The sequence below is a fragment of the Sorex fumeus genome, unplaced genomic scaffold, assembly GCF_029834395.1.
Source record: "Sorex fumeus unplaced genomic scaffold, SorFum_2.1 ptg000080l, whole genome shotgun sequence".
NCBI lineage: Eukaryota > Metazoa > Chordata > Mammalia > Eulipotyphla > Soricidae > Sorex > Sorex fumeus.
In genome coordinates this window covers 2,221,309-2,365,487 of record NW_026606137.1, presented here as the reverse complement: position 1 = coordinate 2,365,487, position 144,179 = coordinate 2,221,309, and the positions used below count along the sequence as shown (strand labels likewise).

The window sequence follows — 144,179 nt, the reverse complement described above, 5'->3', positions numbered from 1 at the left end:
GTAGGGCGTTCGCCTTACAAGCGGCCAACATGGCCGACCCAAGTTCGATTCCTCCGCCCCTCTCGGAGAGCCCGGCAAGCTACCGAGAGTATTCGACATGCCAGACACAGTAACAACAAAGTCTCCAATGGAGACGTTACTGGGCCCGCTCGAGCAAATCGACGATCAACGGGAGGGCCTTTACCTTTATTTTAAATCTGCTATCTTGGAGGACAGTGACTCTTTATTTCCTTTCTCTAATTTTTTCATCAGTGAAAACTTTAGAAAATGAGTCATGTTGGTGCATAGTGTTGTTCTACCCAAAAAAACAGAAACAGAAAAAATTGCTTTGGTCACCAAAAGAAACCAAGTCTAAGGCCTCACTGACCTATTGGGATCTATTGGGGTGCAATGGGAAATATCACACCAATCTGAAAATCAGAATGTTTCAAACATTTTCTCAAAACATCCTTTGGGAAGTTAAATTGACTTCTAGCCAACATCAACATTTTCTTCAATAGAAGTATTTATTACTTTTCAAATGATTATTATATTAATACAGCATTCCACCAACTTATATTTTAGAATAAATTCATTTATTCCTATGTGAAATGATCACATTACTAAAACGCAATTAGTCGCTTTTGGATTTGGCTAAAAAGACAGACTCAAAGGATAGCCATCATTAATGTATACTTTTCTAGAGTTTATGTTCTCTCTCTTTTTTTTTGATGGGATTGGAGGAATTGAGGGAGTGAAACTTCCAGCTTTCTAAGAGAGCTTATATTATAATCCTCAAACACATCTAGGTTACACAAGAACACAAGAGAGAGGGGCTGGAGCGATAGCACAGCGGGTAGGGCGTTTGCCTTGCACGCAGCCAACATACCCAACACAAGTTCGATTCCCAGCATCCCATATGGTCCCCTGAGCACCACCAGGAGTAATTCCTGAGTGCATGAGCCAGGAGTAACCCCTGAGCATCGCCGAGTGTGACCCAAAGACCAAAAAAAAAAAAAAAAAAAAGAAAACTGCGAGAGAAAACTTAATACTATTAACATCTCTTTTCCCCTGAAAAGTCTGTGAGAGAAAAAAGTTCTATATAGTTTTAGAAGTATGTGTTTGAACTTTGCGTGTAAGTTAGAGATATTAATTTTGGTGGTGGGGTGGGGGTGGGCCTGGACCGTGTCCAGGAGTACTGAGTGACTATTCCTGACTATGGACTCAGGAGTGACTCTAACAGTGCTTGGAATCATATGTAACACAGGGGAGTGCAAGACACGAAAGAGCCTTACTCCACTGTGCTACCTCTCCAACCCCAGATAGATTAAATATTCATCAATACAAATGAAAATTTAACTATATTTAACCAAATTTAAGGAAACAGAACAAGACTGAATAACCAGTTGAAACTATTTTGTAAGAGGACATGAAAAAAAAAACAGTGTTAGGACCAGCAGAAATATTCAGAACCATCATGCAAAGGTCCATATTTTTACAGCGGAGGAGATCAGGCTCAGAAAGGTTAAGTGCCTCGACTAGCATTGTAAGTAACAAAACTTCATTTCTTCTATCCTTTTAGTGTTAGTTCTTCCCCAGAGTCAAATTTGTAGCCTTCACTGTAAAAAATGACTTACACCTCTTTTCCTAATTCCTTGAGTCTATTACTGATAAGGACCCAAGATGTAGCTCAGTGTAGAGTACATGCCTTGCATGTGTGAGGCCCTGGGTTTAATCCCCAGCACAGTAAAAATAAATATAAACAAATATACCACCCAAGGGCTGGAGCAATAGCACAGCAGGTAGGGCATTTGCCTTGCAAGCGGCCAACATGGCCCACCCGAGTTGGATTCCTCCGCCCCTCTTGGAGAGCCCTGCAAGCTACCGAGAGTATCTCGCCTGCACGGCAAAGCCTGGCAAGCTCCCCGTGACGTATTCAATATGCCAAACACAGTAACAATTGTCACGATGGAGACGTTACTGGGCCCGCTCGAGCAAATCGATGAACAATGGGAGGACAGTGACAGTGATACTACCCAAGAACACATCTCTTAGGGATTTTTTTTTTTTGTCACACCCGGTGATGCGCAGGGGTTACTCCTCGCTCTGTCTTTGCACTCAGGAATTACTCCTGGCGGTGCTCAGGTGGGATGCTGGGAATCAAACTGGGCCAGCCAGTGCAAGGCAAACACCTTACCCACTGTGCTATCGCTCCAGCCCGTCTTAGGAATTTTTTTTGTTTAAAATTTTTTTTAAAAAAACTGTTTGCTTTTTGGGTCACACAGGGTGATTCTCAGGGATTACTTCTGGGTTCACACTCAGAAATCACTCTTGGTGTTGCTTGGGGAAACACAGAATGAGGTGATGGAACCCACGTCAGCTATGTACAAGATAAGTGCCTTACTCGCTGTACTATCTCTTCAGCTCCATCACTTAGGTTTTGTGATGACTGATAAAATAATCTTTATTTCTGAGAAGAAAATTCACCAATAACAAGGATATTATAATAACATCGATAACACAAAACGTTGAGTTGAATAGATAGTTTTATCATGACAGTAACTTGTGAACTTTTACAACTCACAGTTCCTGGTGGGAAACCCTACTAACTTACTGATTCTCTTCATTTAATGTAGTTATCAAATTTATATAACTTCCTTATCAGTGTGACTTTAGGAGAATGGAGTTCAACAATTAGAATTAGATGCATGAATGAACTCTTCATCAGTATACATAATTTTGGTGGCAATTATTTGCATTTAACTTCTTAGATAATAATAAATGAGGCTTATACATAATAAGTGCTTCTTTGTGCTAGGCAATTTTCTAAGGATTTTGTGTAATAGGCATCATCTCATACAGTACAAAACCACCCTATGACCTAGAGAGGAGAAGAAATTAGAGTGCGATTCCTTTGTCCTTTGGGAATGTGTATTTAATTAGAGAAGCAATGCATATGAGGCTGAAACTCACTTATATATGGAAATATCTGTTCCACTCTAAAAGAGAAATACATGAGAGGAAAAGCTAAGTATTAGTCAGAACATGCTTTTAATCAGAGAGGATTTCTAGAAGGTACAACTAAAGCCAGGAAGGGAAAACACAGAGACGTGAAGGAATGGGTGTTGGGTATTATGAAACTATAATGAAATCCCCTTTCAAGTTCAACTAGCAATTTCCATGATATCAGAATATCAGTTTTGTGAGTTGATAGTTTTCCTTGATTATGTTTGAAGGTGCACAGCAGAGCCTGGCAAGTTACCTCTGGCGTATTCGATATGCCAAATATTGTAACAATAAAGGGCCTCATCTCCCTGGCCCTGCAAGAACCTCTAATATGGCAGTGGCAGCTTTGGGAATGACGAGTAAGGAGAGGCTGCTAAAATCTCAGGGCTGGGACGAATGGAGACGTTACTGGCGCCCACTCGAGTAAATCGATGAACAACGGGATGACAGTGATACAGTGATATGGTGATGTTTGAAGATGGAGTTTTTTTTTATTTAGCACAAATTTTTTTAAATTTTTTTTTTTAATTTTTATTAGTGAAACACCATGAGGTACAGTTGTAGACTTACAAATTTTTGTGCTTGGGTTTCGATTATACAATGATCAAGTACCCATCCCTCCACCAGTGCCCATTTTCCACCACCATGGATAATATCCCCCCACCCCTATCCCCCCATCCCACCCTGCCTCTGTGGTTCCCTTTTGTTCTCTCTCTCCCTTTGGGTGTTGTGGTCTGCAAAAGAGGCATGGAGTAGCAAACATGTTCAGTCCATAGTCTACTCCCAACACGCATCTCCCCTCCTGGGAGGATCCTCCAAACACCCTTTATTTGGTGCTCCCTTCTCTATCTGAGCTGCTCTTTTCCTTAGAATACCCGGCTGTCCTCTAAGCTATGGAGTAATCCTGAAGATGGAGTTTTAAGGTAAATTAAATGGCTAAAGAAAAGTGCATTCAACAAGATCCTCCTGAAGTTGGGATCTTAAGTTTTTAAGTGCAAGGCATAGGGAAAGTAAGGACATTGATTTTTCCCAGATTTGGAAAGGAGTGTAATTTTTTTTCAGGATGATTCTTGGGCATCTGCTCACTCTTCCAAACTGATTCTAGTGGTTGGCTCTTTGTTTGCTTGTTAATTTTATTTTGTTTTGGTCACACCCGGAGGTGCTCAGTGTTTACCTCTGGCTCTGTACTCAGGAATCACTCCTGGAGGTACTCAGGGTATCATATGTGGTACCTGAGATCATACCTGGATTGTCTGCATGCAATGCAAGTATTCTTCCCACTGTATTAATTCTCTGATCCTTGGTTTACTTCTTCAACCAGCCAATAATGTCACTTGGTGGGAGAAAAACAGAAAAGAAACAAGCAGAGTTTCCTGGGTAACCAGAACCATGCATAGGATGACATAATTGGCTCACTGATGTAGTCAAGTATTTTTGTTCTGAGAAATGATTCACTCAATTATACATAGCGGGTGAATTTTTGAAAAGTAGCAATAACTCATCTTTATTTTAGTAACACCACTTAATTAATTTAAGATAGTATTTAATAGTAATCACAGCATAATCCTAAAGCCTAGGTATGAAATTTCATTACTGTGATTCACAAAATTAAGTTAAAATATATTCTACTCAGCATAATGATTTTGTGGGGGAAGCAACAACAAGTAATACAAAACAGGCCCAGTTGTGTCACTGTTATGGTACAAAAATGGGGAGAAAGAACAGTCCTGAGCCCACAAGTGAGAGGCATCAGTTGTGTCATTGAGGAGTAGACCAAGCTGTTTTGAGAGCAAAGCGAGGTCTATTTTCACTTACTGATTTATGTTTGCTTTTATTGCTTTGATTTTTTTTCCCCAGTGGTTCTCATTTGGTCCATTCCCTGGATCATTACTCAAGTAATCTTTAAAAGGAAGTTATTAGAAGTTGTTGACATTCCTTGTCCACAAGATTTGAAGCTAGGAATAAATTATATTAAAAAATCATATTTAAAAGTTCTGTATAAAGGGGATTTTTAATTAAAATCAGACATTCCAGATTAATTCCTGATACAAAATGAAACAAATAAAATGAATGAAATATGGCGAAGGAAGATAAATAACGAATGCTGATAAAGAAAACATGTTTCTTTTCATTACCATGTAGCTTGGATTTCATGAGGAATGAAACTTCATATGGCTCTAAAAATTTGAATTTTGGCATAGCTCGCTCTTAAGACAATGGGGAAAATATAGTTTCCATTCTCTATGCAAAAATAGCAATTTTATACTTTGAGTATTCATGGGGAAAGAGAAAATTCACTTTAACAAATGCTTCAAAATCTTTTTTTTTTTTTTTTGGTCTTTTTGATCACAGTGAAGAAGCCTAGGCCAACTTCAGGAATTAGCTCAAAAATAACAGAAAACCAACAAAAATAACACAGTGACCAGTTTTCACTCTTTCAAATTCTGGAATGTGGGTAGGAACTAAATTTTCCGTTGACTTTCTAGATTCTAGCCTACATATTTATATACATGGAAACAGTGAGAACATAATTGGTTAGGTACAAAGGCTGAAGGAAAGTACAAAAGTCTGGAAAACCAGATGTGAATGTAAGTTTAAAAAAATGCTCAGTATTATCTTTGTAGCATTCACCCTTGTCTCACAAGCCATCTAGATCTTGAAATAAATAAGGTGACTAACACCGTACTTACAATATAATTGTATGTGGTACATCATGCAATTACAGCAAATAGACAAGGGAAACATCGGCAAAAAGTCATTTTCATGGAATGGTTTTAGCATATTACAAGAAATAAAAGAATGAAATTAGATTTAGGTTATGCCTTTTTGGCAGTTATAGCCCATAAATTGTATGCATCACATCAGAAAGCAAATGATGTCAATTTTTTGTCATGGCCAGTGAGCTTAACATTGATCTCTTGGTTCTGTGGTGGCTATTGTCTGTACTGGAAAGCCACTCATTCTCACTCTTATGAAAAAAAGGACACTAGAAAAAAAGGCAGTTAAGAGATATGCCTACGAAATAACAGATAATCTCACAATAGACTGAGAAACTCTTCCATCTTAAAGGAGATTAAAGCGAGATGTCAACACTGCAATCCACGATCTGGTATTTTCTTTGACTTTGAAAGCGATTGATATAATTGGCAAATCTAAATAAGACTGTGGGTTATAAATAGCATTCTATCAATACCCAGCTCCTGATTTTGAAAATTGTGCTGCGGTTATATAAGGGAATGTTTTCATTTAGTAAACACATACTGAAGTATTTTGGCATCAAGTACCACGTAATGTATTCTCAAAGGGTACATATAAAGCAGTTGAGCTAGAATGTTAATATTTGGAAGAATCTGACTGAAGTGTATGTTAACAGGCACTTCAGCAATATATAAGGCAGAAGGAAAGGCCCTATTCTGGCAGTTGGTTGATTGTTTTGATTTCTTGTCTAATCCTGAGAAAAACACCAAGACGTCTTGTTCTCCAACTCTCATCTCACTATTTCCAATTTTGCTCTATTCCCATTTATACAGATTTTTTTTTCTATTCAGATTTTTTTCCCCCTTAAATACCCCTGAGCTTCCCTTTGATTTTAGTGTGAGGGCCAGAAGCAAGGAACGCAGTGGCAGCTCAAGAGTGGTCCCAGGGACCCCTCTAAGGTAACAAAATAGGAGATTAATACCCAAGAATAGCCGAGATCAGTACCAGGAGGATTGCTCCATGGCTTAGAGGCCAGCCGGGCATTCTAGGGGAAAGGGCAGCTCAGATAGAGAAGGGAGCACCAAATAAAGAGTGTTGGGAGGATCCTCCCAGGATGGGAGAAGCATACTGAAAGTAGACTATGGACCGAACATGATTGCCATTCAATGCCTCTTTTGCAGACCACAACACCCAAAAGGAGAGAGAGAACAGAGGGGAATGCCCTGCCACAGAGGCAGGGTGGGATGGGGGGATGGGGGGTGGGAGGGATACTGGGATCTGTGGTGGTGGAAAATGGGCACTGGTGGAGGGATGGGTATTTGATCATTGTATAATCAAAACCCAAGCACAAAAATTTGTAAGTCTATAACTGTACCTCATGGTGTATCTCTAATAAAAATTAATTTAAAAAAAGCTTGTAAAATAAATGTTGGTTAAAAAAAAAAAAGAGTGGTCCCATTCGTCATGCCTGCCCTTCTGGGGTGGCTGAGGCTGGACCCAGAAGAGGGTGTCACTACCACAGGGATCAGATGTTCTATATAGATTTGAAAATGCAGTTACAGCCTTAGGAACTCAGTTGCACTAGGAGCCTACTGCTGTTTTGGCTAGTGAGTTCCATATATTGACATCGGAAGGATACTCAAAAACAACAGATCTGGGTGAGAAGGCTGCAGTTCATCTTTTCTCTCCTCATTCTTGCCCACACAGAGCACTGTCCTCCGGTGTTCATCAATTTGCTCGAGTGGGCCCAGTAACGTCTCTAGGTCTCTAGTGTGAGACTTGTTGTTACTGTGTTTGGCATATCGAAAACGTCACGGGGAGCTTGTCAGGCTTTGCCGTGAGGGCAAGATACTCTCGGTAGCTTGTCAGGCTCTCCGAGAGGGGCAGAGGAATCAAACCCGGCTCAGCCGGGCTGGCTGTGCACAAGGCAAATGTCCTACCACTGTGCTATCGCTCCAGCTTATTATTTGGATCATGAACTGAATTTTGGAGATGTAAGTCAGGGTGCATACAATGATACTCAGAAGTAGAAGCAGTGTCGTGTCATTAATTACTAACATCACAACACCAATCTGGACTCCCTACTTTTATTTTTTTAAATTTTTTTTCTTGGGTCATGGCCAGCGGTGCTCAGGGATTACTCCTGGCTCTGCACTCAGGGATCACTTTTAGTGGGACTCAAGGGATCATGTGGGGTACAAGGGATCCAACCCGGGTCAGCTGTGTGCGAGACAAGTGCTCTACCTGCTGTACTACCACTCCAGCCTCTGGTCTTCCTAATTCTGAATTTCTTTTTTATAAGAGAGAAAGAAGTTTCTCTGTTACTTATCGATATTCTAGTTTTTGTTGTTGTTGTTAACTCCTTTCCTAACTAATTGATCAAATATCTATGAGGTTTTCAATAAATTAGTTTCTTTCTTTTGGGAAGAAACTAATTTCTTTTTTCCTTCTTGTGTGTGTGTTCCTCTGCCCCTCTCGGAGAGCCCGGGAACTACCGAGAGTATCTCGCCCGCACGGCAAAGCCTGGCAAGCTCCCCGTGTTCAATATGCCAAACACAGTAACAACAAAGTCTCACAATGGAGACGTTACTGGGCCCGCTCGAGCAAATTGATGAATAACGGGAGGACCATGACTGTGACCGTGTGTGTGTTTTGGGGTGGTCACACCAGGTGGTTCTCAGGATCTCTCCTAGCAGTGCTCAAGCAACTATGTGCCAGGGATCAAAGTGGAAGGCAAATGCCCTGCCCACTGTCCTTTCTCTCCACCCCATCCCAATAATATAATTTCTACATTTACTATATTCAGATAACAAACTTATTTTAATTATATTTTCTACAGTCTTTCAAGTTTGGTCTGTCTTATGGAATGAGTATGTAACTGGAGACTAAGTCATCCCTTACTTTAATAGAGACAGTTGAGTCCCAACTTTTGTTTTACTTCCCAAATAAGTACATGTGGAGGACCCAGAGGAATCATCATGAGACGTTTTCTTTTCTTTCTTTCTTTGTATTGCACAATGGTATGCGTTCATTCCCTTCTTGCAAGGGTTTACAAGTTCACTAGGTCAGGAACTAGATCCTTTCTTCAGTTTCTTCATCTCTGAGAAACAGTGACAATGTCAGGACATGCCTATTCTTTTTTTTTATTTTGAAATTTCAAGTTTTTATTCAAGAGTGAGGCTCCATAATATACATAAATTGTGTTGAAAACAGCCACACTCGTGGACTGTATAGTCCACAAAAGCAGTGATCTGCTCTTCCAGATATCTGTTTCAGTTTTGTCTTCAGTTGCTCACTCCATTTGAAGTTTTTTTTTTCTTTTTGGATCATACCTGGAGATGCACGGGGGTTCCTCCTGGCTCTGCACTCAGAAATTACTCCTGGAGTTACTCAGGGGACCAAATGGGATGCTGGGACCGTTTGGCTGCGTGCAATGCAAACGTCCTACCCACTGTGCTATGGCTCCAGCCCCCTAGTTGAAGTTTTTAAATTCCAACATGGGAACTAATTTAGAAGAGCTACAAACAAAAATGTCTGTTTGAATGTCTGATGCTCTACTCTAAGGCTGCCATATTTGTCTTATCTCTAGGTTACACACCTAGTAAGATCGAAGACTTGGCAACTTGTGTGGGATTTTTTGGTTTCTTTGGCTCAAACTCTGCAAAGCCTTTTTAGCTTTTGCCTTTCATTATTCTCTTCCACCACCTTCTCTTCCTCCTCCTCCTCCTCCTCCTCCTCCTCCTCCTCCTCCTCCTCCTCCTCCTCCTCCTCCTCCTCCTCCTCCTCCTCTTTTTCCTAAGGGATCAATGTCCTTATCATCTTTACTATCCCCAACTCTACTTCCTTTGCTGTCTTCCAAATTATCAGAGCCATGCTTGCCCAAAGTTCTCTTCACTCCGGACAGAATGGTGGACTTGATGTGGTTACGCCAGGGTAGGGCGTCCTAGAAGTTTTCAGAGGGTGGCTTTGTGACTGTTTCTAACACTGCCACATCTGCTGCAATGCTACACATCTGGAGACATCTGGACTCTTCAGATCTTCAAAATCCTGGCTGCTGGCTAATGCCAGACTGGGTTAGCAGCAAAGGACACAAAGACTCAGGTGATATGCTTGGAACATGCCTATTCTTTTTTTTTTTAATTTTTATTAGTGAGACACCATAAGGTACAGTTGTAGACTTACAAATTTTTGTGCTTGGGTTTCAATTATACAATGATCAAATACCCATCCCTCCACCAGTGCCCATTTCCCACCACCACGCATCCCAGTATCCCTCCCACCCCCCCATCCTCCCCATCCCACCCTGCCTCTGTGGCAGGACATTCCCTTTTGTTCTCACTCTCTTATTGGGTGTTGTGGTTTGCAAAAGAGGCAACGGGTGACAATCATGTTTGGTCTATAGTCTACTTTCAGCATGCTTCTCCCATCCTGGGAGGATCCTCCCAACACCCTTTATTTGGTGCTTCCTTCTCTATCCGAGCTGCCTTTTCCCCTAGCATGTGTGGCTGGCCTCCAAGCCATGGATCAAAATTCCTGGTACTAATCTCAGCCATTCTTGCGTGTTAGTCTCCTATTTTGTTACTTTAGGAACATGCCTATTCTTAAGAGCAGTAAAATCAGCGTCTGGTACATTCAGCACAGACCCTTCAAAGACAAGCACAGTCAGAATCTCTTCTGCAAATTTGAGTCTTTCACTGACTTTTCGTTGCTTTAAACCCTCTGTCTAAACTTTAAAATCTCTGAAATATTTTTCCATGCCCTTTATGTGGCTGACGATATCTCATAATTAATTTTTCAGGGGGTACATCCCTGGTGATACTCAGCTTCTTTTCTTGGCATTGTGCTCAGAATTTTCTCCCAAGAAAGAGAAATGCTGAGGGCACCATGCAATGCTGGGGATTGAACCTGCTCTCCAATACGCTATCCTGTACTTCAGTGCTTTGGGCTACTTTCCCAGTTCTGGTTCTTGTAACTCTGACCAAGCCAGTCTCATAATTGCATATTAGTTGTCTAAACCAATTCTCATCTTCAGAATTTTTCTTGCTCTCAATCAAAGTTTAATATTATTTAGGAATATTTCTAAGTTTTACCTTCTCCTTGAGTCATCCTTTCCAGCCTCCTACCCGTCCCTAGCAAGTGGTATGCTTATTGATTTCTCCACCTGCAGCTGGAGTCAAGAACAAACACTTTGGTAATTAATCATCAGTCTATGGTTTATGCAAAGTATTTCCTGGAAACGATTAACACTTCCTTGAGGGTAGATTACATAGCCTAATCCTCAGACTATCTTATAGAAACCTCTTACAGTCTTTTGTATACATGGCTTTTTGTATCTATGCTTTTTTTTTTTTTTTTTTTTCTTTTTGGATGCACAGGAGTTACTCCTGGTTCATGAACTCAGGAATTACTCCTGGCGGTCTTCGGGGGATCATATGGGATGCTGGGAATCGAACCTAGGTCAGCTGCTTGCAAGGCAAACGCCCTACCCGCTGTGCTATTGCTCCAGCCCTATCTATGCTGTTTTATTAGATTTCAAAAGCTTGAATAAAGAGGAAAAAGGTACTTTTGAAAGAAACCAAGTAAAAAGATTAATATAAAATAAATTGTAAAATAAGGAATAGAGTTCAATTTTTATTCTGTAGTTTTCTCTCTTTTATTAGGTGATACAAGTTAGGTTTTAAGTTCTATGAGGACAGGGACATTAGTACTTATTTCTTTTTATGCCCTGTGCTCAGATCAGTGTCTATAACATAATGGGTCCTCTATAAATGTTAGTAATGGGGATTTTGAGACTCGTCAACAAATTGGCTTCTTATTAGGAATTCCCATGAATATTTGATGGTTTCCTTACCTCCTCGAGAAGATATATATTGTTTTTTACTGTTTTTTTTTTTTTGTGCCATACCTGGCAGTGCTCAAAGATTCCTCTGGGTCTCCGGGATCATGGCCGTCAAGGGTTACTCCTGGTGGGCTTAGCAAACCATACGGTGTGCCAGGGATGTAATTTGGGTCAGTTGTGTGCAAGGCTAGTGCCTTACATGCTGTACTATCTTTCCAGACTCTCCTCAAGAAGATATTAGAAGTTAATTCTATTTGCCTGCAAGATGCAAATAAAAATAGAAGGTCTGTTTTCATCAAGAAAAATTAGGGATAAATATATATATGAATTTCTCTTTTTTTTTCTTTTTGGGTCACACCCGGCGATGCTCAGGGGTTACTCCTGGCTCTGAACTCAGGAATTACCCCTGGCGGTGCTCAGGGGACCACATGGGATGCTGGGATTCGAACCTGGGTCGGCTGCGTGCAAGGCAAACACCCTACCCGCTGTGCTATCGGTCCAGCCCCTATGAATTTCTCTTTTCCTCTTGTTCTTAGCTAATAAAGTGATCCTTAAATTAGGCATATTTTACAACACTAAGATATCTAGTTCAAAAAGAAAACTGATCATTTGCTTTGAAAAATGAAATGAATTTTCTATACATGTGATTTTACTAACATATAAGTTTGTACATACACATAACAGGTATGCTAAAAATGTCATGCTGATAATGGGAAAGGGCTCTCAGATTCTCTTATATACCAACTATCCATATGTATTAAATTTATATTAATAACATTTATTATTGAAAAACTTTGGGACTCAAATGGAAAAATGTACAGAAACGGGACTTTTGAGGTTATTTATAAAGATAGCGACATGACATATAGAACTAGAATGCCTGATGCCCTGATTCATTTGAAGGAAGCTCATCTAACAGAGTTTAAAGGGAAATCCCCTAAAATTTTCCAACTTAGCATCATAAAAGCCTATTTCACCGGAGGGTTTGTGGATGAACCATATAATTTTGTGGCTCACGAGTAAGGTGGAGTGATGCCACCATTCCGTACTTTTATACAGGTTGGAGCAACAGACACATGAGGAAATATCTGGAGAATAACAGTTTGATCCTTTGGAGGAACCACATCAAATGGTCAAGTCAGTCAAAGAGTGTAAACATTCTATACAGGAGACACTCTGGTATGGGTCAGGAAGTCAACAGTATTTCATATTTGTTGCAAGGAATACAACCTCTTTCTTTGTAATACTGAAATGGCGGGGAGGATTTGCATTGCCCAAGAATGTTCTATGAGTCAGGATTAACAACTCAAATTTTGCTTCTACCCAGTCACATCCAGTGACTCACAAAAGCACATTGGTTTTTACCTGTTCTCTGTATCTTTTTTCAGTAAATAGAAAGTTCAACTAAAGTGTCTTGTGCTGCCCCAATAGTTAAGTGACTACTGGAGGTAGGAAACTGCACCTTCTTGGGGCTGGAGAGATAGCACAGCAGGGAGGGTGTTTGCCTTGCACAAGGCCAACCTGGGTTCGATTCCCAGCATCCCATATGGTCCCTCAAACACTGACAGGAGTAATTCCTGAGTGCAAAGCCAGGAGTAACCCTTGAGCATCGCCAGGTGTGACTAAAAAAAAAAAAGCACAACCCCCCCCGAAACCTCCCAAAAAACAAACAAAAAAACAGCACCTTCATAGACATACTAGTTATATAGAAAATTTCAGTTAGATGGGGGAAGAGAAACTATCTCCAGGTTGCATCTGGTCAACCAGGCCATAAGTAGACGCGGGGGTAAGAAGAGCTTGGGAAGCACAGCACATGTGTATTTTTCGCTCTTACTTTCCTAAGGGAGCTCACTTTTTCTCAGCTGATCTCGTTCTTGAAGGTCTCTCCCGCCCTTTTAATTAGGCCTTCCATCTCCTACCCTCATTTTTCCTTTGTGGATTCTCTAAAAGTACCTAACTTGAAGGAGACAAACTCTTTTGTGCTCCCCTTTCTCATTCAGTTCATTCTCTTAGCTGACTTGACAGCAAAGTAGTCCTAAAATGTACTTATTCTGTGGGATGAACTCATCCTTACCTTCTTTTTAATTTTCATGATGATTTTTTTTCAGTCAGAAAGGAGTTATGAAAAAATGAAAAAAGAACAGATATATGATATCGGTTCTAAATATGCTGCAGTAAGTTAAGAAGCATGATTTAAACCAACAATTATGGGAACGAAGAGATAGTGCAGTACGTTTGGCATTTGCCTTATGTGTAGCTAACCTGAGAATGATCCCTGGCACTTTATACGGTTTCCCAAGCACTGCCAGGAGTGATTCCTGAGTGCAGAACCAAGAGTAAGCCATGAAAGTCACAGGGTGCGGCTAAAAAAAATAGAACCAATACCAAATCAAACTCCCCAAATTCAACAATCCTTAGCACATACTTACAGAAAGCCATAAATACAGCTCTGAAATTCATGAACATCTCCTGATCGAGACAGATTCTATTTTTCTAGTAGCTCTTGGAGTACTCGCTGAGCAACTACACTTGACTTGGAGTTGGCAGCCTGATTACTTGATGCATAGACTTGGGGCTCAGCAGAGCTATACACAGTGATTCTGGTCATGCCAGAGACTGAGTTCAGGGCTGGGCACATGCTAGGCATATGCTCTACCACTTGAGATGCACCCCCAGCCTTATGAAAGAAGGAGAGACAGAGCAGGGGAGAGGAAGGGAGGGAGAGTGAGAATCAGAGAGAGAGAGAGAGAGAGAGAGAGAATAGATAAATGAATGAGGGTAGAGGTTGGAAGAGGTGTGGCAACTGAATCACTGAATCCAAACAGTTTCAGTTCTGGGAATGCAGATGTGTACTATGCTGTCCTTTATGTTTAACCTTATTTCTCTACTTCCAAGCGTTATCTTCGAATTTTAAATTGCTTTCATAGGAACTGCTAAGTAATGCAAATGCCACGTCTGTAACTTCCTTTTGAATAAATGATATTGTACTGGAAATTTAGGTTTGAGCTATTTTGGCAAGAAAAAATAAGTTTGGGGCAAGAGTGATAGTACAGCGGGTAGGTCATTTGCATTGTGCATAGCCAATCTGGGTTCAACCACTGGTGTTCCATATGGTCCCCAGAGCAACAAACAGCCAAGAGTAATTCCTGAAGCAGAGTCAGGAGTAACCCCTGAGCATTGCTGGGTGTGACACAAAAAGAAAAAAAAAGAAAAGAAAGAAAGAGAAAGAAAGGAAGGAAGGAAAGGAAGGAAGGAAGGAAGGAAGGAAGGAAGGAAGGAAGGAAGGAAGGAGGGAGGGAGGGAGGAAGGAAGGAAAGGACAGGTAAGAATCTGAATCAAGACTGGAAAAGGAAAACTTTAGCTATCAGATGCCACAGACCTGGTAACCTAATAGACGAGAAGGTACTTTTGAATTATGTAATTTGATTTCATTTAGGATTTTCACTCACATAAAATAGTCAGTCTAGAATTTCTAGGAACTGGACACATGAAAACCACAAACAATCCTAGCAGAAAATATTAATGACAAAATTATATAATAATGAAGTCCAGTTTTGTTGCTTCTTGGGACAAACCCTTTGCATTCTTTAAGTCTCATTATCCATTTTGCTTTGTCAGCGGGCAGGAGGAGGGCTGGGGTTTGGGCCACACCCAGTGGTGTTCAGGGCTTACTCCTGACTCCTTAAACAGGAATGACGCTTGGCAGTCTCAGGGACCATAGAGGTGGCTAGGGATCAAACCCAGGGTGGTCACAAGCAAGGCAAATTCCCTACCCACTGTACTATCACTCCAGCCCTCCTTTTTACACCCTCTTCCCTTTATTTCATGCTGGGGAATGGATGCAAGACCTGACATATGCAGGCAAGTGCTTTGTTACTGACCTATATCTTTGATTATGCTTCATCAGTCTTATTTATAATACTAAGGTCTTGGGAAAGATTATGTTTTAGTTTCTCAAGTGCTGAATTTTTCAGGAAGTGAAGTGGCCTTTTGCTGTTAAAAATTGGATAAGTTACAAGAATAGCCGAGATCAGTACCAGGAGGATTACTCCATGGCCTAGAGGCCAGTCGGGCATTCTAGGGGAAAGGGCAACTCAGATAGAGAAGGGAGCACCAAATGAAGGGCGTTGGGAGGATCCTTCCAGGATGGGAGATGCATGTTGAAAGTAGACTATGGACCGAACATGATTGCCACTCAATGACTCTTGTGCAGACCACAACACCCAAAAGGAGAGAGAAAATAAAAGGGAATGCCCTGCCTCAGAGGCAGGGTGGGATGGGGGGATGGGGATGGGAGGGATATTATCCATGGTGGTGGGAAATGGGCACTGGTGGATGGATGGGTATTTGATCATTGTATAATCGAAACCCAAGCACAAAAATTTGTAAGTCTACAACTGTACCTCATGGTGTTTCACTAATAAAAATATATTAAAAAATATTGGGTAAATCAGGACTGGAGAGATAGTACCGCAGGTCGGGCAATTGTCTTTGCATGAAGCCAACCAGGCTTCAACCTAGACACCCAGTGTGATTCCCTGAGCCTGCCAGAAGGGATTCCTGAGCTTAGTGTCAGGAGTAAGCCCTGAGTACCACCAGGTGTGACCTCCAAATGAAAACAAACAAAAACTTAGGTAAATGTTAGGTTGTCTATAGTTACCAAGTTGTTAAGAGACAAAATACCAGTAATGATTTTAATGAGTACTGGATACGAGGATCAATGTTTGCTCCATACTTTGTATATTTTTCTATCTACCCTATGCTGTCAGATGTCTTTGTTTACTATCCTTTTGTAAATGATGAACGCCTAATTCAACAAAGAGTGATCGCACAGTGTTAGACTTCAGCACAAGGATTCTAAGGACTATAATAAATTCAGAGCATGAATCATGACTTATCTGCTCTGCAGCTTAAGTACAAGAAACTTACTTAACACTTCTCTGTGTCTTAGTTTCTTCATTGGTAAAATATGATTTATATTGGTCCCTCCCTGATGAAACTCTTATATAAAGTACAGATTATGCAAGGACTTGCTTTAACAGTTATCAAATGTTTTGTTGGAACTAAAATCCAGACTCATGTTTATTTAATCTGAAATGCATGCCTAGTTCTTTCCCAATGATTGTAATAGCATTGCCAAGCAGGGATTGTAGCCCAAACACAACCCCAGTGAGTCAAAATACTTCATTCATACTTGCCAGTAGTATCTGGCAAGGGAGTTTACCTGTTCTTAAACTAAGACTAATTAAAATTTTAAGCCATTTTATCTTATATAAATCTTCTAGAAACATTTAGTTAAACCCACGGTTCAAATAAAATCAAGAAATCAAACAGAACATTTTGTGAAAATTTATACATGTTTAAACACACGCTTATCACTTTATTTATTTTTGCTTTTTGGGTCACACCCGGCGATGCTCAGGGGCTACTCCTGGCTTGTGTGCTCAGGAATTACTCCTGGCAGTGCTCGGAGGACCATATGGGATGCTGGGAATCGAACCTGGGTTGATCGCGTGCAAGGCAAATGCCCCACTCGCTATGCTATCGCTCCAGTCCCAATTTACCACTTTAATATTCAGATTAGGTTGGAGTAAAATCTTACTGAACGGAACGTTGTAACCTAAGTGATCACATGGACTTTCAGCCCAGTAAGTCTTATAATTTAATAGACAAATGAGCTTAAAATTTATAGTGTTGTGAGAAGGTTTTCTTTGCCCATCCTTCTGCTTTTTGTGTCACTTAAATCACTTAACTTCCCGTTAGTCGTCGATTTGCTCGAGCGGGCGCCAGTAACGTCTCCATTTGTCCCTGTCGCGTGCTAGTGTAGCCCAATGGCATCTGTTCGCTCCGGGAACATGAAGGGCCTCAAACCGATTGTTCATGATCTTGACGAAGAAGACTGACCATCTGGTAGGTGGGCGGCCACGCGGTCTTTTGACATCCCGTGGAATCCAGTCGGTAACCGCTCTAGTCCAGCGGTCGTCTTTAAATCTCATTACGTGACCAGCCCATCTGATTTTCGACACCTTGGCAAATGAGACAGCGTCCCTGATCCTTGATCGTTGACAGATCTCAGAACTCCGGATTCTTTCTCTCATTTGAGTGAAACGTGATATTCCAAGCATAGCTCTTTCAATTCCTCTTTGGGAGACCCGAATAGCGTTCTCATCCTGTTTGCATAGGGCCCAGGTCTCTGAGGCATATGTTAATGCAGGAAGAACAGTGGAATCAAAGAGATGTGCCCGGAGCCGGAGGTTCTTCGTCCTCTTAGCTATTTCTTCGACGTTCTTGAAGGCGTTCCAAGCCGCTCTCTTCCTCCTGCGCAGCTCGGGTGCCAGGTCATTTGTCATGTTGACCTCTCGACCTAGGTACACATAACTGTTGCATTCGGAGATGGTCGTTCCATTGAGAGCGAATGGGGCGTCAGGAACGAGGCTGTTTCTCATAAACATTTATGCTTTTTGTGTATTTGACAACAATTTTGCTGTGCACATCTGTCCCCCCCTTCTGAACAGTGTAAGTTTATAACTTTTTTGTACGTTGATGACAACTACCGCTTTCCACATTTCTTACCAGTCAAAGGCTCATAATTTTTAAAGTTATACTATTTTATTTTGCAGCTTTTTGGCAGTTCATCTTAGTTCTGCAAATAAACCGTACACAGTTGTAAATTTTAGATCGTCTTGTCTGTGATTAATATATTTATCAACTTATTTACATGTCATTTGTATATCACATTTGTGATCTATCTCAGACGAAACATTAGCTTGTAGGTGGCGGTTACAAAAACAGTGCTAGAGATTGATTGTCTTGTGTCCACTTGCTGATGGGAGATAACTCACTCCACTTTCCAGCAGAGGGCAGTAGAATACACTCTCTAACTCACCAAAGTCTTGGAAACTACTGCTGCTATTTTGAACAGATGCGCTGGATATGTTTGACGAAGGAGTTAAGTGAGAGTTTTTGGTGAAACTATTTAAAATAAAGCTGGGAGAAGCATAAATTTTTCTCGTAAATCAGAAAAATATATATATATTTCTAGGAAATTAGTAATTGATAAGTGACTCGAAAGAATTCTTCACCACACAGTCTGTACTTTGCAACCATCTCCTTAATTATCCCTATATTTAAACAACATTCCATGTAGAGTTTATTTCTTTGTGAAATAACATATAAGAAATGTGTGTCTGCCCTTATAGTTGCTAGTTTGTTTGGGAAAGTATGTTCCTTAGAGTTAGTAAAACATGTAGTAAGCAGATTAACTCATACCTTGTAATTATCAGTCTATTTCGTTACTCAAGAAGTAGTTAAAAATAGCATTAAAAAGTTTTAATGGCAGATATATTTTTCAGAGTTTCACCTGTACGGGCAATGTTTTTCCAAAGCTTGATTGCTCATGCCTTATCTACAAATTTGTTAGAACATGCAGACAGTTCTCTTAGTCCTCACCCTTTGGTTTTATTTGCAAACACAGTTACTCATAGTACTGGTCTCTATCATTCACAAACATCCACACCACCTTTATTTCTCCTTCCACTGTGATTACCACAGCCTTTGCCAAATTTCAGTTAGGAAGCAGAAGAGTGAAGATAAGAAAATCCAAAATTCCTAATCACAACTTCTTAAAAAGTGTGCTGGTTCTTCAGTTAGGATAAAGGTGGCTGTAAAATTGGAAGAAACAGTGATTATGGAAGAAGAGTGGGTTAGATAAAGAAAAGAAAGAGGGATTTGCTGTGCAAAGTTATATACACAAGTGTGTGTGTGTGTGTGGTATGCTGGGATTAAACCCAGGCTCCCATGTACTCTAATACTGAGTTACATTCCCAGCCCAAACTCTGTGGTTGTCAATAGTAAACCTGGATAAGATTTAAAGACATAGGCTGATGGGGCTGGAGTGATAGTACAGCGGGTAGGGCGTTTGCCTTGCACGTGGTCAACCCAAGTTCGATTCCCAGCATCCCATATGGTCCCCTGAGCACCACCAGGAGTAATTCCTGAGTGCATGAGCCAGGAGTAACTTCTGTGCATTGCTGGGTGTGACCCAAAAAAGAAAAAAAAGGACATAGGCTGGAAAGAGAGTACAGGGATAAGACATGTACCTTGTGTGTGATCATTGCCTGCTTTAAGTTCTGGCACACAGAGAATATGATCCCCTGAGAACCCCAAGGAGTGACTCTTTTTTTTTTTTGCTATTTGGGTCACACCCAACGATGCTCAGGGGTCACTCCTGGCTCTGCACTCAGGAATCACTCCTGGCGGTGCTTGGGGGACCATATGGGATGCTGGGGATCGACCCTGTGTCGGCCGCATGCAAAGCAAACGTCCTACCTGCTATACTATCGCTCCAGCCCCCCAAGGAGTGATTCTTGAGCAGAGAAAAAGGAGCAAGCCCTGAGCACTTTCAGACATGGCCTCTAAACCAAAATAAAATTTAAAAGATTCTATCATCTCAAATATTGTATTAATTCCCCTATTTTATATGATTGAAAGACTAGGTTCTTTCCCACCTGTAGTTCAATCCAAGTCCACATTCCTAAATAGAGATTGCTTGTCTGAGGGGTTGGATGTAAGTGCCTTCATCAACAACTCTTTCTGTTATCTCTGGCATGGTCAATAGAGATAAGATAGACAAGTCCCTTGATCTCATGGGTTTTGTAATCCAGCAAGCAGGACTCCTAAAAAATTAGAGAAATATAACAAGGAATTATACTGTTATGCCATTTAGACTTTGTTTATTTGTTTGACTAAAACTTATAGATAACAAATCTGTCAAGTATTCCACTCCTACAGAAAGATGAGTGAATTACTAAACACATAGACGGTAAGTTTCAGACGATTGTAAGCGTTATGAAAAAAAAAAAGAAAGCAACAACAATACAATGCAGAGAGAAAAGGGAATGGTCTGTTGCTATATAAATAACCTTGATAATGTGGAAACCAAGACGCAAAGGAGAAGTGAAGAGAAAATGGTGCGTGGAGAGTATTTCAGAATGTGAAGACATTATGACTTGCCCCTTTAGGTTGCTGAAATCTTACTCAGGATCTTCCCAGGAACGCTCGGTGAGTGTGATGGACAGTGAAGTGATGACAACTGGCAGGAAAAAAAATGACTAAAGTTTATGTTTTGTTGTTATCAGATTACCACAAGAGTGCACGTGTTTACTAAGGAAACTAATGCTCATTTAAAGGGAATCGCATAACATTTTAATGACAGAAACAGTTTTGTTTTTAAATAAGATTCTTGTACCAAAAAGAAAAAAGATTTTTTTTTGTTTTTTTGGGTCACACCCAGCGATGCTCAGGGGTTACTCCTGGCTCTACACGCAGGAATTACTCCTGGCAGTGCTGGGGGACCATATGGGATGTTGGGAATCGATCCCGGGTTGGCCGCCAGCAAGGCAAACACCCCACCCGCTGTGCTATCACTCCAGCCTCCAAAAGATGTGTTTTTAAAAAACACTTTTTAATATTTATTTCTTTATTTGGGTTTGAGTATCACACTCAGTGGTGCTTAGGCTTATTCCTAGCTCAGTTGGAGGCGGGCAATTACTCTTGGTCCTGCTATGGGGGTCTTATGAAGAATCATGAATTCAAGCACCTAAATCCTAGTGCTGTTTTCCCAGCTATCAAAGAACCGTTTTAATTCCGCCCACTTGTTTAACAACACTTTTAAGTCAGCATATCAGGTCATAGTTTTAGGTGATGGGGATACACCAGTGAACAAAGCAGATGAAATTTCCCCAAGTATGAAGGTTAATGTGAAGGCATAATTTAGAAGAGAATTGCTTATGAAATCTTTTTGTTAAGTACTATGAAGGCATGAGAATTTCACCTAATTTGCAAGCTAAAACATTAGTCTGGGGGCTGGAGTGACAGTATAGCGGGTACGGCGTTTGCCTTGCAAACGGCTGACCTGGGTTCGATTCCCAGCATCCCATATGGTCCCCTGAGCACCGCCAGGAGTAATTCCTGAGTGCAGAGCCAGGAGTAACCCCTGTGCATTGCCGCGTGTGACCCAAAAAGCAAATAAATAAATAAATAAATAAAACATTAGTCTGTCATAGGTTTATATAACCTGGAAGGACACGGAATTTCTAGGGCAGAGGTAAAGATCCTTGCTACTTAGAGTAAGAGAGTGAAATTGTTATCAGTTCCCACAGGACAATATGAAAAGGGTGTGTTTCATACCTATATGAAAGGTATGATTACAAAAGAAGTTTTAGGTTAGGTTACAAAAGAAGAAACCTGAGTTTATGGGACAGAAACTTTTCATAATGGGCGATAAACAGAAGCATGATGTGTTAGAGTAAGTAATTTCTTCCTACCTAGATCTCTTTACAATACAGACAACCTTAAAGTGATAGTTCATGATGGTGGTTGTGGGTGTGTCAACATATATCTTGAAGAGGTATGAAATTGTGCTCCAAAACAGTTCAGCAAACCAACACAATGTCAATTTTAAAAAATTAAAAATCAAGGGGGTTTGGTGCTGCCAGCAGATCAATCTGTACCTGTGAGGCGAGTGCATCAGCAGCCTGATGGTGCCTTCAGGCTTCCAGATACCACAAAATTGCTGCTGTGCCTTTGGCAAGACCCCTCTTGGGGCAAAGTTTACCAAGAAAGTAAATAGCTAAAAGTTAGGTATGTGAGAGACGCACCCACAAACCAACTCCAGCTCAGCTACATATTGGAGGCAAGGACTCTCTGCTTCCTGATCGAACTGCTTAATAGCCATGATCCCAGAGACTCAGAGACAAATCTCGGAACCCAGCAGCTTTTGGCAGAGATGCGTCTAGTCCCCACAATGGGTTACCAGTGCCAGACCACCACCGGGATTCCATCTGGAGTAGTCAGGGAGACTGCATCTGCTCCATCTGGGGTGCCCCAGTGATATTGGTTTGGTATGGGGCCCGGAGAGATCTCTGGTGCTGTGGTGTCTTCTGGAACTCGCTGCTGTGTCTATGGACCAGGGCTGTTGGTGTGGTATGATGGCGCCCTGAGGCAAATTGTGGGCAGGACAGCAGTCTTCTGGGCGGGCAGGGACTGAAAGAAAGACAGCCTGAATCCTTTTCCACCATGCTTTGCCCAATTTTTTAAATGACTTTCAGTCTTACAATATTAAACATAATTTTTTAGATTTTAATTAAAATCTGCTGCCATCTGCTTCCTCTTGGCCACCATCTTTCAGAGGTCATTGGGCAGTCAGGTTTGGGCTCACAGTGACGAAACACACTGGGCCTCATGGGATGGGGGTAGAGCTGACCCTTTCCTCCCCACCCCAGCAAGACCCTGAGTCTCCACCCACGAATGGCCTCTCTGGCTCCTGATCAAGCTGTTTAACGGCCATGATCTCAGAGACTCAGAAACAAATCTCAGAACCCAGTGGCTTTTGGCAGAAATGCGTCCAGTCCCTGTAGTAGGTTACTGGCACCAGGCCACCCAGAGGGGAAAGGATGCTGTCCCTCTGCCTACTCCCCCTTCGTGGCTCAGTGGCTGCCATCCTCCTGAGGCCATTGGACAGTCAGGACTGGGCCCACAGTGAGGAGATACGTGGGGCTTCACAGGATGGGGGTGGAGATGGCCCTTTCCTCCCCGCTCCAATGAGATTCAGCCGCACAGTGATGGAACCGCCATCCCTCAACCAGTGCGCATTTTCCACCACCGATGTCCTAAATATCCCCCCTCCCCAACACATCCCAGTCCTCATTCTGCCTCTGTGGCAGGCAATTTCCCCAATACTGTCTCTCTAATTTTGGGCATTATGTTTTGCTCGAATTTTCCCACCACCATTCAAGCCTATCTGCCAGAGGTGGACGCCAGATAATATATTTTCAATAGCTCATTTTGAATACCAAGAGAGCTCGTGCAGCTGCGATTGTAAATGTAGATTTCTATATTATAAATAGTTGGGTTCCATAGACATCTCTGTATGACACTAATCCATTTTGGAATTCAATTGGGAGTCTCTGGGCCATGGCTGTTGGTGCTCTAAGATGGCACCTGGAGGCAAAATGTGGGCAGCCAGTGTGACAGCCAGTCTTCTGAGCAGGCAGGGACCTGAGGAAGGGTCAGCCCAGGTCCTCTGCCACCATACAGCTTGTCAATTTAGTCCTGAGCCCACATACCTGGTCCTTGCTTGTGGAAGCTCTTGGTCACCGGGATTCCATCTGGAGTAGGCAAGGAGACTGCATCTGCTCGATCTGGGGTGCCCCAGTGATAATGGCTTGGTATGGAGCCCGGAGAGATCTCTGGTGCTGTGGTGTCTTCTGGAACTCGCTGCTGTGTCTATGGACCAGGGCTGTTCATGTGGAATGATGGTGCCCTGAGGCAAATTGTGGGCAGGACAGCAGTCTTCTGGGCGGGCAGGGACTGAAAGAAAGACAGCCTGGATCCTTTTCCACCATGCTTTGCCCAAATTTTTAAATGACTTTCAGTCTTACAATATTAAATGTTATTTTTTAGGTTTTAATTAAAGTATTTAAATCAACTCCAGAAGTCAAATTTGAAACTTGATGTTTAAACATTTGACACTTTTATTGAGATAACATGGTTTACAAAAGTATTAATACTTACATTTTAGTCACAAATGTGATTGCTCCACATCCTTCACCAAAGAACCAATGTACTTCCATCACTGTCCTTAGTTCCCTTCTTATCTGTCTCAGCTGTACTTTCCCACCCTCACCCACACCCCCTTTACTTGGTTGACTAAGTTCTATTGACAATCTTAGGACTAATTTTTATTGGCCATTGAAGATAACATTGCTTTGTTTCTTTATATTACACATAAGTGAAGTAACCTGCCATTAGTCTGTCTCCTTCTGACTAACTTCACTTTAAACAACACCCTCTAGTTCTTTCTAAGATATAGTGAAATACAGTAAGCAATATATTTTCATTGTGTATATATACCACAATTTCTTTATCCATTCACCTATTGCTGATGATTTCTAGATAATGGCTATTGTAAATAGTGCTGCAATGAACATAGGTGTGCACACATTTTGAATAATGTTTTTGTAAGGGATGGAGAGATAGTCAAGAGATTAAGGGACTTGCCTTGCATGCAGCCAACTAATTGTATCCCTGACACCACCAGAAGGGATCCCTGAGCAAGAGTGAGGAGGAGGAGGCCCTCAGAAACACTGGGAGGGGTGTCCAAACTCAAAATAAATAAATAATATGAATTAACATTTTTGTATACTTGGAATACATGCCAAGAAGTAGAAATACTGGATTGTTTGGTACTTCTTCAGTTTTCTGAGAAGTCTTCTCCCAGTCATTTTCCAAGAAAGTTGAGCTGGATTGCATTTCCACCAGAGGGTGGATAAGGACTCCCTTTTTCACCACATCTCTGCCAGTATTGATTATTTCCAGATTTTGACTCTCTCCGTTCTTAGTGGTTTGAGATGACATCCCATTGTTATTTTAACTTGAATTACCCTCACAATGGCGATTATGAGCTCATTTCCCTATGCTTTTTGCCATTTCTGTGTCTTCTTTGATGAAGTTGATTTTCAGCACTTGTCTGTTTCTTGATGGGGTAATTTGGTTTTTTGTTCTTGAAGTTTTTGAGTGCTTTAACTATCTTTAGTGTTTCTTATTGGATGCGAGGGTGTACAGATACTTTCTTCAACGTTATTACAATGTCTTTTCATTTCATTCTTACCTTCTTTTACAGTGAAACACTTTTTTCATGTAATCCCATTTAAAAACTTTTTCCTTTACCTTCTTTGGCAGTGGTGTCTTATCATTAAAGACACCTCTGAAATATATATATATATATATATATATATATATATATACATATATATAGTGGAGAGTTCTGCACGTGTTTTTCTTGATGTGACTTATAGATTCAGGTCTACCAATCCATTTGAATTGACTTTTGTGTATGGTATGTTGCCAGTTTCACTTCATTTCGTTGTTTATGGTTGATCAAATTCCCTGATGTCATTTTTGGGGGGATTTTGTTTCATACCCAGTGGTGCTTAGAGCATACTCCTAAGCACTGTGCTCAAGAGTCATTCCCGGCAGTGTTCAGAAAACCATGTGATATAAGATAAATGCTGTAGCCCAGGTGCTATCTTTTTTGAAGGGGGGTGAGGGTGGGGGTGAGAGGAGGCATTGATCCCAACTGTGCTCCAGGTTTACTCATGGCTCTGAATTCAAAGATCATTCCTGGTGGGCTCAGGGGATCATACAGGGTTTTGGGGATTGAACCTGGGTCACCTGCATTCAAGACAAGTGTCTTGCCCAGTGTACTATCTCTCTGGCCTTAACCCTTTTCCTCTTTGCCCATTCCTTAACGCCACTTGGCAAAGAGGCTTTGCTTCCTCCATTTTATGCTTTTGAGTCTTTTGTCATAAATTAACTGCCTATGTATCTGAGGATTTATTTATGGCTTGCAATTCGATTTCATTGGTCAGAGAGTCTGCTTTCAGTCTAGTATCACATGTTTTTAATTTTAATTTTTTTTATTTTTTTATTTTTTGCTTTTTGGGTCACACCCAGTGATGCTCAGGGGTTATCCCTGGCTCTGCATTCAGGAATTATTCCTTATGGTGCTTGGGGAACCATATGGGATGCCGGGGATTGAACCCAGGTCGACCGCGTGCAAGGCAAACTCCCTACCCGCTGTGCTATCACTCCGGCCCCTATCACATGTTTTTAATCACTATAGCTTTATATTAGAATTTAAAGTCAGGGAATGCATGTCTCCCATATTCTTGGTTTTTCTCAAAAGTGTCTTGACTGAGGAACTGTGTTGTTCCATACCACAAATTTTTGTAATATTTGTTCTATTTCCATGTTCTTGAAGAATGTCATGGGAATTTTGTTAGAAATTAAATTGGGTAAGTATGTATGCTTATATATAGACACACATATACAGTGTATATATGTATATATACATTTATATTACACACATATATAGTACCTTACATCTTCAATTTCTTCTCTTTCTTATAATAGTGATTTATGATTTTCAATAAACAAGTCTTTCACCTTTGTTAAACTGATTCCTAGGCTCATATGTTTTTTGGACACTATTATAAATCACGATCACGATCATCCTGTTGTTCGTCAATTTTCTCGAGCAGGCACCAGTAACGTCTCCTTCTTCCTAGCCCTGAGATTTTTTTTTTTTATTTATTTATTGAATCACTGTGGGAAAGGTTACAAAGCTTTCAGGTTTATGTCTCAGTCATGCAAATATCAAACACATTTCCCTTTACCAATACTTATTTTTTCCCATGAAGAACCCAATAAAACCCCACCCCCCCACCCCTCCCCGTCCCTGTGGGGCAGATGAATTCTAGTTAACACTCTATCTGCTTTGATTAGATTCATTGTTTCAATAAAAGATTCACCACTATTATCCAGAGTTTACCCCCCCCCCCCAAATCAGACATGCTGAAAAAGCATTGTGAAGTGATTTGCTTTCTCCAGCTGGGTTCAAGAATTAAATGTTGGTTTTGGATTTCTGCTATTTTACTTATTGACCCTGGAAGTATTTCTACTGAAAGTCAGATAGTTAAGAAATTGGTTTCTGTGTTCTGGAGTCGTGGCCGTGCTGGAGAGCCGCTCGTGGGGGGCAACTGGTGGCCTCGGTAGGGCGTGAAGGGCGGAGCGAAACGCCCCCCTTCTCATGAGGTTTTAGTCGCCCCCACACTCCCGGCTCATACCTGCTGTCCACAAGGCTCCCATGTGGCCGCCATCTTTCTTTCCAGAGAGGAGAGGGCGAATGGGGCAACACCCTTTCCCCTCCGGCAGACTTGATGGGCTGGATCAACGCATAGTCCATTCACTTTTCTGCTCCAAGCTGCTGGGTTCTGCATTAAGTCCTTGTGCTTCTGGGGCCATGGCCGTGCTGGAGAGCCGCTCATGGGGGGCAACTGGTGACCTCGGTAGGGCGTGAAGGACGGACCGGAACGCCCCCCGACCCATGAGGTTTTAGTCGCCCCCACTCCCCCGGCTCATACCTGCTGTCCACAAGGCTCCCATGTGGCCGCCATCTTTCTTTCCAGAGAGGAGAGGGCGAATGGGGCAACACCCTTTCCCCTCCGGCAGACTTGATGGCCTGGATCAATGCATAGTCCGTTCACTTTTCTGCTCCAAGCTGCTGGGTTCTGCATTAAGTCCTTGTGCTTCTGGGGCCGTGGCTGTGCTGGAGAGCCGCTCGTGGGGGGCAACTGGTGACCTCGGTAGGGCGTGAAGGACGGACCGGAACGCCCCCCTTCCCATGAAGTTTTAGTCGCCCCCACACCCCCGGCTCATACCTGCTGTCCACAAGGCTCCCATGTGGCCGCCATCTTTCTTTCCAGAGGGAGGAGGGCGGAAGGGAGCAACACCCTTTCCCCTCTGGGCAGACTTGATGGCCTGGATTAACGCATAGTCCTTTCACTTTTCTGCTCCAAGCTGCTGGGTTCTGCATTAAGCCCTTGTGCTTCTGGGGCTGTGGCCGTGCTGGAGAGCCGCTCGTGGGGGGCAACTGGTGACCTCGGTAGGGCGTGAAGGACGGACCGGAACGCCCCCCTTCCCATGAGGTTTTAGTCGCCCCCACACCCCCGGCTCATACCTGCTGTCCACAAGGCTCCCATGTGGCCGCCATCTTTCTTTCCAGAGAGGAGAGGGCGAATGGGGCAACACCCTTTCCCCTCCGGCAGACTTGATGGCCTGGATCAATGCATAGTCCGTTCACTTTTCTGCTCCAAGCTGCTGGGTTCTGCATTAAGTCCTTGTGCTTCTGGGGCCGTGGCTGTGCTGGAGAGCCGCTCGTGGGGGGTGACTGGTGACCTCGGTAAGCCCTGAGTTTTTTAAAAGAGCCATTTCAATGCTCTTTCAGGATTAGGAGAATGAGACCCATCATTGTTACTGGTATTTGTCATATTGAGTACGACACGGGAAGTTTGCCAGACTCTGCCGTGCGGGCAGGATACTTTTGGTAGCCTGCCAGGTTCTCCAAAGGAAAAGTAAGATAATAAGATGTCGCACGGCCATATTAGCGGCCGTGTGCTTCCGGGAGCTGGGTTTTATAGTCTCTGCGTCTTCGTCATTGATGGAACCAACCTGGCACTGGCAGCAGCTGGTGGGTGTGACACCTACCTACTGGAAGATGGGGGGTCCGGGTGGAGAAGACCCAGTCCCAATCCAAGTAGGCTTGGAGACCTCAGCCCCAGGACCCGCATGCCTGGGTTCCTCTGCCAGTTCTTTCACGCAGGAGGCCCGTCTGGACAAGTGGAGAGTGGTCCCAGCATGGCCATGGCTGGCTCCAGAGGTCCTCAGCTGCTGGGACTCTGCTTGGGCTGGGGAGGGGGGAGAGAAACTCAACCCTCCCCCCTCCAAGGGGCCCCGGTGAGGACAGCCAGGCGCGGGGGCAGGAGACTATTATAAATAGAATTTTAAAAAGTGTCTCTTCTACATGACTATATATTAAAACACAACAGACTTTTATGTATTAATTTTGCAGTTGCCACTGTACTGTAAATATTTCTAGTTTCTAGGATTTTGGTGGAGTTTAGAGTTCTCAGTGGATAGTATAACACCTTTTGTAAGTAATGATTGGCATCTTTTTTTTTTTTTGTAATGCTTGATTTATTTTAGTTACTATTGCTGTGGTTAGGACACCCAGTAATACTTTTAAAATAGTACTGGTGAGAGTAGATGTCTTTTTCTTCTGACCTTAGAGGAAATCTTTCACTACTTCACCATTGACTATGCTGTTACTGTAGGTTTATCATAAATGGCCTCTACTATACTGATTTTTATGTCATGAATGCACTTCAAACGCATTCAAAAGTTTTGTCTGCATCTTTTGATAACATAATGTGATTGTAATTTTCCTTTATCTATTTATTTGCTCGAGCGGGCCCAGTAACGTCTCCATTGGAGACTTTGTTGTTACTGTGTCTGGCATATCGAATACTCTCGGTAGCTTGCCGGGCTCTCCGAGAGGGGCGGAGGAATCGAACTCGGGTCGGCCATGTTGGCCGCGTGTAAGGCGAACGCCCTACCGCTGTGCTATCACTCCAGCCTTGGCTTTTGGGCCACACCAGGCAGTGCTCAGGGATTACTCCTGGCTCTGCACTCAGGAATCATTGTACTACCTCTCTGGACCTCTTTGCTTTTATTGATACTGTATATTACATTACTAGATTGGCATATAGTGAATCATCTTTGTATCCCTAGAATAAATTTTCCTTATGATGTAAGATATCATTAATGTGTTATTAGAGTGGATTCAGAATCACTCCTAAAAGTTCTCAGGGGATCACAAGAAACGCCAGGAACTGAACCAGGGTTGACAGCATTGTAAAGCAGATACCTTAATTCTTGAATCGCTCTGCCCCAATGATCAGTAGTATGTTTTTAAGTTTCCAATCTTGTCCCGGATTTTTCATTTTTTTATGGTTTATTTCTACCTTCATACTAGTCTGAAAGAGACATGACATGAATGTTAACTCTATTATTTTATATAGATACTTTCTTTGTGTCCCAATAAGCAGTTTCTCCTGGAGAATGTCCTGTGTAAACTGAAGGAGAATCTGCACTTATTTGGTGGTGGGGAGGGGATCTGAGTGGTGAGTGAAGAGCCCTTTACATAGCTAATTATCTCAACTCTTTTATTTCTTTATTGAAGGTTTTTACTGTGGCAGTAATATCCTGAATGAGCAAAGCAGTGCTACACTCCCAAATTTACACTGCGTGCCTCGTAGTAGAATTGGCATCCATATCCAAGAGTCTTAGGTAACAAAACAAGCAGCAAAAAGTCTTGGGCTTGGGCCGGAGCAATAGTACAGCAGGTAGGGCATTTGCCATGCACATGGTCGACCCAGGTTCAATTCCCAGCATCCCATATGTTCCCATGAGCACCGCCAGGAGTGATTCCTGAATGCAAAGCCAGGATTAACCCCTGAGCATTGCCAGGTGTGACCCAAAAAGCCAAAAAAAAAAGTGTTGAGCTTATGGTCAGGCATACTGTAACACCAAGCAAGGCTGTTACCTACTATGATATTTGAGTTTGCCAGGACCTGATAGTCTATATTGCCAGGCTCAGGTTGATGGGAGCACCCTGTGGTCTAACCATAAATTGGAGTAGGCATGGATTCCAGTCAAATCTTCAGGTTTTAAATAAATAACTTTAAATAAATAAATAATAAATAATTAAACAGATAAATTGATTTGCAGGTCCAGCAGGCAATAGAAGGTCTGTTGCCTTTCATCTTCAGGAGCCTTTTCAGACTCCTTTCCTTTCATTCCTTTCCTTGAACCATTTAAATGTAGATTGGGGCTGGAGCGATAGCACAGCGATAGGGCATTTGCCTTGCACACAGCCAACATGGCTGACCTGAGTTCGATTCCTCTGCCCCTCTCGGAGAGCCCGGCAAGCTACGGAGAGTATCGCCCGCATGGCAGAGACTGGCAAGCTCCCCGTGACGTATTCGATATGCCAGACACAGTAACAACAAAGTCTCCAATGGAGACGTTACTGGGCCCGCTCGAGCAAATCGATGAACAACGAGAGGACAGTGAGAGCGACAGTGACAGTGACAGGGAAGGTTTCGGTTTTGTTGAGATCAGCAATCAGTTTTTTTCCACTGTTCTACCCTAGGCCTTGAAAGGCAGAATTTGCCCTCAGGTTGCTTTATGCTTCAGCAAAGGTTGGGGGTGGTGGGGGGCTGGAGAGACAGTACCTGGGTAAGGTGCTTGCCTTGATCCCTATTGAAAACTGTGCCTCCTCTGGTTTCCTGAGCACCTCCATTCGTGACCCCTGAGCACTGACCGGAAGTAAGTTCTGAGCTCCCCTGGATATGCTCTTAGAACAAAAACAAAATGAGGGGCTGGAGCGATACTACAGTGGGTAGGGCATTTGCCTTGCACGCGGCCGACCCGGGTTCAATTCCCAGCATCCCATTTGGTCCCTTGAGCACTGCCAGGAGTAATTCCTGAGTGCAGGAGCCAGGAGTAACCCCTGTGCATAGCCGAGTATGACCCAAAAAGCAAAAAAAAAAAAAAGAAAAGAAAAGAAAAGAAAAGAAAAGCCTACCAAAATGAACCATTGGCTGACTCCCTGACAACTAGCAATAAATTTACTCCTGGCTCTGAGTTCAGAGATCACTCCAAGAGGGGCTCAATGGACCACCTGGTACTCAAGGAACCATAGGGGTGCTGGAGATAGAACCTGGGTCAGATGCATGCAAGGCAACTGCCTTGCTAGCTTAACTCTCCTGTCTCTCTGGTTGAATTTTGTAAGTCCTTTTTTATATCTTGAATATTAGCCATTTATCAGATATTTGTGTGGACACATTTTTTTTCCTCATCAGTAAGATATCTTTTATGTTGTAATGACATTTTCTTTCAGATGTGCAGAAGCTTCTTAGCTTAATACAATTCCATTTGTTTTTTCCTCATTTCCCTTGACATTGAGGTTGAATCTCTTAAGACAACCCAGAAACCAATAGCATGGGGTGTTTTGTCTAGGTTTTCTTCAATTTTGTTTGTTCGTCTTTGATAAAAATTTAGTGGTTATTTGGGCAATACTTCCTATGGGGTTTACCAGATCATATAGTTTCATGCAATGAATCTGAGTGATCCCTCATGCAAAATATGCATGCTATCTTCCGGTAGGGCGTTTGCCTTGCATGCAGCCAACATGGCTGACCCGAGTTCGATTCCTCCACCCCTCTCAGAGAGCCCGGCAAGCTACCGAGAGTATCTCGCCTGCACGGCAGAGCCTGGCAAGCCACCCGTGATGTATTCGATATGCCAAACACAGTAACAACAAAATCTCCAACGGAGACATTACTGGGCCCGCTCGAGCAAATCGATGAACAATGGGAGGGCCTTTACCTTTACCTTTATCTTTTGAATCATTTCTCTTATCCTCTTCAATGTATTTTTTTTTTGGCTTTTTGGGTCACACCTGGCAATGCACAGGGGTTCCTCCTAGCTCTGCACTCAGGATTTACCCCTGGCAGTGCTCAGGCGACCATATGGGATGCTGGGAATCGAACCAGGTTGGCCGTGTGCAAGGCAAACGCCCTACCCACTGTGCTATCGCTCCAGCCCCCAATGTATTTTTATTTGGTTTTATAAAGAATTATTTTCCCCTTTGATTAAAATGTTTTATTTCTTAAATGTAATTACTCTGAAATTACAAAGTTATTACAGAGTCTCCTGCCCCTGTGCCTGACTGTCCTCACCAGGGCCCCTTGGAGGGGGGAGGGTTGAGTTTCTCTCCCCCCTCCCCACTCTGAGCAGAGCCCCAGCAGCTGAGGACCTCTGGAACCAGCCACTGACATGCTGGGACCACTCTCCACACGTCCCGACTGGCCTCATGCATGAAAGAACTGGCAGAGGAACCCAGGCATACGGGTCACGGGGCTGAGGTCTCCAAGCCTACTTGGATTGGGACTGGGCCTTCTCCACCCAGACTCCCCTCATCTTCCAGTAGGTAGGCGTCACACCCACCAGCTGCCGCCAGCGCCAGGTTGGTCCCATCAACAGCCAAGACACAGAGACTATAAACTCAGCTCCTGGAAGCGCGTGACCGCAAATGCGGCCGCGCGACATCTTATTTTTTCCTTTGGGGAACCTGGTAGGCACCAAAAGTATCCTGCCCACACGGCAGAGCCTGGAAAACTTCTGTGTCATACTCAATATGCCAAATACCAGTAACAATGATGGGTCTCATTCTCCTAATCCTGAAAGAGCATTGAAATGGCTCTTTTAAAATTTCAGGGTTAGGAAGAAGGAGACGTTACTGGTGCCTGCTCGAGAAAATCGATGAACAACAGGATGATCGTGATCGTGATTCATAACTGGGTTTCAGGCTTACAATGTTTCAATACCAACCCCCCTCACATCTGTCTCCAACCCCCTCACCCCTTCCCGTACATTTGCCCCCACTCAACAGTCTGTTTCCACGAGAGTTGCTTTTCTTTTTTTCTTTAAGTTTTTGTACTGTGGTTTATTGAACACTTACTGACAGGGATTCAAGCATAAGCACAAGGAATTTTTAACCAAAAATTCCCAATCTAAAATTTAAATCTTTAATTCATGATGAATTAACTTTCAAGCATGGTGTGAGATAATCATCCTGTTTTATTCTTTTCCATTTGGTTATCTGACATTTGGTTATCCAGTTCTTCTGACATAATTTATTCATTGTAGAGACTTTATTTTATGCTCTTAGCTTCTTTCTCACAAATTAAATTTCCATATGTGTGAGGAATTAATTCTGGGCTCTCAATTCTATTCCATTGATCTGCGTGTCAATTTTTTATTTAAATTCCATACTGAAGAAATGTTTAATTTTGGAGCCGTAGGGATAAAATTATTTTTTCAACAATATGGGAGATAAGACCTATGACAGTTAGACAGGCATAAATTCTAGAAAAAAAATCACACTTCAAAGATTAAGTTTGTTTAAAAACCCCTGAGAAATTCTAAGCAAACATATTGATTTCTTTTTTTTTTTTTTGTGTTTGTGATGTCAGTGGGCCCCATGGGTGGCTTATGTGAAGCAGAAAGGAGGAAGATGGTCACTTTCTCTCCATCCACCTCTGGCCATCCAAGGACCCAGGGTTTCTGGGTTCTTTCTTGTCTTACCTCACAGAAAAGAATTTCGGGTGTCAACAACCAGTGAAGTAAAACAGATTTTGTTTAGAGATTTTGAAGGGAAGGGGGAAGAAAAAGTGGGAGACAGTGGAGAGTAGCGTGCTCAAGAGAGAACCCTGGCTTTTCCAAGGGCAGAGAGAGCACCTACACACATCCCAGCATTAAGCATGAAAACAGAGAAGTTCACATCTCAAGAGGGGAGATGCAGACAATACCCGTGCTCAGGCACCACATGTGCTAGGGCTAAGTCAGTGATGGTTGGAGGAATCGTACAGGATGGGAGATGTGTGCTGAAAGTAGATAAAGGACCAAACGTGATAGCCTCTCAGTATCTATATTGCAAACCATAATGCCCAAAAGTAAAGAGAGAGTATGGGGGAAATTATCTGCCACAGAGGCAATGGGAGGGTCGGGAAGGGAGGCATATACTGGGGACATTGGTGGTGGATGAATGTGCACTGGTGGAGGGATGGATCATTGTATGACTGAAACTCAAACATGAAAGCTTTGTAACTGTATCTCATGGTGATTAAATAATAAATAAATAAAAGATAAGTGGTCTGAGATGATAGCTCAGGGATAGGACACTTGCACTGAGTATTCGGGATCTTGAGTTTGACCCTTGTCATCAAATATCAATTTTCAAAAAAGATAAAGTTTGCATTTTTTAAAAACTGATAGCATCAAAGTTTCTATTTCTTGGCATCATGGAAATGAGTGTCCCTTAAAACCTACCCCAGGTGGGAATAGATTTCGTGCCTTGGCCTGTTCCCCCTGGCGACTCAGTTGCCACCATCTAGCAGAGGCCTCTCGACAGCCAAATAGGGGTCCGCAGTAACGCAGTAATGAGAAACACGGGGCCTCATGGGATGGGGATGGAGCCGGCCCTTCCCCCTCCCCCCCTCCCCGTCCCTACGAGATCCCGAGTCAATGTCCATGAACGAGTCCTCTGGCTACTGATCAAGCTGCTTAACCGCCATGATCCCAGAGACTCAGAAACAAATCTCGGAACCCAGTGGCTTTTGGCAGATATCCCTCCAGATTTAATTATTAAAACTTCAGAATTCCAAAATTGCACGGATGCAATAGCAGCTGTACCACATCATATGCAATTTATAATCAGCAATAGAAAACAAATTGTCTAATGTTGCCTTTTTGGCAGATTTGAGTGCTGGGGTAAAATCCCAAATAATAATGGTGGGTCTGGTGTTGAAATATTGAATGTAATCAAATTAGAGAGAGAGTAATGTGGAAATTGTCTGCCACACCGCTAGGGGGAGGGTGTGAGATGGGGAGTATTCTGAGTTTTTTTGGTAGTAGAAAATGTACACTGGTGAAGGGATGGGTTTTTCATCATAGTATGACTGAGGTTTAACCCAAAAACTTTGTAACTGCTTTCACAGTGTTTCAATTAAAAAAAAAATGAAAGCATCATGGACAGAAGTTCCTTTGGTTAATTGAGCTTTACTGCTTACTTGGAGTTTCAATTTTAGTAACATATGTACCCATATGATAATATTTTTCTTAACATTAATGTTTAATTTTATTGAATCACTGTGAGATAGAGCATTTCAAAGCTGTTTATGATTGCTGTGATAATGTTTAATTTTGTACAGAATTACCCTGCGTTTTTGGAATGGCAATCGGCAAAGAAACTGCTTCTTCCAAAGACTCAGCTCAGATTCAGATGCTACCTTGCTGAACTACAATAATGCCAGACACACACCCCACAAATTCCTTTCCTAGTCTCAGAAATGGCTAGTTGAACTCCTTGTACCCACCAATTAATCTGAACAAAACACTCGACTTGATAAACTTTATCAAACCTCTCTCTTTCTCGTAAACCTCTGAACTCTGACTCATTCTGATCCTGGGGCAGTCTGCAATCCCTCTGAGGAGAAAGAGCTGACCAAAGGAAAGACGTTTCTAGATCAACTGTCCCCTCTGGACACGCCCACTGCCCTCCCCAATCCCCTTATTGGATTCCTTCTAGGTTTGTTCTCTCTTTAGGGGAAAAAAAGTTTTGGCAGCTTGATCTTTGAGACATTGCAGATCTTATAGATGAAGTACTCTCCCTCTTGTAAGACTTCCTTCCATTGCAACGATTCTTTCAAATGAAATTTCTCTTTATCTGAACTAGATTAAATTTTATTTAACACACAGTTAGCCTCTAATAATGTGCTTTTGCCTTTGCCCTGTGAGAAAATTATGAACCTTGTTTATATGGAAAATTAAATTCAGTGAACAGATGATGTTCGAAACTCTTGACTATGTTGCTGACAGGTGCTTACTAGATTTAATGTGATGCCGATCATTATGCAAAGTGTACAAATATCCCTTTATATTGTACACCTGAAACAAACACAATGTTGTATTTCAATTGTAGCTCAATAAATCAACTTTAAAAATGCCTGACTATTGTTTACATACGCCTGAAAGGCATTTCGAATGTCAATTCACTTTCTAGGGGGTCCACACTGAAGTGAAAGTATCACACAGTTATTGTGATACTTTTGATTGGCTGGTTTTCAGACCCTCCATCAACATTCCTTTTCTGGAACATTAGGGAAAGTCTCCAGGATGACCTTTGTTTGGTTGACTACATTGAGGCTTATAGCAGCCCTGGAGTTTGAAACTGAGGATTATCTTGCTCAGATTTGTGTGTGAGTCAGGGCTGGCATTAAGGGCTGGATGTGTGATTAATAAATAAAGCCTCCTCCTGGGAACTCATCAATGCTGCTTGTCTATCTCCTCCCTCCCCTCTGTTGCACACTTTCCTAGAAAAGCTTTTTAAATATTTTCCTGGGGCTGTAGCGATAGTACAGCGGGGTGGGGTGTTTGTCTTGCACACTATCCAGCCAGCTTCCATCCTCCATTCCTGAGCCCACCAGGAGTGATCCTTGAGCACAGAGCCAGAAGTAAACTCTGGGCACTGCCAGGTGTGGTCAAAACAAACAAAAAAAATAAATAAACAAAGGAAGTCACAGAGGTAAGTCCAGAGTTGGTTCAATGAAAGGCTACAGGTACCTGGAGGTGAGGTAGGGCCATTTGTGCAATTAAAAAAAAAAAAAGCAATACGGGATACTATTTACATAAAAGGAGTGACACTAGGTAATTGCAGCCTTGTTCAACGAAGAGGAATAATTTTATTTATTTATTTATTTATTTTTTTGCTTTTTGGGTCACACCCGGAGATGCTCAGGAGTTACTCCTGGCTCATGCACTCAGGAATTGCTCCTGGCGGTGCTCAGGGGATGATATGGGATACTGAGAATTGAACCTGTGTTGGCTATGTTGGCTGCATGCAAGGCAAATGCCCTACCCACTGTACTATTGCTCCAGCCCCGGAATAATTTTCTTTATTGTTTTGTTTTGTTTGAGGAAAACATCCAGCAGTGCCCAGGGGTTACTCCTGAGTGAGCTCAGAAATTACTCCTGATGGCGTATTGGGGACCAATCGATGTTGGGAATCAAATCTGGGTCAACCACATGCAAGGCAAGCTCCCTGTCTGCTGTTCTAGACTCCAGCTTGAGAGGAATAGTTTCTGTTATGTTCTGACTAACAATTATCATTTACTCTAAATATAACCCGGGATTAATTCAACTCAATGGAAGCCTGACTGGATCATTATTCTGACCAGAAGTGCCCTTGTTTTAATGAACTGTTTTGATATAATAGTGTTTGTGAAAGAACTAGTCTATCTCTTTTCAGATCTACTGCAGGTTCTTAATGGATAGGGTTTAGAGAGGTGGGATTTAGGGCCACAGGGGACAGTTAGCATTAAGTGGAGACTTTTATTTTCCCCCTTTACAGAATGGAGAGGGAGGCTCCCGTCAACCAGAGGCCAGGAATTGTTGATAAATGCCCCATTATGCGTAGGACACTTCCCACAGTAGAGAATTATACAGCTAAAATGTCAAAGGTGCAGAGGTTAAGCATCTCTAATCTGATTAAAGAATGTTGTTCGCATGTTTCTTTTTCCAGGATTCTTTGAAAACTTTTGCTTCCTCAAGATAAGTGCCAGAAAGCTGTATTTCTATTGAATAATTGTTTTGGCTTAGTTTTAAACACACAGTGAATTAAATGAATGATCAATTTTGTAGTGGGTATTAACTCAGAACCCAATTTTTAATTGCCTATTACAAGGGCTACATTTTTAATAGCCTTATTTCCAATTCTAGCTTGCATCTACCATTATTTGCTATTTTCTTTATTTAAAAGGTTATTTCTTTTTTTTTCTTTTTTTCTTTTTTTTTTTTTTTTATTAGTGGAACACCATGAGGTACAGTTGTAGATTTACAATTTTTGTGCTTGGGTTTCGATTATACAATGATCAGATACCCATCCCTCCACCAGTGCCCGTTTTCCACCACCATGGATAATGTCCCCCCGACCCCCACCCCCCCCCTGCCCCCCTGCCTCCTTGGTAGGGCAATCCCCTGTGTTCTCTCTCTCCTTTTGGGTGTTGTGGTCTGCAAAAGAGGCATTGAGTGGCAAACATGTTCAGTCCATAGTCTACTTTCAACATGCATCTCCCCTCCCGGGAGGATCCTCCAAACACCCTTTATTTGGTGCTCCCTTCTCTATCTGAGCTGCCCTTTCCCCTAGAATGCCCGGCCGGCCACTAAGCTATGGAGTAATCCTTCTGGTACTGATCTCGGCTATTCTTGGGTATTAATCTCCTATTTTGTTACTTTATGTTCCCCAGATGAATGCAATCTTTCTGTGTCTATCCCTCTCTTTCTGACTCATTTCGCTTACCATGATAATTAAAAGGTTATTTCTAATGTAAACTATTTTATTATTTGTATAAGTCTCTAAAGACTATGCTAAAAATCATATTAAATTATTTTTAAAGTCCCCAAGAACATAAGTAATTGTATAAAATAAAATATTTCTTTATTTTTTTTACAACTCACTTTAAAAAAAAGCAACACATAATAAGAATTGCTATTCGTAGCCAGTGGGAGTGTGAATGAGCACTTAGATCTAGGACTTAAAATTTATTTAAATCTTAAAGTCACAAGTCCAATGGAAAGAAAGAATTGAAGCAGACAGAATTCTAAGAGCTGAATTTATAGAGTATCTTTTATCATCTGCTAAGCATACTGCTTGCATATAGGTTGTCAGGAAATATTTATTGACTAAGCTAAATTGATTTTAATTTTGATAAAGGTAGTGAAAGGTTTTATTTTTAAAAATCTTCAGTTTCAGGGCTGGAGTGACAGTACAATGGGTAGCGCATTTGCCTTGCACGTGGCTGACCCGGGTTTGATCCCCACAATCCCATATGGTCCCTCAAGCACCGCCAGGAGTGATTCCTGACTACAGAGCCAGGAGTAACTCCTGTGCATCTCTCCAGGAGATGCCAGACACACACCTTTGGGTCTTTTTTGGGTCACACCTGAGCATTGCTGGGTGTGACCCAAAAAGAAAAAAAAATCTTCAGTTTCAGGTTTAAAACATGTTTTTGTTGGGGCTGGAGTGATAGAACATTGAGTCAGTGCTTCCTTGCCCAAAGCTGAGGGGGCTCAATCCCCAATACCTCATGTAGTCCCCTAGGTATTGTGAGGAGTGATCCTTGAATGCAGAACCAGGAGTAAATCCTGAACAGTCAGATGTGACCCTCCCCCCCAAAATCTTTTTTATTCAATATGATCTGTTGCTAATTGTCAGAATTTTTATTTTTTATTTTTATTTATTTATTTTTTGCTCGATTTGCTCGAGCGGGTCCAGTAACGTCTCCATTGGAGACTTTGTTGTTACTGTGTCTGGCATATCGAATACTCTCGGTAGCTTGCCGGGCTCTCCGAGAGGGGCGGAGGAATTGAACTCGGGTCGGCCATGTTGGCTGCTTGTAAGGCGAACGCCCTACCGCTGTGCTATCACTCCAGCCCTTTGGGTCACACCCGGCAATGCACAGGGGTTACTCCTGGCTCTGCGCTCAGGAATTACCCCTGGCGGTGCTCAGGGGACCATATGGGATGCTGGGAATCGAACCTGGGTTGGCCGCGTGCAAGGCAAACGCCCGCTGTGCTATTGCTTCAGCCCCTATTTATTTATTTTAAAATAAATAGATTTTATTTGGAGGTTTTGGAGAGGAAGAGAGTGAGAGAGTAACGTACTCAAGAGAGAACACGGGCTTCTCCAAGGGCAGAGAGAGAGCCCCTACACACATCCTAGCATTAGACAGAAAACATGAAAGTACACATCTCAAGAGGGGAGGTGCGGGCAACACGTGTGCTCGGCCCACATGTGTTCGGCCACGTGGGCGCAAGCAGCACATGGGCTCAGGCAGCATACGTGCTCACTTCCTTTGTTCAAGGTGTCCTTTATAGGGTTTCCCCAACCTGCCCAGGTGGGCCCATCGCTAAGGTGGTTACCAGGGGGGTTGGGAAAGGTGATGGTCTTCTTTGAAATTCCTTTCCTGGCCCGGAGCTTCCCTGAGTCTGTTGCTGTAGATAGGTGAGGATCTTGCCAGGCCTTAGTTCCTGTTTTCCTATTTTCTGCAGGGCTGGCTTTTGTCTTTGCCTCGGAGGGGGCCTTCCCTGTCTACCTGCCTACATCATATCCCCCCTTGAGATTTCACCACCTTAAATCTTTAAGGGGAAAATGGCCAGTGGTCCATCTTCTGAAGCTGCTTCATGCGGACAGAGGGGCGCAGACCCTGCCTGTGAAAGGGGGAAATCTCAAATTACCTTAGTTTATAATGGGCCCCAGGCAATGAGGGCTGGAGTGATAGCACAGCGGGTAGGGCGTTCGCCTTACAAGTGGACAACATGGCCGACCCGAGTTCGATTCCTCCACCCCTCTCAGAGAGCCCGGCAAGCTACCGAGAGTATTCGATATGCCAGACACAGTAACAACAAAGTCTCCAATGGAGACGTTACTGGGCCTGCTCGAGCAAATCGACGATCAACGGGAGGGCCTGAAGTTATCTGAAAGAAAAGATCAGATCGATTAGACTGAGGGATATCACTTTGAAATGGTAAGAAATGGTCAGAATTTTAACTTCACCATTTTATAAAGAAATCTGTATTTCTCAGTTATCATTGGATGTTTTAGAAGTTATATGTGCACATGAAAAAATGCATGCATTCATACTGGATCAATCAAGGCTGGAGAAATAAGGCACTTGCCTTGACTAATCCTGACTTGATCCTCAGCATGCTTGGTCCCCCAAGCATCACTGGGCAATCCTGAGCACAGAGCAAGGAGTAGTCCCCAGAGTTCCTCTGGGCATGACCTAACTGCCACCGAAACAAACATACTGGATTATCACTACCACTGCCCTCCTGTTCATCCATTTGCTTGAGCTGACCCAGTAACATTGTGAGACTTCTTGTTACTGTGTTTGGCATATTGAGAGAGAGAAAAAACCACTCAGATGACTTCAGGTTTCCAGTGTTGACAATTCAATTAAGAAAATCAATAAAAGAAACAAAATTCAGGAGAAAAAAAAAAGAGCTGATTTGTGGAGAGGACTGATCAGAAATCCAAATGTTGATGTCTGTGCATCTGAAGATGTTTCTGAGGAGGAGCCAACTGGATGCTTCTTATATGGATCAGGAGTGCTGGAGGATAGTGTGGGATATAAGTATATCAGCATGGTATTAGGGTAGGTTAAAACAACAGGAACAAATGAACTCTCCTGCCTGCCTCCATGATGACACACAACATAACAAATACTTAGGTAGGAATAAAGTATACGACTCTTCCATGTGGTTATCCGGGGGCCTAGTTATTCATATCTGGTATTTCTGGCATATCTAGGTCGATAATTTTTGTCCTCACGAAGTAGTTTGCAAATTTTGTTCACAAATTTGGTTGTCACCATTGTGAAGGAAGCCACTGGCAGCTAGTACGTAGAAGCCAAAGTCTGCTAAAATTCCTACAACACACAGGGCAGACCCTGATAATAAAGCATTATGTACCACAAAATTTCAACAGTGCCAGGATTGAGAATCCTTGCCTCAAGCCTTTTAATTTCATGCAGCTGGTAGAAAAACATAGTTGTTTTTATTGGTGAAATCTAGAAGCAGCAAATATCACTTCCTTTCCCTTACTATCGAGGACTTAATCACATAGCTGCAAGCAGCAAGAAATGCTGAGGACTTTAGTCTGGATCAGGGGTCAACAAGTATAGCCCTAAGGACAAATTCAGGCCAGTGCCTACCTTTGTAAAGAAATATTTACTGGAGCTCGGACTGGGATAGAACACAGGGGGTCAAAGTGCATGATTTTCATGCTCGAAAACCTGTTTTGAAGCATGATATCTCATGAGCCCTGAACACTGTTGGGTTTATTCCTGGAGGCCTCCTGGTCTCAAGCACTACAAGGGTGGTCCTGGTTATATGTGGTACCACAGGGCCCAAGCACCACCTCCTCTTGGACCCTTATGTTGAACTGTTTGGTTTAATTGGTTCAATATTTTGGGAAGTGTTCTCTGGACCTTCTAAGCACTGCTTAAGAGACTTTGTTCCAAAGAAAGATTTCTTTTATTTCTTTCTTTATTTATTTACTTATTTATACAATGTACTAGTACTGCTATTTATTCAACCATTGATTAAGCTGATTGAATTGGGCACAGCAGGTAGGGTGTTTACCTTGCCCTCCACTTGATTTCTCCGCCCCTCTCGTAGAGCCCGGCAAGCTACCCAGAGTATCTCGCCCGCGTGGCAAAGCCTGGCAAGCTCCCTATGATGTATTCTATATGCCAAAAACAGTAACAACAAGTCTCACAATTTGTTCTGAGATGTTACTGGTGCCCGCTCGAGCAAATCGATGAACAACGGGAGGACAGTGCTACAAGACACTGCTACAGTGATACAGAATGTTAATTTTTTTTAAATTATTTTATTATTATTTTTACTTCTTTTTATTGATTCACCGTGAGATTCAGTTACAAAGCTTTTATGCTTGAGCTTCGGTCATACAATCATCAAACACCCATCACTTCACCAGTGCACACTTTACAGTACCAAAATCTCCAATATTTTCCCCCTCATCCCTGTTCCAACCCTTCCCCTGCCTGTGTGGCAGACAATTTCCCCCATACTCTCTCTCTATTTTGGTTACATTTGATATTTTGACACCACTCAAACCTGCCTAAAACGCAATGCTAGATGATTTGTTTTGTATTGCTTGTTATGGATAGGATATAATGTCCAGGAATTTCTGTGTCGTTCTCTTCGGGATCTTTAGTTTATAGTCTCTGGGTCTTGGCCGTTGGTGAGATTACATGACTCTGGGTGCAGTTCGTGGGTGTGACTGACAAGCTACTGGAAAATTGAGTACCTGGGGGAGGAGGCCCAGTCCGGATCCAAGCGGGCTTGGAGATCTCAGTCACGGGTTCCTGCATACCTAGGTTTTTCTGCCAGTTCTGCTCTCTGGTGAGGTTCATCCCGTCCCAAAGTAAGATTTATTGAAACAGTAATGCCCATTTGTTGATTTACTCTCTCTGGCATTTTTTTCTACAATGACAGAGTTGAGGAGTTGTGACACTACTTACTCACTATTCTTTTACAGACAAACTTTGCCTCTCCCTGGTATGAGTACACCCAGAAAAAAGACAAAAATCAACTTTGTTAGATAGCTATTGGTAATTTTTACAAAAAAAGACACGATGCCTAAAAATACAAATAAAAATATTGTTTAGGGTGAATGTATGTGAAGAGTAGATATAAGATGTTAAGATGCTTAGTCCTTCCTCTCTGTATATTCTATAGTTAAAGATTCAATTATGTACTATGTAGTTAAGTCTATTGATGACTATGTCTGTACTTGACATGTAAAGTCCTTCTTGTTTTTATTCCATAAATTTTACAATATAGTAACTATTCACATAGAATGTCCACTGTAATTGATATTATAAGCAATCTAGAGCTGTTAAAAACATGTTTAAAATTTACAGGAGAATGTGTGTAGATGTTTGCAAATGATAACATTTATAAGAGAGACTAGGGCGTCATCAGATTTTTATATTCCTCATAGATTCTGAAGCCATAGGGTGCACTTTTATTTATACACTGACAACTTTTATAGTTTGTAATAACCTTATAGTTTATAATTGGACATGGAAGTAATAAATATAAAACTATTATGGCACTCTTTCTACAACTAGCTCTTGACATGAAAGAAATAATTGCTGAATTACAAAGTTAAAGGAAGAATAGCTTAGAAAACTTGTATAAGACTTAGATTAGCAAGAACTATGTTCACGCAGAGATGCTGCTGTCTTGTTGGCCAAGGCGTCAACAATCAGATGGGCGGGACATAATGCAATTTGAAGATGATCACTGGACTAGAGTCATTACCGACTAGATTCCTTCAGACGTCAAAAGACTGTGTGACTGCCCACCTACGAGATGATCAGACTTCTTCGTCAAGACCCTGAATGAACAGTTTGAGGCCCTTTGTGTTACTAGAGCGAGCAGATGCCGTTGGGCTAGCATGCAACAGGTTGAATGGAAACATTACTGGTGCCTGCTCGAGCAAATCAATGAGTAATGGGATGTCAAGTGTCAAGTGATCAAGTGATTCTGCCTTAGGACTGGAGTGATAGCACAGTGGGTAGGGCATTTGCTTGCATGAGGGCAACCTGGGTTCGATTCCTCCATCCCTATCGGAGAGCCCATCAAGTTACCAAGAGTATCACGCCTGCAGGGCAGAGCCTGGAAAGCTCCCCATGGAGTATTAGATATGCCCAAAACAGTAACAAGTCTCACAATGGAGATATTACTGGTGCCCGCTCGAGCAAATCGATGAACACCAGGAGGAAAGTACTACAGTGCTATTCTACCTTTTATGGAGGAGTACTGAGTGATTTGAACTTTGATCTATTCAAACTCTTTATGATGCAGGTGAAGATGATCTAACATGTAGCTTGAGTTATATTTTTCTTAGGAGAGGGAAGTTTTGGGGACTATACTTGGCGGTGTTTAGAAATAATTTGTGGCTCTTCTTTCAAACTCAGGCATCCCACATACAAGCATATACTGCAGTCCTTTCTCAAACATAATAGACATGAATATTAGCAAATTTGGATATGTGAAAAATTTCACATTTTTTACAGGAAGTCATTATTTCTATATTTGAGATTTCATATTAAACGTGGCAGGAATCTCAGCTTATTTGGGGTCTTCTTGGGTGGCTTCTTCGCCCAGATGGGTGAACACTCAATTTGTGAGGAAACATGTGATTTGGTTTGCAAGGAACTGTGCACTCCTCTTTATTATAACACCCAGCCTGGAAATCAAAAAAACTATATCAAAAAAACTGAGCCCTTTGCCAACAAACATCTCAACCCAAGCATTGGGTTTCAAAAAGGGGAGATACATGGAGGTGTTTAAAGGAAGGAGAAAGGAATATTCCATAGAATTCCAGTTCTTGTCATAAGAAGAAAATCAGAAATTTAGTCTTCAATTTTTTTGGTACTTCTAAAATATTCTAGCCTTCAGAGGTACCGCCAGCATTAATCTCAGAGGTTCAAACATGGTCAGGAAGGTGACTGACCTCCTCTATTCTCCCAGATTCAGGTAACTTTATCTCTTTCCTTTGGGTTTGCTGGTTGATAGCCAAGTTTACAAATGAGTTAAAATTTGGAACAGGAGTGATAGTACATTGGAGAGGGCACTTAACCTTGCTTGGGGCCAACTCGGGTTCAATCTTTGGCATACCATATGGTTTCTTGGACTTTATCAGGAGTTATCTCTAATTGTAGGGCCAGGAATCAGCCCTGGACAATGATGGGTGTGGTCCCCAAACCAAAAAAAAAAACAAACCCAAAACATACATAAACTAATATTTGGGTAATTCAATCCTTCATTTTCCCCTTTTTATCTTTCTCACATCTGTTTAACTATTCTCTTGCTCAAGGTCTCTCGTTGGAACCTCTCGAGGGACTTTCTATTGCATTGATCTCTAATTGATCAACCTGTGTTTGAATTCCACCTGGTCTTTGATGGGCATCTATCTCAGATTTCTCCAAAGTGCCCATCCTGCAAGGACATGTAGTTGCCGGTTGCCTGGGTCTAACTAAAATTGCCTTTTGTTTCTGCATGTTGCAGGAATTGCTGCTGCTTTATTTTCTGCCTTCATCCACATCGTCCTGGCTTGACCATGCCACGTACAGAGAATCTCCTTGGGAGAAACCTGTGAGGCTGGGAACCATCTGCTAGACAGATGGCAGAGACAGTTCTAAAGTTTCTGCCTTTCTTGGGAATTCTTCTTCCCTCCCACCTCAGCCTCACCTCCAGGACATCTCCATCATAAACGCAATGATACTTCCAATAAGTCTTTTTTATTTTTCAATTTTTGGGCCGTACCTGGCAGTACTCAGGGGTTACTCCTGGCTCTGCTCAGAAATTACTCCTGGCAGTGCTCAGGGATGCCAGGGACCAAACCCAGGTCAGCTGTGTGCAAAGCATACACCCCACCTGCTGTATTATTGCTCTGACCCATCCCTCAATAAGTCTTCTTTTTAAAATCAGGGGCATAGTTCAAAAGGCTGGAGCACAAATCTGACATGTGAGGTGGCAGGAGCAGATTCCCCATGCCTTCAACACTATCACCCAGATGACCACCACTGGACCGACTCCACAGACTCTCTGAGCACTGCTTGAGAGAGATCTCTAGCTACCTCCCCCCCCCCCCCCACCTACTTGGCTCCATAAAAAATCTTTTATTTTTTAATTGCTTTTTGGGTCACACCCGGCAATGCACAGGGGTTACTCCTGGCTTTGCACTCAGGAATTACTCCTGGCAGTGCTCAGGGGACCATATGGGATGCTGGGAATCATACCTGGAACAGCTGTGTGTAAGCAAATACCCTACCCACTGTACGATCACTCCAGTCTCCCCAACGAAAAATCTTTAAAAATTTTTTTTTCTTTTTCTTTCCAACTTGGGCAATGTTTTGTAGTTTCCTGGTGTGTGTGTGTGTGTGTGTGTGTGTGTGTGTGTGTGTGTAGAGGGGGTTGGTGAGTGCGTGGAGAGTGGGAAGTGACTCTTACAGAGAGTCTGTGAGTAGGTATCTCTAATTATTCTCTCCTTGCGGATAGTGTAATGAAGGCACACGGAGTGTCAGTCATCTGCCAAAGGTCGTCATCATCATCACTGTCCTCCCATTGTTCATCGATTTGCTCGAGCGGGCCCAGTAACGTCTCCATTGGAGACTTTGTTGTTACTGTGTTTGGCATATCGAATACATCACAGGTAGCTTGCCAGGCTCTGCCGTGCGGGCGAGATACTCTCGGTAGCTTGCCAGGCTCTCCGAGAGGGGCGGAGGAATCGAACTCGGGTCGGCCATGTTGGCTGCGTGCAAGGCAAATTCCCTACCGCTGTGCTATGGCTCCAGCTGCCAAAGGTCAAACATTAGCAATTGTGGGAGGGAAACATTGGTGGTAGGATATACACACCTATTGGTGGTAGGGACTGATGTTGGAGCATGTTATGACCGAAACCCAATCATGAACAACTTTGTAATTGTGAATCTAACTGTGATTCAACAACAACAAAATAATTTTGAAAAAAGACAAAAAAAACCCCTAGTAATCGAAAGAACAATGATTTGAATTCAATGATTTTAATCAATAGATTGACTAACTTTAGAGTTTATGCTTAGTTACTAGGCCAATCCACCTCCTGCATATCCCTTGGGTTTTTGTTAAGACGAGGTACACTGTTGTGTAAAGGATTTTGATACATTAAAACAAAAATTGAACTCATCTCTGGTAGAGGGTCTTAATAACCCTGTCAAAATAGAACAATCTTCACACTCTTTTCTCTAAAGATATTTTAAGCATCTTCAGTGTTTTTATCATAACAAACAATATTGAGCGGGCCCAGTAAACACTGTCCTCCCGTTGTTCATCGATTTGCTTGAGTGGGCCCAGTAATGTTCCCATTGTGAGACTCTTTGTTACTGTGTTTGGCATATTGAATACTCTTGGTAGCTTGCCCAGCTCTCCTAGAGGGGCGGAGGAATCGAACCAGGCTCAGCCGGGCTGGCTGTGCGCAAGGCAAACGCCTTACCTCTGTGCTATCACTCCAGCCCAACAAACAATATAAAATACATTCTTTCGGTTCTGCCCTGGGACAGGGATTGGGGTTCAGGATGGAAATATCCGAAATATGGGAGTGGGAAGGTATAATGGTGGTGGGATTGGTGTTTAAATATTAAACGTAATCAAATGTTATGAACTACCTTATAAAATGAAAAACAAAACACAAAAAAACAGTGTCCTCCCGTTGTTCATTGATTTGCTCCAGCGGGCCCAGTAATGTCTCCATTTTGAGACTTGTTGTTACTGTGTTTGGCATATTGAATATGTCACGGGTAGCTTGCCAGGATAAAAAAAAAATAAAAAATTTGAATGGACCAGAGAAATAATACAACAGTTAACGGCACTCCCCCTCTCCCATTTAGGAGTCCCTGGATATAAAGCCAGGGGTAAGCCCTGGAGACCACCAGTGGTGGCCCCAAAACTGAAAAAAAAATGAAATTAGTTGAAAATGTTTCCAAAGAAGGATAAGAGGAAGAAAATACAGGAGAAAACAATTATATTGTTTAATTCTTTATAGGAGGTCTTTGGTCTTTGGCCACCGGAGACCTGGTCGGGGCGGGGAGGAAAGCTCAACCCGCTCCCCTCCAAGGGGCCCCGGCGGCGAGGACAGTCAGGCGCAGGGGCAGGAGACTGCCAAAGACCTCCAGGACCAGCCACCACCATGCTGAGATCACTCTCCGCACACATGAAGGTACTGGCAGAGGGACAAAGTCACGCGGGTTCTGGGGCCGAGATCTCCAAGCCTACTCGAATTTGGGCCGAGCATCCTCCACCCAGATCCTCCGAATTCCAGTAGGCGGGGGTCACACCCACCAACTGGCCCCCTGGCACCGTGTAATCCCATCAGCGGCCAAGACTCAGAGACTATAAAATCCAGCTCCCGGAACCGCCCGGCCGCATTCACGGCCATGTGACATCCTATTATGACATCGTATTATCTCATTCCTACTTTGGACAAACTGGCAGGTTACCAAATGTAGCCTGCCCACACGGCAGAGTCTGGCAAACTCCCCTTGGCATACCCAATATGCCAAATACCAGTAACAATGATGGGTCTCATTCTCCTAAAGAGCCTTGAATATAATCTCAGGGCTAGGATGAAGGAGACGTTACTGGGGCCTGCTCGAGGCAATAGACGATTAACAGGATGATTTGTGATTGTGATTTGTGATTCTTTATAGCGGCTGGAGCGATAGCACAGTGGTAGGGTGTTTGCCTTGTGTGCAGCCGGCCCGGCAGAGTATGGTTCGATTCCTCCGCCCCTCTCGAAGAGCCCTGCAAGCTACCGAGAGTATCTCACCCGCATGGCAAAGCCTGGCAAGCTACTCGTGACGTATTCGATATGCCAAACACAGTAACAACAAGTCTCATGATGGAGATGTTACTGGGCCCACTTGAGCAAATCGATGAATAATGGGCGGACAGTGATACAGTGAATTCTTTATAATCTAGTAACCTAGTCACTCCATATCTATTGAGCAGGGGGATTGGGCTCTATCTATAGGTGCTCAGGGACTGTTCCTGGCTTGGTACTCAGAGCGATCCTTGGTGGTACTCTGGGGGCCATATCTAGTGCTGGGGAGTTAACCTGGGGTTGGTGGAATGCAAGGCAAAGGCCTTAACCCCAGCTTCACTATCTCTCCGGACCTATGACACAGTATCTTAGAAGTGTCAGGACAGAAGGTGAAATTCTTATTTTCTTTCAGTCTTACCGTCAACATGTGGTCTGGATGTTCAGTCCTCTATCCTGGACACTGAAGAGAACATCCACAACCCTCTCCCACCAACTTCACCCCGACCCCTCCACATATGGCAAGGGAAAGTAAAAAAGGAAGTACAAAATTAGGGAGAATTATCCTGCTTTAAAACTTCTGAAGAAGTAGAGAAGGAGGGCAACAACTGTTGCTCAGTGCTCAAGGCCCTGCCTTACAGCATTTCAACCCACAGGAAGCAGCACAATCAGAAGTTTGTTAAGAAACTTTTGGAGGGGAGGAGAAATTCTGCCTTAAAGAATAAATTAAAAATATGGGGCCAGAGATATAGTAAAGGGTATGCCTTGCATGAAGTCAGCTCTGATTAGATCCCCAGCACCACGTGGTGTTCTGAGCATTGCTAGCTTGACCCAGGTAATCCTTGGCCATGCGGGATCAGAGCAACACCGTGTGGTTAGGGATTACCATTGTACCCCCTGCACAACTGACTGGGGCTAGCTGACTATTCTCAGTTGACTGAGAAGGCTTCAGGGCCTACTGACACCATTTGTGAGATTACCTCCCCCAAGAGAGCAGAATGGACTATTATTTTTTGGCTGCTTGGAACTTTCAAGAGAAGAAAACAAACAGAATTCACTTTTTGTCGAATTCCTTATTTTTCTAAGGAATACCAAATTTAAGTTTGACAATAGCTCTTGATGTAATGTCCATTAAGTCATTCGATAACTAAAATTGGCCACTGAAATAGCTCTAAACATTTCTTTTTGTAAAGTTCTGACTCAGTATTTCTTAAGTATAAAATTTCACAATAAGAGGCTGGAGAGATAACACAGCGGGTAGGGCGTTTGCCTTGCACACAGCCGACCTGGGTTTGATTCCCAGCATCCCATAGGGTCCCCTGAGCACTGCCAGGAGTAACTCCTGAGTGCAGAGCCAGGAGTAACCCCTGTGCATTGCCAGGTGTGACCCAAAATGCAAAAAAAAATATATTTCATGTTGATAGTTAATGTCATATAAGACTGAGAGATTATAGTAGAGAATCTGCATTGCTGTTGGGTTGTTTTACCACTTAAACACTCAAAATCAGAGTTTTGTGCACTACTCACTGTTACTATGAATTGTTCCTGATTATACCTTCAACTTTATCGACATTCTGAGACCTGAGGCCAGAGAAATAGCACAGGGGTCAGGGTGCATGCTTTGCATGCAACCAACCAGTTTCAAACTTCAATCCATGCCACCGCATGGCCCCTAAAGCACTGCTGGCTTGACCCAGGAAATTCCTGGCATCTCAGGAGCCGAGCAGCCCTGCATTCTTAGGCCTTGACATTCAACCACTGACCTGGATATTCAAGAATCACTGGGAGGAGGTTCCAGGGTCCCCTGAAGACCACAGAAAGACCCCCAACCCCATAAAAAGAAGATTTGAGACCTACCTAGTTTTCTTTATTATTCAATATTGCATAGATGTACTTGTAAATTAATATGCAATGGTGAAAATAGTCCCTTATTCAAAGGAAAATAGTTACTCCTAAATTACCATGGAAGAATCAAACCTTAATGAATCATTAAGTATTGAAAAAGAGCAAAAGATAAAGGTCCTTTGGCCCATTTTGGACAAAGAACACACACACATTCATTTACTCATTTATTTAAAAAGTGTTGAGTACCTATTATATACAAGGCAAAAGTTGGTATGTTAACAATGTCTATTAGAATATGATAATAAATATTGACTCTAAACATGACCAGCCCATCAAATCATTTGTGTCCTAATGGCTGGTTAAGTTAAACGAGGTGCTGTCCATTTGAAGTTTTTAAAACACCCTAAATCATGGTAAATAATACGCGTTGCAATTATAGTGATACTTTTTGTTCCCAAGGTTAATGAATAACAATACCCTATTGAAGTGTAAGAACCCCAACTGGTCACAACCATGGGTAGAAAAGTAAGCTGGTATAATAAGCCAGATCTAATTTTTCATCTGATTATTGGTGAATATTTGACATGGTATGTAACTACATTAAGTACCTTGTAGATATGTATATCATAAATGTCATATTAAATACATGTGTATTGTTAATAATTAAAGGAAAAAAGGAAGCTAAATGTGGAAATTTCATTTAGGAAATATGTGTAGCCCACATTATCTGTATATAGCTTTCCTACTACTTATTAAACTGAAATATTCATATTTTTCAAGTGTATATTTTACAATATGCAAAATTTCATGTAAAATGGAAACTAATTTGTGATGAAATCCAGACCTAAAGTAGAATCTCAGATTTTCTATTTATTTCAAAAGATTTTAAAGTCACAAATAATGGTAAAAAAATTTTAAGAAGAGCTAGATAAACACATGAAATCACAATTTGTTACTTTTACATTTCTTCATTTTAAACTCCTCTACTGTGCAGCTATGAATCCCCTTTATTATAGAATTCCTTCGTAGTGTCTCCTGTTAAATTAATTTAGTCTAGAAATCTTAATTTTCATTGTTTCTGGTTTCTATGTTCTGTGCAAGATTGAAGATAAAGGCTAAAAAATTGAAGAAATATTGTTAGATAAACACAGTTTTTATGATCGCTACATGAGAAAAACACTGTGAATTAAGAACAATGTTAATAGTCCCCTTAGAGCTATTAGACTTTTGGAAGTGGGTAAACTGTGTTAATCAGAGAATATTTTCATGAAAACTTAGTTTGGAATTCCATATATATTAAAATTTTTTCATAGACAATGACCTATATCTTTATTTGCCTAGAAGTTTGAAATTTGTTGACAGTAGAAAGGTTATAACAATGTGGTACCAGTCAGGTTTCTTGACACATTCTTGGTTCAGTGGACCAAACTTTCACTTTAATTAGCCCCGGGTCTTTGTGGACCAGAAATGATCTTCTTTTCAGTGTCTTAACTAAAGCAGAACAAAGCTAGAAGTCCAGTATAAAAAAGGGAAGCATCTTAAAAGGAAAAGTCTCTGATCATTCATTCTGTTTTTGTTTTCTTTATTGAACACAGACCTGAATATTTCTGTGCCTCTAAAGGCTTAGAACACAGCTATTGAAAAGAGAGGAGAAGCACAAAGGTAGAAAAAGAACAACTCTCATTTTTAACCATAAAAATCACTGGCCACCGTGATTCAAGGGGCCTCCACTGGCTCCCTGGCGTTTCTGTCTCTGAGATGCATGCTTTGCTGGAAAGGTCACTGTCCCTAGTCCCCAGTTTTTCCAGGCAAGACAATGTCACTGTTTTCCACTGGGATCCCCAAAGTGGCACAGATACCCTTTCCTGTCTCCACCCTGCCTTTCCTATTCAGGGCAATTTGTTTCCTTGAACTTTTAGGTCGGGATCTGAGGAGAATGAATAAAAGAGTTCATTTCTTATCTCTTCTGTCTTACGCTGAGTCTTTTCTTAGCTATTGGGCCGAACAAAATGGACTTAGGGTGAGACAAGAATAGTAATATCATAGAAGGGACAGAGTTTTCTGGATTTTTAAAAATACCACCAAGGCACTGGTAGTTCAGTGGGCCAGGGGTGACCAAAATTTTAGAACTGCTGATGATTCACAGGACAAAGATTTACAACTGGTTGTTTTTGTTTTTTTCAGTTCCTGAAGCATTGATTGGTGAATAGATGGCCAATTTGATCTACTTATTGGAAAGAGGCACTCTTTTCTCTTCTTTTTTTCTTTCTTTTTTCTTTACGAGGAGTTAAGAAAGACTTGTGCTGGAAGCACCCGTGATGTATTCCAGTTTGGGCAGGCTTTCTGATTCCTAACTATACAGTTGGATAAGAAAGTGCATCAGTTAGATGTGAAAAACCACGTGCTGACTCTCCCAAGTCCAGAAGTGCTGAAAAACTGTGATGTAGATAATTCAGGACAATAAATTACGTGCACAAAAAGGTTATCATAACATAAAAATTAAAAAGTGACAATTTCATCACATGGTTACACTGCTGTTTTCCTTTTTTTTTCTAGTTTTTTTTTCTGGTTTTGTCTTTTTTTATTGAATTTTTCATTTCCATTTTTGTTTTTAATGGAGGATTGGGGGAGGGCAGAGATTGGTCCACTGAAGATTAATCACCCTCAATGACATATATATATTAGAAAAAATATCAGCAGCAAGACTCTCTGGAAATAGATTCTGTTTGATGTAGCTAGTCTGTCTTTTCTGTTTTGCCTTCTTTCACAGCAGCCTCTGAAGTTTTCCGCAGGGGGGCTTTCTCCGAGTTGGCATGTCCTTGGCCAGAATCTGCTGCTCCGCCATTTTTGTGGGTAGTGTGTTTTTCCAAGTAGTTCAGCATTTCACTGAGGACTGTTTGGAAAGTGCTCAGGGCAGCGCATATTGCTGGAGTCCCAAAGCCATGAGTGATCAAACTGGGAATGAGAAAACAGAGGGTGAAAAAGAAATGAGAAAATAGCAGCATAAATTAAGGTAACAAATGCCCCCCCTCCTCATTTGAGAACAGCTCCGCAGGTTTTTCTTCCAACTCTGTTTCAGTTCATTATTTTTTTTTTTTAATTTTTATTAGTGAAACACCATGAGGTACAGTTGTAGACTTACAAACTTTTGTGCTTGGGTCTCAGTTATACAATGATCAAGTACCCATCCCTCCACCAGTGCCCATTTTTCATTATTATTAATGCTGATGGTGCTCCTCTTAAAACCAAAGACTTGGAAGAAAGATTATGGAAGATGAAAACTAAAACTAATTTGGGATATTCAGCTAAGAAAAACGACTCCTTGAGAAAGACGTTATGCAAATGTGAAAGACGTTATGCAAATTTTGTAAATTAAAATAAAAATAACTCCACATTAAAAAATACATCCACAATAAGCGTATCCTAGTGTGACTATATAAGTTCTCAATACATAAGGACAAAAAGCAATTGTGGATTCTGTAGTTTCTAATAACATTTTAGTAGCTTGGTGTTACTTGTGTGTTTTTGACTTATGTGCTTGATTCATGAACATCTATTTGGCGATGAAACAATACTATAAATAGCTAGTGTCTATGGACATCTTTGTTATAAATAAACTGATTTTCATAAAACTTTAAAAAAAATACATCCACAGTCTACCATGTAGGATGATTGCTAAATGGAAGGCATATAGTGTCTGTCCTAGCAGATATTCAATTTTCAGTGAGATTATATGCATGCAAATAATTAACGTAATATTTATTAAAATAACACAAGAAAGGTATAAAATTATAGAACAATTTTAAAAGAATTTCTGAGAACATCATGCTATTCTGTAAGCTGCAGTTGTTCTGGAATATCTTATTTACAGAGACATGCAAAAAAGAGAGAAAAGAGAGAGAGGTATTTATTTAGTCAATAGAAAAGTAAGAAGAAAAACCAGAAATGATAAGCTGAATTTCAGTTTTAGACAGAAAATAAACTATTAACTTATGTAAAATAAGTTAATAGTTAGAGATAAATCTTCAAAATTGTTGATAATGGTGATGATTTTTGCCTTGAGGAAACATTTTTCAGCCCCAAGATTTAATACTGAAATTATATATTACTTTTGTATAAATTTCCATTGGCTAAATATCATTCCTCAAATAAACATGCATTTCATGAGCAAATATTATCTAGGTAAAATGGATATGATGGTTTGAAGCTGGTTCAAAATTTAAAAGTACTTTCAAACTGAAATTCATTCAAAACTTTATCCTTGGGGGCCAGAGAAATAGCACAGCAGGTAGGGCATTTGCCTTTCACGTGGCCAACTGGGATTGGATTCCCAGCATTCCTTCATGATCCCCCTCAGCCCTCCAGCAGTGACCCCTGAGCATAGAGCCAAGAGTGGGGTGGTCCCCCAAAATAAAGAAACAAACAAACAAAAAATCCTTTATCCTCAAGGAGAGAAGCCAAAAGAAAACTAGCACTGTCCTAAATGAATCACTTCTACACCATATTTAATTTTTTGCAATTGTTGAACAGTGGCAGAAGATAAAAATGCTATATTAGATATTTTATCCCTAGATTCCTTCCCTCAATTCTGTTTATGGTTATTTGGTAATCACATACTCTGTTGTATACATAACTAAGTTTTTATTATCTCTTCTCTGAAGTAGTTATGTACTTCTCATTCCTAAAAGGATGATGGCCAATCTGATTTCCACCTTTGTTTGTACTCCCTATTCTTTCATCTAATCTAAGTTCTTCTCACCCTTTAAAGCACCTTGAATGATAATAAAACAAACAAGCCAAAAAATTATTTTCTTAGTTCGTCGTCATTGATAAAAATGAGCTCCTGTCAAAAGATAGAAACTTGTCTAAGTGATGAGAAAACGTAATAGTCATAAATCAGATAATATTTGAATCAAGATTGAGCTGCATCTATACAGAGTTCCCAACAGGCATTCCATGGAGCTTAAGTATATAAAATTATATATTCGATGGCAAAAATTCCCTAAAAATAAATTTTTCAGAATGCATCCCCTGTTACTAAGTAATGACATATGACCATAGAATAATAGTAAGAAAAGAGTAACATTATTTCCTCATCCCCACTAAAAACAAAGGAAATCAACTTGTGAAGTTCGAGCTTGAGGGAAAAAAACAATGGGAAGAAATTAGTCTGTTGACTGTAAATTCTCTGTTACCTAATTAAGGAAGAAGGGAAGTGAGATGGTTTCAGAGAATAAACCCCATCTTTTTTTTTAATTAGTGAAACACCATGAGGTACAGTTGTAGACTTACAAATTTTTGTGCTTGGGTTTCGATTATACAATGATCAAATACCCATCCCTCCACCAGTGCCCATTTTCCACCACCATGTATCCCAGTATCCCTCCCACCCCCATCCTCCCCATCCCACCCTGCCTCTGTGGCAGGGCATTCCCTTTTGTTTTCTTTCTCCTTTTGGGTGTTGTGGTCTGCAAAAGAGGCATTGAGTGACAATCATGTTCGGTCCATCGTCTACTTTCAACATGCATCTGCCATCCTGGGAGGATCCTCCCAACACCCTTTATTTGGTGCTCCCTTCTCTATCTGAGCTGCCCTAGAATGCCCGGCTGGCCTCTAAGCCATGGAGTAATCCTCCTGGTACTGATCTCGGCTATTCTTGAAACCCCATCTTAAGTGACAAAAATATGTTACATGTATCTCCAAAAATTTGTGCTTTATACTCTTATTGTAAATTGGCAGTCAACTTTATTGATTGGTCTTAAGAAGAAAAAAACCCAAATAATGTTAAAACCCAATAAAAGTAAACCACAGGTCAACAGCAACAACAATGAAACAAATAGGTTTGGCATGGGACACTACCACCATCACCCTACACTCTACTCAACCTTGCCTGCTGTCAGCAGCGGAGTATTAGTATCCACCAAGAGGCACCTGGGCAAAGGTGAGAGAATTCCAGTTTGGGGAACTATTGACCTAAGAGAGGACTCCTTGATTTTATTTTGGGGTCTGATGACTAGGCTTGTAGAATTAAGTCTAAAGTCAGATTCCAAAAATGTGGACGAGAAATAAACAGAAACAAATCTAGGGTTTAGAGATAGGGTGCAGAAAGGAAGGGAAGGGTCTTATGCTGGTATATTAAGTCGCGTTTAAGACAATCTGATTTCTTCTCAAGAAGTTTAGTCTTTAAAACTGACCACGAGGGGCCTGGAGTGATAGCACAGCGGGCAGGGCTTTTGCCTTGCACATGGCCAACCCGGGTTCGATTCCCAGCATCCCATATGATCACCTGAGCACTGCCAGGAGTAATTCCTGAATGCAGAGCCTGGAGTAACTCCTGAGCATTGCCGGGTGTAACTCAAAAAGCGAAAAGTAACTATTTCTGAGATTGAAAAAAGGATTCAAATGGCCACAGGGCATCACTGGTAAGCACTGAATCCCGGGTTTCATATCTAGCAATACTGGGTGAAGCCCCAGTGACCCCTAGCACCACTGAAGAGGTCATAATAATAATAATAATAATAATAATAATAATAATATAGTAATGGAATTGGGATTTTTCTAGTCTAAGAAACTCCTATTTTTGGAGAAAAGTACAGGCATTGGGGCACTGGGGAGACAAAACAGCAGACAGGACACTTGCCTTGCATGTGGCTGATCCTGTTCCATCCCATATGGTCCCTTGAGTCCTGCCAGGAATGGTGCCCGAGTACAGAGGCAGAAGTCAGCCCTGAGTACGACTAGGTGTGGTCCCCAAAACAATCGCCACCGCAAAACCCCACAGGCATATACGCTGAAGTTGCTAGGTAATTTTGAAAAATTTACAAGTAATGGGAGAGGACCTAGTAAAGTGGAATGAAACAGAACTTCGTAATTAAAGTCAGTTAAGGGGTGGGGTACATCTGTGACGCTCAGGGGTTATTCCTAATTCTGTGCTCAGGAGCGACTCCTGGTGCTCCGAGGAACCAGATATGGTGCTAGATATGGAACCAGAGTCTGCCAAAGGTGCCACATGCAAAACATGCCTTACCTCCATAGCATCTCACGGGCCCCATAATGCGGTGAGTTGGTTTGTCGATTTGGGCCACCCCTAGTAGTGCTCAGGGCTTCTTCCTGACTCTGTGTCTGGGGATCACTTCTGGCATTTCTCAGGGGACTCTATGTGATGGGCAGGGATCAAATGGGGTGAGTAGCGTGCATGGCAGACCCTTTAACCCCTGTACTATCTCTCTAGCCCCTGTAATGGAAAGTTTCTTTAAAATCAGGTTGATCCATAAAGTAACAAAATAGGAGACTAACAGCCAAGAGTGGCCGAGATTAGAACCAGGAGTTTTGCTCCATGGCTTGGAGGCCAGCCACACATGCTAGGGGAAAAGGGAGCTCAGATAGAGAAAGGAGCACCAAATAAAGGGTGTTGAGAGGATCCTCCCAGGATGGGAGAAGCATGCTCAAAGTAGACTATAGACTAAACATGATTGCCACTCAATGCCTCTTTTGCAAACCACAACACCCAAAAGGAGAGAGAGAGAACAAAAGGGAATGCCCTGCCACAGAGGCAGGGTGAGATGGGGGGATGGGGGGTGGGAGGGATACTGGGATCCTTGGTAGTGGAAAATGGGCACTGGTGGAGGGATGGGTGTTTGATCATTGTACAATTGAAACCCAAGCACAAAAATTTGTAAATCTTCAACTCTACCTCATGGTGTTTCACTAACAAAAATTTTTAAAAAATGTAAATGATGGAGAATGGGCACTGGCGGAGGGATGGTACATCATTGTATAATTGAAACCCAAGCACAAAAATTTGTAAGTCTACAACTGCACCTCATGGTGTTTCACTAATAAAAATAAAAAAAAATAAAATCAGGTTGATCAAATTTGAATTTGCATGCAATAATCTTTACCCTTTTTTACATAGTTTGTTGTATTTTGTTGGAGAAACCCAATACCATTATCCAAAAAGTTTTCTCGATTTCTGTTTCAGTTACTTCACTCTCCCCATCCTCAGTTCCCAGGAGTAAGTGCTCTGATTTCTACTTCCATAGCTTTTGTTTCCCTTCAACAACGTCACCCAACCTAATTTATATCTGTAGAATTTTGTCACTGTCTTTTTTTATTTTGTGTACAAATTTTCAAGCATCCATTCTGTGTGCTTATTTATTAATCCTTTGAGATTACTATCAGATTCCTTATTTTTTTTTATTTGGTGGTATGTCACTGACTAGATACATCTACCTATTATGCAATGGATCATTGTGAATTTGAAATGTCAGTACTTCAAAGCTAGAAGTGTTCACTGATCACTGAAGTGCTTGCAGCTTGTAAATCAGAAAGGAATCGAATAAAATCACTATCTTCATTTGAAGAATTTTTCACTGAGCAATGACAATGTAATTTCCAATAAAACTTAGCAATGAAGTTGACAACACCTCTCAAAATGACCGAGTCATGAGGCTAGAGTGATGACACAGCGGGTAGGGAGTTTGCCTTGCAGGAGGCCAATCCGGTTTCAAGTCCCCGCATCCCATATGGTCCCCTGAGCACCGCCAGGGGTAATTTCTGAGTGCATGTGCCAGGGTAACCCCTGTGCATCACCAGGCGTGACCCAAAAAAGCAATAAATAAATAAATAAATAAAAATAAAAATTACAAGTCATGAATTGGGAAGAAAAGTGAGCTAGATGCCAGTGGGTTAGAGATGTTAAGAGAGTTCAGAGATGGTTGAAGAAGGAACCCTAATTTGTGAAGTTTTTGGTCTTGAAGTTGTCAGCTGTCAGTCTTGAAGGGTGTCTACATAAACCTCCTTTAATCCACTCTGCTCAACAAGTTCATTCACAATGTGGCTGAATGCATCATGGATTTGTAACTTCATGGCTGAGAGGAAAGTTCTTTTATTTGTCATTTGGGCCACACCTGCTGGTGCCCAGGGCTTAATCCTGATCTATGCTCAGGGATCACTACTGTTAAAGCTTGGTGGACTGTATGGCATGCAAGGCAAGTGCTCTACCCGCTGTTCTATTGCTAGGCCCCAAGAGGGGTAAAATTCTGACATTGGGTAGAAATATCAAAGTTCAGAAATATTTTAAAATCAAAGCTTTGAAACATTGAGGAGAGATTAAGAAAAATAAGGCCACTTGTACACACACATATGTACACACATATATACATATAAATACACATGTGTGCATACACACACAAATATATAAATAGAAAAATACACACACAAACATATAGATCTGATGAGGAGCAATTCTTAGGGAAAGGGCTTGCCAAATCTGCTAGTCTAAACTAAAAAGACACAGGCTCAAAATTTTAGGATTGAATCATAGTTAGTTGAACTTAGAAACTATATTTACCTTAGACTATGCTCTCAATCCTTCTCTAACTATATTCCAGCTCATTGATTTCATTTTCCTATTACTAATTTCACACCGAGAAGCAGGCAGGTTCTAACAATTGAGCAATTTAATCGCCTGCTGAGAAAACCCAGATTGCTATAGTTTATGGTACCTGATGTTAGAGAAAATGTAACTTATACTTAACAGGCATCTTCTTAATTTTATTCATGATTTAAAAACCTCCTATTTTGCTAGACCTCCCAATTAACGTTCTCTAAAGCATCTCTGAGCAGCATAAACCATCTCTTCAAATTGGCTCATTTCAGGAAGGTAGGAAACATTAGCTGAATTCAGAGGTGGAGCTCTGCTCTTTGCTTGCTAAGTCTTAGGGTAGGTTAATGTTTGAACAATTAGAGAGATACATAGCAATGTTTCCTTTACTAGGGGGATTATGTGTGTGTGTGTGTGTGTGTGTGTGTGTGTGTGTGTGTGTTTCTGTACATGCATGAGTGCGCCCATGGACTTAAACCGATTTAGACTTTTTATAGGGTATTATCCTAACCTGCTCTTGATCCGTGAACTCGACCTGAGCAAGTTCTACTGATGTGTGCCGTTGAAAATGAAAATATATTGCAAGGTTTCAAACTGGTCCTTCTATCAATGGGGTTACAGATGAAGAGACTAAAGACTGAAGAGAGAGTTCAAAGATCCAGTGAATGTCGCATGTGGAAGGCCCCAATATGTTCCCTGGCAATTCTGATCTCCCCAGTTTAGGGAGTCTGGAGTGATTCCTGGACCAGAGTTAGGTACGAGGCACAAATGCAAAAAGAAGGAGAAACTGAGAATGAGAATAAATAAGTCTTTCTTCTTCTCAGTGTAGTTTTGCAAATACAATATTAGTAATAACATTTTTTCCAGACAATATCTAGATGTAAATTAATTGACATTAATGATGAGCATCGATCAGGAAATTTCTAAATAATGGAAATTATACAATTTTTTTTCACGCTTTATAGTACCTTGCTAAGTGCTTTTGCTTGAGGACAAGGCTGTACATGTTTGTCTTTAAAAATCTCCAAAGCAAAGTGTCATTGCTATATACTCAAAACACAAACCCAGCAAACTGAAAACACAAGATCTAAAGATCTAAAGCAACCACCCGTGGTTATAATGTGCATGTCAGGATGACAGAGCAGGCAGGGGGAAGGAGTATAGAAACACTGGAGGAGTGAATTGAACCCTGGTGGTGGGATTGCTGTTGAAATACATGTCCCGTACTCAACTGTCAGCAAATCACAATTCTTTCAATAAATCAAAATTATAAGAATCACAACCATGGTCCTCCCGTTGTTCATCGATTTGCTCAAGCGGGCCCAGTAACGTCTCCATTGGAGACTTTGTTGTTACTGTGTTAGGCATATCGAATACGCCACGGGTAGCTTGCCAGGCTTTGCCGTGCGGGTGAGACACTCTTGGTAGCTTGCCAGGCTCTCCGAGAGGGGTGGAGGAATCGAACCTGGGTCGGCCATATTGTCTGCGTGCAAGGCAAACACCCTACCGCTGTGCTATCGCTCCAGCCCCAAAATTGTAAAATTAAAAAAATTAAATTCTCCAAATTTTAGACAAATCTATATAGAAATCTATTTGGGGGGTGGGGTTTTTGTTTCTTTGGGGGCCACACCCAGTGGTGCTCAGAGCTAAGTCCTAGCTCTATGTTCAGAGATCATTCCTGGCACTGTTTGGGGAACCATATGGGATGCAGTCATATGAGAGATAAGTATTCTACCCTCTGCACTATCACTCTAGCCCCAATATAGGAATCTGAATATACAACTACCAGCTAAGCTGGAGTGATAGCACAGCGGGTAAGGAGTTTGCCTTGCACACAGCTGACCCGGGTTCAATTCCTCTGTCCCTCTTGGAGAGCCCAACAATCTACTGAGAGTATCCTGCCTGCATAGCAGAGCCTGGCATGCTCCCTGTGGCTTATTCAATATGCCAAAAATAAACAGTAACAAAAATATACCCATCCGATAAGGGGTTGATATCAAGGATATACAAAGCACTGGTTGAACTCCACAAGAAGAAACATCCAACCCCATAAAAAAATGGGGTGATGAAATGAACAGAAACTTTCTCAAAGAAGAAATCCGAATGGCTAAAAGGCACATGAGAAAATGGTCTACATCACTAATCATCAGGGAGATGTAGATCAAAACAACAATGAGATATCATTTCACACCACAGAGACTGGCCCACATCCAAAATAACAAAAGCAACCGGTGTTGGAGCGGATGTGGTGAGAAAGGGACTCTCCTTCATTGCTGGTGGGAATGCCAACTGGTTCAGCCGTTTTGGAAAACAGTATGGACGATTCTCAAAAAATTAGAAATTGAGCTCCTATTTGACCCAGCAATACCACTCTGGGAATATATCCCGGAGAGGCAAAAAAGTTTAGTCAAAATGACATCCACACTTTTATGTTCATTGCTGCACTGTTCACAACAGCCAAAATCTGTCAAAAACCCGAGTTGCCTGTGAACAGATGACTGGTTAAAGAAACCTTGGTACATCTATACAATGGAACACTATACAGCTGTTAGAAAAGATGAAATCATGAAATTCGCATACAGATGGTTCTACAAGGAAAGTATCATGCTAAGTGAAATGAGTCAGAAAGAGAGGGACAGACATAGAAAGATTGCACTCATCTGGGGAATATAAAGTAACAGATTGGGAGACAAACGCCTAAGAATAGTTGAGATAAGTACCAGCAGGTCTGCTCCACAGCTTCCCAGCAGCAGATGCTGGGAGAAAAGGCAGCTCAGATACAGAAGGGAACACCAAATAACGGGAGTTTGGAGGATTCACTGGGATGCGAGATGCATGCTGAAAGTAGACTATAGACCAAACAGGATGGCCACGCAATACCTCTATTGCAAAGCACAACACCCTAGAGGAAAGAAGAGCAAAAGGGAATGCCCTGCCACAGAGGTGGGGCGGGGTGGGGTGATCGTGGTGTGTGGGGTTGGGAGGGCTACTGGGTTCATTGGTGGTAGAGAATGGGCACTGGTGGAGGGATGGGTACTCGATCGTTGTGTAACTAAAACTCAAGCACAAAAGTTTGTAAGTCTACAACTGTATCTCATGGTGTTTCACTAATTAAAAAATAAATTAAAAAAAACACAAATGTGCTGGAGCGATAACACAGCTGGTAGGGCATTTGCCTTGCATGTGGCCAACCCGGGTTTGATTCCCAGCATCCCATGTGGTACCCCAAGCACTGACAGGAGTAATTCCTGAGTACAGAGCCAAGAGTAACCCCTGAGCATTGCCGGTGTGATCCAAAAAGCAAAAAAAAAAAAAAAAAACCAAAAAAACAAAAAAAAAAAACCCCACAAACAGTAACAACAAGTTTCATAATGGAGATGTTACTGGTGCCCGCAGGAACAAATTGATGAATGATGGGAGGACAGTGCTACAGTGTTAAAACTACCAGAGGAACAAAAGCTCTTTTACTTTCCTTTTCTAAGTAGGTATGGCTTCCATTTCACTAGGTTTGATGTATGCTAAAGAAATATTACAAATCTATTTCCACACTGCTTTAATTATTCCTCAGAAATGCTTTGTCGTTACTTTAACTGATTTCTCTAAATTAATTTAAGTTAAAGCACTAAAGCAATTTTTGAAAACAGTTTAGCGAAAATGTTTATGGGACTCTTCCTTTCAATCCTTCACTTGATACTTCTAAGCAAACTCTGATTAGATATAAAGTAAAAACAAAATTCTTATTAGCATTTGCCTCTGAAGATGAGCTGTGGGGTGTCTGGCAACAAGGGATGGACTTTACTAGCCTTCTTTTGGTAAACAAAAAGCTGAAAGTAACTGATATTATTACACTACAAATGGAAAATCAAGAAAAAAAAGTCATTGTCATTCAGGTAATAGACTAAAGGGATTTTGGTTTGTCAAATTCCAACTGCCTACCTGAAAAATACTTGACAAATGAACTTTAATTCCCTCCTTTTTTTTTTTAGTGTGTGTGAATTTTGAAAGAGTCCTGGGTATAATGCCTATTACTTTGCTGATAGCACCATCCCCACGTAAGCTTGCCGTCACGTTTCTTTGCCCAATTGCTTAGTAGATCTACATTGTCACTAACAATTCTGCTTTTTTGACCACAGACAGGCATGAAGACAGCAAAAGATAAGCTTCCCTTTGCTTCTTCCTGGATTATTTTTCTCTTGCAAGTTTAGGTCCAAATGTAGTTCCAGGCCTTATATTCCCCCAGTACCATTTTAGCTAGCAGTTGAGGAGGGGGGAAGCCTTTAATTTTTTTTTTTAACACAGAAACAGCTCTGAGGGCTGGAGGTTTGCAAACAGAACATTAGCAAAGAATTGTGCAGCTTCTCTGCAAAACCTTATCTTCCCTTTTGATGAGAATGAGGAATTTCATCTCTAAAGTAGCAACATTCCTGAAGAAAGAATGAGAGAGACGAGGAAGAGAGACAGGTTGGTGGGGGAGAGAGAGAGAGAGAGAGAGAGAGAGAGAGAGAGAGAGAGAGAGAGAGAGAGAGCTGACCTTAATGAAAGAACCTAGGGCTTATCTTTCAAGATCTAGACTGCATCTACCCCTTGAAGCCCAACTGAGAAGTAGAGGAAAAGGAGAATTTGATAATATGTGTATGTGTGTATATGTACATATATATTTTTTTCCTACATAGAATTTATCCCATTGTCCCAGGTGATTTTATTTTTATTTTACTTATTTATTTATTTATTTATTTTGCTTTTTGGGTCACACCTGGCGATGCACAGGGGTTACTCCTGGCTCATGCACTCAGGAATTACTACTGGCAGTCCTCAGGGGACCATATAGGATGCTGGAGATCAAACCCGGGTTGGCTGCATGCAAGGCAAAAGCCCTACCTGCTGTGCTGTATAGCTCCAGCCCCACCTCAAGTTATTTTAAAGTGGAGCTTAATTAAGGTCCATAATTAAGGTATATCATTCGCTGGTGGTAAGGAATCATTGAAAACTGCTCATTAGCCAGGCCTTGACAGCACTCACAAACATGGCATGCTTCCTTTAGCTGGTGGTTTAGATACATATCAGAATCAGCAGGGGAGATTATTAAAAAAAAAGTCTATGTGTGAGTTCCACCCTCGAGATACTGATTTATTTGGTTTGGGATTGGTCTAAAATGTCAGTAGTTTTTATTATTATTATTATTTCATGGAATGTTTGGTTTAATGATCAAAAATGGGTATACTGAGAATGATAATTCCCAATGACAGGTTAAATGTTTATTTCCATTTTTCTTTTTTTAAATTTTTTTTATTGTATAAGGTAGTTCACAATATTTGATCACATTTAATATTCAAACACCAATCCCACCACCATTACACCTTCTTACCACCATATTTGGGATGTTTCCATCCCAAGCCCCAATCCCTGTCCCAAAGCATAACTAAAATACTGTATTTTGTGTTGTTTGTTATCAAAAACGGCTGAAAATGCTACAAAAAAGTATCCAGAAAGGAAACAGTGTGAAGATTTTTCTATTTTGGCAGGGGCCATTAAGACATTCTTTAGGATGTCACTAACATGTTGTTAAAGGTTGAGTGATGTCCATGGCTTAGAGGTCAGCTGGGCATTCTAGGGGAAAGGGCAGCTCAGATAGAGAAGGGAGCACCAAATAAAGGGTGTTTGGAGGATCCTCCCAGGAGGGGAGATGCATGTTGAAAGTAGACTATGGACTGAACATGTTTGCCACTCAAGGCCTCTTTTGCAGACCACAACACCCAAAAGGAGAGAGAGAACACAAGGGATTGCCCTGCCACAAAGGCAGAGTGGGATGTGGGGGGTGGGGGTGGGAGGGACATTATCCATGGTGGTGGAGAATGGGCACTGGTGGAGGGATGGGTATTTGATCATTGTATAATCGAAACCCAAGCACAAAAATTTGTAAGTCTACACTGTACCTCATGGTGTTTCACTAATAAAAATATTAAAAAAAAAAAGGTTGAGTGATGTGAGCTTGCTTAGTCAGTTTAAGTGTAGCTAAGAAGTTGGGTATATTCCCTTGGGATCAAGAAATAAAAGTCTAACCACTATGTCTGTTATTTTTCTTGGAAAAAGAGATGGACTTTTCTAGCATTTTGTCCAAGAACTTCTGTAGAACCTTTACTCTATGGGATGTTATTAGGTATTCTGAGAAGAAAAAAAAAGTTTCTGTGATCAAATTTTGGAAACATGAGGCTATGTATTCCTTTCCTTCTTAAAGGGTCCTGGGAACCTTTGATATGCTAATGTTCACCAGCTCACATCAAGAGAAGTATAATAGGGTTTCTTGAACCAAAAGGCACTTGACCATACTTTCAAGGAGCACCTCAGGGGACTAGTAATCTCAGACATTCACTTTGGAGAATTGTGTTAAGGAGCGATTTAATTGTTCATTCAAGACCCTAAGGTGACATTCCTCTGGCTCTTCTCTGCCATTGTGAAGTCCCAAAGGGGAATGGGTCCTTGTGATTCCATTTTATTTCAAGACAGCCTCATTAGCAAAAGAGGATGAGGGTAAAATCATTGCATAGGCATTGGGCGAGACCAAAGTCAATCGCATCCCAATCAACTTTTAGAAGTGTAAGACATTTCTTTATGACATCTGCACCCTATTTTTTCTAAATAAATGGGAATAGGGCTTTTAGAGATGAAGTATCTTCCTCCTATTAGGTAATCAATATTTTCTTCTTAGAATAGGGGAACTAAAATAATAAATTTAGAACTCCTGCAGTTTTTAGATAAATTTAATTCAAACTTGAAGTTTTTGAACGAACAAGTTGGTACAGAAAGAAAAATGAAGATCATATGAATTATAAAATAAGTAAATTGAGAATGAAGTGAAACATTGTTGATCTAGAAGGAGCCTTGGAGATCATCCTGACTGAGACGTCTTTAATATTTTCCACCTGCTTTTCACTTGAGAAATGCAACATGGGTAAGAGCTGCCAGAAACACCTCAGATTTATTACACAGTCGATTTCATATTAATTTTTGGTTGTTGTATGTTCACAAACCTTTCACTTTTGCCAAATTTGGGGAGAGAACTAAATTTAGTTCCATGACACCATGGGAGTTGCATTAAGAATCTAAGATCTATGTCAATTTATAGAACATAATGCAGTAAAGAACTGGAGCGATAGCACAGCTGATAGGGCGTTTGCCTTGAACGCGGCTGACCCGGGTTCAATTCCTCCATCCTTCTTGGAGAGCCCGGCAAGCTACCGAGACTACCCCGCTCACCTGGCAGAGCCTGGCAAGATCCCCATGGCATATTCCATATGCCAAAAACAGTAAGAACAAGTCTCACAATGGAGATGTTACTGGTGCCCGCTTGAGCAAATTGATGAACAATGGGAAGAGAGTGCTACCCAAAATGCTGTAAGACCTGACAGGTAAAATGTTGCATTAAAATGATATATCCAGGGACTAGGGCAATAGCACAATGGGTAAGGCATTTGCCTTGCACACAGCCAAATGGAATTCAATTCCCAGCATCCCATAAAGTCCCCCGAGTACCGCCAGGAGTAATTCCTGAGTGCATGAGCCAGGAGCAACTCCTCAGCATCCCTGGATGTGACTCAAAAAGCAAAAAAAAAAAAAAAATCCAACTCATAACTGAAAGGAGACTGAGCTAGGCCCCCCATCATCCGTCCTGAATATCTTCCAAGTCTCCCTGTGGAGAACTCCCCCCAAGCTGAACAAAAATTAAAAATTATTTAAATGTAGCAGTGTAGTACTGTCCTCCCATTGGTCATCAATTTGCTCGAGCAAATTTAAATGGAGAAAACAATTTTTTTTCCACAACACATGCATTTTCCAGTCATTTTTTTCACACAGACATTTATTAGAGGCTGTCCTTTCAACTTATTAGAACGAGTAGCCTCTGGTTTCTGTTCTTTGAATTATGGCAGGTTCTTTAGCTAAATGTTATCTCATGACAGGATTGATGACCAAAAAAAGATTCTGGCATCACTGTCTGCAAGCAGTTTGCACATTCTATGTCTGTGTGGATCTCCTCCAGATACGTCTGTTTTCCTCATATCCCAAAGACTGGCAGATTAAGTTAACAGGCATGTCTCAGTGTCTTAGTTTGGGTGAGTGTGGTGATGTGTGTACGGGCATGCTGGGATGGAGAGACGAACCGTCTGGTCTTTGTGTTTACAGCTACTAAGGTAAACTCTGATTAGAAAAGAGATTAGAAAAATAAACCAAGATTTAGTTTTAAATATTAAGAATGATTTGACTCTTCAATTAGAAATTAGGGTAACCATTAAATATACCAGAGGAAATTAATTCTTATTTTTAATCATCAATGTAAGATAAAGTTGGTTTTTATTATATGTCCATTAACTTTTTTTAAAAAAATTTTTGCCTTTGTGGGTCACACCCAGCGATGCTTAGGGGTTATTCCTGGCTCTGCACTCAGAGATTACTCCTGGTGGTGCTTGGGGGACCATATGGGATGCCGGGGATCGAACCCAGGTCAGCCGCGTGCAAGGCAAACGCCCTACTCGCTGTGCTATCGCTCCGGCCCCTATGTCCCTTAACTTAATGTTGAAAGTTCTAAGAATCAATTGATGACATTAAGTGATGACTTACATATATAAGTTTTGTACATGCTAAATATAAAATATTTGTAAAATGTCCTCAAGTGATCTGTACTACACACATATAAATACATACATGTATGTATATTAACACCTTCCCAAACATATGCATTATACATATCTGTATATATCTATTTCTATCTATATACTCATGAATTTTTGGTGGTGGTGCTATATAACTTGTGAAGTACAATAAATATTAACAACTTATTTAGTTCTTTAAATTCCTATTTAATGGTACAAGAATATAAGTAATTTAAGTTCAGATAGGAAGTTCATTTATAACATACGCAAACTGTTGCTTGCTTTTTAAATCTATACTTTTGCAATTAAAAGTTTTATTTCAAGGGAAATAAAGTATTGAAAAGTGTTGAAATAAGTATTTTCAACACTCATGTAAACAGACTGTACATTTTTAGATAATTATTGAATAAGACCTGAGAATTTAGAAGTATATTTTTCTTTGCACCTGGAAATTTGCTTTTGGAATGTAAGTTAAAATCTTGTTAAATTTGACTTTATCTGAAAGAGTTTAAGTTTAGGAGACACAGAATTTTATTTCTTCATGTTTTGGGCCTACTATTTCCAACATGTGTGTGTGTGCATGTGCGTGTGTGTGCATATGTGTGTGTGCGTATATGTGTATGTGCTTGTGTGTGATGCTAAGGATCAAACCTGCAGTTTCACGGATGCAAGGCAAGTATCAAGTGCTCTACTGCTGAGATACATTCCCAACCCTCAACATTCTCAAGTAGAATGGGCTTACTGTTACTTTGAACAAGCAGAGTATCTTAAAGGATGGTTAGTAATTATACATCTTAAACACTAAGTGTATTTGCAATTTGTTAAACAGTGTTTGCTTTTGGTATTTGAGATTTAATTAAAATTTCATCTCTTTAAAATTTTTTAATTGTTATTATTATTTTTTTGTGTGGGGGCACATTCAGAAAGTCAAATGTCAAGGTTGTTTTTTAATTGTTTTTTTTTTTCAGGGCTGCACCTGGGTATACTTGGAGCTTACTCCTGCACTTACGATCATTCTGGTGGCACTCAGGGAACTATATGCAGCGCCAGGGATCCATTTGATTGGAAGGATAATACCTTACTTATTACTATGTCTGGGTTCTCAGGAAGCTTTTTACTCAAATATAATTAACATTGATCATCTCAGTTCTGTGAATCAGAGTCCAACAAAAACACCATGTCTCTGGGAATGAACCAGTGGCAGAAACATGGAACATCTAATAGAGATACTATAATATACATTTATCAATATTTTTATTAGGCATACTAAGTATGTGTTAAGTACTGTGGATAGATAAATAAAAGTGTTTTTTCAAATAAATTGATTGGGGACTGGAGTGATAACACAGCAGGTAGGGTGTTTGCCTTGCATGCAGTCGACCTGGGTTTGATTCCCAGCATCCCATATGGTCCCCTGAGCACTGCCAGGAGTAATTCCTGAGTGCAGAGCCAGAAGTAACCTCTGTGCATTGCTGGGTGTGACCCAAAAAGCAATAAATAAATAAATAGATTGAACACTTCTGAAATTCACATGGAACAATAAGCCACCACAAATAGCTAAAACAATTTTTGGGGGGAAAAAGATGGGAGGCATCACCTTTCCCAACTTTCAACAGTATTACAAATCGGTAATAATTAAGACAGCATGGCATTGGAATAAAGACAGATCAGCAGACCAACGGAATAGGGTTGAATATCCTTACACACACCCTCAAATATATGATCATCTAATCTTTGATAAGGGAGCAAGAAATATGAAGTGGAGCAAGGAAAATCTCTTTAGGAAGTGGTGCTGGCAAAACTGGACAGCTACGTGTAAAGGAATGGGCACATACCTCTACCTAACACCAAGCACAAAAGGCAGATCAAAATGAACTAAAGACCTCAACATCAGACCAGAATCCATAAGGTACATTGGAGAAAAGGTAGGCAAAACCCTCCATGATAATGAAGCTAAAGGTATTTTCAAAGATGAAACACCACTGGCCAAGCAAGTGGAAACAGAAATAAACAAATGGGGCTATCTTAAACTAAGAAGCTGCATCTCAAAAGAAACAGTGACCAAGATACAAAGACAGTCTACACAATGGAAAAGGAAATTCACCCAAAACCTTTCTGATAAGGGGTTAATATCAAAGATGTACAAGGCACTGGTGGAACTCTACAAGAAAAAAAAAATCCAACCCCATAAGAAAATGGGGCGATGAAATGAACAGAAACTTTCTCAAAGAAAAAATATGAATGGCCAAAAGGCACATGAGAGAATGCTCTAAATCACTAATCATCAGGGAGATGCAGATCAAGACAACAATGAGGTATCATCTCACACCACAGAGACTGGCCCACATCCAAAAGAACAAAAGCAACCTGTGTTGGCGCGGATGTGGCGAGAAAGAGACCCTTCTTCACTGCTGGTGGGAATGCCGACTGGTTCAGTCTTTTGGAAAACAGTATGGATGATTCTCAAAAAATTAGAAATTGAGTTCCCATTTGACCCAGCAATACCACTCCTGGGAATATATCCCAGAGGGGCAAAAAAATATAGTCGAAGTGACATCTGCACTTGTTTGTTCATTGCAGCACTCTTTACAATAGCCAGAATCTGGAAAAAACCTGAGTGCCCGAGAACAGATGACTGTTTAAAGAAACTTTGGTATATCTACACAATGGAATACTATATGACTTTTAGGAAAAATGAAGTCATGAAATTTGCCTATAAATGGATGGACATGGAGAGTATCATGCTGAATGAAATGAGCCAGAAGGAGAGAGACAGATATAGAATTACTGCATTAATTTGTGGAATATAAAAAATTTATAGTAGAAGACTAATATTCATGGCCAGGGAAAACAGGAGTTAGGAGGACTGGTCAATGGTTGGAACTAACCACAAGTGTGTGGGGCTGAGGGTAGGTAAAAGACCAGTATGACAATAATAGCTGGGAATGATCACACTGGACAAGATCTGAGGGTTAAAAGTAGGTAAAGGGATATTCTTGATAGTATTGGGGAAGCAAGATGCAGAATCTAGTGATTTAAGGAAGAGGTAGAGGGTCTTTGGTGCTTTGTTGGTGGAACACGGGAAGTCTGGAATGTAGTTAATGCAAAATTAAAGATAAATTGGAAACAGAAAAGCAAAACAGGAACAGGGAGATGATTCAAAGGCTGCACCCTTGACGCCTAGTTAAGACCCCCCCTCCCAGTAATTGGTCTTCCAAGCACTGTGCTAGGGGTAGTCTCTGAACACTACTGGGTGTGCCTCAATAACACACCTGTCACTGTCACTGTCCTCCTGTTGTTCATCGATTTGCTCGAGCGGGCCCAGTAACGTCTCCATCATGAGACTTTGTTGTTACTGTGTTTGGCATATCGAATACGTCACAGGTAGCTTGCCAGGCTTTGCCATGTGGGCGAGATACTCTCGGTAGCTTGCTTGGCTCTACGAGAGGGGCGGAAGAATCGAACCCGGGTCGGTCATGTTGGCCGCTTGCAAGGCAAACACTCTACCCGCTGTGCTATCGCTCCAGCCCAATTACACATCAAAAAGAATTTTAAGAAAAATAAACGGACAAATTCCAGCATCTAATATCAAAATACTCAGCATAAAGATACGTTTTTATAAAGTTTTTATCAATGATAATTCTAGGTAGATGTAAAACAAATTGTCAAAATATTCTAAGATGTTTTCAACTGATCGAGAATCTACAGCCATACACCATCTTCAAAGTTTTGTTTTTCAATTTGGAGGACTCCCAAAGGGTGCTCAAGAGGCTCCAGATCCCAATAGACATCCATGGCCAACCCTGCTGATGGTTCAACACAAGAGCTGGCAGGATGCAGTGCCGCTCAGGCCCTCAGTGACAGGGATATGTGGGTCACACAGGCAGTGCTGGGGACCTCCAGAGCTGCATCTGGTGATGCTCTAGGGACCATGTGACTGTGGAAATCAAACCTGGGTTGGACCTTATTTATCTCCTGGCCCCAATCTTTATTTTTAATTTTTTTTCTTTGTGGGTCACACCCGGCGATGCACAGGGGTTACTCCTGCCTCTGCACTCAGGAGTTACTCCTGGCGGTGCTCAGGGGACCATATGGGATGCTGGGAATCAAACCCGGGTTGGCCGCGTGCAAGGCAAACACCCTACCTGCTGTGCTATCTCTCCAGCCCCATATTTTTAAAAAATTTATAATTGAATCTCTGTGAGATAGACCTTTACAAAGCTGTTCATAATTAGGTTTCAGTCATACAGTGTTCCGACACCCATCCCTGTACCAGTGTACATTTCCCACCACCAGACCAGTGTCCCCAGTTTCCCACCCTCACCTACCTACCTGCCTGCCTCTATGAAAGACACTTTTCTCTCTCTCTCTCTCTCTCTCTCTCTCTCTCTCTCTCCCCCCGTCTCCCTCTCTCTCTCTCCCCCCCTATTCCTCTCCCTCTCTCTCCGTCTCCCTCTCTTCCTTTTGCTACTCCCAGTCTCGAAAGTTTTATACCCAAAATAGAATCTTTCTTCCTCTCTTTCTTTCTTTCTTTCTTTCTTTCTTTCTTTCTTTCTTTCTTTCTTTCTTTCTTTCTTCTTTCCTTTTATTTTCTATTAGGATAGGTGAAGCAATTTATTCTTTTTTTTTATGTAGGAGTACTGCTATTTATTCAGCCACTGATTAGCTGATTGAATTGGGCATGAACTCCACCTTACTTTTTTCTTTCATTTTTTATAATTTTATTTATTGAATCACCATGAGAGCAGGTACAAAGCTTTCGGGTCTAAGTCTCGGTCATACGATGAAACACCTGCACCTTCACCAGTGCCCATTCTCCACCCCCAACAACCCCAGTATGCCCCCATCCCACACCCTCCCCCTACCTGTGGGGCAGATGATTTCCAGAATTACTCTCTCTCTACTTTGATCATATGCTAGTCTTTTTCTCTGGATAATATCATACTAGCTAGCTATCATATTCTCTATGGAGATATAAATAAGAGCAAAGTCTCTAGGCAATGTTAAGTTCAAATTTAGAAATGAAAGTTTTCTCTGAAGAGTTCTATGGCATTAAGCTGGCAACTAACTAGCGTATCAACAAATTAGCACATTGTGCCTATGATGAAAAAACAAATGTTTCGCCTATTTATTTCCCACAGTAGCTGATAATTGTAGGATAACACTCTTTTGTCCTTCCTCAGGTAGCTTAGGTTTGTCAGGTCACACCCATCTAAGGACACTGAACTTGTATTGTAAGCAATGTCCTTTCTGTGTGGACACAGGAGGACAGTTAATATTATGCTATATAACTTGGGAGTTGATTGACTCCGAATAATATTTATTCCTGGGAATCTGCTTTCTTGACTCAGCTGCCCTTAGTTCCTAGCACCCCAAAAGCAGGGTCCCGATGAGGGACTGAATGGACCCAGGGCAAGCCGTGAGCTACCCTGGCATCGAAATGGGCCAGGCCAAAGAGCCACAATACTCAACTATAAGTTGAGGACATGATCATGGACAAATGCTGTCATGATCCAAAGTAAGTAACGATGTGACTAGGACCCTGCTGGGGCTAGGAAGACTAACCTGGCCTGAGGACTGTGGAATGTATAATGAGATGTTTATATCTCTTACTGTGCTCACACAGAATGACATTGCTAGAAATATGAGAAGTAGATTTACTACAACTATTTAAGTAGATTACTAGCTGAGGAAAGAACAGACCCTTGTTAGGATCCCACCCTTGAGCAGATTTCCTAGTAATCTGGAGTAATCTTTTTAGATGAGATTTTATCTTTGAGTTAATCTCCTGGAGGAATGGTTTTCCCTCTCATTGTTGATTTGTCAATATTCAACCCACCTTTATGTCACTGCCTTACGTGATCGCTGTGTAAACTAAGATTGTAAACTCAGAGAGGAGTCAGAAGCGATAGGGCTCGGGCTCCAGAGATCCAGATTCAGAGCCAGAAGGAGAGAGGTTCCAGATTGGGGCCCAGGAAAGAAGGAGGCAGAGAGAGAGACAGGAGTGAAGAGGATTGGAATAAACTACTATTAATATCGACTGGCCTGGCCCTCGTTTCTTCTTCCATTTGCCCTTGGCCAACAGCTGTTCTGATCCAGGCCACACACAGATCCAGGCCACACACAGCGGCTCAAGAGCACCGAACACAGACAGTGAGACAGTGCCATCCAGTGAGCCCGCAAACACACAACCTTTGGCGTGATAAGATTTTACAGATAACCGCTTTCCTCCCCATGCTATATTAATTTTGAGCCTAGAAAATCTCACTGCCCAATGAAGGCTTACAACATCTGAAAATAAAAATTAAGATCTGAAGTGAAGTTTGTAAAAATTAACTCTTTATACATAAAATGTAGACAGATACCTGGATGCAATAGTAAAGGGCATACCATTTAGTAAATGCTTACTTTACATTCATAATTTCATTTTAGTTCACCACCACTTAATAATGGAGGGAGTTGGAGAGAGCAAGAAGAAAAGTGCCTGCATAGAGGCAGGCTGAAGGGAGGGGCTACCAGAAGGAACTTGGGAACTTTAGTGGTGAGAAATGGACACTGGTGGAGGGATGCGTGGAGAAACTTTGTATGATTGAAACCCAGTCAGGAACAACTTAACAACTGTACTTCACAGTGATTCAGTTTAAAAAAAAAAAAAAAGCTTTGTTCACAAAAAAGTAACAAAATAATGGAGAGGGTTCTTTTTTTTTTTTTTTTTTTTTTTTTTTTTTTTTTTTGGCTTTTTGGGTCACACCCGGCGATGCACAGGGGTTACTCCTGGAGGTGCTCGGGGGACCATATGGGATGCTGGGAATAAAACCTGGGTGGGCCGCGTGCAAGGCAAATGCCCTACCCGATGTACTTTTTCTCCAAGCCCTTGGAGGGGGTTCTGATTCTATTTAAAGTCAGTAAAAGAGGCTTTGAAATCATGTAGGTTATAGAAATTACCCAAATCACATGAAGGGTCTGAATTTGAAGATAGTCTACTGACTTCTAAGCTTTTTGTTTCTAATTTTTTTTTCCAGATTTATTTATTAGACTCATCACTACTCACCCAGCAGGGTACAAAAATGTAGGATTATTTTGACTATAAACTAAAATGTATAATCTGAATTATAAATGTAGATTAAATGTAGCATTAAAACAAAGATTTAAGAAATAAGTACAATTTTTGGTCTTCATGAGTATATCTATTATGTTTTGAGGAGATGCAACATTATGGAAAACAAAATTTCCTATTTAAAAGTGTCTGATATTACGGATAAAAGTCCAACACAGGGGCTGGAGCGATAGCACAGCGGGTAGGGTGTTTGCCTTGCACGCGGCCGACCTGGATTCGATTCCCAGCATCCCATATGGTCCCCTGAGCACCGCCAGGAGTAACTCCTGAGTGCAGAGCCAGGAGTCATCCCTGTGCATTGCCAGGTGTGACTCAAAAAGCAAAAAAAAAAAAGTCCAACACATTTAAGTATCATTATTTTATGATGTTTTATCGAAAGGTTAATATTAATCAGATTTTTCTTTTGTATTATTTTATTTGTTTACTTATTTGTTTTTATTTAGGCCATAGCCAGTGGTGCTCAGGAGTAACTTCTAACTCTGCACTCAGGAATTACTCCTGCTGGTGCTTGGAGGACCCTATGGGATGCTGGGGATCGAACCCTAGGTTGGGTGTGTGTAAGGCAAGCACCCTATCCACTTTACTATGTCTCCACACCTTTTTCTTTAGTATCATTTTAAAACTAAACAGTAAGGTCTTTCTTACCATCATGCAGGGTTCTAGATTTTTAAAAGTAAAACTGAGAGAGAAGAAAAATTCCCGCCATAGAGGCAGGGGCCGGGGGTGAAAGATGGAGGGAGGGAAACTGGAGACATTGATGATGGGAAATGCACACTAGCCAAGGGATGGGTGTTGAAACCTCATATGACTGAATCCCATTCATGAACAACTTTCTAACTGTATGTCACTGTGATTCAATAAAAAATGAAATTGAAATGAAAAGAAAACAGAGGGGGAAAAAAGTAAAATTGAGCAATCATCATTTTATTTTTCTGAGTAATGATTGAATTATTTTCTAAGTCCTATTCATGGCATAGCAACCAGAAAAACGTTTATTGTCTTCCAAACCATTTCAGAAAATAACAATTTCAATATTCTTTCAATAATATATTCTGTGTTTATTAAAATATTATTTGCATCACCTAACTTTAGAATTATCTGTGGCTTCTAATTGGCTAGATATTGTTCTCATTCTACTGGAAAATTGGCTTATAAAATCTATTGATTTTAATCATTATTTTCTTATGATATTCAACAATCTGCCTCACCAAGTTAAAAAACTGTTCAAAAGACTTCAGAATGCCCCTTTACTATTACTTGAAACAACAGTGTTCACTTTGAAAGTAAGAATTTCTGGGCTGGAGAGACTGTGCAGGGTTAAGGCATTTGTCTTTCATGCAGCTGACCCAAGTTCTATTTTCAGTAGTGCAAAAGGTGCCCAAGCACCTCCAGGAGTGATCCCTGCACACAGAGCCAGGAATAAACCCTGAGTACCTTTGGGTGTGGCCCATAAACAAACAAAAAATCAAATCACAAGTTCCTGATAATTACACAAAACATTTAACTATGATTTAAATCCTTCATGCAATAGCTATTTTTACAATAATTTTATCTTAGATGCCCAGAATTTTGAAAAATCCAACCAGTCATCACATGAATATATAAATGACATCTCTGAAGGGAAATGTGAAAAGAACACAAAAATATCTTCGTTAATAAAGGCAGTCAAGGTTAAAGAAACTTTGGTACATTTACACAATGGAGTACTATGTAGCTGTTAGAAAAGATGAAGTTATGAAATTTACATACAAGTGGTACTACATGGAAAGTATCATGTTAAGTGAAACGAATCAGAAAGAGCGGGATAGACACAGAAAGATTGCATTCATCTGGGGAACATAAAGCAACAAAACGGGAGACTAACACCCAGGAATGGCTGAGATTAGTACCAGGAATTTTGCTCCATGACTTGAAGGCCAGCCACATGGGCTAGGTGAAAAGGAAGCTCAGATAGAGAAGAGAGCCCCAAATAAAGGGTGTTGTGAGGACCCTCCCAGGGTTGGAGAAGCATGCTGAAAGTAGACTCTAGACCAAACATGATTGCCACTCAATGCCTCTCTTGCAAAACACAGTACCCAAAAGAAGAGAGAGAGAACAAGGGGGAATGCCCTGCCACAGTGGCAGGGTGGGACGGGGGTGGGGTGGGGGGGGGATGCTGGGACCCGTGGTGGGGGAGGATGGGCACTGGTGGAGGGATGGGTACTTGATCATTGTGTAACTGAAACCCAAGCACGAAAATTTGTAAGTCTATAACTGTACCTCATGGTGTTTCACTAATAAAAGAAAATGATAAAATTAAAAAAAAATAAAGGCAGTCAAAGAGAAAGCAAAGAGAAAATCGAAACATCAGTCTTACCTGAAATGTGTTAAGTGTCTCTGGATATCAAGGTCAAGAATTGGAGTGGGTCTAGAGGATCCCAGTGGTGATCTATCTTGGCTCAAAAGGTCTTGGAACTCTTTACAAATTTGTCTAAAATATGGGATTAAAAAAAAAACTTGAAGTTATATTCTTTCCCTTCCTTCCTTCCTTCCTTCCTTCCTTCCTTCCTTCCTTCCTTCCTTCCTTCCTTCCTTCCTTCCTTCCTCCCTCCCTCCCTCCCTCCCTCCCTCCCTCCCTCCCTCCCTCCCTCCCTCCCTCCCTCCTTTCTTTCTTTCTTTCTTTCTTTCTTTCTTTCTTTCTTTCTTTCTTTCTTTTTTGTTCTACTGAAGTTATATTCTTTAGATGGGTCTTCATTTCATTCCAGGGCATTTTATTTTTGCTCGAGCGGGCCCAGTAACGTCTCCATTGGAGACTTTGTTGTTACTGTGTCTGGCATATCGAATACTCTCGGTAGCTTGCCGGGCTCTCCGAGAGGGGCGGAGGAATCGAACTCGGGTCGGCCATGTTGGCCGCGTGTAAGGCGAACGCCCTACCCGCTGTGCTATCTATTTATTTATTTATTTATTTGTGTGTGGGGGGGCACATTTAAAGATGCTCAAGAGTTATTCCTGGCTCTGCACTCAGGAATTACTCCTAGCAGTGTTTGGGGATATTTAATAGGATGCCCAGGATCGAATGTGTTCAAAACAAGCATCCTATCCATTGTACTATCACTCCAGCCCCATTCCAGGTTTTATAAACCAAATTTTCTCTCCCTTTGAAACTTCCACCAGACAAAATTTACAGTGGGAACTTTGTTCTCTAGCTCTACACAATATGGGCAAACTTTTCCAATGAAAAACAGGAGCTGTCAAATACAATGTATATTTTTTAGATAAATTTTCACAGATTAGCATCAAAATAAAAGGAAAGTTACAGAAAAGGATCATAATAATTTCAAAAAATGAGATTTATGAGATTTTTTTGAGGAGAGGCAATAATATTTGTTAAAAAATTTAAAATATAGGCTTACTCAGAGCCATGATCCCAGTAGGAAATTCTTTTATCTCAATATGTTATTATAATCCAAACTCTTATGATTAAATCTGTGTTTAAATATTTAAGGTTGTAAGTAACAAATCACAACTTAGCCCCCCTGCACTCATAAAAATGATTTTCATTTCTCTTCTGATAGTTTCTTCCAGAGTACCCTTAAGAATTTTTTTCTGAGGAAAGCAACCAATTTCAACAAGCAAAATAAATACAGAAGATTTAACCTGTAACAGTCTCTTATACAATGATTTAAGGGTGTCATTGTGAGATACAACAACCTTCACTAACTTTCTTCTAAGAAAACATTTTTTGATCGTCCCCTTTTAGCAAATTATTTATAACAAGCAATATTAAATAAAATTATTGAGGGCCTGCTATGGGGTCAGACTTAAGGAGTGGTGGGAAAATTGTAAATAATGGTGGAAGGAAGGTACAATGGTAGTAGGATTGGTGTTGGAATATTAAATGTTTGTATCTAAACTGATCACTTAATAAAGTTATAAAATTTAAAAAAAAAACATTTTTCCTGAGGGCCGGAGCAAAAGTACAGAGTAAAAGGTGTTTGCCTTACACCTGGCCAGCCTAGGTTTGATTCCTCTGCACCCCATATGATCCCTGGAGCCCAGCCAAGAGTGACCCTTGAGAGCAGAGCCAGGAATAAGCCCAGAACACGCTGGGTGTGAACAAATATTTTTTGCCTGAAACTTTTCTTATATTAAATGACCATGATTTCTGATCACTAGTTTCAATTTTAACAACTGAATTACTGCATGTGTTAGATAACAGTAAAGCTTTTATAAAACATTTTATAAGTAGTATAAAATTCTTTATTTAAAGAAGTACACATAAAAATAGCTTTGTTTATTTTTAAAATTAATTATCTTTTGCTTTTTGGATCATACCCAGAAATGCTCAAGCATTACTCCTGGCTCTGCACTCAAGAATTACTCCTGGCAGTGCTCGAGGGAACAGATGGGATGCTTGGGATCAAACTGGGGTTGGCCACATGCAAGGCAAATGCCTTATCCTCTGTACTATAAATCCGCCCCAACTTAGTTTATTTTTTTTTTAAACAAAATAAGTAAATTCTTGGGGCTGGAGTGATAGCACAGCGGGTAGGGTATTTGCCTTGCACGCAGCCGACCCAGGTTCAATTCCCAGCATCCCATATGGTCCCCTGAGCACCGCCAGGAGTAATTCCTGAGTGCATGAGCCAGGAGTAACTCCTGTGCATCGCCAGGTGTGATCCTCCCCCCAAAAAGTAAATTCTTTAAGTAAAAATGACATTGCTCTCTCTCTATATATATAAAAAAAGCAAAATATTGATGTAGGAGATGTAGTAGATAAAGAATGAAGTCAGGGAAATACTAAAAAGAATTCATAGGCTAAAGTGAGGTCACACTACAGTCAAATAATAATGTGTAAGTGATTGGGATTTTGGATTTGGATTAATAACGGCAATATGAAATATAGTCATGAAACCTATCATTGTAGCCAAAGGCAAGTATAGAACTGTCAAATTATTCCATGTGGATATCACTTTATGGACATCATTGTGATCATTGTTACAAAGGAATATTGGACTATTGGACTTGTTCACAGGGCAGTTTTTAAATTTTCTATCAGATTAAAGTATGATCAAAATTAAAGTAATCCTTGGGACATTACTTTGCTTCTGTGGTAAGATCGAAAATTATTTGGATAAATAAATAAATAATATCTAAGTTTCCAAATCAACCTTCTTTCTATATAAACAGCTTATCAACTTATCCAAAACTTCACATTGATGAAATGAGAAAAAAATGTGGGAAAATAACTCACATTAAGCAATTTAACTCTGGCACACATAAAGATATATAGAAAAAGTTTTATAATTCTCAACCTTTAATATTTGATTCTGCAACTTAAGTTGCCTGAGTTAAGATTGCTTTTAGATGTAATAAACCAATGACAATGGTGCATAATTGTCTTGAACATCTAGCATCACCTGGTTCTGACAGCTACAAGGAAAGTATTTTGATAAAAAGTTTCACTCTTATTTAAAATATTTATTTATGAAACAATACTAAGAAGTACTCATTGCTCAAAATAAAATATCACATTATGAATTATGAATTATGTAACAGAAGACAACCTTCAAACTCTCATGATTATGTTTCAGTCAGACAACTTCAGTGAATCATAAATTCTAAATTTGGTACTTACAACATTGTCCTTAAGGGTATAATTTTGAAGTAATGTCTGAATTTAAAATTTTATATTTTCCATTTTGATGATTCATGTGATGAGAGCAATTAAAACGTGCTGTGTTAACAGTTAACCTTAATGCAAATCAAATGTTTAACAAATTTAGTTTTAAATTCAGTGAAGAGGTTTAAACATGTTTCCTACGAATCAAAACATTTTATTTGGAACATATTTAGAATAAAAAATGTCTAATTCATTTTTTATACTTCCTTCCAAATAATTTTTTAATAGCAGAAAAATCTATCTTTTTTACTAAAAAAATTCTTTATTTAAAGGAATTAGGAGGCACTTTAAACAATTGCGCCCTTTTGTGTGGCAGCATGTTAGATAGAACTAAACCTGTTATTCACAGAGTTATAAAGGAAAAGGAAGCATAAATTAAAAAGAAATGTGTAAGTCACTATGGCAATATGCATCAGCAATTTGATCTCTCATCCAAAGAATTTTGGATTAGATATACAATTGTGATATAATTGCTACAGTCTTTTAAACAAAATTTAAATGAGTAGCAAAATGTAATGTATATCCAAGAATATTATTCAATTCTAATTCTGAACCTATTTTTGTCAACTCTGGGCATTTTGGGGTTGGGGAGTTGGGGCCCCACCCAGCTGTACTCAGTCTTAGTATTACTCCTGGCTCTGTGTTGAGGGATTGATCACTCAGTCAGTGCAGTGCCAGAGAGCAAGCCAAAGTTGACCACATGTGAGGCAAGTACTATCAGTCCAACCCTCCATTCGGAACACTTTAATTAAAAAAAAATGAGTGCTTTACCATTTGAAAGCTGGAAACTACTCAGATCATGCGTTGGATGCATTAATATATTTCACATATTAATTTATCTACACATATTGATTTGTATTATGTATTTTCAATATAAGATTATTTCTTATTTCACATTGTCTAATAAAATTGGATGGATAGAGATAAAATTAAGAAATAACTAATAAAAGCTGCTTCCAAGGGCTGGAGATAGAGCACAGAGAGTAGGGCGTTTGCCTTGCACGTGGCTGACCCGGGTTCAATTTCCAGCATCCCATATGGTCCTCTGAGCACCACCAGGAGTAACTCCTGAGTGCAGAACCAGGAATAACGCCTGTGTATCGCCAGGTGTGACCCAAAAAGAAAAAAAAAAAGAGCTGCTTCCAATTTCTAGATTTTGTGGCCTGTTCACTCTTATAATAAGTTCACTGAAATAAACTCTGCTCTTACTCTGCAGAAAATAATGGATATTTTCTTGAAATATTTTATGAATTCAAAGTTTAACTTCAAATAATATACATTTCTTCTAATAGAAGAGATTTTTTTAAAGATTAAAAGAAAACACTGCTCAATAGTTGAAGCCATTGATTCTAAAATAGATATCTCGAGAGAGCTTTCACAAATATTGCAGTACTTTTCTTCCTCAAATTGTGCTAACATTCTTTTTGCTGTGAGAACAAACCCTCATTATGTGAATGCATTTGGGTCTCAAATCATTTAAAACAGAGATATGGGCGCTCTCAGGAAAACGGAATCCTGTGTCTCAAATGTTTCTGGTGACACTGTGTGTGGCATTGGTGAAATTACAGAACTAGAGAAATACAGAACCGTTCCAGAAGCAAGAAAAGGATTTCTCTGGCATAGAGGGTGAAAGTGAAAAGTTCACAGGAAACCACAACGACAAGGAATTTTGAGGTAGAAAACAGAGAGGTATTTTCTCTTGGGTAATTTTCTTGTAATGTCATTAGATAGGCACCTAGCCTCTGAGCATGTTTGATCCTATCAGCTAGAAAGACTATGAACTTCAGGCACATCTGCAGGATGCCACCTGTTCCTGATGCTATAACGTCAGTTGATCTGTATCAATATTTTGTATTTCGCTTGAGATTTTATGAGGGGTTAAAACTAGTTATGTGTACTTTTTATGAGGGGTTAAAACTAGTTATGTGTACTTTCAGACCCGTCTAGAGAAAGTTAAATATTACTGATGGACTCATTTGGGGATGAGAGAGATACTACAGAAGTTAAGAGGCTTGCCTTACACCTGGCCAATCTAGGTTTTTCTCTCCAGCACCAATGTGGTTCCCCAAGTACCACCTGGAGTAATCCTCAAGAACAAACACAAAGAATTTGTAGTAGCCCATAAACACCTCTGGGTATGGCTTCTCTGACCCCCTCCCCATCCATACCCCAAAACCCAATAGAAGATGAAAAGAATATAAAAAATAAAAAAAGAAGAAGAGACACTGGAGCGATAGAACAGTGGCTAACGCGTTTGTCTTGAAGCAGCCGACTCAAGTTAGATCTCTGGCACCCCAAATAGTCTCCCCCACCCGCGTCCCGGCTCGCCAGGAGTGATTCCTGAGTGCAGAGCTGGAAGTAACCCCTGAGCACTGCTAGCCCCCAAACAAACAAAAAATAGGCAAAAAAAAAAAAACCGCATACCCCCTCCCCGCACTGGGGGGTGGGGGTGGGGGGGAAAGTCATGCCAAAACACACACTATACACACACACACACACACACACACACACACACACACACACACACAACAAAACCCAAACCAAAAATCCTGCATATTAAGTTCTTTCTGCAAATGAATATTCAGGAGCTTGCATAGAAAAAAATATCTGAAAATTTTAAGCCCCAATTTTATATTCCTTTACTTTAATTTTTTTTTCTCTATCTCTTAGTTTTTAGTCTCTCTTTCTGCTATACCTCTCTCCTTTATCTCTGTTTTGCATTTTCTCATCTTCTTTTGCTACCACCTTTGGTTTTCCTTTGGAGTAGGATGAACAAACCGCCTGAGATTTCAGTAGAGCGATGAATAAATATACCCTAAAATCAGATAGTGACAGTTCCCTACCGGCAGCACAAACGATAGAGAAAGGATGGTAGGTATTCCATATAAACCCTTAGATTTGTAAAAATTTATTACGTGTGACAAAAGCTTTTGATGGACGAATAAATACGTAGCTTTGGTTTCATTCATTTTGAACTGATTTAAATTTGAACCCAAAGATTATAAAGTCAATTTTTAAATCTTCTAAAAAAAAAAAGCAATGGCATTATGTTATATACCTTTTACTCTTTTTTTTTTTTTTTTGCTTTTTGGGTCACACCTGGTGATGCACAGGGGTTAGTTCTGGCTCTGCACTCAGGAGTTACTCCTGGGATATAATTGCAATGGTAGGGGTCCATGCCTGGCACAGCGTGGTCACAAGGGCGCCACCAGGGGTAAGCCTGAGGTCCCAGCATTGCTGGGGAACACTCCTCAAATAAAAAAATGCAAAAAATGCAAAACAAAAGAACCCCGAACTAAAAACTTTCCCCAACTTAAAAAAATAATTATAATTTATCACCCTGAAACTACTTGTTATAAAATATGAATGTAGAGCTAGGAAGTTAGGCAAGATTACTACTAGTCTATATGTCGTGCTGGCCTATTTTACTAAAGAAAAGAGGAAGAATTCTTTGCCACCTGAAAGGAATTTCTGCAATATTTTTACAGGTCTGGCAGCAGTATGATTCTGCTGGGTTTCTACACACTACTATGTAATTTTTCTAATTAATTACTTTCAAAACTGGGCGATTTTAAAGTAATTTCTTTGAATTTTTTTTCTCTTTAATTTCATTTTTTTTTCTTTAGACACCTTGATTTACAAAGCTGTTTATAATAGAATTGTTTCAGGCACAGTTTCTCCAGGGTGTCTGCCATCCCCGAACCTGCCCGTTGGCAGGGATATAACGAATTTATTTCATATTGCTTGCTCCAACACAAACCTAAAGAAATGGTAAATGAAATTATCTGAAGATAAATCAACAAAGTTCATTTGTAGTAAGTAATTGCTATATGATTTTAATCTACGCAAATAATAAAATTCAAATTATTTATTATAATACAGTATACTCTATTCTCATTTCCATAACAAAGTTTTCAACTCTGACATCTAAAATATATTGCCTTAAATATTATTTTGTACTTGAAACTTACTGTGGTAATCATGCTACCTTTCCTCTTATAAATAAGGCTTCTTTTTTTCCCCCCTTAGGCAGGCATATAACAAAGCTATTTCATACTTCTTGATCCCAAAACATAAAAGAATGGCAAACAAAATTATTAGAAAATAAATTAATAAAAGTCAATTTGTGGTGATGAATTGCTATACTTTTTAACCTTCTTTAATCTAGTAGAGGACAACTATATACACCATTGTGAGAGTTATACTCAATATCACATAATGGGAAGTTTCTCCTGTCCTTTAAAGGAGCTCTTCGAGCACTTCTTGAAAAAACTAGTTTCAAGTCTATGAATTCCCTAAATTGTTGCCTATCCATGAGTTCTGTATAATTCCTTCTAATCCAAATGATAATCTAGCTGGATTGATTATTCCTTGTTCATTGAGTTTCTGTACTATATTTTCCTGTATTCTTCTGGCTTGAAGAGTCTCGTTTGACAGATCTTTTTTGATAAATCCTTTTATGTAAGAGTTCCAACATCATTTTCTGTATTAATTTAATTCATATCTTAATGGATATTTTACAGTTTTCGGAAACTTTTTCGTATCTTTTCTTCTCAACATTATAATCACAGAAAATGGAGCCGCGCAAGGGATTATTTGCTTAAGTATGTACAAGAACAGATGGAGACAGAGAAGGAACGCATGGTCCCACACGTTCCCTGTCATCTTTCATGGATCTGGGTTCTGTCTTTTATCACATTCCTTGAGCACACAGAGTGTTTTGAGGTCGAACAAATCACAGAGCAACCAAGGACTTATTGACCTGGAATCTACATCCCTCAAACATATTTTTCTGCTAAGAATTCGTGCATATTCTAGAGAAAGTTTTCTAAGAATTTTCATCAGTGTCAAAGATAACCCCGTAGCTATTTTTTTTTAAAATTTTTGGGTCACACCTGGCGATGTACTCAGGAATTACCCCTGGCGGTGCTGGGGGACCATATGGGATGCTGGGAATTGAACCAGGTCGGCCGCGTGCAAGGCAAACGCCCTACCCACTATGCTATCGCTCCAGCCCCAACCCCGTAGCTATTAAAAGGCAGTTTATAAACCTTCATATGGGCACAAGGCAGTGACAGGATCTTATTAAACACACCGAGATCTAGAATGTGGGGTGCATAAGAACCCTACATTTGAGAGAACAGTTGTTTTTCAGATTGTTACACCTCATCTAGAGAAAATGGAAAAACTGAGGCTAAAGGTGCATAGAGCCTTTCGCGTTCTGCTTACTTGGTGGCTAAAATCATCTTTTTTCTTGCTGTCTGTTCTTTCTGTTCCATATGTTGTCTGGCAAGATGTTCTCCTACTGCTTTGGCTGGAAACTCTGTCTCACAAGTGTAGCCAAAATCCCGAGCCAAGTGTAAAGCTTCCCCTGTTGGCAGACAAGAAAAAAAAATATCAGTTTTTCACCAATTTCCAAACTCGGTAAGACTAACACCTCATATTTCTCTCCAGTCTTACACCTCACTGTGGTAAGATGGATAATTATTCTTCTTCTAAGTCATCCAAGAGAAATTTGACTTTATCAGAGGCAAGGTGAGGAGGTATAAAAAAAAACAGAAACAGAAGTAACTTACCATGCACTACGTAGATAGAAAATTGAAGGAAAAAACAAGAGCCACAGTCTGGGTGTTTGACTACCCTCAGTGCTGGGCCATTGGACCAACACGTTCATGGGATAAAACTCACTGGGCATGTCATTTTGTTGTTGCTCAGTTATTCTGTTTACCCAAAATAATCAGTTGTCTTTCCCATGAATCCTATCAAAATATCAGCAAAGAGGCCAAATAACATTTCAAAGAAGTTGGACCACTTTGAAAGAGAGATAAAAAATTTTTTAAATCAATTTCACAATAATGCATTGCTAAAGAGTGTATTATTGTACGTAGAGTAACATTGTCCAGCTTTGTGGTAGGTTTTAGTACAGTTTGGTACAGTTTTAGTACAATTTAGTACAGCTTTAGTACAGTTTTGTATAATGTTTTCTAACTTCATAATACTAGTGTTTTTAAATTTTATTATTTGGTCAAGTCTTAAACTTAAGTAAAATTTTTTGGGGGTTGGAGGGTTCCCAAGTAGTGCTTGATAATTCTTAGCCAAAAGGGCTTGTGGTTCAGCGTGAAGGTGAAGAGGGTGCAGAGCTATGTCAGGGGTATCCTGGGACCCCTAGCAGTTCTCAGGAGCCTCCGGGTCTATACCCAGAGGTATTTAAGAACCATAAATTTCCAAGGCTAGAACTGGTGTCAGTTGCATGCTAAGGCATGCACCTAACTCCCTATCCTATCTCTGGGCCCTAAGAGTCAGGCTAAAATGTTTTATTGGCAAAGTAAAATCGGGTGATGAGTTTCAGTTTAGCAAACAATAGTATTGTAAATCTTAGCCAAGCAATATTTTACTTTAGCATTAAAAAAAAACCTTATAATGAGGGCTGGAGAAGTATCATAGGGATTAAGCTTGATTTACATATGTCTGACCCAAGTTTCATCCAGGGACTGCATATGATTCCCAGACCACTGGCAAGAGTAATCCCTGAGCACGGAACTAAGAGACATCTCTCAGTATCACCTGCTGTGACCCCAAAACAATATAATAAATAAAATGAAATGTCTAAAACAATCAAGTTATATTTAGCACCTACGTTGTTCAAGGCATAGTGCTGCATGACAGTTAGAGATGGCACCAAAGATTGTCATTATCCCTAAGGAGATGATAATCATACTCATAACAGTACAATAAAAAAACCCACTGAAGTAGTATTTAACAATTTATGTAATCTATATAAGAATTATCTACAATCTGTACTTATTTTTTTTTTTGCTTTTCGGGTCACACCTGGTGATTCACAGGGGTTACTCCTGGCTCTGCACTCAGGAGTTATTCCTGGCGGTGCTCAGGGGACCCTATGGGATGCTGGGAATCGAACCCGGGTTGGCCGTGTGCAAGGCAAACGCCCTACCTGCTGTGCTATCTCTCCAGCCCCTACAGTCTGTACTTATTTATTGACATTTTGTTGATATACCCATAAAACAAACTGATGCATTGCTAGTGACAAAGAGTGTCAGAAATAAAGCATTTGGCAGAGAGAGAGAGAGAGAGGAAAGAGAGAGAGAGAGAGAGAGAGAGAGAGAGAGAGAGAGAGAGAGAGAGCAGTGATTGAAGGGCTTGCATATGGTCTCTTGAGAACCACAGACTTGATTTCTGCACACAGAGCTAGGAGTAAGTTCTGAGTATTTCTGGGTATGACCCCAAACCAAAATAATGAAAATATAATAGTAAAGCATTTTGCATGAATTAAAGGAGGAGAAAGTGGAAATAGATCCAACAACCAAATGGTCAACCAGATATTATCATGAAAAAAAAATTGGACTTGATGATGAAATCATATAACTATTGTTTATTTATTAACCAAAGTAATAGCCTAATGGATTCAGTTTTCCTTTATACTCAAGAGTATAAAAGAGTAGTCAGAGATGGAGAGACAGTGCCTTGCATGCACTATGGTCCCTAAGCACTGACAGAAGTGATTCCCGAGGCAGAGACAAGAGGAATTCCTAAGCATCACTGGGTGTGACCCAAAACCCAAACATTTTTTTCAAAAAAATAAATAAATAAGAGGGTAATCAATTAATTCTAGAAAGAAAACTGGATATTATATAAGAGGATAAAAGAATGTTGTGTATATGTACAAACTAGGTACATTATAGCAGTGGAAGTCTCAGTAAAACTTGTATCATCTTTCTAGCAAAAATAAATACTAATATTATCTTTCAGATTATAAATTCACCTTTCTTTATGATTATACCAAGAAAATTGTCAATAATAGAAAACAAGAAGATACTTTAGGATAGTATAGAGATAAAAAGTAGAACCCTGGTCTTGAATAATTTGCCTTTCCTACAACCTAAAAAAGCAGAGATCATGTTGCAAGGACTTTTTCTAATACTTCATTATAAAAATTTTACATATACATCAAAGTTGGGGTTGGAGCGATAGCACAGTGGGTAGGGTGCTTGCCTTGGACACAGCCGACCGGGCCGACTCCGGTTCTATTTCTCTGTCCCTCTCGGAGAGCCCGGCAAGCTACTGAGAGTATGGTACCCACACAGAAAAGCCTGGCAAGCTAACCATGACGTATTTGATATGCCAAAAACAGTAAAAAGTCTCACGATGGAGACGTTACTGGTGCCCGTGCAAGCAAATCGATGAACAATGGGAGGACAGTGCTATATAGTGCTGTATCAAAGTTGAAAAACTTGAACAGTGAACCTTTATATTCCCAACTGGATTGTGATACTAATTTTCTTTACTACCTATTTATTCACACTATCTTTTTTATGTTTATCATTATTCAATTTATATCATCTATGCATTTTAGAGTAAATTGTAAACCAAGTATCCTCTTCTGTAATAATTTCAGCATATATATAATGAAATGGGACCTATATTTATTTGTAGTTATTTCTCTAAAGCTTTTTTTAAAAAAAAAAACTTTATTTTTTTGCTTTTTGGGTCACACCCGGCGATGCCCAGGGGTTACTCCTGGCTCATGCACTCAGGAATTACTCCTGGTGGTGCTCGGGGGACCATATGAGATGCTGGGAATCGAACCTGTGTCGGCCACATTGGCTGCGTGCAAGGCAAACGCCCTACCCGCTGTGCTATCGCTCTAGCCCCCTTTCTAAAGCTTTTATCTCAAAATTTCCCCAATATACAAGAAGAACAAACAAGACTATGAACTCATTAATGATAGCTTGCTTATATAGTCTATGTTTATTCAATAAATAGAAATTAACAGATCATGATCCTTATTTATTTGACAGAAAGGTATTTAGACAACCAAACTTTTACCATGACAGATATGCAATGGTAATTAAATTTTCAATTGAGGTGTCTTGTGTCTATGTCCACTAACCAAGCATCAACATTGGACTTAAATTTATGTGAGGCTGTGTTTAGATTTTATCTTACCAATAGATGCTAATGTTGTCACTATCTCTATTTTCCTCTCTGCTTGTAACCATTTATTTTATTCAGTTTATAACCATTCTCACAACTTGAGAAATCCCATTTTTTATGTCTTAGAGGAGTTTAGTTCAATATAAGAATATATTTAGGGGCTGGAGCATAGTACTGTGGGTCGAGGGTTTGTCTTGCACGTGAAAGACAGATTCAATTCCCAGCATCCCATATGGAGTAACTCCTGAGTGCAGAACCAGGAGTAACCCCTGCGCATCGCTGGGTATGACCCCAAAAGCAATATATATATATATATATATATATATGTTCAATATAAGAAGATTGCACATGGGCCAGAGTAATATTACAGTAGGTATGCCATTGACCTTACATGTGACCGACATGGGTTCAATCCCCAGCATCCCATATGGTCCCCCAAGCACCCACCAGGAATGATTCCTGAGTGCAGGGCCAGGAGTAACCCCTGAGCATCTCTGGGTATAACCCAAAAACCAAGGCAAAAACAAAAAAAGAAGAAGAAAATTGTCCCAAAATAAACTTATTAGGGTGAATAATGTTTTGTGAACTCTCCAGTCATAATTCATGCCTTGTTCACCATGATTCAAGGCAGCTCTCTGATTCAAAGTGTCTTCCAGTCCTTGGGTGGTGGTGAGATGAGGTAACTGTGTACCCCAAGGCAATAATGTCAAGGTTATTGTAAATGAACCACCTAAGCCGAAATAAGTCATTTTTCAAGAAATGGAAAGAGGGGCCAGAGTGATAGAACAGCAGGGAGGGCATTTCCCTTGCATGTAGCTGACACGGGTTCGATTCCCAGCTCTACTTTGGACCCCAGAAGAGAAAGGTTTTCATATTCATATAAAAGAAAGAAAAAACATTATCTTCCTTCATTTAAAATAGAATGATCTGTCACTGTCACTCTCCTCCCATTGTTCATCGATTTGCTCGAGTGGGCCCAGTAACGTCTCCATCATGAGACTTGTTGTTACTGTGTTTGGCATATCTAATATATCACGAGTAGCTTGCCAGGCTCTGCCGTGCGGGAGAGATACTCTCGGTAGCTTGCCGGGCTCTCCGAGAGGGGCGGAGGAATCGAACTCGGATAGACCATGTTGGCTGCATGCAAGGCAAACGCCCTACCCGGTTTGCTATCTAACATAACTAAATAGAGATTTTTCTATCTTAGTTTCAGTAGTGCTATGATTATTAGAAGTTCCATTTTGAGTACGGCTTTAGTGGATAAGCTCTATTTTAAAGTACTTATTGCCTGAAATTTGTTCCCCTAACCTATAAGGAAAGAAAATGCATGCACACTTGACTTGGTAAATTAAGTGGCATGGAGACTTTTTATTCTTTTTGGCTCACACCCAGTGATGCTCAGTGGTTACTCCTGGCTCTGCACTCAGAATCACTCCTGGCGTTGCTCGGGGGACCATATGGGGTGCTGGAAATCGAACCCGGGTTGGTCACATGCAAGGCAACCACCTTCCCCACTGTACTATGGCTCCGTTGGGGCATGGAGATTTTTTTAACTTTTGTTTTTAAGTGGGGGCACACCCAGCGGTTCTCAGGGCGCTTCCCGGCTCTACACTACTCAGAGATCACTCCTGGTACGGCTCAGGAGACCCCCAGTGGTGCCAGCGATAGAATCCAGGTACCCTACATGAAAGTCTTACCCACTGTACTATCTCTCGAGACCTAGCATGAAGATTGTTTGGAGGTTTTTTTTTTTTTATAAGAGGTTTCTTTTGGGGATGTTGGAAATGTTCTGAAATTAAGGGGAAGAACATTGTACTTGCAATAGAGGTTGGTGACTTTAATTAGAAAACTAAAAGAGGAAGATAATCTGAGAGCTGTCAGATTTGGATCTCAAATCACCAAATCGTGGTTACAACACTTGGTCTTGTGATCTTAGGACTAATTAGTTATCTTGCAAACCAATAGATGTATTGTGCCCTCTTTGTATAGTAGGTAGAGGCATGTACATTAATATGTCAATGCATTGCAAAACCCATATAGAAATATGTATTGAGATACAATCTTAACAAAGATACACAAAGAATATGTATTGGAGCGATAGCACAGCAGGTAGGGCATTTGCCTTGCACACAGCTGAACCAGGTTCGATTCCTCTGCCCCTCTCGGAGAGCCCAGCAAACTACCGAGAGTACCCCACCCCCAAGGCAGAACCTGGCAAGTTCCCCGTGGTGTATTCTATATGCCAAAAACAGTTAACAACAAGTCTCACAACGGAGACGTCACTGGTGCCCACTCAAGCAAGTCATGAAAATGGGAGGACAGTGCTACAGTGCTATGAATATGTCACGGTCTCGGTCCTCCTGTTGTTCATCGATTTGCTCGAGCGGGCCCAGTAACTCTCCATCATGAGACTTGTTGTTACTGTGTTTGGCATATCGAATACATCACAGGTAGCTTGCCAGGCTCTGCCGTGCGGGCGAGATACTCTCAGTAGCTTGCCGGGCTCTCCGAGAGGGGCAGAGGAATCGAACTCAGGTCGTTGGCCACGTTGACTGCGTGTAAGGCAAACGCCCTACAGCACAGCGGGTAGGGCATTTGCCTTGCACACAGCCAACATGAATATATGTGTGTGTGTGTGTGTGTGTGTGTGTGTGTGTGTGTATTTTTTTCTTCCATCCCTCTGCTGTTTGGGCAATAGTGAGAGAAGTAAAACAGTCTAATAGGACAGCAGAAGCCTTTTAAATTTTGTGCTGAAACCCGATTCTTGTGGATCTGACCCATTTTATGCAAAGCTCCTCTCTCGGGGTAGTTTTAAAAACAGTTTGAATGGAACAGCTGCTATTTACGATTACACTGACAACCAGATCCTTCCTTCCCTTGGTTCTGTTTACTGCTTTCTCCTGCTTGCAATGTAACATTGTTATTGGATGTATAGCAATGCTACATCAAAAGAAGTGGCAAGTGAAGACACTCTGATACGTAGTTGAAATGTGTATATCATATCACAAAAGCTCTGCGTGTGAGGACAGAAGAGAGAATGAATCAATGGATCCGCGAACTCAAATTCACTTGGTGTTCAATTAAAAAAAAAAAAAGGCAAATGTGTACTTAACCCCTTCCAGCAGGTGCCCTAGGGCAACAGGATTAAGAAAAACAGACATTTGTAAGGATTATTTTTTTTAAAAAGGCATATGAACAAGAGTAAGTGATTTGACTGATTGGTGTAAGTGAACTACTTTGTCTCTGGTGGAACAAAATATCCACATGAACAAAACACAGGTACAATAACCTGCAGTGGAAAGGGCGATTAGGGAGAACTGATAAACGGATAAACGTTTCCTTTTAGTTCCTATTTACCAGATAAGCTTGTCATCTTCCCTCTGGAGAGGGATTGTAGGTCCTCAAAGTTTTTAAGCACAAAAAAGGTTTAACTCTTTCATTTTTCCAATCGTATTGTGCCACCTGAAAAAGCGGGACGTGTTCCATGCCCTCTTTTTACACAATCAAGGAACACATGAACAAGATGTATATCCCTGAAATAAAATGGACATGTATTTTCAAGAATTAATATTTTAGAACGGAATCCAAGGATCTTTTGTGAATACGTTTAGTGCTTGGAAAGGAATCTTTTAGATTAAAAAAAAAACCTTGGCCTCTGTAATCAAGGAGAATTCTCTCCTCCCCATGAGAATGTGGAAATCACTAAGAGATAGTCAATTTTTCAATATAATTATCAGTTAATGACTTATATTAAGTACCTTTCAAAAAAAAAGAAAAGAAACCTAGCACAATAAAATTACAGAATATGGGAAGGACATATAAAGGGAATTCGTTTCTTGATTGAGAGGAACTCATTTTTCTCACTCAAAAACAAGAAAAATACTAGAGGAAAATCTCAATAAAATTAAAATTAAAATAATAATCATTAGTTTATGTCAGAAATGAAAAGCTTTCTAAAAGAAAGCCAATCACTCCTTTTACTGAGATTTTTCACATTACTTTATAAAATGTATAAAAGCTTTTTACAATGTGCTTTATCTACAGAAATAAATTAACCTGATTTCCAGCAATTTAAATAACATTGAAGATATTCTTTTCCTGTCACTGTCACTGTCACTGTCACTGTCTTCCCATTGTTCATCCATTTGCTTGAATGGGCCCAGTAACATTGTGAGACTTGTTGTTACTGTGTTTGGCATGTTGAATACGTCATGGGTGGCTTGCCGGGCCCTCCAAGAGGGGCAGAGGAATCAAACTCTGGTCAGCCCAGTTGGCCATGTGCAAGGTAAACTCCCTACCCACTGTGCTATCGCTCCAGCCCTTTCTTTGCCTAAATTGAAATTAAGTGTTCTGGGACCAGAGCAATAGTACAGTGGGTAGGGCATTTGTCTTACACGTGGCCAACCCAGATCAGATCCCTACATCCCCATGGTTCCCAAGGTTTGCCAGGAGTGCTGATCCCTGAGCACAGAGCCAGAAGTAAGTTGTGAGCACCATCTGGTGTGGTTAAAAAAAAATGGGGGAAAAGTGTGCGCTAGGGGACAAAGTGATAGTTCAGAGGGTTGGGCACTTGCTTTGCACCTGGGATTCAATCTCTGGTGCCCCGTATGGTTCCTGGAGTCCCTCCAGGAGAGACCCTGAGCCAGAGTATGGAGTAAGCCCTGAGCACCTCCAGGTTATGGCAAAAAAAAAAAGAAAGAAATTAAATAAGTGTTCTTTAGGGGAAATGCACTTTAGATCAGTATAAAAATCAATATTAGCACTAATTTTTGCTAAAGGATACTTTTACATTGTTATTCATTAGATAATTCTTACTAATTATCATCGTGATAATAATTGAAAGCCATCTAGGTATAACTTAGCAATTTAATTGATGTTACTAAATTGAAAGCAATAATTCCTATATATTCCAGTCACATAGCTATGCTCTTAATTTTGTTTACATGTATGGGGAAATAGCACACTCAAAGATATCTCTGGAGTTATTCCCCAAAGTACCCATTAGAAAGCACATTTGCCAACAATCTCAAGCCTGGATAAAATACTATGTTAAATATTCTTATACTATCAGGCTGAAATAAATTCCAGAATTGAAGAATAATCAGACTCTATATATTACACACTTTCCTAACTATTCTGAGAAAAAATGGGTATCACAGCAAATTATATATCTAATGTAGATAGGGTCCTCGGAGTGGGGCACTTTTCCAGTTTAATAATATTTCTAAATGAAAACATTTTATATTTCAAAGTTATAGGTTTGCTTCTGATTATATACCTTGCACACAGGATACTACTTGATTCATAACTTGTACTTCAGTAAACGTTTATTTGTTAGACGAAGAGCTTTCAAAGTATGTTATAACAATGGTCCTATGAGGACCCCCATCCAAAGAATATAGTGTTTAGAGCAGATGAGTTGCTGGGGGACTGGAGCACTAATTCAGCAAGTACTTGCCTTCCCCAGGTTCAATCCCCGCCACCCCATATGGTCCCCTGAGACCCATTGAAGTGATCCCTTAGTGCAGAGCCAGGAATAAGCTCTAGCACTGCAGGTGTGGCCCAAACACAAAAATGGGGGTGGAAAGTTGCTAATTTAGGATGCATTTTTAAAAGTACTTACAACAGTGCATTATTATATCCATGGGGTCATTTCATAAAATAGTCTATAATTGAAGCTAATATTTTCAACCATTACTGGAGCGATAGCACAGTGGTAGGGCGTTTGCCTTGCGTGCAGCTGGCCCGGTTGAGCCGGGTTCAATTCCTCCGCTCCTCTCAGAGAGCCCAGCAAGCTACCGAGAGTATCTCGTCCGCACAGCAAAGCTTGGCAAACTATTCGTGACGTATTCAATATGACAAACACAGTAACAACAAGTCTCACGATGGAGACGTTACTGGGCCCGCTCAAGCAAATCGATGAATAATGGGGAGGACCGTGACGGTTAATTAAACCCATATCTTGCTATTTTATTTTAAATGTTTTAATTTTACCCCACATCAACTAATCTCTACAGCAAGTACATCTGAGCTTTGAAAGCTCCTGAAGTAATATCAAGCCAGGGTTGAGAACCACTGTCCCAAGGAAAAGGAAAAACATTCTAAGATGTATCAACTCTGTCCCAAAAGATAGGATTTGCTCAGCCCTATTCAAGGGAGAGAATTAATATTTGGCTGAAACAGGCCTTTGACCATCTAGGCTCTTGAATAGTGACTTCTGTTTTATTTAGTTAATCTAATAGAAACTCTAGCAACAACAACAAAATATGAGGAGAGGAAGGGTCGGCACTGAAGAGATAGTACAAGGGGTAGGGTATTTACCTTGCACAAGGTCAACCTGAGTTCGATCCCTGGCACCACATATAGTTTTCTGAACTCCACCAAGAGATCCCAGAATACTCAATAAATTGAGGTGTGGCCCCCAAAACAAAACAATCAAAAAATGTTGTGGTACTAGAAGTCGAGACAGCATTATAGAAAAAAAAAACATTAGCCTATTTAAAAAGTATGTTTATCCACAGCATCCAAAAGGAGAGAGAGAACAAAAGGGAATGCCCTGCCACAGAGGCAGGGTGGGATGAGGGGATGGGGTGGGTGGGAGGGATACTGGGATCATTGGTGGTGGAGAATGGGCACTGGTGGAGGGATGGGTACTGGATCATTGTATAACTGAAACCCAAGCACAAAAATTTGTAAGTCTACAACTGTACCTCTTGGTTTGTCACTAATAAATTTTTTTAAAAAGTATGTTTATATAGGGAGATTTTGTGACAGGTGAAACTTGCCTTTTATATTACTTAAAAAAATATGGACTATGCGTGAAAGTGTTGAGAGAATAGGAAGGCATAAGGAAAATAAACACAGTTAGACCTGCATAGAGGTAAGGTGTTTGCCTTGCACGTGGCCAACCTGGCCGACATGAGTTCGATTCCTCCGCCCCTCTTGGAGAGCCTGGCAAGCTACCAAGAGTATCTTGCACGCATGGCAAAGCCTGGCAAGCTCCCCAAGAAGTATTTGATAAGCCAAACACAGTAACAACAAGTCTCACAGTGGAGACATTACTGGGCCAGCCTTGAGCAAATCGATAAACAATGGGAGGATAGTGCATAGTGCTAGACCTATATCATGCATCCACCAACAAGCAAAGTGCAAATGGATCAAAAATTTAAAAATCAAAAAACAAGCAAACCAGGGACCAGAGAAATAGTACAGTGGGTAGAGACTTGCAATCAACTCAACCAGGTTTGATTCCTGGCATCTCATATGGTCCTGAGCCTGCCAGTAGCAATTCTGAGCACAGAGCTAAGAGTAACCCTTGAGCACTGCCGGGTGTGCTCAAACAAACCAAGGAGAAGAAAAAAATCTGAAGATTAAAATGGAAGAAATATTGTACTGTCTTGGAATAAGGATAACCTTTTAAAAGTAGTATTTAAAAAAAAACCATGAGGGGCTGGAGCAATAGCACAGCAGGGAGGGTGTTTGCCTTGCACGCAGCCAACCCGGGTTCGATTCCCAGCATCCCATATGGTCCCCTGAGCACCACCGGGGATGATTCCTGAGTGCAGAGCCAGGAGAGTAACCCCTGTGCATTGCCAGGTGTGACCCAAAAAGCAAAAAAAAAAAGCCATGATAAAAATATGTGCTAGAATGTTTATATTCATATAAAAATTTTGTATTATATAGACTAAATAAAAACACGAATAAAACTTTATATACAGAAAATAGACAAACCAAAGTCAGGAGAACTCAAGATGAAACACATACAGTGAATTTTTCAATACACTTATACTCAATGAGAAAGACCTCAAGAAGATAACATTATCCCATAAGTACAAAATAATAAAATGGAAAAACAAGCACAAAATTCCCTTAAGAATGAGCTAGGGGCTGGAGCGATAGCACATTGGGTAGGGCATTTGCCCTGCATGCTGCCAACCCGGGTTCGATTCCCAGCATCCAATGTGGTTCCCAGAGCATAACCCGGAGTAATTCCTTCCTGAGTGCAGAGCCAGGAGTAACCCCTTTTTTTGAGTGTGACCAAAAAAGCAAAAAAAAAAAAAATAGCTAATATCCTAAAAGATTATATTTTATTAACCAATGAAATTAGCAATGATAAAAAATGTAATAGCAACCTACTTGGGCTAATATGTAGAAATGTGTAGAAACAAATTGCTACATTAATATTTCTTATTGTAGATATGTTTGTAAGTCTATAAGTACTATGAAAACAATCTGGCAATATTATGGTAAAACTATAAATGCAAATATCTTTGGACCTCCAAAAATTCCTAGAAATTTACTGAATAAAAGTAATTGTATGTATAAGAATCCTTTATGTAAAGGTGAGATTACCCATTGCAGCACCGTTTATAATTATAAAATTATATAATATTAATTAGATAAATGGTCAAATAAATTACAATACACTAAAACAATGAATATTATACTTATAAGCTCTGGAAAATAATAAAATGTATAGACCAGTGTGTATATAATGCCATAATTCCTTTTAAATAAAAAAAATGTGCATGCTTATATATTTATGTATTCTTGCTGAAAATAGATAAATCAGTAACTATTTTAAAGAAGAGGAAGTGACTGGAGAATAACACAGGAAGGAATTATTTCACTGCATATTCTTGTAACTATATTTTTTTGGTATAAAGTATCAATTTATGGATCCCAAGAGATAATATAGCGCATAGTATGCTGCTGAACTGGGCTGAAGCCATAGCACAGCAGGTAGAGCGTTTGCCTTGCAGGCGGCCAACCTGATCAACTGAATAAAAGTAATTGTATGTATAAGAATCCTTTATGTAAAGGTGAGATTACCCATTGCAGCCCGGCAAGCTACCGAGAGTAAAAAGAAAAATTTCTCTCTGATCCCAATTTTGGAAATGTTTACTTCTAAACCCAAACTTGTGTTGTAAGTAAAACATGAGCGATTCCAAAACTGCTATTGCTATGTAAGTTACCACCAAGACATGCCTTTAAGTGAGCAGAACGATTTGGGAGAATGAACAATAAATCCGGAGAGGTTGGATAGAGTTAGCCAGATACGTGGATGCATGATCCTTCCTGCGGCACAGACACCAATAGAAAGAGCCAGACTCGAACCTCAACACATCGCCACACACAAAGGTGCATTGGTAGCAGCCTCTTTCCTCTGCCCTAACATATAAACTCGTCTAGAACTGAAGCAGGTCAAGAGAGAGACACTAGCAAATGAGCGAATGATGCTATCTAAGATGGTGTCAAATTGTTCATAACATATGACATAATATCTGGTTAAAGGAGACCATTTTTTTTTTGCTTTTTGGGGCACAACGGTCGATGCACAGGGGTTCCTCCTGGCTCTGCACTCAGGAATCACTCCTGGCGGTGCTCAGGGGACTATATGGGATGCTGGGAATCGAACCCGGGTCGGCCGCGTGCAAGGCAAACGCCCTACCCGCCGTGCTATCTCTCCAGCCCCAAAGGAGACAAATTATTTAGCAGCTAGAGGGTTCTCCCAAGAAGTACTTAAGGGACCCAGGGCTACTCCTGGCATTGTTCAACCCAGTGCTGCTGCATCAGGTTCTTACAGGGTCCGGCAGTAGTAGGGGCATTGGGCTCACTGGTAATACCCTGGAGTGATGCAATGCCACATGCCAGTCAGTCCTGAGCTACACTGCTCTCTGCTCTCTCTCTATTCTTATGGAACAGTCTGATAAGCACAAGTTCTTAAATTTTGCTCGAGCGGGCCCAATAACGTCTCCATTGTGAGACTTGTTACTGTGTTTGGCGTGTCGAATACGTCATGGGTAGCTTGCCAGGCTTTTGCCGTGGGGGCAAATTACTCTCGGTAGCTTGCCAGGCTCTCCGAGAGGGGCAGAAGAATCGAACCCGGCTCAACCAGGCAGACGGCTTGCAAGGCAAACACCCTACTGCTGCGCTATCGCTCCAGCCCAAGTTCTTAAATGGAATACAAGAATATCTAGGTGTTATTTAATTTTTCAAGTATTCTCTGAGTTAGAACTTAGAAATTTATAAAGACCAGGGAGTTTGCTCAAAGCACTGGAATGCACATGGGACCCCTGGTAAAATTCTTGGTGTTATATGGTCCCCCAAGCATTGTTCATAAATGGTACCTGAGCTCTGAACAAGGAATATGCCCTGGTCACTGCTGGGTATAAGCTTGCCCAAAGCAAACAGACATACTCAAATGATATAAATACAACTTGCACGGCTACCTTAATTGTTTAAAAGAAAGAAAATGTATAGATAGTACAATAGTTAATTTATTGTGGGGAGGGCCATTTTCCAAGAGAAATTTTACGGTTTTCTTTTTTTTTTCCAAGAGAAAATTCAAAATGAATGACTAGGGCCAGCTGTATTAACATTTACTGTCATGAACCCAGTTCCATAACTCTGAAACACAAAAACATGCCCACTATGCCAGAAAGCTTGAGTACAGAGGAGGAAAGCAGAGTCCTCCATTGATTGGGTTCTTGCAGAATTCTGCCTAAAGTAAAGGGTCATTTTAATATATATATATATATATATATATATTTGGCTTTTTGGGTCACACCTGGCGATGCACAGGGGTTATTCCTGGCTCGTGCTCTCAGGAATTACTCCTGACGGTGCTCGGGGGACCATATGGGATGCTGGGAATTGAACCCGGGTCGGCTGCGTGCAAGGCAAACACCCTACCCGCTGTGCTATCACTCCAGCACCTATTATCTATATTTTTATATTATATTTAGTTTTAGAGGAAAGTTAGAACTTCATCCCAATGGACAGACTCGTTATGTGAAAAGTATAGAGGAGGATTTGGGGTGATCGTCCTTTTTGAACTACTGTTGGTTAATCTTAAACTCTACATATTTGTTCAACAGTATGAGTAGGTAATAAAATTCTCAGTTTTGTCCTAAATTCAGTGAGAAGAGCAATCAATATTGGCATGTCTTGTGCAAATATTATCAATGATACTTGGCTAAAGACTTTTGTTGTTTGAATCCACAAGTCTCAAATAGAAAACAGCACCTGTCCTAAGGTAAAAATCCAAGAGTTTGACTGAAGAGACATTACAGATGGGAGGGCATTTGCCTTGCATGTGGCTGAGCCAGGTTTGATTCCCAGTATCCCATTTGATCCCTGAGCACTGCTAGGAGTAATCCCTGAGCACAGAAGCAGGAAGCCCTGAGCACCATGGGGAGGGATTAAATTAATCTTAGTCAATTTGAAATTAAATTAAATCTTTTCCTTCTTGTGGGGAGAGTCATTTTCCAAGAGAAAGCTTACTGTTTTCTTTTCTTTTTTTTATTTTCCAAGAGAAACTTCAAAATGAATGACTAGGGTAAGATCTACTAGCATTTACTTTCATGAACCCAGTTCTGTAACTCTGAAAAGCAAAAAATGTGCCCAATATTCCAGAAAGCTTGTGTGCTAAGAAAGAAACCAGAGTCCTCTATTGACTGGGTTCTTAATTAAATTAATTTAAATTAATTAAGATTTAATGGGATAGCCAAATAATTGATACCTTTTTTTTTAGACTTTTATTAGTGAAACACCATGAGGTACAGTTGTAGATCTACAAATTTTTGTAGTTGGGTTTCAGTTATACAATGCTGATACCTTTTTTAAAGTACAGAGACACAATTGACAATTATTTTGGAAAAGAAGAATGAGCCAAGGCTTAATGTTATAATAAGTTTGAGGATGAAGTGATGGCAGAGTGTTCATCAAAATTTCAAAAACTTATATTGGATGCATTCGCAGCCGTGCGACATCTTATTATTACATCTTATTATCTCATTCCTACTTTTGACAAACTGGCAGGCTACCAAATGTAACCTGCCCACACGGCAGAGTCTGGCAAACTCCCCGTGGCGTACCCAATATGACAAATACCAGTAACAATGATGGGTTTCATTCTCCTAAAGAGCCTTGAATATAGCACTTTCTTAAAAATCTCAGGACTAGGATGAAGGAGACGTTACTGGGTCCTGCTCGAGGCAATCGACGAATAACAGGATGGTCGTGATTCGTGATTTGTGATATTGGATGCAAGAAATCTCAGTAAACTTGTCCAAGTTTTCTAGAAGCAAGAGATGTCCAATCCGTGGTAATAAAGAGACTTAAGAAATGACCGTCTTGGGGTTGGAGTTATAGCACAGCAGGTAGGGCATTTGCCTTGCACTCGGCCAACCGGGAATAGATTCCCAGCATCCCGTATGATCTCCCGAGCACTGCCAGGAGTAATTCCTGAGTGCATGAGCAGGAGTAACCCATGTGCATTGCCAGATGTGACTCAAAAAGGGGAAAAAAAAAAAGAAATGACCATTTCAGGACAGGAGCTACGGTACATCAGATAGGGCACTTGCTTTGCACATGGCCAACCTGGGTTGGATCCCCGGCATCCCATAAGGTCCCCTGAGCACCACTAGGAGTAATTCCTGAGTGCAGAGCCAGCAGTAAGCCCTAGGGAACATTGATAGGTATGGCCCCAAATCAAACAAAGCGAAAAGATTATCTTTTTCTACACCTTAATTAAACATTAGTAAAATTTATAAGTAGCTAATTAGCTAATAAATGTAATTCTTTATAGTCTATGTTAGACACACAAACTCAAATGGGAAATGCAGAGTGGTACTGCAAATCAAAAGATTTGGTTTTCTATTCTCACTGCTCTGCGCTCAATTTTAGGATCCTGCTCAGAATAGTTCATACCATCGTATCTTTTCCATATTCTTTTCCTTAACAACTTATTCAACGGTAATACTGTAAAACTTCACCATGCTTAACTGCGATGTAAGCAATGTCTCTAGGATTTATATATTGTGCTTTCTGATTTGGCATCATACTTCGTCTCCCGTGAACTTTTTATAAAGGGTTGATTATATATCTGCAGTTTATGTTGTACTGAATTATAATGAGTTTTCAGATTTACTAGGGCGTCTGCCTTGCACGCAGCCAACATGGCCGACCCGAGTTCGATTCCTCCGCCCCTCTCGGAGAGCCCGGCAAGCTACCCAGAGTATCTCACCCGCACGGCAGAGCCTGGCAAGCTCCCCGTGACGTATTCGATATGCCAGACACAGTAACAACAAAGTCTCCAATGGAGACGTTACTGGGCCCGCTCGAGCAAATCGACGATCAACGGGAGGGCCTTTACCTTTACCTTACCTTAAAAAATAATAATCAGAATGACACTAGTAAGTGTTTTGCTGTTGTTGGTAGTGTTCAGTGTATATTTTGGGAAGTACCTAAATTTCTCTTTCTTTTTTCTTCCCTTAATGTTGCCAAGATTAGTACATTCGTATTTTATGTATTCTCTAAGCCTTACTTTTAGTCTAATTGAATGACTATTATAATTATTGGGAAATTCATTTGTAACTATTGTCATGCTTAACTGCAAAATGAAATAGCACAATCAGAAACACACAAGTTTCGGGCTGGAATGATAGCACAGCAGGTAGGGCATTTGCCTTGCACGCGGCCAACTCGGGTTCGATCCCCGGCATCCCATATGGTCCCCCGAGCACTACCAGGAGTAATTTCCGAGTGCATAAGCCAGGAGTAACCCCTGTGCATCACCGGACGTGACCCCAAAAGGAAAAAAACACCACACATTTCAAAGACTTGGTATCCTTCCACCTTGACCTTGCAGAACTGAAAAGTCTTACCTTCAACTAAGGAAGTGAGGAGCGTGACATTGGCAGCCTTCCGTCTTCCTGCTGGCAAGTTCAGGCCAAGCCGATCCAGTTTCTCTCTGAGGCAGCGGCCTCCATTCTTGGATTTTGCTCTGTCCCCAAACAAATAAAAACTAGGTTTTGAAATTTTACATTGTGTAGAAAATGGTGATTAGATGACAACATGGGATATCAATTTCAGACAGAGACTAGACAGCACTTGATATCACGATAATAAAGACCCCCAGTGTCAGGAAACCACCACCTTACCTTCTCAAAATGCCTCCCAAGAGTGAAGCGTTTAGGCATTCAGGTGGTGAGAGACGCCTCTTCACCTCAGCGATGGTCACCTTGTACTTAGAAGTAGAACTGAGAAGGGACAAACGGCCAGGCACAGAGCAAAACAAATCTGTAGGGTTGACCACACAGGTGCCACCTTCAAAAGAAAAAGTATATTACATATTAGTGACAGTAAGAAAGTATTGTGTACAACACAAAGCTATTACTTGGGATTGGGGAATATTGTGTGTGTGTGTGTGTGTGAGTGTGTGCAAAACCTGGTTTATCTGTACATAGATATGAAAGAGAGAGTGAGTGAGAGAGAGAATATCTACCCCTCATGGGGTTAACTGGTTAGAGTTTGGATGTTTAATTGAATTGCATTTTTTTAAAATATGATTGATGTCAATAGCGTGTAACACTGGTGCACCAGCAAACTCTCTCTCTCTCTCTCTCTCTCTCTCTCTCTCTCTCCTTTCTCCCTTTCTCTTTCATATCTATGCACAGGTATTTTGAAATCAGTGGGTATTTACATAGACACAAGTTTTAAAAACACTTTTCCAGAATACTTGAGAAATTCCATCACCTTTCCTTACCTGCATACAAACTACAGGTATCAGATTTGGTGAATCTCCAGGTACCACTAAAACTAATTTTCCAGTTACCAGAAATCTCAGACCCTATGTGGGTGGATGATAGATCCTATCTTTCTACTATCTGCCTCAGGATCAGCATACACAATTAACATAATACAAGACAGAATGCAATAAGAGTAACACATTAACACATTGCCTGTTAGTGACCTATTGTGAAGTCTATCATTATTGTTACTATGATTAGGAACAAGAGAATAGTAATTAATAATTTCCCAACTTTGCTGTTTCCTGGACTGGAGTGATAACACAGAGGGTAGGGCATTTGCCTTGCATGAGCCTGACCTGGCCGACCCAGGTTTGATTCTTCTGCCCCTCTCGGAGAGCCCAGCAAGCTACCAAGAGTATCTCACCCACACGGCAAAGCCTGGCAAACTACCTGTGACGTATTCCATATGCCAAACACAGTAACAAGTGTCACACAATGGAGACGTTACTGGGCCCGCTCAAGCAAATGGATGAACAATGGGAGGACAGTGACAGTGACAGTGCTGTTTCCTAGCTCAGAAGATTTTGCCTCCAATGTCCAGAAGGCCCTTGATCTAGCTCTTCTCCAGAAACAATTGCGTATTCCTTCAGCCCAGGAAGCTAAAGTAGACTTATGACACCAACATAAAAGCAAAGGTTTTATTGTATCCCAATTTGTCTCTTACTGAAAAATTTGAAGCCATTGTCTACAATTGCTAACATCGTAGCCGCATAGCTTCAGGATACCAGGCTACCTCCGACGCATTGATAAATCTAAGAGGAGACCCTTTGAAACTCAGTGGCAAGTTCAAATTCCCAGTTTACTTCAGTAAGCACAGTATATTTCTTCAGTAATGGGTAATCTTAAGGCCCTTCTCCTGAAAAGAGTAAGTTCTATGAAGGGAAAGAGGGCAAAAAGTCATTGGGGAGGCTGGATAGATCAGAGGTCAGCAATATGTGCTTTGCTTGCACTAGGACCAGAATTGCAAGAGTGGTACCATTCTTCATTAAGAGACAAATTGGGATACAATAAAGCCCTCACTTTCATGTTGGTGTCATAAGTCTACTTTAGCTTCCTGAGCTGAAGGAATATGCAATTGTTTCTGGAGAAGAGCTAGATCAAGGGCCTTCTGGACACTGGAGGCAAAATCTGAGCTAGGAAACAGCACTGTGGCATCCCAAGCATCACCGGAGTGGACCTGGTTGTTTCTGACACTGCATGGTCTAAAGTATTCCATATCCTCAGACCTTAGCATTGAACCATTGGGGTAGGTTGGCTGAGTATTTATTAGAGTAGTCTCCAGGCTCTGTAAGTACTTTTCGAAGGACCATCTTCCCCAAACAAAAGTAGTTTCAGGAAGAAAAGCAGGCAGGAGAATGTGATCCAAAGTTGTTTACTCAGAGGTGGCCCTTAGTTGGCAATATGGCGTCTCATAGAAACCCATTAGAAATGGGTCCATTGGGGCTGGAGCAATAGCACAGCAGGTAGAGCGTTTGCTTTGCACACGGCCAACCCGGGTTCGATTCCCAGCATCCCATATGGTCCCCTGAGCACCGCCAGGAGTGATTCCTGAGTGCAAAGCCAGGAGTAACCCCTGAGCATCGCCGGGTGTGGCCCAGAAAGAAAAAAAAATGGTTCCATTAGAAATAGACTCTCAGAATCTTCTGAGTCAGAATTCAGCTTAACAAGATATTTAGTAGGCTCACAAGAAAACGGAAGATTGGAAATCCATGTTCTGGGATTCATCACATTATTTCCCCCACTCCCTTTCTATATTCCTAAAATTGGAGGCTGGAGAGATACCACAGTGGTAAATGCGCTTACCTTGCTTGTGGAAGGTCCTGGCTCCACCCCGGGCACTGTAAGGACTCCTGAGCAGAATACAGCCAGAGTAGTTGTCTTGAACACCTCTGTATGTGACTCCCCCTTGTCCCCTCCCCAATGTTGGTGGAGTTGCTGGTATTTGGATTTGGCTATGTTTTCTAGGTGGGATTGTTCAGGAACCAGAAAGAGTGTTTCAAAAGGCAAAGGGTTCCTGGACTTGGGTGGAGGGAAGAACAGGCAACTAGCTCTGATCTCCACGTATTTCTGCCGCTGGCCCTTGGAATTCCTTCTGACCCCCTCACAGTTACCTTTGCTTACCCTGAAGGTCTTGGTACCAAAGCTGTATCCCCCAAGAGTTATGAAGCTGATAATGACCCTGAATACCATCTCCTTCCAAATAAAAACAAAACAAGGGAACCGGACCAATCGTACAGCATGGAGGGCATCTGTCTTGCATGTGACCAACCTGGGTCCAATCTCCAGCATCCCTTATGTCCCCCTGAGCCCACAAGGAGTGATCCCTAAGTGCAGAGTCAGGAGTAATCCCTGAGCACCTGTAAACTCAACTAAATTTCCTTTTTTCGGGAGGTTGGTGGGATGAATCACACCCAGCTGTGCTCAGAATTTACTGCTGACTCTGCTTAGGATTACTGATAATTTCTGGTACTCCTGGAGGACTATATTTCATATCAGGGATCAAACTGAGGTTGACTGCAAGCAAGATAAGCAAGAAAAGGCAGGAGTTACCTTGTATCTTTGGTTCTTCTACTAAATTTCTAAAGCTAGTTCCTGGAAACTCGTCATCAGTTTGAAATCTGAGAAGTTCGTAACTTCAAAAATGATTTTAAAGTTTATTTCTTGGCATTAAACTTAGGTCAACATAGTAGACATCCATGCAAATTACCGCAGGAGAGAGAAACTTAACTTTCCTGCACTTCCCCATATGCACTCCACAGACAAATTTGAACTAAATAATCATAATCACTTAATCACTTAATCTTAATCACTTAATCCCCGTTATTCATCGATTTATTCGAGCGGGTGCCAGTAACGTCTCCATTCATCCCGGTTGCGTGCTAGCGTAGCCCAATGGTATCTGTTCATTTTAGGAACATGTAGAGCCTCAAACCGATCATTTAGGGTCTTGACGAAGAAGTCTGACCATCTTATAGGTGGGCGTCCACGTGATCTTTTGATATATTTGATAATCATAATAATAATCATAATAATAATAATAATGGGCTGGAGCGATAGCACAGTGGTAGGGAATTTGCATTCTGCGCAGCCAGCCCGGCCAAACCGGGTTCGATTCCTCCGCCCCTCTCAGAGAGCCCGGCAAGCTACCGAGAGTATCTCGCCCGCACGGCAAAGCCTGCCAAGCTCCCCATGACGTATCCGATATGCCAAACACAGTAACAACAAGTCTCACAATGGAGACGTTACTGGGCCCGCTCGAGAAAATTGATGAACAACGGGAGGACAGTGACAGCGACAGTGAATAATAATAATAATAATAATAATAATAATAATAATATCCCCAGATTTCTGGGGCAAAAACCATCTCATTTTGGTCCTACAGATTTAATCATTTAATTTAATTTAATCATTTAAAAATTAAACTCTTACATGACTTCTCAAGGGTTGAGACAAACAGGACAGGAAAGTAAACTGGATATCAATGAAACTCAACTTTACTATTATGCCGAATGAATCATCATTTTGACCCGGAGAGACAGTATAGCAGGTAAGGAGCTTTTCTTGCACACTGATGACCTGGTAGAGGGGGAATCACATGCTTACACTCACACTGTCACACACACACACACACACACACACACACACACACACACACACAGAGCTCCGTCCAGCAGTTACTCCTTGCAAGCTCAGAGATTTATATGGTGTGCAATTGATCAAACTTGGGTCTGACGTGTGCAAGGAAAACACATGCCCTACCAGCTGTAATATTGCGACAGCCCCTGACCGGATTCTAACCCCGGCATCCCATATGATTCCCTGAACCCAGTCGGAAGTGATCTCTGAGCAAGAGCCAGGAGTAAGCTCTGAGCACTGGTGGATGTGGCCAAAAAAAATAAATAAATAAAACAGGATCATCACCCTGATAACTTCAGAATTTAAAACATCTGGAGCAAAACTATTAAATAAAAGACATGATAACAGATTCAAAGTTCACTCAACATTTTTTTCTGTAAATGAGCCCTCACCCACAATTATTATGAACTTGACTCCAATTTATATTCTCACAACAACCTCTCTGCACACTAGGCAGTATACAAGGGAAGCACAAGGTTTTCACCCACTAAGTTGAAAGTTTAAGGGAGTTGAGAGAAGAGTGTGTATGTGTTGATTGTCAAAGAGGAAGGCGCAGCCTTAAGCCACTGTTATTTTTACTACTCTAGGATGGGCTAACTTAGGGAAATGCAGATTATCATTTTTTAATTTTAAATTGAACTTTTATCCAATGGGGAATTTGTCCTCTCTTGGCCAACCAAACCCCAGGTGCTGAAAGCCAGCTGCTTCCAGGAAAGTTGCTGGTCTGCTACCTAGCCAAATGCAAACTCCCTGGGCCCTGGGTCTTTTCCTACCATCAGTTTGGGCTTTTGGCTTCTGCTCAAATAAGCATTTATTGGGTATTTTACAGAGGCTGCATATTAAGAGTATGTTTTGTGCACACACAAATTGCCTGGAGGATTTAGTTTGTATTCAGGATTAGCCATCAACTCTAGAGTCTTTTATTTTTTATGTCACAGCAACTTTAAAGGGAATTTCTGTTGCTTTGATACTTGGCATTGCTGCAGCCTTGGGGAACTCTCTCTCTCTCTCTTGTCCTGGCTAAAGATTTGGCAACTTGTAGAGTTTACAGCAGCATGGGGAACTTGACATCTTTCTTCCCAGTGGTTTGTTTTGGGGGGAGGAAGCAAAGAGTCACAGGTCAATGTAACCAGTTTCGCTTTTGGAATAAAGATTCCAAGGAGATGAGACTTCTTGAAGGGTATCAAGGCCATAGGTGGCCATGGTCAGAGCTCTCAGAGAAGGAAAGTCATCTAAGAACAAGGAGGCCAAACCATTTACTGCTGATGCTTTATCCCCAGTGTTAGCAGTTAAAATTCCTTGTGGTTCCTGCATTGCATACTAAGTCTTAGTTATGTACCATTTGTTTCAGATCCAGCACCCCGGTTAGGGATGTCTCTGGTGACACAACGGATTCATCATGCAGTTTCTTGTTAGGACATCTCCTTTCCATTTACACTGTGCAGAAGCAATACTTCCATGGAGGTCACCATTTTAGAAATGGAAATGTGAAGAATTTTTTAGAAGAAGGTTTAGAAGAAGGTTTTTAGAAGAAGGTTTCATATTTCCAGTGAGGTCATGGTTAGAGTAGCGGCCCAATAGTCAAGAACTAGTTACTGAAGGTAGTTGCTGAAGCCCTAGGAGATGGCTATCACAAGTGCCACATCTCCAGGAAAAAGTAAGTCTAAGATTAAGAGGGTGGGAAATAAAACGGGCACAAAATCAAAGATGCAGATCCTACAGCCAGTAGAGCTTTGTTAGATGGAGTTCATCTAACAGACGACACTTATCTGGTCCCGAGTCTGTCGCGTCATTCAGGGCACTAGAAGGCACACCGCCAAAAAGAGGCTAGCGGGATCTCACATCTTTAGATTTCGGGCCTCAATCTAACCATCTGAGAAATGGGGATGCTCACGTCTGCTTTTAATAGCTCCCAACAGGAAATGCATGCATGCATGGGCTGCAGGGCTAACTGAATAAAGGCCACCACTCTCAGACCAAGTGTCCGGGTGCGGGCCATGGAGCTCACTCAGCAAGACCCCGGTCCCCGATTTGAGCTACAACCAGATCCAAAATCCAAGAGCCCCAACGCCCCGGCTTGCTCCTCCTCCTCTCAACGCAGGCAATGAGGGCATTGGAAACGTCCAGGGCCGTCTCAAAGGTACTGAGGTTCCCCTGTCCCTCCTCCCTAAAGCTGCCTGTAAGCCATCAGCCCCACTGGGTACCAAAGAGGAGCCGCTGAGGGCTGGAGACCCGCGCGCCCTCGCCAGGTGCGATCAATCCTTCCCGGCGGGGTTCAGTGCGCGCCCGGGCGCTCGCCTCGCCAAAGCCGCACCACCAAGCCCTCCCGCCGCTGCTTTGGTGTTGACATAATTAGACCAAATCTTGAGAGCAAAATAAATGTTCTGTTCGCCTTACAGCCAAACAGATGTTTACAACTCAAATGAAAGAAAGAACGGCAGGGATTTCCCGCCCCCACTCCCAGTTCTTCAACTCCAGTGATCACTCGTTTTTTTGTTTCTTGTTTTTTTTTTTTTTGGTTGGGTTTTTTTCTTTTTTTGCTTTACCTTGACACATTTAAAATGTGTAAGCTATTACAGAAGTTTCCTGTCCCTGTTTGTTCAGTGGTCGCATCGAGGTGCTCTAGGAAACTGGGTGGGGTAGGATTATTCCGAGCTGTTTCCTCTCTAGCCTCTGGCCCTTCCCAATTGCAATCCGATGCAGCATATATTATCTGTCGTCAAATAGGAAAAGACCTGGGAGCTTAATTGCAATCAAATAAGCCAGAGCTGATGTATCAGCATAGCATGGTGGAAAAAATGATAGAGCATTGCAGGTATGACTGGGTTAGCAGGTCTGAATGCATTCCTCCCAGTCCAGGCTGAACAAAAGAAACGGAGTCTACATTGGGAGATTTACAGGTTCAACGCATAGCTCTGTGTGTGTGTGTGTGTGTGTGTGTGTGTGTGTGTGTGTGTGTGTGTGTGTGCTGAGAATCCTCATTTCCCAAAGCAGAAACTACTTTATTTTCGAAGCAATAGAAGAAATTAGAGAAGGCAGTAGGCTATGGGGGGAAAGCCCTCGGCTCCACTTTCTGTTGAAAAAAAAATATTTTTCCAATAAATCATGCCTCTAGATTCTTCGGCATATGGATTTTAGACTTCCTACAAAGTGGACTGAAATACGAGAATCTGCAGAATTTGTATTTTGGGGATTAATGAGGCCAGAGAGGCTCCGGAGGTGTATTTCAGACAGTCTTCACAATGCATGAGCCCCAGAGATGAGTTTTAGCCTCCTAGTTAAAGAGAGATGTATGCGAGACCTCTCCTAATAATAGTGATTCCAGGGACGCTGACAGAGGAGGAGCAGCAAGGAACTCTTGCCTCGCTCCCCACTCCCCCTTCCCACCCCGTTAGTCTTTCCAGAAGATGCCGAGAGCCAGAGGCCTTCTCATAACTCTTTGTCCAGGCTCAGGGCCACGGTGAAACCCGCTGAAGCAGAGGAACGCACACGCTCCTGCTCCAGCAGCTGGCGGGCAGGGAGGTCCACGCACCCTGTTCCTGGCCGACTGAGCGCTTGAAGCTCGACTCCGTCCCACGGATGCTTTCTCGGAAAAATTAAATCAGATCTGACAATGTTTGCAGCGCCGCGTAAATGCCTCCGCCTTGGCGTGCCAGTCACCTCTAAGCGATCTGACAAACTCCAACTCTCTTAAAACGCGCAGAGTTCAGATCATATTAATTCCCCCAAAATGTTTTGATTCAAAGTAGTTTGTATTTTGTGTAGCCACGGGCAATCCGGAAAGCGCTCGCGCCTGCCAGTGGCCGGGCCGCTCCCACTCCGCGTGGCCCAGAGGCTACGGCGGTATTTAAGCTTCTGAAATTAGCCTGGGGCGTCAAGGCAGAGTGATCACAAAGCGGAACGAGGGCGCTACCCACTCCTCACTTTTTTCATTTTTTTCCCCTTTCTTCCTTCTTCTTTTTTTTTTAATCCCGAGTTTGCCATCCCGATCTCACAAGAAAAGACCAGGGCCAAAATGTCACTTTCTACCCAAAGATGGGAAAAATCTGGATCTTCTTATCTCAGCTCGGTTCTCCTGCAGGCCACATGAGCGTCCCCCCCCCCCCAATAATTTTACTTCTACCCCCCCGCAATCCTACAATCTCAATCTGGGTCATTATTAGCTTCATCATCATCATCCTGACACAGTGACTTGCTACTCTTAAATCCTCAGAGCGCCTAACAAAAAGGGGAGGGAGGGGGCCGTGTGGGAGACTCAGAAGATTCTGGGGGGGGTGGGGAGGGAAGAAGAGTGGGTTTTCCTTTCTCTTTTCTTTTCTTTTTCTTTTTTTTTTTTAATGATTAAAAACACAGACGACTCCTGTAAATAGAAGTCTCATTTCTTCCAGAGATGCCTTTTGAAACTCAGTATCTGAATATTCAACGGAGGCAAAGCTCCACTCTGTACGTACAACATTAATATGATCTCTGCAGAATTTGCTACTCAGAAATATTAACATATCAAAGCCGACGCCGGAGGCGAGAGAAGCTATCGATACGCGAGCACAGGGTAAAGTAAAGATTATTGGTTCTGATGGACGGAGCGGTGGAGCTGCGGGCGAAATCGCTCACACCATTAACCGAGAGGGAGCGCGCCGGGGGCCGCAACTCCGAGGCGTTGGCAAATATTTTATCTAGGTGGTAATTACCTCCTCGCCACCCCCACCGCCACGCTCCACCCCACCCCACCACCCCGTGCTTTCTTTGGCTATCTCGCCTTCATTATGGGGGGGGGGAAACCCCCCAAAAAACCCAACCCAATGTAACTGGGTTAACAAACCCATTTGCCAAACCGAGTCAGGGAAATGCTATTTTGCTGCTTGCAAGAAAAAGCAGCCACATTCACTTAGGAGAATGCCAGGGTCCATCCCCTCCCCCAAGCCCATAAACCAGAACAGCTAATCCCTGATGAATTCCTTATTGAGTATTTAGGGATCTTTTATCAGAAACCTAAAAGCTTTTTTTTTTTTTTTGGAAGTATGTCTTTCCTTCCACAATAACTTTTGGAAATCATTAAGAATGATAATGAACAAAATCTGTTTATTCCAGATTTTGGCCACAGAGCAAACGTGGCTTAAGAAAAAAAAAAGCGTGTTCTTCCAGAAATTACATTTCCTGGGAAGTCATTATAGAAGAGAGACATAAACCTATCCAAGAGGCCATCCCACCACATGACCATCAGGCAGAGCTTTTGTGTTAATATTCTCCCAGTTTTTATGAACAAAGGTGACTTGAGCTGATATTCGGAATCCTGTACACTATCTGGACCTTAGTAAGTTTCTTTGGCATTATATATATATATTAAAAAAAAATTAACGACAAAACCCCAAATTTTGAAATGAGGGTTTGGGAAGGAGGAGAAGATTAACACCGCTTTGTAATGCAAGCCTTCCTGGCTATCCATTTGTAAATTGTCCTGAACATTGATCGTTTCAGAGTAAACAGACACACATAGCCACACAGCCTGGCCTCTGGGGCCCAAGCAAGTTAATTGGCCTTTCTCTTAGACACGTGGAAATGAAATACACTTGGCAGCTAAATTCTGAATTCCTTTGCCAGGGGGGCGGAAAGGGAGGCAGTGGTGAGGATTAGGATTTCCTTCATCAGTGCAGATTTAAACCTCAAAGTTTACCTTCCCGTTTTCTCTTTGGAACCAGGGTGCGCTCCTAACAGTTCAACACTTGATTAAAAAAAAAAAAAAAAGAGGAACGTCTGTGCTGACTTTCAGATAAAACAAACTGGCACTGGATTCTACATGAACAATAAGCTAACAACTCCAGTATATTATTTCCTGTCGTCCTGATAGAATAGGCCCGAGCTCCCCAAGTAAGAGTCAACCTAGAGCGTTTTGGCTTCTTCAGGGAGGAGTGAGGAGTATCCCCCTCAGTCTTTCCCCGAAAATCCAGCTGATACAGCCGTCTCCCTGCCATCTCCCGCCTTCCACCTCGAAGAATTTCCACCCTCTGTCAGATGTTGTACGGTGGAATGCAATTGCCAGCCTTCTGACAAGGCGATCTTGGAGCAAATGAACAGAACAGAACGCGAAGAGCGCAGTGGCGCCAGCCGGGCACTGGGACTCATGAGTGTCGCTGTCCGTCAGCACCACCGCCAGGGCCGCGCGCCCTGAGCGGGCAGCACCTTACCAGGGACCGCCCTCACAAACTCAGTTCAGCACATCTCACCTGCATCCCCACCCTGCCCCACTCTCTCTCGGTGAGAATTTTTCAACTCCAACTCCAGAGCCTGCATTTTCAATATCAGTTTTAACTGGTCGGTCTTGGCAGTATTCCCTGCAACCTCCGTGTAGCTGAATACAAGGTTAATTGTATCCTTTAAAAACGCATCTTTGTGACACCAATTGAGCAGCTTTGTTTTTAAATTTTCACACCTCCATGGGATGGAACAGCAGAACTGAATCACTCGTTCATGTTTAATGGAAGCTCCAAGTACCAACAATGAGAACCAGTGAAATTCTAAAAGGAAAATAAACTTTGACTTTCTTTCCCCCTCCGTTTAAGGAGAGCTACACATTGGACATCTGGTGTAAAACTTGCGGCTTAAGCACAAAATAAAAATATACTACCGGGTTCTATCACTGCATTTATTTGGTGAAAAAGCAGTGGAATCTTTCAACAAACTTTGAAAGGGATGAAGAGAGGAACTGAAGCTCTTTAATTTGGTGCCATCAAAAGTGACTCAGTCTTTAGTCGCTCAGTTACTAAAGATGACGATGGCCCTGGAGCTGGAATTAGTCCTATTCAATAGGCCACCTCTTATTAATTCATATGAAGTTGGGATAACAGCTGGTCTCCCTTGCCTTGTGTGTTCCTCAGCTTGCTAGGAAAATAAGCTTCAGAGGCTCTGAGTACAGTTAAAAGGGAAGGCAGCAAAATCTGCACTGCCTTGAGGCCTGAGAATGCCATAGTTCAAAACCTTTTGTCAAAATGGAACATCTGAGATGCAGCCCCCACCCCCATTTCAGTGTCTGAGCCAAAATCGACAGCTCTCAACCCTTTCCTTCCCCCCACCCCTTCCAATTCCATGGGTAACTCTAGATTCAGATGTTTGCCTCAACAGATGGGAACAAGAAAGCTTTACCCAGTACAGTTAACACCACCACCTCCTCCCACCCTCCCTTAAAGAAAGAAATGTTCTGGACACCTAGAGAAATAAGGGCAGCGACTATATTGGTGTTTCATTAGTCTTCCCTAAAGCTTCAACCAATCTAGCCTTTCACAGTATCCCTCAAAGCCTCAAGCTAACACCGTCACCTCAAACATGCTGGCTGTGGCTGGCACTTTCGGTACTAAAAGAGAGCAGAGATTCTGCTTGAGGATGTGGTGATGGTGTGAGAAGGAGTTCTTTCTCTTCTTTCTCTCTTTCTTTCTCTCTTTCTTTCCTTCTTTCTTTCTTTCTTTCTTTCTTTCTTTCTTTCTTTCTTTCTTTCTCTTCTTTCATTGTTTCTCTCTTAATCTCTTTCTCTCTCTGTCTCTCTTCTCCAACTTTGATTTTGTCAATGTCCTATGAGGAGCAGCAAATCCCTAGTATAATAAGGATTTGGGGTACAAGCTGAGCAAGTCTTCTCACTGAAAGATTGGAGACTCTTCAATGTGAATATGATGTGAATATGCTACAGTATATATGCAAGGGGGCAAAAGTCATGACTTGGTGGGGCAAGAGTAAGTGCTTTACTCATCATCAGATAAGGGATATTTGAAAGCATCAGCAGATTTTCAAAATAGATGTAGCAGAAAGAAGAATGTTTAGGCTTAGCAAAGTAGCTACGTACCTCTTCTTATCACTCCACCTTGGCCATTGAGAACAAGCCCACACTGGGCCTCCACGGAGCCCTTAATAAGAGAAAAAAATATTATGTTAATAATTCCAATAGAAACTACTAAATAGAGCCGTAAGAGTTAAGTCTTTCAATCTGCTCTATTCCTGAACTCCAAACCCCTGTTATTCCTATAGATATTTAAAAGCAACTACTGAGCTTGAATGAGTTTGGCAGCACATATATTTTAAGAGGAAAAAAAAACTGCCAGCAAAAGCACAGTCTGAAAGTTACATAAATCTTGAGGTATGTATTTTACAGTACCATAAAACATTACACTTCAAAGCACCCGAGTGACTTTCATCTTCACATAAAGAGAATGAGAAGCCCTTTGAGTCCCCATCCAGACACAAAGCACATCTTCACTTTCCAGAGAACTTTCTGCATGGAGCAAAATTACACCAGAAGTGGCCATTCTGGCACTGCAGCTTTCTTGGGAGCTCAGAGGAGTCATCTCTGGTGCAGTATCCAAGAAATCAGATGGAAGTTCTGCTTTCTCCCAGATGGAGGAGCATACTCTCATGCTATCCAAAAATAGAGCTCCTAGGTGACACACCTTCAGTTTGAGATCTACTCCCTCTCTATCTTCAGCTTCCTCATGGGTTGAGGGATCATTCGAGCTGGGTAGAAGGGAAGGATTTGCTGATTTTTGATGAAGACAAATGAAAATTTCTCTCTCTGTCTCTTTTTTTCCCTGAGTTGAAATGTGTTAAAGCCTCATTTTCCTTTACAAACAAACGAGGTATTGGACATGAAAGAGGCCTTGAAGGGTGTTAACCTACCCAACAGCCCGTGAAGAGTTAAGTAAATGCGGAGAGAGTCGGTGCATAATAAAAACCCACTTTACAAAACAACCTTTACAGCCCTGGCTCCTTTGGCTCCCCATTTTCACCATATTGAGGCAGGCCTGTAAGACCCCCCTTTTCAACCTACTCACAAGCTCTTTCTTATTTTAAATGTTCTGCCTTAAAGTGATTATCAAATCAATATGAAAAAAAAACCTTGGAGACTGAGCATAAATTAAAGCAGTGATGGGAAAAGGTGTGACAGTTCCCTTTGTTGGCCATAGCAAATCTTTTTAGGAGACTCAAAGATGGAACTGAAGCCACAAGACTGTTTGCATCTGTTAGGCAGACTTCGACTGCCCTCCAAACCATTGGACTTTCACTTAAAATTCTGTGCAGGCAAAAGTATATTTACATTTGTTGCATTTGAAATGAGGCATATGCTGATGAATGTTTTAAAAAGGAAGAAATAAAAGGAGAGAGACGGGTCTCTCCGACACATTCCCCTCCCCAACCATTTCTCTTTGAAAAAGTAGCTATGACTTTTTTTCTCTTTCTTTTTTTTTTTTTTTTTTGCATCTTGCTAACTAAGTCCAAGAAGAGCAGAAGAAAAATAACTGGCCAGATTTTACCATTTGTTTCGTGTAGATGGGTACATATATCCACAACTCCCCACACGGATAGTTAGAGAGACCGTTGTGTGTATAAAGTGCACCGTATTCTATTTCTCCTTGGAACGTTTGTTTCGTGTGCCCAGTCAGAAGCAATAAGTGGGAGGAAAAAGATACTAAGAACATTTTTTAAAAGATAGGATGCATAAAGCTTTCAAACATCTGAAGTGCAGAAGGTAAAATGATTTACAAACTCTCCCAGGATGTGAGTCACTTTCCCTTCCCTTCACTGGCGCACCATTAAGATGTTTATTTTCTTCGAAGAAACGAATCCTGGTCTCTTAACAAACTTCCCCCCCTAAGTAAAACATGTTTGGTTGGATGACATTGCATAAATGACCAGTTGAATGGCACTAAGTTGAAAATTGGATAAACTACGGTGTTCTTTTGCACGGGATTCACTCTTTGTCTGGTGCCTGCAAATGTTCTAATCCCCTCTTTTGAAAAACGCCCGGCTTTGTGCCTGGCACAGAAAAAAAATTTGTACAGATACAAAAAAATCAGCAGCAGACGTGGCTATTAAAAGGAGTAAATAGGTTTTAGTTGAGCTAAGCACTGAATGGCAGATTTTCCCCCCCTTGAGACATAAGGGATCCTTGTGAAAAATGTAAAAATGCCCTGAGCGTAGAAAATTATTTCGTGAATCTAAGCGAGGAAAGTCAAGATTTATGGAGCCAAATCTCTTTTCTCGTGTGCCGATCTTGCCACTACGGCTCTTTGCTGGGAATGGAAGGGCTCACACTGTAATTTAAAAATCATCCCTTGCTTGTAGGTAAATGAGGGGACGAGATTTTCTGTGCGCAACGAGGGGCCTCAGATGTCTCCAATTCGTGCTCTTCTGCATCACCCCTTTTCTTGCAGAAGCTGGGAAGAGGTTGCCAGCTTTCTGGACTCTTAAAGAGCAGAAACTTGCACATCGGGCTACAATTTTTAACCCAAGGCACCACGAATTCATTTTGCCTAGTTTCCTTTGAGGACATTTATGGGCTTATTTGTGAAATGTGCAGGAGACAATATGCCTACATAATTTGAAACCTTATTGTTGGCAAGGAGTGCGCAAAACGGATTAAGAACGTAGAAAAATCTTCCGATGCTCTTTACAGTAGCTGAATTTCTTTCCTTTCCTTCACCCTTCCTTCCTTCTTTCTTTCCTTCCATCATCCCTTCCTCTTTCCCTCTTTTTTCTCTCTCCCCTTTCCCCGGTTCTCATCTCTCCCCTTTCTTTGTTGATTCATTTCCTTCTCTTAATGTTGATCTCTATGTAAAAGGTAATATAGAGGAAAAACAAAATTGTAAAATTGTAATTCATCCAGAAGAACTTCGGGTTTAGGCATTCTTCAAGCAGAAAGAATTTCTCTCTATCCCATACCCTAGAGAAGTGCATTCTGCACATTCTTTTATTGGGGGCAAATTTTTTGAGGTTTCTACGTGCAGTTCTTTCTTCTCACGGCTATTTCGTATTTTTGGGAACCCTTTGTTAACGGAGCTGAGAGTCTCCACAGGGTTTGGGGCTCAAACCGACCCCTAATAATAATAATTAATAATAATAATTAATAATAATAACGTTCACCAGGAACTTGGTTTGGGACAACTCTCTCTGAGACTCCCCGAGAGTGCGATTGGTCATCAACTTATCGGGTCTTAGTCTGAGACCCCTTTGACTCAACCCCAAGGCTCAGAGGACTCCTCCTCCGCATCGCATCCCGGTAGGGGACACAAAAGTGGATTCACCGACGACGCCTGCTGGGCCGACCCACGGAAAAAAAAAAACGGGGATTCACAGATAGCGGGACCCCCCAGCGTCCAGGTGAAATGCCTTGATCCAATGAGAGGGACCGAAAGGCACACACGCCTCTCTAGCAGTTTTTGGTAACTTTCCATAAGTGGGGTATGTGATCCGTGTGCGCGCGCGCGTGCGCGCGCGCGGCGCGCTCGGGTGCGTGCGTGCGTGTGTGTGTGTGTGTGTGTGTGTGTGTGTGTGTGTGTGTGAGAGAGAGAGAGAGAGAGAGAGAGAGAGAGAGAGAGGAGACAGTCTCCAGTCCTGGCCTTAGCGGGAGGGTGGGGGGTGGGGGAGCAGAAGAAGAAGAAGAAGAAGAAGACGGGGAGCGCGCAGAGCAACGCGCTGCGCTCTGATTTATTTACCTGCAAGTCGTCCGCTCCCGCGGCGGCCAGCCCCAGGCTGGGCCCTGGCAGGAGCCTTTGATCTGGGTGCATTCCGTACTGAGAGCCATGGCTCATGAGGGACAGGTCGTGGCGGCGGTAGGCGTCCAGGCAGCCCAGCTCCCGCCTCTGCTCGTCCAGGCAGGAGGACTTGAGCGCCCGCGCATTGTGCAGGTTGATGAAGTCGGTGGGCTCCCCGTGGTGGATCTGCTGGTAGTACTGTTGCGAGTGGTGCAGCGAGTTCAGGGAGTAGGCGTCGGGGGTGACGGCCGGGTGGCTGTGCTGGAACTCGTAATGGAAAGACTGGTGGTGCAGCGGGGTGTACTGGTGGTTAGTGGAGAAGTAGGGGGACGCGAACTCGGTGCCGGTGGTGGAGTAAGTGAGAGGAGAGGAGGAGGAATAGGCGACAGTGGAATTGGCTACGGACTCCAGACAGCCAAGCTGCATCAAACGGTAGCTGTTTGATCCGTCGTGACGTATCTGGAAGGAAGAGGGGGAAAAGGGAGAGCAGAAAAACTTGAGGTTTGTCATTTTTTTTTTTTTTTTGGTTGGCAACCCAGGCTCCCGGAGCCGAGCGAGCGCGCAGGGTTCGGACCCAGCCCAGCCCAGCCCAGCCCAGGCTCGGCGCCTTTGCCACCAAGTCTGAGATCGGGGAGGACCGGGGTGGGCCGCCTCGTCCTCACCGTCGAGAGACGGGGGGATGGAAAAAAAAATTCCCCTACCCTATATAGGTGCGGGTGACACCACACACACACACACACACACACACATACACACACGCGCGCTCACGCGAGCGCGCGCACACACACGCACACGCACACACACACACACGCGCGCGCACATACTCACACACGCACACGCACACGCACAGCTCTTGCCCAGCTCGCTAAGTCAGGAGGTGGGCGCGGGGAGCCAGGTTTTGTGCCGACTCCCCGGCAGCCCCTCACCGGAGCAAACGAGTGTCCCCACACACGGGGCTCCAAGTCCCAAGGCCAAAATTCTGGTTCCACCCAAGCGGCTCAAAACGGCTGTGCATGCCTTGTTCAGAGGTTGAAAACAGTGACAAGCGACACACGAACAACGAAACAAGTCTGCGCCGAACGTTCAAGTTGCTCAGTGCATTGATTATTTGGGGCAAGGAAATCAACCCCCCCTTTGCCTCTGTTTCCCTTTCCCCCCCCAATAAACCCATTCCTAAAGGGGTGCGTTGTACCCCACCCTCCTTGTCCACCTACCGCTCCCCCCATCAATCTCTTTACTTTGCTTTCTATCTTTTCCTCCATCCCTATGCCTTTCTCCTCACCCCCTCCTTTCTTTCTTTATTATTAGGATTATGTTTCCCCCCTCATTGTGGCAAACGTTTCTTAACGTAGCAGAGAGTTGCCCTTCCTGGCGACAGATGTCATAACGAACTTTCTCCCCTTTCCTTCCTTAACTTCCCCCCGAAAGCCAGATTATAATTAAATGTAACGGTCCAATATAGATTAGAGAGAGGGGAAGCTGCCACCGCCGCCGCCACCACCACCGCCGCTGCCACACACATACACACACACACACACACACACACATACACACACATACGCGCACTCCAAAAAAAAAAAAAAAAGTAATAATACCTCGGCATCGTGGACTAGTCCCGGAAAGGTAGTTGACATGTTGGGTTTCTCCGAAAGCTTACGATGCAATTTCCCCCTCCAAAAAAAGAATCGGGAAAAAATCCAAACTTCGTGTATTTTCCAATTTTTTTAAGGAGAAAAAATGTTCTATAGATAGAGATCTAAATTGTAATGGCTGTGCCCGGATCAGATAGCTCCTTGCTTCGTACCCACTTAAAAAACCTGTAGGAACAAAATTTTCCCTCTGCACAAAAGCAGCTCCCTGGAACCGATTTTGTACTTGCTGAGTATTTCTTTGGCTGATGTCGTAGGTCCCTTGGTAATATAGAAGTTTTGAAAATTAAGCATCAGCACTGAGAACTGGGAGGACAATAGGCAGAAGAGATTTATCCCAGGAGACAAGGAATAAATATTGTATCTTCGCCTAATAAGGAACTGGAGGTTCTTTCAACATTTTTATCCATTTTTCCAACCTTTATCATGCTTTTCTATACCGACTGAGGTGGGGACTCATCTCTGCGGAGAGCATTTGCACGCATTTTATTGTGAAGATAAAGATCTAGTCCCCTATGTGTATATTAGAGATAGAAATATATATTAATTAAAGCTTCCTTTTTACACGAGGAAGTGTTCGTTCCTATTGGTTCCACTGCCTGGATGCTGAAAGCTGCTTTTACCAACAAGCTCCCAACTCCATTTTACCCAGATTGGGGTGTCTGTCTGCCTTTACCCAAGTGGAAACAATACTGCTCTTTCCATATTTACACTGAATTTGGGTTCTTTCCCCTTTTTTGAAAGGCAACACGGGGACTGTGTGTGTGTGTGGGGGGGGGGAACTTGCCCTTTCAGCAGCTTTTAAAATAAATGGCCATGATGGACAGTCTCAAGTTCCCATCATAAAGAAATGGTGTAACTGACAATACATTTAAGGAAAATGCAAGAGAATAAAGATTGTGTGACAAGATTCTACATTTAGGTAAAGCGTGGCTTTCCACTCCCCAACCCAACCCAACCCATTTCTTCCTCTTTTGTGTTTTCCTTCTTTCCTTTTTGGAAACTATACTGGGGGGTGGTGGTGGTGGTGGGGGGATTGTGATTTAGCAATGACACAGGTATCTGAACACCATTACCCCCAAAATAACCCTTCCACGTTGGAAAGTTATATTTTACAAAGAGACAGGAAGGGAGTAGCGCACATCTGCACATCTCTCTCTGTCTCTTGCGCAGATGTTAGAGTTTCGGACCAGATCGGAGCTTCCACTTCCTTCAAAATTCAGCTGCTTGCATCAAGCGGTCTGGTGCTCGAGTGGGTGTCAGTGGCTACATGCTGGCAAGACTGAGGCACTGCAAGTCGATGCGATGCTGCTCTCTGACCTCCTCTAGCTCCAAAGAACTACCTGGTCCCACAGACTCTAGTTAGGAAGGGCAGTTTAGTTTTAATTGTCATTTTATTTGGTTGGCTTTGAAGTATTTAAGCTGAGAAGGTGTCTTAATAATAAGCCGCAGGCAAAAAAGGCATGTGGCTTTTTTCCCCCTTTTTTTCTTTCTTTCTTTTTTTTCTTCTTTTTTTTTTTTTTTAGGTCGAGGTTTGGGAGGGTTTATTAAGATCTGCTCAGGCAGGCTAACTGGGGCTGTCACTCAGCATCTTTGCTTTATATAAATGGACAAAGACACATGACAGGAATTGAAATGCCCTCTCTGAAATGGAGATCCGAGATGCCTCGGCCCAGCCCAAGGGTTAGCAGCTAACAGTTGCTCCCCTTTTCAAGGTGTGCCCAAGCCCCATCTTCTTGAAATTCTCTATTTTGGTTGAATGAAGTCCATAGACTGAATGTCCAAGGCAGTTGAAAAAGAAACAACATCCAACTTGATCCTTGAATAGGGGAGGAAGATGATGCTGTTGATGCTAGAATATTTGGTCTGCAAGAACTGAGTGGAGTCTTGATATTCTGAAGACTGCTCGTAGGACCTAATTCCTGACAACCCCTAACCTCTGTAGAACAGCAAACCCACCCACCTCCATACACCCAGGAATCTGGACTGGCCACATGTGCTTTTCTGATGAGGCTGTCGGTTTCCCTCTCAGTCCAACTCCAAAATCAAAGGGTGACTCCTTCTTAAGAAGATTACTTATCCCAGCCCCTCCTCCCCCATAACTCCCCCCCAAACACACTCCCCCTGCAAACACACAAACACACAGTCAGATACATTCATTTATGGTCCTTTTGTCCCTGCTCAGGACCAGGCAGCAGATGCAAAGTCCTGCTCTCTGCTCCTGGAAGTACAACCAGGAGGCTCCGAGTGTGTGGTCCTAGCACGTTTGCGCCATGTGTTTGGTCCTAAATGGGGCAGGAGATGCTTCACTTATAGCAAGCCCCTTCCAACACACACTTGATAGTCCTTGGTATTAAGCTATGCCCTGATGACTTCCAGCCATCCTGCCTCAGTGAGCACTTCAGGATGTCACCAAAGTACTGATAAATGTTGCTCTCTCCATTCTTCTCCCCTTCCCTACCCCATCTTCCTGAATGACTACAAGGTACCCAGATAAAAGACATCCAGGGTTTCAGTTATTGTGTTTCTTGAACCCAACCACACTCCTCCCTCCCCTTGTGAAGAAGTTAGTGGAAAGTAAACATCTTGCAAAATGAGAAACAAAGCCCCCACAGCCTCCAATTTTGTCTTTAAAGGAGATGAATGGGAAGCTAAAATGCCACTCTCTTAGCTCAGAGATCTACATCACCAGGACGCCAAATCTCCTTTGGAAAGTTCTTCTCCCACCACACCCACACCAGCATTTTCAAAACATTTTTATTAATGAAACATCATGAGGTACAGTTGTAGACTTACAAATTTTTGTGCTTGGGTTTCAATTATACAATGATCAAATACCCATCCCTCCACCAGTGCCCATTTTCCACCACCATGAATCCCAGTATCCCTCCCACCCCCCATCCCCTCCCCAACCCACCCTGCCTCTGTGGCAGGGCATTCCCTTTTGTTCTCTCTCTCCTTTTGGGTGCTGTGGTTTGCAAAAGAGGCATTGAGTGGCAATCCTGTTTGGTCTATAGTCTACTTTCAGCATGCATCTCCCATCCTGGGAGGATCCTCCCGACACCCTTTATTTGGTGCTCCTTTCTCTATCTGAGCTGCCTCACACCAGCATTTGAACTGCATGGAGGGAAACTCCATTTGGCCAACTAATCCCTTTCACTCCGTCCCAACTTAAAAAAAAAAAGCTGTTTAATTTCTGAAAGCAAAGTTGGGGAAATCATCGTTGCCATATGCGCACACTGGTCAATGCTCTCTTCCATCTGCTCGGAGGTGGCTCAGTGTGTCCCTTTTCTAAAGAAACACACCGAGGCAGGTGTGTGGTATGCTTGGTGTCTCTCTGTGTGTGAGAGAGATGTACGCGCTGGAGCAGGATTTATTTCTGTCAGACAACCCCCCGCCCCTCCACCCTAGCACACCGACTCCCCCTTCCCATCTAATTAATGGTCTTGAGCAATTAATAAGATGCCATCCTGCTTGACCCAAAGAAATGGGCTTTTCAGAAAAGCTAATTCCTCTTTCTCCGCTTTGCTCCTTTCTTGGAGAGCAATTGGCCACACATTCGCTAGCGGGCGGTGGCATAATTGAATTAACCGGCCAAAAGGAGTGCAGACAGGATGACAATTGCCTGGGGCTCCCTCCCTTGGGGAACCAGCAGTGAGCATCCCTGCCCAAACTCGAGGCCAGGCTCCTCTCCCTCCTGCTGGAGGTGGTAACTCCGGAAAGCAGAAAGCGGTGGAGAAATCTCCTCCCCACAAAAAACTCTCAATCTCCCTGGGCACCCAGAAGAGCTTCTGTTCTTCCTTCTGATTCCATGCCATCCTCCAGAAAGGAGGATGTCAATTTAGAAAGTGGCAAGAAATCTAACCGTCTAGATATCTACCATTGTTATGATTAGAATCCAGAGCAAGGGAACAGAACTTTTTGAACCCTCTCTTATTGTTCAGACCCCTGGTGTGGGAAGTTCAGATCCATTCCTGAACTTCTAATCTTGTGTTATACAAACCTCTGTAGTTTTGTGCAATCCCAAATATCTCCACTGAAGGGTCTACATCAATGGAGGTTGATGTGCACTCACCAACAGATAGTGTCTATTCCTAACTTATTAGACATCTATTTCTCTTTTAATGCCTATTCATTTCTTCTCTTCTCGGCTATTCTTCTTCCTTCTATTCTTACATGGGATTTCCTCTGCTCTTCCAAATGAATTTTGCTTTTCTGTAACATGAATATTTGATCCCATTAAGATGTCCCACTTTTAACTACATGATATGAAGCAGTTTAAGATAGAAATAAGTGGAGCTTTTTTGACCAAAATTTTTTTCCTTCTATATGTTCGTGTACATGAATCAACAGTTTCTTTTCACTTCCTTTCTTCTTATCTTTCTTTATCCTCAGAAGGTTGGGAGTGTAGCTGAACATGTTACACTTTGCCTTAAGGGAGCACTTGTAGGGCCAGAGAGATAGTATAGTGAGTAGGTATTTGCCTTGCATGTTGCTGATCTGGGTTCAATTCCCGGCATCCCAGATGGTCTTCCCAGCCCCATCAGGAATGATATCTGAACACAGTCAGGAGTAAGCCCTAAGCACAGATCTAGATGTGACTCAAAAAGGAAAATGAGAGAGAGTTAGAGAGAGACAGAGAGAGAGAGAGAGAGAGGAAATATACATGTATATACATCATCTAAGAATGAAATTCTACTATATTGTAGGTATGCTGTTTCATAACCCAGGCATAACTTGGTAAAATAAAGCACAATTTTTGTCATCATAAAGACTCTGGCTTTAAAAGTCTACTTTTATAGGGGAACAAATATGATCCCGTAACACTTAAGATCAATGTTCTTTATCCATGTCAGGTGTTCTTTCCACAGAGCAAGATCAGAGATGCTGCTGTAAATATCACCAACTCTCCCATCCCCTCCAAGTCCCTTTGAAACTCCCACTTCTTATTTTGGGTGGGAGTATGTAAGGCATATGTAAGGCAGAGATAGGATCCGAAGAAAACACATGACTGTTACATCATCCCCTTTTAGTGGTGTTTTGGTTTAACCTGCCCTCGGGCACCTTTCTTCATCCTTGTAACTGCTTTGCACTGGGAGAATCTTCACTCTAAGTTTCTAAGAACTCAACCTGGGGCTTCCAAGCCTACCACAGAGGGAGCTCTCTGGGCCCTCTCCCAGGGGATTCTGGACTCACACTCACTCTGGATCTTAACCGTATTGGAAGGTCTTCATATGTAAGGACCTTTGCTGATGCTTCTCCCTCCTTATCTCTTCCTCTTACTGATGCTGTGGTCATGTGGTCATGTGGGACATCTTTCCAATGGTGGCTTGGCCAACACAATGGGTCTACTGTGCAACTTCTTAGTCCCATGGCCATTCATTTTTTCTCATGGCAAGGTAGAGAAAGAAGAATACACCCTGTGGTTAAAAAAAAAATCTGGACAAGAGCCAAAAATCTAAAACTTGACCAGTTATCAGGACTGAGATATCTGCAGAAAATATTTGGTAGTATGGATACTCATGGGTAGGCTTACTCCAAGGTAAGACACCTTGCCCCATTCCCCCAAAAAATGCAAAAAAAATCCCAAACAACACTAGATTGTTTGTCTTTGTGGTCTCTTAGCCCTAGCTGATACTAAACCTGGGTGTTTTCCTAAAAGTCCCTCCTCTGCTCTTTTCAGTTAGGAGATGCTAACTCTCTTCCTGCTCTGCCTTGGTCATCCCCAGGGTCATCCACTCTCCACACCAGGAGAGCCCACTTTGCATGAAACATTACCTCATAACAAACTAAGACAGAACATCTTCTTAAAAGAGCTTTGGGATATTTAGGGGAAATTAACATTTCTGATACTTTCCAGTCATTTCAGTTTAAGAATTGTCATTGATTTCTTTTAAAAAAAAAAAAAACTTTTCCCTCCTTTTTCCTTATTTATTTATTTAAAAAAAAAAAACCACCCGGTTGGGGGTGGGGCCTGGAGCGATAGCACAGCGGGTAGGGCGTTTGCCTTGCACGCGCCCGAACTGGGTTCGAATCCCAGTATCCATATGGTCCTCTGAGCACTGCCAGGAGTAATTCCTGAGTTCAGAACCAGGAGTAACCCCAGGTGCATCGCCGGCTGTGACCCAAAAAGCAAAAAAAAAAAAAAAAAAACCAACAAAAAAACCCAAACAAACCTAAGTCCCGTGGCTCACCCTCTGGGCTGAATGTCCAAAATAAAAAAAATAATAATAATAATACAAAAAAAACTTGAACACCGAACAGACTGATCTGTATTCTCTGTATTCCTCCTTAGCCCAGCTGCCGACGGGCAAAACACGAATTCCATAATCACACTGAGAAAATGCATTTGCAAGCAATTAAAAAAAAAAACAACCTCGCGAACGTATTAGTCGAAAATTAAATTGAAGAACTCTCTCTTCTGAAGTCTGCTCTTGATGATAGTGAAACTTGGAGCTGGAGTCGGGGAGGGCAGGCTCTGCGCCCTTCTGTTTGCAACAGCTGCTGACAGGGGACCAAGCCCGGGTGGACCCACCCCGCGGCTCCAGATCCCAGATCGCGGCTGGGTGCGCCGGCGCCGGCTGCTTCGTCCACCCTAGGGCGTCGGGGGGCGCTCGCCCCTCGGCAGCTCGGAGCGCGCACAAGGAGGGCCGGGCGCGCAGAAGGGGTGCGGGGTTGTGTTTTGGAGGCGGGAAACGTTTCCCTCCGATTTAAGGCCTTGCACTGCCCGCTGCAGCCGTTGGAAATAACCCCTTTTCCATCCAGGAAAGCGCGTGGTCCGAGAGGGTGTTGGTCGGTCCCTACCCTGGGGAGTGCAGGGGGGTTGCAGGCTGGGGGCGGGGTCTTGTATCAGCACGGACTCCCTTGCTTCTGGAAGATGACAGCCCTCTTCCCCACAACTCAAGCTGGTAGGGAGCCTGTAATTAATTCTTACTACTTTTGCAGCGCCCGGAGTGATCGTGCAGCAGGTAGGGCGTTTGCCTTGCACGTGGCCAACCTGGGTTCAACCCCCAGCATCCCATATGGTCCCCTGAGCACCACCAGGAATAATTCCTGAGTGCAGAGCCAGGAGTAACCCCTGAGCATCTCCAGGTGTGACACAAACAAACAAACAAACAAACAAACAACAGTGTCAGCAAAGTTACAGCAACAGCAGACCTGTAGGACACACTTGCGGGTGTTGGTATGGAATGTATGAGTCGCAACACACCTGGGTCACTATTGCAAAGAGGGAAACTGGAGGACTTGCTCAAGGCTCAAGATCCCCCTAAGCAAAGAGGCATCCCGTGAACAGAAGGCGCAACCGAGTTTAACAGCCAAGGTGACACCAGCTGTTGAACTCAGGGGTTTGGGCTTCAGACCCATCCCCACTCCCCTTACCCCACGCTCCTTTTACATCTTCTCTGGGTTCTTGTTTTCTAAACATTTCTCAGGTTTCAAACATTTCTCCTTCCTCTCCCACAGTGCTCTTCCGTTGCAGACATCCAAGAGCAAAGACCTACTAGGACAAGAGACGGTGGTCCAAGCAGTCAGGGATGTGAGACCTTTCTGCCAACGAAGTTTTGCAGATTTCCTCGCCTGCACGTCCAGCCTGGCTGGTGCCCGGGCAGCGCAGAGCGCGGGCAGGATCAGAGCCAGTTCCTTGCAGGGATCGGTCAGTCTACCCGGCTGTCCCGGGTAGGCAGTGCCTCTGCGGCCCTGGCAGAATTGTCTGAGGTTGTTATTGATAATGGGATTGCAGCCGGCCGCAGGCACCACCTGCAGTGTCTGCCAACCCCCTGCAGCGGTGGCTTTGTGGCTCCAGCCCTGGCTTCCGGGACCCCCAGCTAAGCGAGGTTGCTCAGTGAACGTCAACAGGAAAGCTGGAGCTTGGAACCCAAGAGCCCGAGCTTCAGTTGTTTCTCCTTGAGCAAGTTCCTTAATTTTCTCACCCCCCAAAATGGGGAATTAAACAACACTTAGCTCGTTGGCTGGTCTGGTCTGAAGCTTAAAATTATCCTCTTATGGAAGCTCAGATAGAGAAGGGAACACCAAATAAAGGGTGTTGGGAGGATCCTCCCAGGATGGCAGAAGCATGCTGAAAGTAGACTATAGACCAAACAGGATTGCCACTCAATGCCTCTCTTGCAGGCCACAGGACCCAAAAGGAGAGAGAGAACAGAGGGGAATGCCCTGCCACAGAGGCAGGGTGGGATGGGGGGATGGGGGTGGGAGGGAGGGATGCTGGGACCCGTGGTGGTGGAGGATGGGCACTGGTGGAGGGATGGGTACTTGATCATTGTATGACTGAAACCCAAGCACAAAAATTTGTAAGTCTATAACTGTACCTCATGGTGTTTCACTAATAAAAAAATATTAAAAAAAGTATCCTCTTATGTACAACTATGCATTATGCATGTATATCCCTTCCACAGAGCGTGGGCCCAGGGAAGTGCCCCAATATGTGGACCAATCTTATTTGGATAGAGAGGGATTGTTCACGGGTAGCTGAAGAGAAGACATACTTCTATTGGTTGTGCATTCTTGTGTCGGTTTTCTTGGCCCTTGGACAGAAGAGAACTACAAAGAAACCTGGCTGCAGGACAGGTCATAGGTGATGAGAGACTACTCCTTGTCTAAGTGTAAGATAAAAAGTCACAATGAATGGAGCTAAGTCCAAATGTTTGTACCCCTCAGTTTAAAGCCTGTCACTCAGGACCCAAGGAGTGGACTCCTCCCCCTACCCCCAAACCCCTTTCCCTGACAGTTTAGTTAATATTCTCTCCTGGTAAAATGAACTTTTGGTCCTCAAAACTTTGGTTTTTCATTTAATTTCTTTCCCTTTCATCTCCTCTCCTCCCATTTGTTCTCTCTAACTCCATCCCTTTTCCTTCTCCGTTCTCCCAGGATCCCCAGATGACTTTCTGGGATTCTGCTGTGAGTTATTGCCTCCCTTTTAATCTCCAGAGATTTCTGTCTCAATACCCTAGTTATCGTCTCAGTGAGCTGGGAGGACTATGCACTTCTCTATCTGCGTTACTTCGAGTTTTGGACACCCTAGAACAAGCCTCATCTTCCTACCTCCTAACCAACTCCTGCGGATTTCTCTGGTTGCTGGTTGCTGACCCCAAGCCCCTGCCTCTTCTCCCTTTTATAGCCTTGGGGAGCTTTGAGGCAACCAAGACCTCCAGTTACTCCAGTTATTTATTTATATTTTACTAAAAGAGCTTTGTCTGCCTCTTCTGTCAATTACTCCAGCAGCCTCTCAGAGGTTCACTTTATTTTTCCATTGACCTTTTCTTCCTATGTACTGGAACAATGCCTTATTATTTTATTTATCTTAATCTCTGGTGCAATCGCCCTTTTATTCTTCAACTTGGCTGTGCTAGTGTTTGCCTTTACACTTTCTTGACTTCATTATGTAATCTTGACGAATCTCCACGCTCTGTGCATGCTGTTTGGACCTCACGTCTGTCTTTTACTTACCCTTGAATAGTTTTGTTTTGAAACTCCTGGTCCATCCATATTTACTCTCTTCCTTTGTTTTTCTGCTATCTGCTTGCTGTCTGGAATGCTCAGGGATATTGTCCAGAAATGTGTGCTTCGTCTGCTTTATTATACAGATTACCAACAGGATGTTCCATTAAAATTTATTTTCTGGGGCCAAAGAGATAGCAAGACATTTGACCTGCATGTGACTGACTCCATGTGGTTCGAATCCCAGGCATCACATATGGTCCCTCAGCATCACCAGGGATCACTCATAGCACAGAGCCAAGAGTAGCCCCTGAGCACTGCTGGGTGTGGCCCAAAATGCACAAAAGATATTTCTGACTTTAAAACCTGTCTTTTTTTTTTTTTTTTGCTTTTTGGGTCACACCCGGCGATTCTCAGTGGTAACTCCTGGCTTTGCACTCAGGAATCACTCCGGGCGGTGCTCAGGGGACCACATGAGATGCTGGGAATTGAACCCGGGTCGGTCGCATGCAAGGCAAATGCTCTACCCGCTGTGCTATTGCTCCAGCCCCAAAACCTGTCAATTTTTAGTGAACTGCAGCAATGCCCTTTTTCACAAGTCAGTTCTACTTATAGGCACCCTATGGTGCCTATATTATTATTCTATCTCTTAGAATAAGTTGTTCTTTTTTAAATTTCCCTTTGAACAAGTGGGGATAATGAAGAATGAATCAATTCTGTCACTGATTGGCTCTATGACTCACACAACTCACCAAACTGCTCAGGTCTCGCTCACAGACAGGTTGTATTAAATAAGTGCACACAAAAATACACACATATAGGCATAGGTAACATGTGTGTGCTTATATACAAAAAAAAAGCTTTACAATGTACAATGTTTTTATTTATTTATTTATTTATTCAGAGTTAGAAGAATGAGACCCATCATTGTTACTGGTATTTGGCATATTGGATACGCCACGGGGAGTTTGCCAGACTCTGCCGTGTGGGCCGGTTACATTCGGTAGCCTGCCAGTTTGTCCAAAGTTGAAATGAGATGATAAGATGTCGCGCGGCGGCAAATGCGGCCGCAAATGGGGCCACATGCTCCCGGGGGCTGGGTTTTATAGTCTCTGAGTCTTGGCCGTTGATAGGATTACACGGTGCCAGGGGGTCAGTTGGTGGGTGTGACCCCCCAAAAAAAATCTCAGGGCTAGGATGAAGGAGACGTTACTGGGGCCTGCCGGAGGCAATCGACGAATAACAGGATGGTTGTGATTGTGATTGATTGTGATTTATTTATTCATTTTGGCCACCTCAGGTTATGCTCAGGGATTATGCCTGATTCTGCATTCAGGAATCATACCTGGTGGGGCTCAGTGGACGATATGAGATGCCAGGCATAGAAAGTATCATGGCCGATTTTCAAGGCATGTGCCCTACCTGCTGCACTCTCGCTTTGGCTCCTAGACAATGTTTTTTTTTTTCTTTTTGGGTCACACCCAGCGATACACAGGGGTTACTCCTGGCTCTGCACTCAGGAATTACTCTTGGCGGTGCTCAGGGGACCATATGGGATGCTGAGAATCAACCTGATCGGCCGTGTGCAAGACAAATAACCTACCCTCTGTGCTATCGCTCCAGCTCCGACAATGTGTTTTTAAATTATTATATATAATCTATTTGTAAGTTATCCTCCTATTTTTTAAAAAATTTTTATTAGTGAAACACCAAGAGGTATAGTTGTAGACTTACAAATTTTTGTGCTTGGGTTTCGGTTATACAATGATCAAGTACCCATCCCTCCACCAGTGCCCATTTTCCACCACCATGGATCCCAGTATCCCTCCCACCCCCATCCCCCCATCCCACCCTGCCTCTGTGATAGGGAATTCCCTTTTGTTCTCTCTCTCCTTTTGGGTGTTGTGGTCTGCAGAAGAGGCATTGAGTGGCAATCATATTCGGTCCATAGTCTACTTTCAACATGCATCTCCCATCCTGGGAGGATCCTCCAGACACCCTTTATTTGGTGCTCCCTTCTCTATCTGAGCTGCCTTTCCACTAGCATGCCCGACTGGTCTCTAAGCCATGGAGTAATCCTCCTAGTTACCTTTCTATTGAGAGGAATCCTTTTCCTTGGGTTTGCATAAATTCTAATAATGATGAATAGTATTGCATCTCTTCCAATCTATTCTTTCTAACATGAAAGTCTGATTTTATATTTTATCGAGGGCATTGGTATTTGGGCCACACTAGACAGTGCTCAGGTCTTACTCCTTACTCTGTGCTCAGGGATCACTCCTGGAAGAGTGGGGGGACCATCTGGAGTACCAGGGATTGAAGCCAAGTTGGCTGCATCAAGGTCAGCACTCTACCTGCTGGACTCTCTCTCCCCCCACCACCTCACACTTTTTTTTTGGTCTTTATTCTATACATTTCTACTGATTTCATGTCAGAGCACTTTGTTCTGTAAGACTAGATTCATAAAGGAAGATCACTTGTTCTGGTTTCTTACGCTTTGTGATCACGATCACGATCACGACCACCCTGTTGTTCGTCGATTGCCTCGAGCAGGTGCCAGTAACGTCTTCTTCGTCCTAGCCCTGAGATTTTTTTTTTTTTTAAAGTGCCATATTCAAGGCTTTTTCAGGGTTAGGAGAATGAGACCCATCATTGTTACTGGTATTTGGCATATTGGGTATACCACGGGGAGTTTGCCAGACTCTGCCGTGTGGGCATGTTACATTTGGTAGCCTGCCAGTTTGACCAAATTAGGAATGAGATGATAAGATGTCATGCGGCCGCGAATGCGGCCGCGCGCTTCCGGGAGCTGAGTGTGATGATCTCTGGATCCTGGCCGTTGTTGGAGTTACACGGCAGTTGGTGGGTGTAACTGTCTAGTTACTGGCAGGTCCAGTCCCAAACTGTGCAGGCTTGGAGATCTCAGCCCCGGGTCCCACACACCTGGGTTCCTCTGTCAGTTCTTTTATGCGTGAGGCTCATCCAAGTGTGTGGAGAGTGCTCTCAGCAAGGCCTTGGCTGGGCCTCGGTGGTCTTCAGCTGTTGGGCCCTGGTGGAGACAGTCACGCTTTGTGATGCCATGAAAGATCTCAAGGTCCCTACCTACGTTCTCTGTGAAGGACAAGAGGTTGCCCTCCAATGGCCCCATCAACCTATAACAACTTTGTCCTTTGATAACCCTCTCTCTGTTAACTTCCTTTTCTGTTTTCCACTACTTACCTGTCTCTCTTTCCTCATTAGATATTCGCTACTGAACAAATGACTGCAGAAAAGAAGCCCACCTAAATCTTGGAGTTTCTTCTCTTTGGGATATTTTGCAAATTTGGCTGAAAATAGGTAATGCCAGTGAACGCTCATTTATGGGCTGGGGGTGTTTGCGTCACGCATTATGGTGCTAAGTGCTTACACATTGCTTTATGTTCAGGGATCTTTCCCGAAGGTACTCGGGGACCAAATGCAGAATTGGCTGTGCTCAAGGCAAGTGGCTTAACCCTTGTGCTATCTTGACATCCCCCATGGAATGTTCATATTAAGAAGTACAGTGAGGTGGTAAAGTATGGATTTAAACTTAGCTTTATTAAGATGTGAAAATGATACCTCCAAGCCTTCCTTTTTTGGGTGGATTTAGAGATTAAATTTAGCATTGAGACTTCTCTCTAGTTTAAGGTATTGAAGCATGTACAGACTGTCATGCATTAAATATGTAGTATATTTTTTAAGTCTCTGTAATGAATGCAGACATTTTGATAAATAATATAGTGCATAAAGTTCTTTGTATGATTGAACACTATCTACTTCTTATATATTTATGTGCCAGCCATTAAGAAGGACAGGTTTCTTTTTTAGTTAAATACATTGAAAGAGCATTATAGTCTTCTATCAGTGTGTTTTAAGCTGAATGCTAGACGGTGACAAAAGTAAGCACATATATGTATGTACTCCCTGGTACATGCAATCCTGACAGAGGAGGAAGTGCTTATATTAATTATCTATACCCTGGCTGTGAGAAGGAGTAGCACTGCAGAATGTTAGACATAGCAGTAACATACTTTTCATTGACAAGGTCAAGTATGTTTAAAATAGTAATGACAATAAAATTCAAAATCTCTAAGAGATGGAAATTGTGTGTCGCGGCAATGTTCTGATTTAGCATTGTTGCATAGTTTCTTTTTTTTTTTTTGCTTTTTGGGTCACACCCGGCGTTGCACAGGGGTTACTTCTGGCTCATGCACTCAGGAATTACTCCTGGCGGTGCTCGGGGGACCATACGGGATGCTGGGAATCGAACCTGGGTCAGCCGCGTGTGCAAGGCAAACGCTCTACCAGCTGTGCTATCGCTCCAGCCCCAACATTGTTGCATAGTTTTGGGGCCTTAAATGATCTTAACTTGGAGTAAAGGCATTTCAACTTGTTCCTTATTTTCAAAATCCGAAAACTAAAGATCACTCCAAAGTAGCCCCTTATGTCCAGTAGTTGGAGTAATACTGTGTATGGATTCTCTGCTGTTACTGGATCTTGGTGTTCAGTTGTACACAAACAACCCCAAAGAACATCAACATTTTACAGGGCCATCTGTATTCAGGATGGATTAAGGAAAAAAAAACCAAAACTATTTTGTTACCATGTCTGAATACACACAATGCAATGTCCCAACTACTAAATACAAACCGTATTTCTTTTCTGACTAATGTGATGGACTCCATTTTCTTTGGCAATTAAAATTTGACTTTAATCTTCCCTCCTCCCTATGTAATTTTTATTGAGATGCAAAATCAGAGTTTTTCCTCTCTTTCTGTGATTACTCAGTTGTGAACTTCTGCTTCCTTGAACCATCCTTGAAATCACCCAACAAAATCTAAATCCTATAATAAGCCTTTCTGCGCCCGCCTTATTGAATACTACATAATTCTCCAAGATGTGCTTTCATTCTTCAGATACAAGTGTATGTTTGGTGACTAGAAGGTTCTATATTGGCAATTTGAAATAAAATTAGTTCAAATGGAGATGTTTTGTAAGTATACCAAGTACACCTGGCTTTCAAGTATGAAAAAAGATTATGCAAAATATGTCAATTTTCATATTCATTATAATGATATTTTAGGTATATTGATAATACATTATTGAAAGCAAATCCACCTATTATTTTCTCTTAAAAATATGAATGCTAGAAAAATTTAATGTTCTATGTGGTTTGTGTTCTGTTTTTGTTGATTAGCAATCATTTATAGTGCCTGAGAATGAGAATGATGATGACTATAGCCACGAGTTCCTTCTGTTTTTTTTCATTTAAAGGATTTTGTTAGTAAGGTGGAGTTCATGCCCAATTCAATCAGCTAATCAGTGGCTGAATAAATAGCAGTACTCCTACATTAAAAAAATATAAAGGATTTTGTTAGAACAACACAGACTTCTTCGTAGCAACAGACAATTCTTACTATACGTAACTTAGTACAGAAGAAGAGTATATTCTTTTTGTATTTTAAATACCTCTTAAAATTTTTGTTTTTGGGGGCTGGAGCAATAGCACAGCGGGTAGGGTGTTTGCCTTGCACGCAGCCGACCTGGGTTTGATTCCCAGCATCCCACATGGTCCCCCGAGCACCGCCAGAAGTAATTCCTAAGTGCATGAACCAGGAGTAACTCCTGTGCATCGCTGGGTATGACCCAAAAAGCAAAAAAAAATTTTTTTGTTTTGGCAGTTTAGGGATGTAGATCTAGGGATACTTATTTCTGCAATACTATAAAGTAGATATTGGTGAGGGGGTCAAATTATTAAACTTAATAATTTACTTTATTAAGTAAGTAAATCTTTTGTTCTAGAATAACACTACCGGATAATTAACACACACACAGTCCTACTTCACTATATGTATGGGAGAAAATGTAATATTCTCATGTGCCTCGAAGAAGGAGAAAACCTAAAATAAAAAATAAGAGTAACATTTACCATAAAGGGGAAAATATAAATAGAAATGCATGTTCTAGGTCTTAATTTAGCAGAAAGAAACATGACATATTTTGTTATGCCTGGTGCATTTTATCCCGGCAAGCTACCAAGAGTATCCCGCCCACATGGCAAAGCCTGGCAAGCTACATATTCGATATGCCAAAAACAGTAGCAACAAGTCTCACAATGGAGACGTTACTGGTGCCCGCTCGAGCAAATTGATGAACAATGGGAGGACAGTGCATTTTATTCAGAGAACCTGAACTCAAAGGACATTAGCACTGATGCTGATCTTAGCATCAATCAAAACTGCCTTAAATCGTCTCACTTACTTTTGTTTTGTTTTTGTTTTGGGGAACCACCTGGCAGTGTTCAGAGATCATTTCTGGTAGACTCTGGTGATCCTTCGGGTGCTAGGGATCAAACCCTAGGTCAGCCACATGCAAGGCAAGCAAATCACGTTTGTTTGATAAAAATTTTAATGATTCATAGGACTGGAGTGATAGTATAGTGGGTAGGGCGTTTGCCTTGCACGAGGTTGACCCGGGTTCGATTCCCAGCATCTCATATTGTCCTCGAGCACTTTCAGGAGTAACTCCTAAGTGCATAAGCCTGAAGTAACCCCTGTGCATTGCTGGGTGTGACCCAAAAAGCAAAAAAAAATATATTTTAATGGTTCAGGGTATGTAACCTAATGTAAAATGTAGTCACCAAGAGGTCACACTTTCTTATATCTTTCTGATATCCAGATGAGTTTCAAAATAAAGTGCAGACACCTTAAAATTAGTATATAGTGAGATAAAATAGAAAATAAAATATTTTTCAAGATCCTTAATACTTTCCCAAGTTAGTTGATCATACACTATATCTCTGTTTGTACCCGTACTGTATGTATATTAGTAAAAGGCCCCTCCCGTTGATCGTCGATTTGCTCGAGCGGGCCCAGTAACGTCTCCATTGGAGACTTTGTTGTTACTGTGTCTGGCATATTGAATACTCTCGGTAGCTTGCCGGCCTCTCCGAGAGGGGCGGAGGAATCGAACTCGGGTCGGCCATGTTGGCTGCGTGCAAGGCAAACGCCCTACCGCTGTGCTATCGCTCCAGCCCATGTATATTAATATCCACATCTATTTTAGTCTCTTCTCCTTATCTACTGTAGACACACATTCACATATATGTAAACATATGTGTATACATTTACACCCACACATACATACACATACATTGCTTTATTCAACAAGGTCTATAGCATTACAAATAAACTGGAATCTTGGCGACTTCATTAGTGAGAATTCTCGCATCTGCAGGAGGGATTCCTAAAGTGTAGGCAAACTTGCCTTTCTTATCTTCAAAGGTCTCTTCCAAGCATCAGAAAAGTTGTTTGTAGTAAGCCCAGGGGAGGGAGGAGGGTCTGACAAGCTTTCTCCTCCCCTTTTACGGCTGAATTGAGAAGACTAGACCGTCTGACTAATTTTACCAATATAGATCAGTAGGTTAATTTCTGAGGAGCCAAAACTCTGTCTGTGTGGGGTAGAAGAAAGAAAGGGAGTCAGCACTTGATCTCATTCTCCTGTTCCCATTTTCTCTCTGTCCAGGACCTGCCCCCGTCCTCTGAGTGAGCCAGCCCACAGCACACCGCCCGGGAGCAAGGAGCTGTCCGTTCAGTACCAGGACCACGTGCAACCTGCCTGCCAAAACACAAAGAACTGAAATATTAATTAAAAAAAGCCAATCTGCTCAATCCTCCGCCGCAGGCAGGCTCTAACGGAAAACCGCATATGCTTTCCTTTTCTCCTCAATAAATCTTCATGTGGGCATTAAAATACCTAAAAGGATTAGTCATTAAATGCTTGTACATTTGGCTTAATTCACAAGAAACTGTATGTCATAGGGTTACATCGGAACTGCAGTTTAATCTAATTTGCAGTATTTGCGTAAATGCTTTATTTCTTCTGCTGATTGCTACAGAGGATAATATTAATATCCCAAGTGTCCAGAGGGAGAAGGTTAACACGCGAGCACGGAAAGAAGCTGCATGCCGACTGATGTAGAAAAATATCAAAGCTTCTTTTAAGGCAAAACACGGAAAAGAATAAATGGGGAGTGTGGTGGTTCCTCCTGAAGATGCGTTTATTATTATTATTTATTATTTGATCCTAAGGTAATAAGGAAAATGTGCTTTTTTGAAAAAGATTCTTGCTCTTCAGTTGAGTATGCTGTCCTACATATTGCATTCAAAAGCACTCTGTACAGAAAGAGTAAAACAGCCCATCAAAGAACTAAATTGCAAAATCATTCTCATTTTTTTTCCTGCGGGGTCTTCCTTGCAGCAAAAGCATCCAGTCCAATAAGATGAACCATACATTCCTTACCCGTCCACCCCAAATATTGCTTCTTGCACTGAACTAAAGAAGCATGCACTATTTGTATTGTGCGCCTACATCTGGCCTTCATAATTAAGTTTTTTACATCATGATTTATTTTTGTACATGGCATTTAAAATAATTCAGATGCATAGTAAGTTCCTAGCCAGAAAGAGATCAAAGTCCAATACCATGCAGAAATATTATTTTATTCATGAAATTCACACTTGCTTATCATCTGCTCAGTATATGCTCCTCTCTGCTGATTTTTTACTTTCAATATATTTTCTGAAATTATTATTATTATTGATTTTTGGGTCACACCTGGCAATGCACAGGGGTTACTAGGCTCATGCACTCCTGGCGGTGCTCAGGAGACCAGATGGGATGCTGGGAATCGAATCTGGATAGGCCGCGTGCAAGGCAAATGCCCTACTCGCTGTGCTATTGCTCCAGCCCCCATATTTTCTGAAATTATTTTTAAGGATGTTGGACACATTGTATTTGGCTTTCTTTTGACATAATATTTATGGACTACTAGTCAGTATAATAATTTGCAATTCCATTTAAGAAATCGAAGTTTGCCTTACTTTTAGCAGATTAGCTTTTAAGATCATGAAGAATATGGTCAGGTATTTGCACATGAAATCAACCGTTGATAAAACTGATTTTATTGTTGAAAACCAAATTTTATCATAGGAGTGAATCATCAATGCATCTCTCTTTCACTCCTATAGTTTTTATTTCAAGTCCTATCCTGACATCTTTCATTACATTTTTTCACTTTTCAAATATTTTCATACTATCCTTTCATTGTTGCTGATGTTGTGAAATTGGGAATTGCTTGCAAGCCTGAGTGTGGTGCTTACACATTTTTTGTGCTCTTTGGGTCACACCCGGCGATGCACAGGGGTTACTCCTGGCTCTGCACTCAGGAATTACCCCTGGTCATGCTCAGGGGACCATATGGGATGCTGGGAATTGAACCCTGGTCAGCTGCGTGCAAGGCAAACGCCCTACCCACTGTGCTATTGCTTCAGTCCCTGGTGCTTACACATTTAACTGTGGTGCATGCCTAGGGTCACACATTTGTTGTGGTGTTCCTTCACTTTCTTAGCTTCTGTGCTCACTGGACTTTCCAGAGTTTATATTTCCTGACCATGGAGCATTTGCATCTTTAAAAAACTTAGCTGAAGTATTCTTAGAGTTAGCAGTGTGTGTGTAGATGTGTGTGTGTGTGTGTGTGTGTGTGTGTGTGTATGCCTGCACACACTTTGCTGTGGTGCAGTCAGAAATTGCTTATGATACTGGGGATGACAGACAGTAGAGGTGTTGGGCCCACACGGATAGTGTTCGATAGATGTGGTTATTAGGAATTTTTCCTTGGGGGGCCTCTCAAGTAGTATTTAGGAGACCTGAAAGTCCCTCCCAGCAATTTTCTTTTTTTGGTTTTTGTTTTCAGAGGCATACCTGGTGGTACTCAGGATTACTCCTCCTGAGAATGCTCAGGGGACCATATGTATTGTCAGGATAGAACACCAGTTGGCTGCATGCAAGGCAAGTGCCTCACCCATGTACCCCAGGCTCTTCCCAGCAATTCTCGTCTAAATGGGCCAGCCACTTAATGAATGTGAGGGCCAAAAGATGTGGTGCTGTGGTGTCGCTAAGGTTCTGAGGTGCCAGGGATTACTGGTCACCGTGACTTGGGGGAATCTCTAAGGCTACTCTGGTGGTGATTAGGAGACGCTGTTGTGCTGGTTTGACCTAAAGCAAGGCACGCGTTTTAACTCTTGTACTATCTCTCAGGCCAAATGCCATGGATTTGCCAGCCTGACCATATGCTTGCAAGGCAGATGCTCTAAGGTTATATAATATCCCTACAGGTTGTGTGATGGCACGTAGGCTCGATTTGCTCGAGCAGAAGCCAGTATTGTCTCCATTCATCTCTATCACATGCTAGTGTAGCCCAATGGCATTCGCTCACTCCAGGAACAGAATGAAGAGCCTCAAACTGCTTATTTAGAGTTTTGATGAAGAAGTCTGACCATCTTATAGGTGGGCAGCCACGTGTCCTTTTGACGTCCTGTGGAATCCAATCGGTAACAGCTCTAGTCCAGCGATTGTCTCTGAATCGCATTATGTGTCCGGCCCATCTGATTTTTGACATCTTGGCAAACGAGACAGCATTCCTGATTCTTGATGGTCATTGGAGGTCGGAACTCCAGAGTCCTTCTCTCACTTGAGTTAAATGTGATATTCCAAGCATAGCTCTTTCAATTCCTCTTTGGAAGACCCAAATAGCGTTCTCATCCTGTTTTTGTAGGTCCAGGTCTCTGAGGTGTATGCTAGTGCAGGAAGAACCATGGAGTCGAAAAGATGTGCCTGGAGCCAGAGGTTCTTTGTCTTCTTCACCACTTCTTCGACACTCTTGAAGGTGTTTCATGCCGCTCTTCCTCCTGCATAGTTCAGATGCCAGGTTGTTTGTCATGTTGAGTTCTTGACCTATGCGTATAGGTACACATAACTGCTGCATTCTGCATTTGGAGATGTTCGTTCTGTTAAGAGCAAATGGAATGTCAGAAACTGGTCTGTTTCTCATGAACATTGTTTTCATGAGATTCAGCTGCAGTCTGACCTGTCCACACTCACGGTCGAAGTCAGCCAACATTTGTGCCACTTGGCTGATACTTATGTTATTAGAACAATGTCCTCAGCAAAGTGGAGGTAGTGTAGATGCCAGCCATCTATCTTCACTCCCATTCCTTCCCATTCCAGTCATCGCATGATGTTCTCAAGGGTGGCACTGAAGAGTTTCGGTGAAATGATATCACCCTACCAAACCCCTCTCTTGACATGGATTTCCTTGTAGAATGGTGAGATCCTCGTGATGAATCCATAATACAGTTCATGGAGGATCCTGATATACTGAGTTTGAATACCCTGTTTGGCTAGGCTTCGATCTGCTTCAGTCTCAACAGAATCAAAGGCCTTCTTTAAATCAATGAATGTTAGATAGATTGGTATCTTGAACTCGTGAAACCTCAATGAGCTTGGTAACCATGTGGATATGGTCGATTGTGCTGAATCCTTTTTGAAACCTGGCTTGCTCGCATGGTTGTCCTTCATCTAGTGATCTGCCTATTCTATTCAGGATGACTCAAGTGAATAACTTGTAGATGAAGGACAACAGCAGATCGGGCAATAGTTGCCAATATTGTGGATGTCTCCCTTCTTGTACAACAGGACGGTCTTTCTGGTTTTCCATTGGTATGGAACCTTGCATTCAGAGAGGTAGGGTGTGCATAGCCAAGCCAGTGTATTGATGAGTACTGGCAGCAGATTCTTCAGGTGTTTCCATCTGACCTTGCCTGGACCAGGTGCTGTATGCTTCTTTACCGATGAAATCGCTTGTTGGATTTTGGAAGGGAGAACATTGAGCATGACATACCCATCCTGTGGAATTTGGTTTGTGGTCAAGTGGTCATGGCTATTGAAGAGATCCGAGTAGAAGTCGTGGATAACCTTATAAATTGCCCTTCTGGAAGAAAATTCCTAATAACCCACATCTATCAGGACATCGGAGCTGCCATAGATGGTCTTGCAGTAGGCAAAGGACAGGGGGGCATTGTGAATTTTCCCAGCTTCTGCCATATCAGCCAAGATTGCTGCTCTTCTCTCTTTGAGGTTTTCCTTTATCGCTTCTCTGCACAACCTTGCAAGTTTGGACATTACCTTGTGATTGTTTGAGGCTCACGCTAAACCTCGTTGGTGAATGAGCTCAAGAGTTTCTGAAGATAAGTGTCTTTTTGTGGCTTTCTCTATCTCGGTGTTCTTCACACAATCATGGAGGCGCTGATCTAGTCAATTGTATTCTTTGTCAATGTCATCAATGATGGCATCTTTCCATATTGCC

The 144,179-nt window shown here is 41.8% G+C and overlaps 1 protein-coding gene across 1 annotated transcript; it reads right to left on the bottom strand.

The window, feature by feature from the left end:
* Positions 1–53,325: 53,325 nt before the first annotated feature.
* Positions 53,326–122,641, bottom strand: TFAP2D (transcription factor AP-2 delta). Its single transcript, XM_056130625.1, has 8 exons — positions 122,447–122,641; positions 120,813–121,310; positions 117,170–117,230; positions 105,055–105,220; positions 104,779–104,897; positions 87,383–87,524; positions 78,848–78,961; positions 53,326–54,299 (listed from the first exon to the last, which is right to left on the bottom strand). The coding sequence occupies exons 1-8, from the start codon at positions 122,483–122,485 to the stop codon at positions 54,080–54,082; spliced, it is 1,359 nt and encodes a 452-aa protein (XP_055986600.1). The 5' UTR covers positions 122,486–122,641; the 3' UTR covers positions 53,326–54,079.
* Between the last annotated feature and the right edge of the window lie 21,538 nt (positions 122,642–144,179).

Excerpts from the sequence above, each read along its gene's own strand:
- TFAP2D (XM_056130625.1), bottom strand. The coding sequence starts at position 122,485 with ATGTCAACTACCTTTCCGGGACTAGTCCACGATGCCGAG. Across the intron at positions 121,311-122,446 it reads GACTAGTCCACGATGCCGAG|ATACGTCACGACGGATCAAA; the intron begins GTATTATTACTT and ends TCTTCCTTCCAG. Across the intron at positions 104,898-105,054 it reads TTGGGAGGCATTTTGAGAAG|AGCAAAATCCAAGAATGGAG; the intron begins GTAAGGTGGTGG and ends GTTTGGGGACAG.